The sequence below is a fragment of the Homarus americanus genome, unplaced genomic scaffold (assembly GCF_018991925.1).
Source record: "Homarus americanus isolate GMGI-L3 unplaced genomic scaffold, GMGI_Hamer_2.0 scaffold13464, whole genome shotgun sequence".
In the NCBI taxonomy this organism is placed as follows: domain Eukaryota; kingdom Metazoa; phylum Arthropoda; class Malacostraca; order Decapoda; family Nephropidae; genus Homarus; species Homarus americanus.
The window spans coordinates 50,103-194,281 of record NW_024744529.1 but is presented as its reverse complement, the minus strand read 5'-3'; the positions used below and the strand labels follow the sequence as shown (position 1 = coordinate 194,281).

General features: G+C 43.4%; 3 protein-coding genes across 4 annotated transcripts; 2 read left to right on the top strand and 1 right to left on the bottom strand.

Moving 5' to 3' along the window:
• Positions 1-10,815: 10,815 nt before the first annotated feature.
• Positions 10,816-14,944, top strand: LOC121877969 (basic proline-rich protein-like). Its single transcript, XM_042383931.1, has 7 exons — positions 10,816-10,822; positions 11,141-11,380; positions 11,715-11,997; positions 12,899-13,141; positions 13,393-13,744; positions 14,017-14,206; positions 14,607-14,944. The coding sequence occupies exons 1-7, from the start codon at positions 10,816-10,818 to the stop codon at positions 14,942-14,944; spliced, it is 1,653 nt and encodes a 550-aa protein (XP_042239865.1).
• Positions 14,945-15,120: 176 nt separating this feature from the next.
• On the top strand, positions 15,121-19,893 carry LOC121877968 (basic salivary proline-rich protein 1-like). The gene is made up of 8 exons (XM_042383930.1): positions 15,121-15,577; positions 15,830-16,008; positions 16,430-16,742; positions 17,570-17,806; positions 18,174-18,379; positions 18,781-18,899; positions 19,355-19,536; positions 19,808-19,893. Exons 1-8 carry the CDS (start codon positions 15,121-15,123, stop codon positions 19,891-19,893), a joined length of 1,779 nt encoding a protein of 592 aa, XP_042239864.1.
• A 15,249-nt stretch (positions 19,894-35,142) lies between these two features.
• On the bottom strand, positions 35,143-132,836 carry LOC121877976 (irregular chiasm C-roughest protein-like). Of its 2 annotated transcripts, XM_042383936.1 has the most exons (11): positions 132,224-132,836; positions 50,315-50,547; positions 48,428-48,677; positions 47,447-47,687; positions 46,663-46,887; positions 39,858-39,985; positions 39,351-39,609; positions 38,699-38,854; positions 37,120-37,421; positions 36,550-36,723; positions 35,143-35,739 (listed from the first exon to the last, which is right to left on the bottom strand). In XM_042383936.1, the coding sequence occupies exons 2-11, from the start codon at positions 50,542-50,544 to the stop codon at positions 35,329-35,331; spliced, it is 2,376 nt and encodes a 791-aa protein (XP_042239870.1). In that variant the 5' UTR covers positions 50,545-50,547; positions 132,224-132,836; the 3' UTR covers positions 35,143-35,328. The 2 variants fall into 2 exon arrangements, with proteins under 2 accessions (XP_042239870.1, XP_042239871.1); XM_042383937.1 differs by lacking the exon at positions 36,550-36,723.
• Between the last annotated feature and the right edge of the window lie 11,343 nt (positions 132,837-144,179).

Here is a 144,179-nt window from a genome sequence, read left to right as displayed (position 1 = left end):
TAGATGAGGTAGGGAAGTTATGATGGGAGGGTGAGAGGGAGAGGGAGGGGGAGGAAAGTATAGTGGGAGAAGGAGAGAGAGAAAAAAGGGTGATGATGGATGGAGAGGAGAATGGATACATGTGAAGGAGAGGATGAGGGATTGTAGGGAAATGTGGAAAGAAAGACAGTGTAGAGAGAGAGAGAGAGAGAGCCAAAGAAAAATATGTTAGAACTAGGAACACTCCATACAATAATATCTTTACAAATTACCCAATCATAATATTATCTACTGAACCACTAAACTACACACGTACGACAAACATGGTGGTGGAGTAGTTATCATACATGGTTGGCCAGTCTAAAAATCTAAGTTTGAATCCCCTTCCCCCCTATAGAGGACAGAACGTGTGATTGATACCCTGTGAGCTAACACCAGTAGTATAACCATTTACCCACCAGCCTGTCGTACAAAAAAAAAAAACTGGTACACAATATATCCAGAGTATAGGGGGAGAAATACCTATCCTCCCTCAACCTGTGTGTGGGTGTGTGTGATATATTGACTCCTGACCCACATAACTCACTCCCTGGGTTTGTGACTCGTAAATTCTATGGTATTCTGAGTAAGTCTAGCATGAACATTAATCATATTCAGTCGTAGTCATATTTCTTTTTTTTTTTTACTCTGAGATTATCTTTCAGTAATTGTTCTTGTTATGCTAATTGAATAATAAATGAGTATTATGACTGTATTATGACTGTATCATTACTGTAAGATGACTGTTATGACTGTATCGTCTTCTCTAACCAATCACTTAACGGAGTATGAGGCTTACAAATGAAGGGTCACAGTCTGCTTGGTCTTGAAGGAGGCAGTGCGGTGATGTTTTCTCAATTTCAATCACGATAGAGCGAACAAACATTTCCCTAAGTCTGTTCCAGTGTCACATGTTGTTTTGCCTTGACAACATTAGTTCCAAAAGTCCTGACGCAATTTTTTACCATCGTGGTGTGTCGTGGTCAGTCGGTAGAGAAATATTATTGGCATTCTGTCCTTTTACTGAATAAAGGAATTATTATATATCTACTAATAAGAAAATTTAATTACCTTATTACAATATTAGTCATCAAAATACCTCTTAGAACGTCTATGCGTGTGTGTGTGTGTGTGTGTGTTTGTGTCAGGTAGTCAGTCAGTCAGTCAGGTCAGACAAAGAAGAGCGAGTCACAGTGTGGTGTTGACTTTTATGTGTGTAGTGAGACTAGGTTACGACAAGACTGGGAGATCAGACAGTGCTATGCTGCTCTTCTGCCTCTCCAGGTGTAATGTCAAGGTGTTTGTGAATCCATTGTGATTACTTTGGCCTTTAAGAAAAAATTATAAGAAAGCATTTTATCATAACAAAAAATTGCATAAACCAGATCAAGTTATCAATCAAAAGTTATCACATGATCGATCCAAGCGCCCGCCTCTGGATGCCAACCACCTCGAGACTAGGGAAGTTATGAATCTCTGCTTGGAGGCGTCTGATCTCTCTTCCAGTGTCAACCCTCAACTCTTCCGGTGTTTTGGGGGGGTTGTTGTCATATGCTTTGGTTTTAAGGTGACCTCAGAGACTGTAGCCAGCTGGAGAGAGATAGAAGGGGAAGGGATTCTTGTTTATTTTGTATCTGCAGGGAAATACTCACACACAGCTCAAACATCTTCCTTTTACTTTTATTGGTTTGACTTGGCTTTATGGGTGAGGTTACCGGTATGGTTAAGGTTAAGGCTACGGTTAAGAGTTAGGAGGTTAACCATATCTCTAACTATACCCTTGACCCTTAACTACACCCTTATCTACCTTATAAGAATGCAGCTTCTTAATCGTCATAACTAAAAAAAAAAAAAAATTGATCAAGATGTCCCAACCAACTGAGAAAGCTTATGTGTCGACTTCCTTAGCGAGGCTTGAAAGCTTATCTTACTCTCAATGTTGTCAGATGTTCTTGTAGTAGCTATATATTTCGGCCACTGTGTCCCATGATCTGGCCACAATACTCCTGCAGCACCAAACTCCACAATGCGGCTGATCATGTGGTTTGTCTCTAAGCGCCAGCCACTGATTGTTTGGCAAAATAGGCCTCTAAGATGAATGACCGCTGCTGTACAGAATGACCGCTGCTGTACAGAATAACCGCTGCTGTACGGAATGACCGATGCTGTACAGAATGACCGCTGCTGTACTGAATGACCGATGCTGTACGGAATGACCGATGCTGTACGGAATGACCGATGCTGTACAGAATGACCACTGCTGTACAGAATTGACTGCTGCTGTACAGAATAACTGTTACTGTATACAATGACCGCTGCTGTACACAATGACCACTGCTGTACACAATGACTGGTGCTGTACACAATGACCACTGCTGTACACAATGACCACTGCTGTACACAATGACCGGTGCTGTACACAATGACCGGTGCTGTACACAATGACCGGTGCTGTACACAATGACTGCTGCTGTACACAATGACTGCTGCTGTACACAATGACTGCTGCTGTACACAACGACTGCTGCTGTACACAATGACTGCTGCTGTACACAATGACTGCTGCTGTACACAATGACCGCTGCTGTACACAATGACCGCTGCTGTACACAACGACTGCTGCCTGTACAGAATGACTGTTACTGTATACAATGACCGCTGCTGTACACAATGACCACTGCTGTACACAATGACCACTGCTGTACACAATGACCGGTGCTGTACACAATGACTGCTGCTGTACACAATGACTGCTGCTGTACACAATGACTGCTGCTGTACACAATGACTGCTGCTGTACACAATGACTGCTGCTGTACACAATGACTGCTGCTGTACACAACGACTGCTGCTGTACACAACGACTGCTGCTGTACACAACGACTGCTGCTGTACACAATGACTGCTGCTGTACACAATGACCTCTGCTGTCATCCTCCTCCTCCTCGCGTGAGTACAGAAACCATCACTGTCTCTATCTATATAATTCTCACTTAACTTGCCAAGTATGTCGACAACATAATTCGACAGAGGAAGCTACAGTCCTCATACACGACATATATATTCACCCTGACCCCTCTTACACCTGCTTGGTATGGGGGTCAGTAGTTCAAAAGGAAACTAGGTCATAGTCGTCATCGTTGTGACAAGAGGTACCGGTATAGCCAGCATAAGGAAAGAACCAGACAATGTGATATAGTTGTGGCCAGAATTAGGCTAGGATACAGACACATCTGGCAAGTTAGTAACGCTGTACCCATACCGGAACACTCAGCATGTAAACTTTATGATAAACCTTTAAAGCATACACTTGAACACTATATTATTGAATGTGACACTGGATATATGAGCAATAGGGGTTGGGTGTTAATCGGACTGCCCAGTATGGACCGATAGGACGGCTGCAGTTTCCTCCATTCTTACGACCTTACATTCTCTCTCGCTCTCTCTTTCCTTTTTGGCATTATTTATCTCTCTCTTTCCCCATTTCTTCCTCTTCCTTTTCTACTCCTTCCTCCTTTCTTCCTCTTTCCCTTTCTCTCTCTCTCCATCCTCACTCCTCCTTCCTCGCATCACCTGTCATCCGTAGACCCCCCCAAAAAAATCGCCTGAAAAATCTCCACAATGGTTTATTTCACCTGAAGACTAACCACCCTAACGCTAACCTAGCCTAACCTGATCTAACACTAACCTAACCAAACCTAACCTAACCTCAAATAAGATTAGGGTACGTTACAGTAGGTTAGTGTTATGATGGTTAATCTTTAGGTGAAATAAGCTGGGGTGAAGATTCTTCAGGTAATCTAGAAAAGGAAAAAGAAAATAGATTATGTAATTTTCTTTAATTATGATTCACTCGCTTTTGCACTCACCTAAAATACGCACTTAAAGATCTTTGATGATGACGGGTTGTAATTTATCTTAACGTCAGCATCAAGAATCGTCTAGAGCAGCCACAGAGCCGTCCTAGACCCAGAGCCACCACAGAGCCACCCTAGTCCAGAGCCACGCCCGACCTCCCTACACATCACAAAAGGCAGCTCACAAAGGAATAGTCCACAAGCCCTCTTTCATTTCGCTGTGACAAAGTAGTGAGGGAGGGGGGAGGGGGGGGAGATAGTGAGGGAAGTAGTGAGGGGAGGGTGGGAGGGAGGGGGGGAGAGCTAGTGAGGGAAGTAGTGAGAGAGGTAGGTAGGAAGTAAGGGACAGAGGGAGGGTAGGAGGAAGGGAGAGAAGGAGTGATTGAAGGAAGGAGGTAATGAGGGAGAGAGGAATGGAGCAAGATATAGAGGGATAGAGGAACGGAGGGAGAGAGAGAGAGAGAGAGGGAAGAGACCCCGTAATTACATATCTAAACCCTGAAGCACACACACACACCTACCCAGTCTTGTCTTCTTGTTGTTTTTCCCCTGAGTCTTGTCCCGCTCACTGCCACACTAAACTATGGATGAAATAGTACTGGGATTAGGTTAGGTTAGGTTAGGCAGGAGTAAGCTTGATTAGCATTAATTTATGTTATGATATCGTTAGATTATGATGTGTTAGGTTAGGTTATATTATGTTATATTAGGTAATATTATGTTATACTATGTTAGGTTTGGTTATGTTATGTGGAGCTAGCTTATGTTGTGTCAGGTTAGGTTAGGTTAGTATTAGAGTGGGTAATCTTCAGGTAAAATAAACTGGGTGGAGCAAATCTTCAGATTATCCATTTAGTCAAAAGACGTCTCCTGGCTATGATATTTACGAAATTGGGACGACTGACATTTCGACTGCCTCATTACCTTTGATGTGACGACGCTGCAGTATGTACAGTCAACCAAAGTTGCACGGACACCACCTAGATCTCGTACTCGCAATTTTACCTGACAATACTAAGTGATCCGTGGGGCGTTGGGGCAGGGTTACTATTTGCCCTCATTAAGAACATAAGAATAGAAGAAACTGCAGTGGGTCTATTAGCCCATACTAGACAGCCCCTATCGCTTATATATTCGTCCAACCTTATTTAAAGCTACCCAGCGTGTTGGAGTTAATGATGATGTTTGGTAACTTGTTCCATTCATCTACTATTCGATTTTCAAACCAATGTTTACCTATATCGCGTGTGTGTGTGTGTGTGTGTGTGTGTGCGTCCATATGTCCGTGCGTCCATGTATGCGTGCGTCCATGTATGCGTGCGTCCATGTATGCGTGCGTCCATGTATGCGTGCGGCCATTTGTCCGTGCGTCCATGTGTCAGTGAGTCTGTGTCCGTGCGTCCATGTATGCGTGCATCCATGTGCGTGCGCGTCCATATGTCCGTGCGTCCATATATGCGTGTGTCCATGTGTGTGTGGTCCATATGTCCGTGCGTCCATGTATGTGCGTCCATGTGTGTGCGCCCATGTGTCCGTGCGCCCCATGTGTGTGTGCGTCCATTTATCCGTGCGTCTGTGTCCGTGCGTCCATGTGTGTGTGCGTCCATGTGTCCGTGCGTCTGTGTCCGTGCGTCCATGTATCCGTGCGTCCATGTATCCGTGCGCCCAGGTGTCAGTGAATCCATGTGTCCGTGCGTCTATGTGTCCGTGAGTCAGAAAGTTGTAAAAATGATAACAAAGAACAGTGAGTTTTAGCCAGACTTGGTGTGTGGATACTTCACGACAACATCTCCGGTGAGTTCAAGAATTAACGTTTTATGGCTCCTGTGTGTGTGTGTGTGTGTGTGTGTGTGTGTGTGTGTGTGTGTGTGTAAAATATTATAAACATACAGGTACACAAAGAAATATCTGCAGAACACACACACACACACACAAACACACACACACACACACACACACACACAGCTTCACAAAGGGATAGACTTACTCCATGTAATTGTATCTTCTTGTTAACAAAATACAGTTGACTTACAACAAATAACATTTACATGACAGGCGGCTGAGAAGTCTTCACGATATTCCAGGTGTGAGTGGCAGCAGACCCAACGACATCCTGAACGACACCTCGATGACAGCAAGAACGACAGCACCACTACAGCTTGAACGACAGCACCACGACAGCTTGAACGACAGCACCACGACAGTCTGAACGACAGCAAGAACGACAACAAGAACGACAGCACCACGACAGCTTGAACGACAGCACCACGACAGCTTGAACGACAGCACCACGACAGTCTGAACGACAGCACCACGATAGCCTGAAAAGTAACACCACAACATCCTGAAAGATAGTTAGTCCACACACACACACACACACACACTTTTCGCCCTGAACTAACGAATTTCTGATTTAAACATTTACATTGAGTGGTGAAGTATGCCATTGGGGTACGTAATTGTTGGTTACCTGAAACACACTGTGGTCGGTAATGTGTGTGTATGTGTGTGTGAAGGAGGGGAAGACGAGGAGGAGTGGATGGAAGGAGGAGGGGAAGCTGGGGAGGAAGACTTGGTGGGAGTGAGTGGAAGGAAGAAGGCGGAATGAGTAGTGGGAGGGTTAAAACAAGGAGGAAATGGGGAGGAGTGAGTGGAAGAATGGATAAAAGTGGGCAGATGTATTAGGCATGGTAAGAGGAAGGAGGAGCAGGGAGGAAGAAGAGGGAGGGCAAATGAAGCACTAGGAAGAGAAACAAACAGGTGTGGGTTCAGGAGGACAGGTGTAAGAAAACGGATGCAAATTGAAACTTGACTTGATTGACCAAATTGATGGGTTTAAAGTTGAATGCTAATTTAGTTACCTGTAGAGTTGAAAATTGTATAGATTCTATTGACAGACATACACGGAGAGATACACATATAGATAAAGATACAGAGAGATAGAGATATTAAAGATACATAAAGATAGAGAGATAGAGAGATGCACATCAAAATAGAAAAGCCATAATAATCAATTTACAAGTTGACTAGAAAGTGGATATTATTATTTTTTTTCAAGTTTTTGTTAGAGCATTATTAGGAACGATTATTTAGGGTTACATGTTGTTATTTTAGGTTATGTAATACGTTATGGCTTTTGTATAGTCGACAGTGAAAGGAAGGATTTTATATTCACCGGAAAAGGTCAAGGACACACACACACACACACCAGGCCCTATTAGAACCCGGCCCCCTTGAGTGATCTCGACCTACGCATTATTTAGTATTATCACATAATTTTGCGGTTCACGTAAAAGACACACACACATTAGTCTTGTCCTTAAACAAACCTAGACATGGTAGCGAGCGAAAGTAACCCACACATGCAGTACACAATATCAACACAGTGTAGTAGAATGACACGCCCCCGAGGCTCAGGATTGGTCACATTGATAGTGGGAGGAGCTTTATATTTTTCAACCTAACATAAGGTCACATGTTGTTTAGGGTTAATTTTCTGACCTTTCCATCCGTGACAGGTAACATGGAAGGTAACCAGAGACAGAGCTATAAACGTAATGACCTTTGTATTATATCTATTTATTATTTACCCCAACTGAACCCAGAGTACACCTATATAGACTGGGTTCGGGTTAGGTCGGGTTCTCCAAGTGGCCGGGTTCTCCAAGAGGCCGGGTTCTCCAAGAGGCCGGGTTCTCCAAGAGGCCGGGTTCTCCAAGAGGCCGCACTTCCAAGTGGCCGGGTTCTCCAAGAGGCCGGGTTCTCCAAGAGGCCGGGTTCTCCAAGAGGCCGGGTTCTCCAAGAGGCCGGGTTCTCTAGTATTCTGTCCTTCACCAGTCAACTTTTCACAGTGGAGACCAGTCACACTCAGGGCGAACCACATAACTACCACAACTGCTCTACTTAACTGGTCTTTAACATGTCGTAAGCCACAGTTGTATATTATTTTACAAAATCCTAAAATTTACAGCCACTTTTGTTTACAGTGCGGCTGAGGGTCTGTAAAACGAGACGTAAATCACCAAGGAAACCAAACAATTATCTTTTATTTGGCACATTAACGACATATTTTCAGCCACGTGGGTTTGTTATTGTTGTTGCAGCTGGACACATGTAGTGAAAATAATAAAACTTGGTGGCGTTGGTAATGAGGTGTTGGGTGTGCTGGTGTACGATGACGTGGCTCTGTACGATAATATATTGTTTATTTTTTTTTGTAGGATGATAATGTACGATGCTCTATACATCTTTTAGTGATGGGCTTATGTATACGATAATACTTTTTTTACTTTTTTTTCAGAATGTTTTAGTTTTCTAGTGTTTACGATTATAAACTGTTTATTTCATTATATTTTTAGTGTATGATATTTATATATATTAATAGTAGGATGGCTGTGCAGGATAATATATCGTATTATTCTTTCTGTAGGATGCAAGTGTACGATGCTGTTTAATTCTCTAGTGATGGGGTGACCTTGTACAATGACTATTTTTCTTTATTATGACGCGTGTGTATGATGATTAATGTTTCTTTAATGTCTTGCTTGCTGACAATGATCGTAATTTCTGTTAAGAGATGTCCGATGACCAGGCGTCTGGGTCTTTTTTTGTTTGTGATGATAAATGATTCTTTAGTGTGTGTTTATGTGAGGTAATGGGATACTAGTGTAGTATAATGTGTCAGTTCTATGATACAATGGTTCTGTGAGGTTGTGAGTGTGGATGATGATTCTTAGTTCTAGGATTTGATGACTATGTGTGATGATTAGTGGTGATTACATGCTCTGTGAGGAGATGTGAGTGTATGATGATTTATTTGGCCCTTGGTATGATTCCTGTGTATGATGGGATGTAACCTGTGAAAATAATTTATGTCCGTCCGTCTTTCTAACTGTCTCTTCGTTTGTCTTTAAGTCTGCTACATAAGTTATAAACAGTTAAGGATAATTTCACAAAACACACACACACACACACACAAACACACACACACACACACACACACACACATACACACACACACACACACGCCATCATCACTGGACGATGTGTTGTGTACAAAACTTATATACCCTTACAATACCAAAGGTCAACATCACGGTGAAAAAAAAAACCAATAATGTGCCATCTGTTGAACATGTACTCTGTGTGTATATGTATTCAATACACTCTATCATTACTGACTTACTGTAATGTACTTTTTTAATGAGGGAGTAAATGTTATGATTGTCAGTAGTACAGTAAGATGTGGAAATTGTGGAACCTCTTCCCCCCCCCAAAAAAATAATATCTTGACAATGTTCTGTGAGATAATATGACACAACAGACGAAAGATTTTGACAACTGTACCGAGGAAAACAGGAGTCGCGGTGCTCATTTCTAAAATTTATCATACCTCCGTAAAGATACTTTATTGGGGGGGGGGGGCGAGTGTACAATGATATAAATTCTGTGTAACCAAATGTACTGTGATCATGAAAATTTTTATGATCTAATGGTGAAGATTATCAATACAACTGTGTAATATTTGTAGTGTGAGTGTGTGTGTGTGTGTGTGTGTGTGTGTGTGTGTGTGTGTGTATAATCAGTGCTGTAATGTGGGGGCAGCATGCAAGCTCTATTGTACCTGTGCGCAATAATACACACAGTGGTGATTAATTATATAACAGGTGACAATACTCTATCAGGTGTTGTGAGTCATGATATCAGTGTACGATAATTATGATACGTGTTATAATAATAGAACTAGTGTTATGGTGCGTTGATAATAGATGAGTTACTAGTGTATGATAATAATAGATGAGTTACTGGTGTATGACAATAATAAATGAGTTACTGGTGTATGATAATAATAAATGAGTTACTGGTGTATGATAATAATAAATTGTGTTGTCGATGTACGAGAATAATTGAGATATGTAAGGCTGCCAGTACACGATAATAACCCACATAAGTGATATTGTTTATCAGAGGTGTTAGATGACCCCCCTCAAAAAATCAGGTAATGTGAATAATCAAGACGCCGTCACTCACACCTGCGGAGAGAGAGAGAGAGAGAGAGAGAGAGAGAGAGAGAGAGAGAGAGAGAGAGAGAGAGAGAGAGAGAGAGAGAGAATTACCTCTTGGGTTGTTCGGGTATATATTAATTTTTCATGAATGTCAATCTCAGAGCACTAGTGTGTTTCCCTCGGTCGTGTACCAAGACTCCGAGACTTCTTGTTTGCTGACTCTTGACGGCAAATAATTCGTCTTGGCGAAGTATTTGTCGAGGGTTCATGATGTAATTTGAGCAAATATTTAATCAGCTTGATGACATGAGGCAGCAGTGAAGACTCTTGACCAGCGAGGTCAGCCACTGGTCAACAGAGTAGCCTGCCCACTTTAATACTCCCACACCCGCCCTATACACCCACACCCGCCCTATACTCCCACACCCGCCCTATATACCCACACACATCCCCTACCACACACACACACCCACATGTCCTATCTTACACGCCACTACATGTCCCTAAACTCCTAAAACACACACAATATAATACTACTACTCTGCTGTCCCTCGGAATCGAGTATGAACTCTGAGGTGACTCGAGAGGCCGATACGGGACCGGCAGGGTCGTCCATAGATGTTCCATGTGTGGAGGGCTACATCTAGTGAGGGAGGGGCGGCTGCCGCATCTTTCCGGCGTTGGCGCTTGTCTGCCCCGCTACGTAGTCGGGATAACTCGAAACTATTGACACCTTCTCGTGTGGTGTTCTTCCAAGCGTTACGGTGTAGAACGATCGTCTCCCAGGTGAGGGGGTCGATTTGGCTCTTTTTCAGGATTGTCTTAAGACTATTCTTATAACTTTTCAGTTGCCCGCCAGCGTTACGATTACCATTCGTTAGGTGACTGTAAAGTAGCTGTTTTGGCAGTCTACTGTCGTCCATGCGGGAAACATGACCAGTAAAGCGTAGTTGTTCGTGGATAATGGTAGCCTCGATGTTCCTACAGCTTGCTTGGGCTTGGTGTCGTACATAATGCATAAGTCCAGCAATCACTTACTTAACTGTGATTGGGAGAATAAATGAAACTCAACCTAATTACAGCCAATAGAACAGAGCAGTCAGTCAGCACAACACCCAAACTTATGTATTGCTGTTGGAGATTTATTTTCCTTTTCATTGTTTAGGATGAGATGAAACAGGAAATGCGATGGCCATTGTATTTATTTAACGTCATAACTCCCAAATTTCTAAATAATGTAAAAACAACTGTGCATAGGAGACTTGCTAAGTGCGGAAGCGCCACCAAGGGACATCACAGGTGCGGCGGCGCTCCCAGGGGCCCTCCCAGGTGCAGCGGGACCCTCAGGAGTTCTCCCAGGGCCGGAGGGACCTCTAGGTGCCTTCCAAGGGGTGGCAGCGCCTCCAGGGGACTTCCCAGGAGCGATGGTGCCTCCAGGGAAATTCTCTGGTTCGTCGCCGCCTCCGGGGGATCTCCTTAAGGCAGAGGCTTCCCCAGGTGGCCTCCCAGGGGTGGTCGTACCCCCACTGTTCCTCTCAAGGGCGTCGGAACCCCCAGGAGCCCTACCACGGGTGCCCCCTCCCAGGAGCCCTCTAGAAAGGCATAACTTAACTGTGATTGGTGGACTAAAATGTAAATCCAACGAACTATAGCCAATAGGAGAACAGAGCAGTCAGTCAGCACAACACCCAAACTTATGTTTTGCTGTTGGATATTTATTTTCCCTTTTCATTGTTCAGGTTGAGATGATACTGGAAATGCGATGGCCATTGCATTTATTTAACGTCATAACTCCCAGATTTCTAAATACTGTAAAAACAACTGTCCCCAGGAGACCTCACAGGTGCAGCTGCGCTCTCGGGAACATTTTCAGGTGCGGCAGCGCCCCCAGGGGTCCTCCCAGGGCCGACGGTACCCCTAGGTGCCTTTAAATGGGCGGCAGCACCTCCAGGAGCCCTCCCAGGAGCGGTGGTGCCTCCAGGGAAATTCTCTGGGTCGGCGCCGCCTCCGGGGGATCTCCTGAAGGCAGAGGCTTCCACAGGTGGCCTCCCAGGGGTGGTCGTACCCCACTGTTCCTCCCAAGGGCGGCGGAACCCCCAGGAGCCCTACCACGGGTGCACACTCCCTGGAGCCCTCTAGCTTGGTCGTTGTTTCCTACGTCAGCAATGCATAACTTAACTGTGATTGGTGGACTAAAATCTAAATCCAAAACTACAGCCAATAGGAGAACAGAGCAGTCAGTCAGCACAACACCCAAACTTATGATTTGCTGTTGGAGATTTATTTTCCTTTTCACTGGTATCGATGAGATGATACTGGAAATGCGATGGGCATTGTATTTATTTAACGTCATATCTCCCAGAGTTCTAAATAGTGTAAAAACAAATGCCCACTGGAGCCCTGCTCAGTGTGGTGGCCTCCCCATGGACCTCCGAAGAGTGGCGGTGCCCCTAGGGGCCCACAAAGGAGCTGGGGCTCCCCTAGGGATCATTTGAAGGACGACAGTACCCCAAGTGGCCTCCAATGCGCAACAGCACCCAAGGGGCCTACCAGGGGCGGTGGCACCCCCAGGAAAATTCCCTGGGGATCTCCCAAGGACAGCATCGACCTCAGGGTCCCTCCCAGAACTGGCGGCGCCCCTAGGGCCCCTCCTAGGGACAGTGGCGTCACCTAGGGTCCCTCCCAGAGCGGCAAAGTCCTCAGGGCCCCTATGAGGGTCGCCTCCTTCTCGGAACCCTAAAGCTTGCTTGGTCTTGGTGTTGTACTTAATGCATAAGTCCAGCAATCCCTTACTTAACTGTGATTGGTGGACTAAACTGTACATCCAACGAACTACAGCCAATAGGAGAACAGAGCAGTCAGTCAGCACAACACCCAAACTTATGTTTTGCTGTTGGATATTTACTTTCCTTTTTAATGTTCACGATGAGATGAAACAGGAATTGCGATGGCCATTGCATTTATTTAACGTCATAACTCCCAGATTTCTAAATAGTGTAAAAACAACTGTCCCAGGAGATCTACGGGCGGCAGTGCCCCCAGGGCCTCAGACTCAGGTGCGGCAGCACCCTCAGGGGTTCCAGGCCTCTGGGTGCCTTCCAAAGGGGTGGCCGCCTCGGGTCCCTCCCAGGAGCGTTGGTGCCTCAGGAATTTGACGGAATGGTGCCTTGATATCCGAAGGCAGCTGCACCTCAGGCCTCCAGCAGTTGTCAGTACCCAGGGTTCTATCAAGGGGCGGAGCCCCAGGAGCCTAAAAGAGTGCCCCTCTCAGGAGCTTAGGAATGCATAACTTTTGATTGGTGGACTAAACTGTACATCCAACGAACTACAGCCAATAGGAGAACAGAGCAGTCAGTCAGCACAACACCCAAACTTATGTTTTGCTGTTGGATATTTACTTTCCTTTTTAATGTTCACGATGAGATGAAACAGGAATTGCGATGGCCATTGCATTTATTTAACGTCATAACTCCCAGATTTCTAAATAGTGTAAAAACAACTGTCCCCAGGAGACGTGCTACGGGCGGCAACGCCCCCAGGGGACCTCACAGGTGCGGCTGCGCTCTCAGGGGCATTCTGAGGGACGGCAGCGCCCTCAGGGGTCCTCCCAGGGCCGGCGGTACCCCTAGGTGCCTTCCAAGAGGCGGCAGCACCTCCAGGGGCCCTCCCAAGAGCGGTGGTGCCTACAGGGAAATTCTCAGGGTCGGCGCAGCCTCCGGGGGATCTCCTAAAGACAGCGGCTTCCCCAGGTGGCCTCCCAGGGGTGGTCGTACCCCCAGTGTTCCTCCCAAGGGCGGCGGAGCCCCCAGGAGCCCTACCAGGGGTGCCCCTCCGAGGAGCCCTCTAGATTGCTTCGTCATTGTGTGCTTCAGCAATGCCTAACTTAACTGTGATTGGTGGAATAAATTGTAAATCAACCTAATTACAGCCAATAGAACAGAGCAGTCAGTCAGCACAACACCCAAACTTATGTATTGCTGTTGGAGATATATTTTTCTTTTCATTGTTCAGGATGAGATGAAATAGGAAATGCGATGGCCATTGTATTTATTTAACGTCATGTCTCCCAGAGTTCTAAATAGTGTAAAAACAAATGCCCACTGGAGCCCTGCTCAGTGCGGTGGCCTCCCCAGGGACCTACGAATAGTGGCGGTGCCCCTAGGGGCCCTCAAATAGGCTGGGGCTCCCCTAGGGACCATTTCAAGGACGGCAGTACCCCCAAGTGGCCTCCAATGCGCAACAGCACCCAAGGGCCCTACCAGGGGCGGTGGCACCCCCAGGGAAATTCCCTGGGGATCTCCCAAGGACAGCGTCGCCCCCAGGGTCCCTCCCAGAATTGGCAGCGCCCTTAGAGCCCCTCCAAGGGACAGCAGCGTCACCTAGGGTCCCTCCCAGGGGCAGCGAAGTCCGCAGGGCCCCTACGAGGGTCGCCTCCCTCCAGGAACCCTAAAGCTTGCTTGGTCATGGTCTTGTACTTAATGCATAAGTCCAGCAATCGCTTACTTAACTGTGATTGGCGGATTAAAATGTAAATCAACCTAATTACAGCCAATAGAACAGAGCAGTCAGTCAGCACAACACCCAAACTTATGTATTGCTGTTGGAGATATATTTTTCTTTTCATTGTTTAGGATGAGATGAAACAGGAAATGCGATGGCCATTGCATTTATTTAACGTCATAACTCCCAGATTTCTAATTAGTGTAAAAACAACTGTCCACAGGAGACGTGCTAGGGGCGGCAGCGCCCCCAGGGGACCTCACAGGTGCGGCGGCACTCTCAAGGGCCCTCCCAGGTGCGGCGGCACCCTCAGGGGTTCTCCCAGGGCCGGCGGTACCTCTAGGTGCCTTCGAAGGGGTGGCAGCGCCTCCAGGGTCCCTCCCAGGAGCGTTGGTGCCTCCAAGGAATTTCTCTGGGTCGGTGCTGCCTCTGGGGGCTCTCCTGAAGGCAGCTGCGCCTCCAAGGGTCTCCCAGGGGTTGTCGTACTTCCAGGGTTCCTATCAAGAGCGGCGGAGCCCCCAGGAGCCCTGCCAGGGGTGCCCCCTCCCAGGAGCCCTCTAGCTTGCTTGGTCGTTGTTTCCAACATCAGCAATGCCTAACTTATCTGTGATTGGTGGACTAAAATGTAAATCCTTCGAACTACAGCCAATAGGAGAACAGAGCAGTCAGTCAGCACAACACCCAAACTTATGATTTGCTGTTGGATATTTATTTTTCTTTTCATTGTTCAGGATGAGATGATACTGGAAATGCGATGGGCATTGTATTTATATAACGTCATAATATCTCCCAGAGTTATAAAGCGTGTATCAACAACTGCCCACAGGAGACCTGGTCGGTGTGGTGGCTCCCCCAGATACCTCCAAGTAACGGCGGTGCCCCTTGGGGCCCTCAAAGGGGCTGCAGCGCCCCTTGGGACCATTTTAGGGGCGGCGGCACCCCCAGGTTGCCTCCAATGCGCGACAGCACCCAGGGGCCATCCCAGGGACAGTGGCACCCCTATGGAAATTCCCAGAGGATCTCCCAAAGACAGCATCGCCCCCAGGGTCCCTCCCAGAAGCGGCAGCGCTCCTAGGAGCCCTCCCAGGGATAGCGGCGTCACCTACTGTCCCTCCCAGGGGCGGCGGAGTCCGCAGGGGCCCTACAAGGGTCGCCTCCTTCCAGGAACCCTAAAGCTTGCTTGGTCTTGGTGTCGTACATAATGCACAAGACCAGCAATCCCTTACTTAACTGTGATTGGTGGAATAAAATGTAAATCAACCTAATTACAGCCAATAGAACAGAGCAGTCAGTCAGCACAACACCCAAACTTATGTTTTGCTGTTGGAGATTTATTTTCCTTTTCATTGTTTAGGATGAGATGAAACAGGAAATGCGATGGCCATTGCATTTATTTAATGTCATAACTCCCAGATTTCTAAATAGTGTTAAAACAACTGTCCCCAGGAGACCTGCTAAGGGCGGCAGCGCCCCCAGGGGACTTCACAGGTGCGGTTGCACTCTCAGGGACATTCTCAGGTGCACCAGCGCCCCTAGGGGTCCTCCCAGGACCTGCGGTACCCGTAGGTGCCTTCAAGGGGTGGCAGCGCCTCCAGGGGACCTCCCAGGAGCGGTGGTGCCTCCAGGTAAATTCTCTGGTTCGTCGCCGCCTCCGGGGTCTCTCCTTAAGGCAGAGGCTTCCCCAGGTGGCCTCCCAGGGGTGGTCGTACCCCCACTGTTCCTCCCAAGGGCGTCGGAACCCCCAGGAGCCCTACCACGGGTGCACACTCCCTGGAGCCCTCTAGCTTGCTTGGTCGTTGTGTCCTACTTCAGCAATGCCTAACTTAACTGTGATTGGTGGACTACACTGTACATCCAACGAACTACAGCCAATAATAGAACAGAGCAGTCAGTCAGCACAACACCCAAACTTATGATTTGCTGTTGGATATTTATTTTCATTTTTATTGTTGACGATGAGATGAAACAGGAAATGCGATGGCCATTGCATTTATTTAACGTCATAACTCCCAGATTTCTAAATAGTGTAAAAACAACCGTCCCCAGGAGACCTGCAAGGGGCTTAACGCCCCAGAGATATCACCGGTCTTGGCTGCGCTCTCCAGGGGCATTCTGAGGGTTGGCAGTGCCCTCAGAGAATCCCCTCCCAGGGCCAGCGGTTCCCCTAGGTGCATTCCACGGGGCGGCAGCACCTCCAGGAGCCCTCCCAGGAGCGGTGGTGCCTCCAGGGAAATACTCTGGGTCGGCGTTGCCTCCGGGGGATCTCCTGAAGGCAGCAGCTCCCCCAGGAACCTCTCAGGGGTGGCTGTACCCTCAGGGTCCCACCCAAGGGTGGCAGACCTCCCAGGAGCCCTACGAGGTGTGCCCCTTACCAGGAGCCCTCCTAGATTGCTTCGTCATTGTGTGCTTCAGCAATGCCTAACTTAACTGTGATTGGTGGAATAAAATGTAAATCAACCTAATTACAGCCAATAGAACAGAGCAGTCAGTCAGCACAACACCCAAACTTATGTATTGCTGTTGGAGATTTATTTTTCTTTTCATTGTTCAGGATGAGATGAAACAGGAAATGCGATGGGCATTGTATTTATTTAATGTCATAATATCTCCCAGAGTTATAAAGCATGTAAAAACAACTGTCCCCAGGAGACCTGGTCGGTGAGGTGGCTCCCCCAGAGACCTTCAAGTAACGGCAGTGCCCTTGGGCCCAGAGGGCCGCACCCCTAGGGTCCATTTTATGGGCGGCGGCACCCCTAGGTTGCCTCCAATGCACCACAGCACCCAGGGGCCATCCCAGGGACGGTGTCACCCCCATGGAAATTCCCAGGGGATCTCCCAAGGATCCCTGAGGTCCCTCTCCAGAAACAGCGGGTTCCCAGGGGCCCTACTGAGGTCGCCTCCTTCCAGGAACCCTAAAGCTTGCTTGGTCTTGGTGTCGTCACATAATGCATAAGACCAGCAATCCCTTTCTTAACTGTGATTGGTGGATTAAAATGTAACTCAACCTAATTACAGCCAATAGAACAGAGCAGTCAGTCAGCACAACACCCAAACTTATGTTTTGCTGTTGGAATTTATTTTCTTTTTCGTTGTTCAGGATGAGATGAAACAGGAAATGCGATGGCCATTGCATTTATTTAACGTCATAACTCCCAGATTTCATAGTTTAAAAACAACTGTCCCCAGAGACCTGCTACGTGCGGCAGCACCCAGGAGACCTCACAGGTGCAGCTGCGCTCTCGGGAACATTTTCAGGTGCGGCAGCGCCCCCAGGGGTCCTCCCAGGGCCGACGGTACCCCTAGGTGCCTTTAAATGGGCGGCAGCACCTCCAGGAGCCCTCCCAGGAGCGGTGGTGCCTCCAGGGAAATTCTCTGGGTCGGCGCCGCCTCCGGGGGATCTCCTGAAGGCAGAGGCTTCCACAGGTGGCCTCCCAGGGGTGGTCGTACCCCACTGTTCCTCCCAAGGGCGGCGGAACCCCCAGGAGCCCTACCACGGGTGCACACTCCCTGGAGCCCTCTAGCTTGGTCGTTGTTTCCTACGTCAGCAATGCATAACTTAACTGTGATTGGTGGACTAAAATCTAAATCCAAAACTACAGCCAATAGGAGAACAGAGCAGTCAGTCAGCACAACACCCAAACTTATGATTTGCTGTTGGAGATTTATTTTCCTTTTCACTGGTATCGATGAGATGATACTGGAAATGCGATGGGCATTGTATTTATTTAACGTCATATCTCCCAGAGTTCTAAATAGTGTAAAAACAAATGCCCACTGGAGCCCTGCTCAGTGTGGTGGCCTCCCCATGGACCTCCGAAGAGTGGCGGTGCCCCTAGGGGCCCACAAAGGAGCTGGGGCTCCCCTAGGGATCATTTGAAGGACGACAGTACCCCAAGTGGCCTCCAATGCGCAACAGCACCCAAGGGGCCTACCAGGGGCGGTGGCACCCCCAGGAAAATTCCCTGGGGATCTCCCAAGGACAGCATCGACCTCAGGGTCCCTCCCAGAACTGGCGGCGCCCCTAGGGCCCCTCCTAGGGACAGTGGCGTCACCTAGGGTCCCTCCCAGAGCGGCAAAGTCCTCAGGGCCCCTATGAGGGTCGCCTCCTTCTCGGAACCCTAAAGCTTGCTTGGTCTTGGTGTTGTACTTAATGCATAAGTCCAGCAATCCCTTACTTAACTGTGATTGGTGGACTAAACTGTACATCCAACGAACTACAGCCAATAGGAGAACAGAGCAGTCAGTCAGCACAACACCCAAACTTATGTTTTGCTGTTGGATATTTACTTTCCTTTTTAATGTTCACGATGAGATGAAACAGGAATTGCGATGGCCATTGCATTTATTTAACGTCATAACTCCCAGATTTCTAAATAGTGTAAAAACAACTGTCCCAGGAGATCTACGGGCGGCAGTGCCCCCAGGGCCTCAGACTCAGGTGCGGCAGCACCCTCAGGGGTTCCAGGCCTCTGGGTGCCTTCCAAAGGGGTGGCCGCCTCGGGTCCCTCCCAGGAGCGTTGGTGCCTCAGGAATTTGACGGAATGGTGCCTTGATATCCGAAGGCAGCTGCACCTCAGGCCTCCAGCAGTTGTCAGTACCCAGGGTTCTATCAAGGGGCGGAGCCCCAGGAGCCTAAAAGAGTGCCCCTCTCAGGAGCTTAGGAATGCATAACTTTTGATTGGTGGACTAAACTGTACATCCAACGAACTACAGCCAATAGGAGAACAGAGCAGTCAGTCAGCACAACACCCAAACTTATGTTTTGCTGTTGGATATTTACTTTCCTTTTTAATGTTCACGATGAGATGAAACAGGAATTGCGATGGCCATTGCATTTATTTAACGTCATAACTCCCAGATTTCTAAATAGTGTAAAAACAACTGTCCCCAGGAGACGTGCTGGGCAGCACTCTGAGGGACTGCTTCTCAGAGGCATTCTGAGGACAGCACCTCGAGGGTCCTCCCGGGCAGGCGTGCCCTGGTGCCTTCCAAGCGGCAGCACCTCCAGGGCCCTCCCAGCGGTGGTGCCTACCAGAAATTCTCTGGGTCGGCGCCGCCTCCGGGGATCTCTAAGGCAGCGCTTCCCCAGGTGGCCTCCCAGGGTGGTCGTACTGATGTTCCTCCCAAGGGCGGCGGGCCCCAGGAGCCACAAGGTGCCCCTGAGGAGCCCTCTAGATTGCTTCGTCATTGTGTGCTTCAGCAATGCCTAACTAACTGTGATTGGTGGAATAAAATGTAAATCAACAATTACAGCCATAGAACAGAGCAGTCAGTCAGCACAACACCCAAACTTATGTTTGCTGTTGGAGATATATTTTTCTTTTCATTGTTCAGATGAGATGACACAGGAAATGCGATGGCCATTGTATTTATTTAACGTCATGTCTCCCAGAGTTATAAATCGTGTAAAACAACTGTCCCCAGGAGACCTGGTTGGTGCGGTGGCTCCCCAGAGACCTTCAAGTAACGGCGGTGCCTTAGGGCCCCCAGAAGGGGCCGCAGCACCCTAGGGTCCATTTATGGCGGCGGCACCCTAGGTTGCCTCAATGCCACAGCACCCAGGGGCCATCCAGGGACGGTGTCACCCCCATGGAATTCCCAGGGATCTCCCAAGGACAGGATCGCCCCGGGGTCCCTCTCAGAACAGCGGAGTTCCCAGGGCCCTACTAGGGTCGCCTTCCAGGAACCCTAAAGCTTGCTTGGTCTTGGTGTCGCATAATGCATAAGACCAGCAATCCTTTCTTAACTGTGATTGTGGATTAAAATGTAAATCAACCTAATTACAGCCAATAGAACAGAGCAGTCAGTCAGCACAACACCCAAACTTATGTTTTGCTGTTGGATTTATTTTCTTTTCGTTGTTCAGGATGAGATGAAACAGGAAATGCGATGGCCATTGCATTTATTTAACGTCATAACTCCCAGATTTCTAAATAGTGTAAAAACAACCGTCCCCAGGAGACCTGCAAGGGGCGGCAGTGCCTCCCAGGAGCGGTGTTGCCTAGGAAATTCTCTGGGTCGGCGCCGAAAATACCGGCATTTGTTCTCTTGTCTTCTCAGGATGGAACGTAGACTACGTTGTTGAAAGTTTCGTGCCTTGAGGTGCCACCCCTACTGTACATACACTTGCATACCATCATACACCCATAGACGACCCTACACCTACACACCCTCATACACCCCTACACAGTCATACACACTCCAACACACTCCCACACACCTTCATACAGCCCTACACACCCCCACACCCTCTCTACTCCTTACAGACCCTACACCCCCCCCACACACTTACACACCCCCACACACTTACACACCTCGAAAGGACCCTACCAGACCTCTAAATTCCTCACACCTCTTACACCCCTTTGGTCACCCCTACACATCCCTACATCCTTCACACACTACTTACACCCCCACACACCACCCCCACACACCACACCCCCACACACCACACCCCACCCCATATGTCCCTAACCCCGTCAAACACCCCTAAACTCCCCCTACATTCCTCACACATACGCCTACATAATCCTACGCCCCTCACACACCCCAACACCCTTACACGCCCTTCACAACCTTCTACATCCCTTACCCATCTTACACCCCCACGCATCCCTACACCGCCCCACTCATCCCTACACCTCCCCCCACCCTCCCCTACACACCCCTTATATCCGTTCACCCTCCACATGTCCCTAATCCCATCACACAAACCTAACCATCTCTGCACATCCCTACGCCCATCACACACCCCTTACCCCCCCCATACACACAGGTTCATCAACAGGGCTCTAGAGATCTTATTGGATTTCGTGGTAAGTTTTTTCTTCTAACTCACCAGATGGTCGCCACGAACACACACCCGGTGGCTAACACTGGTAAGGGACAGTGTTGCTACAGAGAAAACAATGAATTTTCCTCGTAATTTCACGATTGTTCATGGCATGTGTGTCGTAATAATAACAACTACACACACACACACCAACTCAACCGCACCACCACCACCTCCCTAGAGAAGAGTAAAGACAACGTCTCAAGTACTTAAAGTACTAATTATACTGCACCTTAACTCTATATTATTACTAGTAGTATTAATATTAGTATTTGTATTAGTAATAATAAAAGATACAAGCTAAGAAGTGATGTATTTATTTGCACAAAATATCTATGTATGTTACTAAATATTTCCTTACTCCTATATATATAAATACAAGGCTTTACTTTGTGCAAATATTATGCTTTTGTATCTACATTAAGTCTGTGGCCCGCGAAGTGTACCACCATTCATGAAGTGACCCGTCAATAAAAATAATTGCCCACCCCTGGCCTATATACATGCTGAACTGTATACCTGCATTGTCTATATACATGGTGAAATGTATAACTGCTTTGTCTATATACATGGTGAAATGTATAACTGCATTGTCTATATACATAGTGAAATGTATAACTGCATTGTCTATATACATAGTGAAATGTATACCTGCATTGTCTATATACATGGTGAAATGTATAACTGCATTGTCTATATACATAGTGAAATGTATAACTGCATTGTCTATATACATGGTGAAATGTATAACTGCATTGTCTATATACATGCTTAATTGTATACCTGCATTGTCTATATACATGGTGAAATGTATAACTGCATTGTCTATATACATGGTGAAATGTATAACTGCATTGTCTATATACATGGTGAAATGTATAACTGCATTGTCTATATACATGGTGAAATGTATAACTGCATTGTCTATATACATAGTGAAATGTATAACTGCATTGTCTATATACATGGTGAAATGTATAACTGCATTGTCTATATACATGGTGAAATGTATAACTGCATTGTCTATATACATGGTGAAATGTATAACTGCATTGTCTATATACATGGTGAAATGTATACCTGCATTGTCTATATACATAGTGAAATGTATAACTGCATTGTCAATATACATGGTGAAATGTATAACTGCATTGTCTATATACATGGTGAAATGTATAACTGCATTGTCTATATACATGCTTAATTGTATACCTGCATTGTCTGTATGCTGAACTGTATGCAGTACCTGCATTGGCTATATGCAGGTTAAACCAATTGTAAACTTATATGATAAGTTTATTGAATATCTATCTATCTATCTAAGGTGGTCTAGTGTATGGAAATATTTTGAGCTTTTCCCTGATAATTTTGTTTCATCACAGATGTTCCTCTGTTGTAATGTGAGCCAGTGTGAGGTGGAGGTAAATGTTAAACTGAGGTGTTTAGCTGTAGCTCTGGAAGATTGACAATTTGTCTTCTTTTAATTATAAACCAGAACATCTTTATTTCTCACTTTTTATCCATGTATAATTTGGCTAAATTAGGTGACACATAAACCCAGATTGGCTACATTTTTGTCAAGAATTTAGAAGAGGTTGCTTGTTAAGGATGCTTGTGAGTGTGCATGCGTGCGTGTGTGTGGTGTGTGTGACATGTTACTTAAAGATGGAGGGAGAGAAATGAGGTGGATGTTCCAAGAAGGAGAGTGTGGGAATTGTGAAGGAACTGAATGTAGAGGAAGCATTTTCTTATGAGTTGAGAGGCTGGGAAACAGCTAGTGACAGAGTGAGGGGCAGTGTACCAAGACCCTGGGCCATAATAAAAGATGTTCCGTTGAGTGTGGTTGATAAGATTTATGGCGAGAATGATGAAGTAGAGAGAGAGAGATAAAAAGAGAAAAGAAGATTGTGTGAGATGTGGAAGATGGGTGACAACAGAGAGAAGTACAGTACCTGGAGGCTAAACTGAGATGGTTCAGGCTTGTGGAGAGAAAGGAGGAAACTAACTGGGTCAAGCAAGCAAGCAAACAAACAAACAAGCATGCAAGTAACCAAACAAACAAGTAAATAAGAAAATAAAAAATAAACAAACAATCATGCAAGCAAGCAAACAATTAAACAAACACGTAAGCAAGCAAGCAAGCAAACAAATAAACAGACAAAGAAACAAACAAGCAAGCAAACAAACAAACAAGCAAGGATAAAAGAAAAGAAAAGCAAACAAACAGTAAACAAAGAAAAAACAAACAGACATGCATGCAGACAAACAGACAAACAAACGAGCTAGCAAATAAACAAAGAATCAAACGAAAAAGCAAGCAGGCAAACAAACAAGAGCGCAGGTTTTGGGAGGATCCCTGGGGCAGCCGCCGCACAGGAGAGGGCCCCTGAGAGGGCCCCTTGGGTCGTCACCGTCCCTGGAAGAGCCCCTGAAGGTGTCACCGCCCCTGAGAAGGCCTCTGGGGGAGTCACCGCCCCTGGCAGGGCCCCTGGGGTCGTCGCCACCCCTATGTTAGGCCCCTGAGGGCACCATCGCCTTAGAGAGAGCCCCCTAGAGGCGCCGCCGCCCCTGTAACGGCCCCCAGGGACGCCTCTGCATCGGGGAGGGCCCCTGGAGGCTCCGGCGCCCTTGGGAGAGTCCCTGGGGGTGCCGTCGCCATTAAGAGGGACGCTGAGCGAGCCACCCACCCTGGGAGAGCCCCTGAGAGCGCCACTGCCCCTGGAAGCGCAACCGCCCTTGGGAGGGCCCTTGGGGGCGTTGCCGCCCCTTGGAGAACCCCTGGGAGCACCTCCAGCCCTGGCGGGGCCCCTGGGAGCACCACCGCCCTTGGGAGAGCCCCGGGGGAGGGGAGAGGAAGCACCGCCCGTGGGAGGCCCCCTTGTGGTACCACAGCTCCTAGAAGGGGCCCTTTGAGCGCCACAACACCTGGCAGGGCGCCTGAGAGGGCCCTTGAAGGCGGTGAAACCCTTAGGGAGGGGCCCCTGGGAGGACCCCTAGAGAACTGCCACCTCTAGGGAGGGCCCTTGGGAGGGTCCCTGGGAGCGCCAACTCCCCTGGGAGGGCCCCAGGAGGCACTACCACCCTAAGGGAGGGTCCCCGGGAGCGCTGCCGCTCCTGGGAGGACCCCTAGAGGCATTGCCAGCTCTAGGGAGGACCCCTGGCGGCGCCACCACCCCGGGAAGGGGTGCCGCCATCCTTGAGAGGGCCCTAATGGGCACCACCGCCCCTGGGAGGTCTCTTGGGGACACCGTTGCACCTAGGAGGGCCTTTTGGGGCGCCACCGCCTCTGGAATGGCCCCTGCACATACACACACACACTTCCCTACCATCTACAGTATTTCGTTCAAGTTTTCAGACGACCGTGGTGTTAAATGCAAGCCTCTACCTGTCACCTGTTAGTGTACAGGTGTGTTGACACCTCTACCTGTTACTTGTTAGTGTACAGGTGTGTTGATGCCTCTACCTGTCACCTGTTAGTGTACAGGTGTGGTGACGCCTCTACCTGTCACCTGTTAGTGTGCAGGTGTGTTGACGTCTCTACCTGTCACCTGTATGTGTACAGGTGTGGTGACGCCTCTACCTGTCACTTGTTAGTGTGCAGGATGTGTTGACGTCTCTACGTGTCTACGTCACAATCATTACGATCATGTTGGCATTGATAATACACCAAGACTGTTGTCAAATAGACTCGGTCTCTCATTTGCAAGAAGATACTAATACCTGTAATGAACCTGTCCGTTGATATCCATGCCATTTGAAGAGGAACGCCAGGCGCTATTAATTACTTGTACTGGCACTGTTTGAAAATGACAGACGCCAAGTGATTAAGTTCAATATTGTTATTTTGTTTTACTTTGTTGGGGTCTGGTTATCATGGTTACGTCTGAGCCTGGCTTGTGCCTCACCTTCACTTGTGGCAGTGATTACAGTGATTTTGTCGTTTACTTATCTGAGAGGAACACTACTTCCGCAAACTCAAGCACCAGGCCCGAAACATTTACCAGCCAACCTATTTTGTCAGTCACGTGGATCTGACGTCACGAATCACACACACACGTTGGGAAAGTGAACCCATGACATCAATTATCACACACAAGTTGATAAAGTGAACCCATGACATCAATTATCACACACAAGTTAATAAAGTGAACCCATGGCATCAATTATCACACACAAGTTAATAAAGTGAACCCATGACATCAATTATCACACACAAGTTAATAAAGTGAACTCATGACATCAATTATCACACACAAGTTAATAAAGTGAACTCATGACATCAATTATCACACAAGTTGACTTTGGTTAAGTGTATTTATCGCCTTTTCAGTCACAAAATAAACAGCGCCAGAACAAGCAATCAACTGCGCCTGGCGTACTCATCATCCCTCAATGAGATACTTACGAAAGCCTCTGCCAAACGAAGGTTCGCTTGTAATGGCGTTCACTTTATGGTAAGAGCACTTGGTAAGGTTATCATCAAATGCACCGCTAATTGGTCTCCATGTAAGTGGGGTTTTTTTACATACTAAATCGCGTTGAGTTGCAAGATTATTCAATGACTTTTGCAATTATGTATAATTAAGGGGAGATTTATTTGGTCTGTACTCTGTGTATGGGTCACCTTAAATGGTCCCAGGTGACATGAGTTGAGGTTCCCAGGTGACATGACATGAGGTTCCCAGGTGACATGAGTTGAGGTTCCCAGGTGACATGACATGAGGTTCTCAGGTGACATGAGTTGAGATTCCCAGGTGACGTGACATGAGGTTCCGTGTTGTATGCGGATAGATAAATGAACAGACAGACAGACAGAGAAAGGAATGACCAATGGACAAACAGATTGATAAATAGACTGAAAAATAGTTATGAAAAGAAAGAGACCGACTGGCTGACAGATAGACAGAGAGGCAGACAGACAGACAGACCCCCGCCCAGGTAAGAAAAAGACGGCAGGTTACCATATGACAAAATACTTTTATTTCTCACATTTACAATAAACACTTACAATGGAGAGCCTTAATAACTACTGACTTTCCTGTAGAAGCAGAGGGCGAGGGCGAACCGAGGGCGAGGGCGAGAGTAAACAAAGGGTGAGGGCGAACCAAGGGCGAGGGCGAACCAAGGGCGAGGGTGAATCAAGGGTGAGGGTGAACTAAGGGTGAGGGCGAACCAAGGGGGAACCAAGGGCGAAAGCGAACCAAGGTGAACCCAGAGTAAGGGTGAACCAAGTGTGAACCAAGGGTGAGGGTGAATCAAGGGTGAGGGTGAGCAACTCAAACGTATCCCCCAAGTTAAAATCTAGCTTAAAAAAAAAGTTACGTGAGATTATTTCTTGTCCTAATGAAGAAGTATTATTATTGTTTAAACCACCTATCAGCCTGCTGCCATCACCACTACCATCATCATCATCACCACCACCATCATCATCATCACCATCATCATCATCTTCATTACTGTTATTTCATCGTGGGCCACCATCATCATTACCATTATCATCACCACCATCATCGCCACTACCACCTCCACCACATACAGCTTCTCTCTATGTAAACAAAACACAAACATTACTATAGACAATTTGATATATTTTCCCTATAAGTAACGTTTGCATACACACTTAGATGTAAATTTCAGTATTTTATTGTTTTGATGTTTCTTGCCTGAATATATTTGTAACTGGGTTTTTTGGGACTTTTATTTAACTCTATTTTAATTGAGAATTACTTTTGTCTTCTCTTTTTTTAACTAGTGACGTTTTCAGGATGATGTTTTGTACCAGAAATAAACTTGTGGGTTTTCGTGTGTGTGTGTGCGTGTGAGTGATCTCGGTCAAGTTCAGGAGTACATAATTATATGATCCCTCACTGACCTTTCACCCGTACACGCTGACCTCACTGCTCTACACTCTGACCTCTCTGCTGTACACTCTGAACTCTCTGCTGTACAGTCTGACTTCTCTGCTCTTCACTCTGACCTCTGTTGTATACTCTGACCTCTCTGCTGTACACCCTGACCTCTGCTGTACACTCTGACCTCTCTGCTGTACACTCTGACCTCTCTGCTGTACACTCTGAACTCTCTGCTGTACAGTCTGACCTCTCTGCTGTATACTCTGACCTCTCTGCTGTACAGTCTGACTTCTCTGCTCTTCACTCTGACCTCTGTTGTATACTCTGACCTCTGCTGTACACTCTGACCTCTCTGCTGTACACTCTAAGCTCTGCTGTACACTCTGACCTCTGCTGTACACCCTGACCTCTGCTGTACACCCTGACCTCTGACCTCTACTGTACATTCTGAGCTCTGCTGCACACACTGACCTCTGCTGTACACTCTGACCTCTGCTGTACGCCCTGACCTCTGCTGTACACTCTGACCTCTGTTGTACACACTCTGACCTCTGCTGTACACTCTGACCTCTGCTGTACGCACCCTAACCTCTGGTACACACTCTGACCTCTGCTGTACACCCTAACCTCTGCTGTACACCCTGAGGGTTCATACAAGTGACCTTAAACCATCGGTTAGGAAATTCTATAATCCGAGTGAAGTCACGTGAAGGCTTTGTGTGTGTGTAAGTGAACAAATATCACGGGTAGTGTTCAACAGAGTGACGTAATGCAGACGACTTAGTTATAGAGCTCAGGTGTAATACAGACATTATAGAGCCCAGATGATGTATAGACATTATAGAGCTCAGGTGTTATAGAGACCTATAGAGCCCAGGTGTTATAGAGTCTTGACAGCTAACCTCTTAAATGATTGATTGTGTCTGGTTCTCAGTGGCACCCTCGACGGCTCTGGTCATGGGCGGCCGTGTTCATGAATACTTTATTAGGCTAAGTTTACTGTAACGCATAACATGATGGATGACTGTACGGCGAAGAAGTGAACAATGTGAAAGTAAATAAGTTAAGAGTGAAATAAGAGTTAAAGTCGTTGATTATCTAGAGTGGTGTTATCAAGAGTGCTGTTATCAAGAGTGCTGTTATCAAGAGTGTTGTTATCAAGAGTGCTGTTATCAAGAGTGTTATCAAGAGTGCTGTTATCAAGAGTGGTGTTATCAAGAGTGCTGTTATCGAGTGTTGTTATCAAGAGTGTTGTTATCAAGAGTGCTGTTATCAAGAGTGCTGTTATCAAGAGTGCTGTTATCAAGAGTGTTGTTATCAAGAGTGCTGTTATCAAGAGTGCTGTTATCAAGAGTGTTATCAAGAGTGCTGTTATCAAGAGTGGTGTTATCAAGAGTGCTGTTATCGAGTGTTGTTATCAAGAGTGTTGTTATCAAGAGTGCTGTTATCAAGAGTAAGTATCAAGAGTGCTGTTATCAAGAGTGTTATCAAGAGTGTTGTTATCAAGAGTGCTGTTAGCAAGAGTGTTGTTGTCAGAGTGCTGTTATCATGAGTGCTGTTATCAAGAGTGCTGTTATCAAGAGTGCTGTTATCAAGAGTGCTTTAAATGCTGTTATCGAGTGTTGTTATCAAGAGTGCTGTTATCAAGAGTGTTATCAAGAGTGCTGTTATCAAGAGTGCTGTTATCAAGAGTGCTGTTATCAAGAGTGTTGTTAACAAGAGTGCTGTTATCAAGAGGTTATCAAGAGTGTTGTTAATAAGAGTGCTGTTATCAAGAGTGTTATCAAGAGTGCTGTTATCAAGAGTGCTGTTATCGAGTGTTGTTATCAAGAGTGCTGTTATCAAGAGGTATCAAGAGTGTTGTTATCAAGAGTGCTGTTATCAAGAGTGCTGTTATCGAGTGTTGTTATCAAGAGTGCTGTTATCAAGAGTGTTATCAAGAGTGTTGTTATCAAGAGTGCTGTTATCAAGAGTGCTGTTAGCAAGAGTGTTGTTGTCAAGAGTGCTGTTATCTAGAGTGGTGTTATCAAGAGTGCTGTTATCAAGAGTGCTGTTATCAAGAGTGTTGTTATCAAGAGTGCTGTTATCAAGAGTGTTATCAAGAGTGCTGTTATCAAGAGTGGTGTTATCAAGAGTGCTGTTATCGAGTGTTGTTATCAAGAGTGTTGTTATCAAGAGTGCTGTTATCAAGAGTGCTGTTATCAAGAGTGCTGTTATCAAGAGTGTTGTTATCAAGAGTGCTGTTATCAAGAGTGCTGTTATCAAGAGTGTTATCAAGAGTGCTGTTATCAAGAGTGGTGTTATCAAGAGTGCTGTTATCGAGTGTTGTTATCAAGAGTGCTGTTATCAAGTCAAGAGTGTTGTTATCTGTTATCAAGAGTGCTGTTAGCAAGAGTGTTGTTATCAAGAGTGCTGTTATCAAGAGTGCTGTTATCAAGAGTGCTGTTATCAAGAGTGCTGTTATCAAGAGTGCTGTTATCAAGAGTGTTGTTATCAAGAGTGCTGTTATCAAGAGTGCTGTTATCAAGAGTGCTGTTATCAAGAGTGCTGTTATCAAGAGTGCTGTTATCAAGAGTGTTATCAAGAGTGCTGTTATCAAGAGTGTTATCAAGAGTGCTGCTAGCAAGAGTGTTGTTGTCAAGAGTGTTTATTCTGATAGTGATGGTGGCAGACGGTAAGCGAAGATTCGTTTGGCGGAAGTGTCATAAGTGCCAGATCATTGCGGTATGGAGAGGAACGCCAGGCGGTCTTTATCGCTCTTTCTTGCGGGTTTTTTTAATGACACGGGCCGAAGAGGGTATCACGAACGTGGTGGGGGGGCTCGCCAGGCGCTGTTTATCGCTCGTTCTGGCACTGTTTTTTTCCTTCCTTTATGGTCCTTAACCTAAACTACTGGAGATAGATATAAGGCAGCCTCCTTGAATGTTAACAATAGGGCAGTTGTAGCCCAGACACACGCCGGCGGTAATCCTGGGGTCGAGAGGATAGCAGCGACACATTACAATTCTGGAGGCGTGTGTAAGAGGTGTGTTTTGTGTCCATAGTGGTGGCTTAACACCCTGCTGCTGCTGCTGTAGGAGCGGGACCAGAGCAGCCACCCGTGAGGTACCCCACAGTCTCTTGCTCGAATTTTAATTATTTTAGATTGACCAGGATATACTTAAGAAAAAGACATGGAGACAAATTTGTTGTTTGTTAAAGTTTTGGATTTATTTTCTATAATCTAGACCTTTACTTTCAGTACTATGTATGCATATTATGTGTGCGTGTGGGTGCGCGTGCATTTGCGTGTGTGTGTGTGTGTGACCAACTTCTGGTTGTGTCAGAGTAACAGCCAACACACACTCTAATAATTACGTTTGTTTATGTTGGCAGATCCTCAAGGCTAGTCCCCCCCAAGTCATTTGTTTCAATACAGTGGCACAAATATTGTCGTGTTTTTTTTTACACTAGAATAAAAAATACCAAATCTATAATAATACTGCAAGAAATAACGATGTTTAAACTTAGCCTCAGGAAAAATAATTTTTTTTCTTCACAAGGAAGTTTTTTGTTTGTGTATGTAAGCTGGTCACGATCCTCGCCTTTTTGTAGTTGTGTCCCGATAGTGAAGTAACTCCTCCCCCTCACCACAGCCCAAATAGAAATATTTTGAATACAGTATAACAAAGAAAAATAAAACTTTCACGGCCGCTGTCTCGTTTAAAACTTTGCCTCTGTTAGGTTATCACCGGCTACAAAAATAATTTCTAAGCCACTTTTCAGCAAATTTTCTTAAAGAGAACAAGAGAAAAGATTTTTAGAGAAACGTTTTACATATGAATTATTATTCGAGTAATTGCATCTTACTAAAGACTCTTAAATGAAAATAATACTAACTAATAATAAACTTTTCTTAGGGGGACCGTGATAGTTTATTTTTACTACCTTGGCTTTTGTTGCATTTTAAAGCCTTTGTTTATCCAATGAACCTTTAAACAAAATAATAAACATTGAATCATTGACCTGTACAGTACAGGGTTTAATAAAAAAAAATAGCGGGGTGTACTTTTTTTAAGCCGCTGGAATGTAGAGGTCAGAGGTACAGTGTATTTATTTTTGTTAGAATTTGGAATATTCCTATGAGAGGTGGGAGGAATATCGCTCCTGATATTACTCGTCCCATAACCTGGAATTTACTACTACCCCTTTTGAAGTTTACTCTCACTACTATTCAGTTTATTTTGAACAGAATTCGAAACACGAAACAATTAAGTATCATTCGAATCATTTTCACGAAAAGGAATATCATTGAAACATTGCTCGAGACACACTTCATAACAGATAGACAAAGTGTGTCTGTACAGAGTCAATAGGGCAAATATTAATAACATTGGCAATATTACAATACATACACGGTAACATTATCGAAAACGGAATTCCGTACTGCTAACTTAATGGGTTCGAATACCATAAGACACCCAAATTGATACCTACGACTGACTATGTATGTTGGTAATCTGTCGGTGTAATTTTTGCAATTCTGCCGAAGTAATCTGATGGAATGTCGATTTATAATGAGATGGTATTAAAGATTATGACACAGTGATATAAATATTGTCTACATATTACGAATTTCTGTGGGAGCAAAGTGCAAAAAGGGGCACTGCATTTATTAAGGTCGAGCCATTCATTACAGCCAGCCAGTGTGGCAAGATCATTCATTGAACTGAGATAATTCACCGTAGGAAGATTATTCATAACTGTAAGATCATTCACTGTTGTTCGATATTGTCTGTAGCATTATTGCACTAAGATCACTCCCATTGCACTGAGGTCATTTGCAACATGATCATTATTTTTGTATCCAGTGAAATAACCATGATGCAGTGAGATTCATCCTTGACCATTGCTTAAAAAAATAAAGAAAAAAAATATCCCTCCTCCCCTCACACTGCAGTGGCATACAGACAGACAGCCAGACAAACACATCATCCATTGTCTCATCTTCAGGTGATAAAATGGGTTGAGATGACATCCCAATTACAACGGTGGTGGGGGTCACATAATACCCTCTGCACGGACCCCCACCAGCCCATCCTCCCCTCCCCAAAAAAAATAATTGTAAAACAAAAAATTGTTCACTAAACGATGAAACGACAACGAAACACAAACGAAGTGGTTCACTGATTGGACTTCAACCCTTCAGCCCAGTAACTGATGAGAGGAGGACAGAGTTGAAATTGAAGGAGGGGAGGGGGGGTTAGGGGTGGGGTGGGGTGGGGTGTGGGTATTGGAGTAGATTCATGGATGGATGGGATGGGTGGGATGGGTGGGTAGTTTCGGTGGAGGTAAATGGGATGGGTTAAATTAATGGGGGAGATAAGAGGAGGGGAGTTGAGATAGAAGCTTAGGGGAGGGAAGAGGTGAAATGGGAAAGGGAAATGGGGAGGGGAGAGATGAAATGGGTAGGGGAAGGGTCCAGGTGAAATGGTGAGGTAAAATCAAGAGGTGTTTCTGGTTCGTGTTAAAAAGGGCAAATTTGGAAACGAAAGGGAGAGACTGTAATGGAAGAAGGAACAGGGGAAGGGGATGAGTGGAAATTGAAAAGGGTAGATTTAAACTGAAGCTCGTGAGTGAGAAGTAAAAAAAAAAGTGGGGGTTAGGTAATTATAGAAAAGGGGAAGTGTGATAAGGGTGAAAAGAGTATTACCAGAAAAGGTTAAAAAAAAAGTGTGAAAATTCGCGTGGTTGATGGTGGTATTCCCTACAACACCGAGAAACACGGCTGGTATTGAGGAGGGAGGAGGAGGAGTGTCAGGTGGATATGTATTACTTGCTGGTATACGAGGTGATCTCCGATGGTCGTATATGTCAGTGGTGTATCTCAACTCCTTCGACCCTTGCGTTATAGGACACAAAAATGGAATAGAAAGAGGGAGGGAGGGGGGAGGGAAGGAAGGGAGGGGGTAGAGGAGGGCGGAGGAAGATGGGAAAGGGGGAGGGGGGACATCACATCAGAAAACATGTTACGGTAAATTATTTTCACTTAATTTTCTTATCTGGAACAAGAGTTGATCTCACTGTCGCAAACCATGACAATAAAAATAAGATGACCACAGTAACCAGCACAGCTCCGGTGGTTCAAAACAAGAGGAATATTCCCAGGTGTAGCGAGCATCAGAGAGCCAATAGACACGTGGGCGTCAGGGAGCAAGACACTGACCTCTGACCCCTGACCTTACTGTGTAGTTCTTAGCATCACCAATTACGCAACAGATTCTCCCAAATTGGTTGATACAGACAACTGATATGATAAAGAGTATTTCTCAACGGCTGGGAGTGAACGAGAACAGCTACTGTCTATTACACTGACAGTAGATGGATCCGACTGGTTTTTTTTTCTGTCGAGTCACCATCCCTTAGTGCTTGTTGAGTTAGTCACCAGCTGGTTAACAGATGCAGGTGTGCTTATTAGTGGTCTATGTAAGCAAGTGTGTTCTCATGGAACTTGTTATTGGTCTTTAAATATAGGTGTGTGTGTGTGTGTGTGTGTGTGTGTGTGTGTGTGTTAATGGTCTCGGACTCTCCTCAGAGTCTCCATACACAGGTAAAGCCATAATTTTTCCCACAGTGGTCACCGTCTTCGAGGATAATCATACCTGTAATTCGGGTCACTTGTTTACATGGAAATAGCCGACTCTCTGACGTTCGCGGGAATTCCCCTACAACAATGGCATTTTTTTTTTCAGGGAAAGATAAAAATGCTGGTGTGAGAATTTCTCATTTACAGTCAATAAATCATTACAATATTAATACAGATGGTATACATCTATGTATAGACATAATCTGTATAATATTTCACTCATCTCATGCACACAACAGTTTTAGTTTTGCAGTATTATAGTGACAAAAGGCCCACTCAGAACACACAGTAAGAAACGACGCCTTCATAGACAACGTATAGAAAGGAGTCAAGTTTGAAGCACTTTATTTTATTATTATTAAGAAAATCCACTTTGAGGTGTCACTGTCTCAGGAGCAGGGGACATTCTTCTTTGTTCTGTGAGACACTCCTGCACTACACTCCATGTCCTCCAAGCACTTACTTCTGCCCTTCAAGTTCCTTCATTACTGTTTCAAAGGCGTCTCGGTAGTGTCCCTCTTCCCTTGATTCATGTCTCTGGTCGGGATGTCTCTCGCTCTTTCTCGCTTTCCTTAATTTTCCTGATTTTGTATTTGTTTTTTGTTTCATATCTTCATTTCCCCCACTTTTTTATCAATGACGTTTCACTATTTTCTCTCTCTGTCAGTGATTAGTGTCTCAGTGACCAAGATGTCTTTTTTTTTCCAATTTTATTGTCTCTTTTGTTTCGTAGCTTCTTTCATTTCCTCACACGAGAACACTTTCCCCGTGGCTTAAAACACACAAACACACACTGTCTTTCATAGCAGTTGTCGTCAGTCTCTCAGTTATATATTTTCCTTTCCATTATAGACGAAAACACAACAAGGACATCATCATCATCATCATCATTATTGTTTTTTGGACTTTAATACACAACAACAAGAACAACAAAAGAGTATACTATTTTTTTCCCAGTGAACACAAGAGGCAGTTTAGTTTAATATTAATAATACAATTTCTCAGTGACAAAGTGGGTTTATGTTTCCTTATATATCATTATCCTGTTACTCGACACACTCACTCGCACACTTTTTGGTTCCGGCTGAATCAATGCTCTGGGCGCTATACAGTATATATAGTATATATATATATATATATATATATAACTCAGTATCACAGATCTGTACATCTTAGGAGTAGCTGGGAGACCGTCAAGGGGGGAGGGAGGGAGGGAGGGAGGGTTGTCTGACGGTGGAGGCAAAGGGAAAAGGAGAAGACAAGGGTGAGGAGGATGGGGTTATGTAGGATGGGTTTTGGGGTTTTTATTTAGTGTCTGATCAAATTTGCCTGTTTATAAACAACAAATGTAAAACACATCATTAGAAAAGGGTTAGGGGAAGGTGGGGGAGGGGAAGGTGGTTGTGTGAATAATGGTCTGATATGAATATTTCTTTTTTTTTTTGGGGGGAGGGAGAAAGTGTTTTAAGTCCTTCTTTCACGGGACCTTTGTTTACTATAAGTTGTTCCCCTCAAGGATATAAAATCTGGTTTATTTGGGGTCATTTACACCATGGCAATAACACACTCTCGGGTCCCAGTTTAAATAATTCTATAATTGCTAAACTTTTAAAGACCTAAACGACGTCACTAAGCCCTAGACCAGCGTCCCGGGCTTGATTTTGGTCTGGGGTGGGATGATGTATTTGCTGTGAAGCGCTGCAGAGTCAAGGTCGTGCGAGAGCTCCCTTTTAAGCTCCTGTTTGAGATCCTGTAGGAGAGCGTGTTTGAGCGTACCATTGACGCCACCGTTCCCGTTGACGATCTTGCCGTTGGAGGAGGCGTGGACCCTGCCGTTCATGCCGCCGTTGAGGTCGGTAGTGGTGTGGGGAGGAGGAGTGTAGGGGGGCGGCGCCACGGAGGAAGGCAGGGAGGAGGGAGGGTCGCTGGCTGGCGTGGAACGGGCGTAAGGTCCGCCCATCTGGAACTGAGCGTAGGAGTCGCCCACGGACACAGGCACGGGCGAGTAGTCCCTGGTGTAGTCCACGTAGGAGATGTAGCCCTGATCCTGTGGGGGAGGACACACAAGAATTATAAAGACAAGCTATTAACTTTAGTATTATTGTTTACATGTTAACTTCAACACTCGTAAATGCATAATTCCAGGTAACAATATTAAACCCCTATACACACGACTTTTCCATTACCTGAAAGCACTCAACACACATCCAGGTATAAAGCTACTGGAAATGTGGAGAACCAGAATTTTATAATGAATATTCATAAGTGAGTTCTGGACACCTGATAAATAATGTTTTCGGACATTTGGACACTAGCTAAATAACACGTACACAAAGGACACTCTTACTCGCGATGAATCATGACGCCAAGGACACGCCAAGGACACTCTGGACACAAGGTAAGAGATGAATTACTTTAAAAAAGGCAAATTCTGACTTTAAAAAGGGAGGATTTTAGGTAAGGGACACGCTTTTGAGACCTTCAGCAGCTAAAGACAAGAGAAGGAAGAGAATGATGTGAATAAGGAAGAAGAGGAGGAAGAGGAAGCCTACGATGAGGAAGGCTGATGTAGGAGAGGGAAGAAAGATGAGGACAAGGAAGGAGGAAAATGAGAGGAGAAGAAGGTGGAGCTCATTTTCCAGAGGCAGTAAGTGAGAGGAAGGCGAGGAAAAAATGATGGAAGAAGAACACGAAGAAGAGGAAGAAGAGACAGAAGGGAAAGAAGTGAAAGAAGAAGGCGAATACGAAGAAAACGTGACAGAGGATGAAGAGGGGGAGAGGGAGGTAGAAGACAAAAAAAAATGAAAGAGGATAAAGAAATGGGGGGAGAAGAGGAAGAGGAGGAAGAGATACTCACTGGAGGGGTGAAGACAGTAGATCCGACACTGTATCGAGCATGGGTGAGAGGTGCTGCCTGTGGATCCCTAGGAGAGGCCTTGCTGCTCTCCCTCTCCCACCCACTGTCAGAGTCCCTGTCAGCTGCCGATAGTGAAGACGACGTCCTGATCTCGGCGTCCTTCGCGTCTGATTCCTACAGGAGAGACACGAGAAAGGGATCCTTTTATACACATATTGTTTAGCTAGTGTCCAGATATGTCCTACCGGTATATATCAGGTGTCCAGATATATCCTACCGGTATATATCAGGTGTCCAGATATGTCCTACCGGTGTATATATATATATATATATATATATATATATATATATATATATATATATATATATATATATATATATATATATATATATATATATATATATATATATATATATATATATATATATATAACTTATATCAGTGGTCCAGATGTGTCCTATATACCAAATGCATTTATAAAGTAGGTGTCCAAACATCCTTTAATCGTCTCTGTCTCTCTCTAAGGGTCTATCTCTCTTTCTCTTACTCCAAATCTCCCCAAAACTCACCTGACCAGTGGAATGGTTGTCATGAGATGGGAGGAGGGATGGGGGCATCACCTTCAGTGCTGTGCCCATGGTTCCTCCGTCACCACCACCACCACTACCCACACCTCCAGAGCCTCCCATGCCTCTACCACCACCACCACCGCAACTCTTCTCTACCACCACAGTTCCAGCCTCTGCAGCCTTGTCCTTCGCTGAGCTGCCGCCGTTTTTCTTACGCCCACAGAGAATGAACAAGATAACGACGATGACTACAAGGACCACGCCCGCACCCCCGCCCACGATCACCATCAACGGCACCACGGCTGTAAGGGAGGAGAGAAGAGGACTGTATGATAAATATGAGAAGAGAGATGATAACGAAGGAGGCAAGAACAAGGCGCAATAACTGTAAGAAGAAGAAGAAGAAAGAGATGATAATGGAGGAGACAGGAGGAAGGCGTGATAATTGTAAGAAAAAGAAGAAATAGATGATAACACGGCAGTAAGGGAGGAAACAAGATGAAAAGGTGATAAATTTGAGAAAAAGAAAAAGATAATAACCGCGAGAATTAAGAAGATTATAATAAACACAGGTGTAGGGACAATGAGAATACAATAGCGTTAATATGAGAGACTATGGACAACTGCAGTACAACAGGTATTTCATGTGTCATATTATTAAAACATTTATCAGTTATTATTTGACTCTACTGTGCACTACTATCTTTCTATCCCCCTCACTCCCTTCTCCCACCCCCTCTCCCACCACCTGAAGGCAATAGTTGATTGGCTTTCTCTCACTCTTGGCCGCAGGTGATTGGCTAAATCTATCCCCCTCCCCCGGAGGCTGATGCTGACTGGCTAAGCGTATGATCTGGAGTCTCAGTGGCGTCACCTGATTGGCTCACCACCTCTGCCTTTCATCAATACTCAACAGATTTTTTGCATCTTAGTCGAATCAGGCAGTATATGTGTCTGTCTGTCTGAAATTTCTTAACATTGATGCATTAATAGTCAGGTCAGGTCATATGTTGTAAGACTAACACTAGAGTCTGTTTAGGATGGCCCAAGGGTGTTGGCTGACTGTATGAGTGTTATTAAAACTTTTAGTGAAGTTCTATGTTGTGTGTTTAGTGCTGTTAAGTGCGTTTAGAGAGTGTGTTATGATGTACTTGGAACTATGAGTCTTGGTAAAGTTGTTTGAGAAGTGTGTGTGTGTGTGTGTGTGTTTTATGTTTGTGGGTTACTGGGTCACGGCCAGTACTTGTAAAGCCATATATTTCTGTACGTGTAGCAATAAAGTTTTGTTTTGATTGAGTGATTGATTAAAAAAAAACAATTGACTCGGTTATAAAGGACCGACTGACTGATTAACTGAGTGGCTGAGCTAGTGACTGACTGACTGACTGATTAAGTGACTGATTAACTAACTAACTGACTGAGTTTGTGAGTGAGTGATTAAGTGAGTGAGTGACTATGTGAGTGACTGACTGACTGACTTACGTTGGTACTCATACTGACGCTACAGGAGGATCTTTATGGAAGTCGAGGCTGTAATGATTTCAGTAACTAAGTGACCAATAGGACTGACGGTACTCACGCTGGCGCTGAAGGAGTATCTGATGAGTATCCACGCCGTATTCATTGATCACGGAACAGTTGTAGGAAGCGAAGTCCCTGTGAGAGGTCTTGTTGATAGTAAGAGTTGACACCACACCGTCTGCTCTCTGTTCCTCGTTCACATATCGACCATCCTCTGTACAAACACAAACATAAACACGGGTTACATTATATAAACATGGGTTAAAAAACACACGCTACATATTTAAACAAACATAAACAGGGGTTAAAATCATACGTCACACACACACACACACACACACACACACACACACACACACACACACACACACACACACACACACACACACACACACACACACACACACACACACACACACACACACACACACACACACACACTACAAATTAAAACAAGTCCAAAGTTGGGATACAAACACGTACAAAAACACGCACACGTGATTATAACATATACAGTTGTAGGTAATCAGAAACATGATTTACAAACACTATTATGAATTATAAATACAAACAACAGGTTATTAGCACACACAAACATGAGTATTAATCTTCTATAGACAAACACAAACACAAATAAACAAACAAGGGTCTCTCTCTCTCTCTCTCTCACACACACCAGATACCCCTCCCTCTAATTACCCCAACCTTACCTGAGACGACGAGAGCACCTTCCCTGGTCCATGTGACAGAGACAGGATGCGGTACAGCCACAACACCGCATCTCAGGACCGCAGGCTGCCCCTCAGGAACCGCTACCACCGCTTGAGCCCTGATCAAAGGAGGCCCCCGTATCCTCAGGTGGACGCGGCCCTCTAGAGGTGAAAACCCTGGACTACGGGCTGAACACACGTAGAGTCCAGCACTGGTTGGTGTCGCCGATACCAACAGTTCTGGACCTCTGCCTACCACCTGTGAGATGATTTAGCAGGTGTTAACAGGTGTGTAAAACTAAATGTAAGAAGTTTATGAGAAGGTATTATTATTATTATTATTATTATTATTATTATTATTAGTAGTAGTAGTAGTAGGTGTAGTAGTAGCAGAAGTAGTAGTAGTAGTAGTAGTAGTAGTAGTAGTAGTAGTAGTAGTAGTAGCAGTAGTAGTAGTAGTAATAGTAGTAGTAGTAAAAAAAAAGTAGTAGTAGTAGTAGGGCTTACCTTAGGGTTGTTGGGTCGTGACCAGGTGATGTCAGGGGGAGGGTTAGCGTCCACTCGGCACTTGAGAGTCACCCGCTGGTCTGGCTCAGCTGACTGGCTGCTCGGCGCCGTCACGAACAATGGCGCATCTGAAACATCAACAAAGGTTCGAAATTTTAGGTTTGGGGCATAATTTTGACGCTAAACAGCAACAAATTAAAGACAATTTTTGGTTTTGCGTAAATTTTGCGTTAAAAAGGAAAAAAATATTTATTTTTTACGTGTGAAAGAACAACAAAGTATTGATTTTTGTTTTGTTTTACGCGGTTACAGTGATATTTTTTACCCAGAAAAAGTTTTTTTTATGAGGGGGCAAACTCCCTGATGCTTCTGAAACACGCTAATTGTGCTAAAAATATCAAGAGTGAAATGCACACATGCAAGCATCTCTCATTCACAGACGCTTTTAAAACACGCAAATACAGATAAAAAAATACACAAAACACACAGACAATAAAACACAAAACAAACACACAAAGGCACACACACCAAATACGAATACATACACCTACACGCACTCACCAAAAAACAAACACACACACACACACACACCTACACGCACTCACATAATACACAAACACATATACACACACACGTAAAACACAAATATACACCTAGAGCCCCCCCACACACACACACCCCCCACAATAACACACACGAGAAGACTGAAAGGCTAAATCGCCAAAAATATACGAAATTGTTTTGTAAAGGTCAATGGAACGTCGGATGAAACACTACAAAATTTACAAAAAACAAATACACAAAACAAGAACAATTACAATCAACCAATAAACAAATGAATGAACAAAAAAAGATACAAGGAAATAAATTTAAAATATAATATGGATAAATTTATGAACACAAGTATCGCATTTTATCGTCTCCTCGTTTAATAATCATGTATGAGGGTGCAATATAATGTTGCATAAGGTATTGGAAAAAAGTTGAATTAATAAATACAGGATAATACAGTATAAAACTGCAGGAAACTACAATATAATGCAGACTATCATACATTGTAAAATAATACAATAGAATACGACATATAATACAGTGAAACAATACTACGCAGATCTATACAAAATACAATATTATAGCCTCAATAAATATAACACTACAACTATTATAATCGAAATACACCATCATAAAACAGACAATTTTATAATACAAAAAAATACAATAAGTATAAGGAGAGATATATACGAATGAAAAAATATCAAAATACAAAATAAAAATAAAAATATTGAAAAAAAATAGTTAAAAAATACTAGAACTGAACTATAAAGAAACCATACAAAATATAACTTTTAAAAATATCAAAAACAAAAAAATATAAATAAAATTCTAAAAATAAATATTATTGAAGATGGATAACAATAATAGAACCAAAACACCAGAAAACAAAAGTACTAAAGGAAAAACGAAAACAAAATCAAAGAGTGAGGACGAAAAACAAAATTACAAAACATTGGAATGAACAAAGAAAGAACAAACACAATTTTATGACAATAATCCCAAAACTAAAATTGGAAGAATTAAACACAAACACAAACTACGGAATATAAAAGCACACAATACCTAGAATATTACTGTAAAAAAGCGACCAACACGATATTGAAAAAAAAAATCAAGAAATGAAATTAAGGAAAATTTATAACACTGCTTCGGAAACTTTTTCAAAGTAATTTTAACTAGCGAGACTCAGGAGGGTCTCTCTCTCTCTCTCTCTCTCTCTCTCTTATCTTCTTTGTCTATATCCACACGTCTGACTACTAAGAAACTACTAATTACTACCACCACACACCACCACTTCCACCACACACCAACAATACCACACTACCACCACCATCACCACCACCACCACACATCACCAACCAAAACACATCCACCACCACCACACACCACCACCACCACACATCACCACCACCACCACACACCACCACCACCACACACACCACCACCACCACCACCACACACCACCACCACCACCACCACCACCACCATCACCCACACCACCACACCACCACACATCACCACCACACCACACACCACCACTCCACCACCACACCACACACTCACCACCATCACCACATCACCACCACCACCACACACCACCACCACCACCACACACCACCACCACACACCACCACACCACCACTACACACCACCACACCACCACACCACCCATCACCACACACACCACCACACCACCACACCACCACCACACACCACCACCACCACCACACACCACCACTCACCACACCACACACCACCACTCACCACCACCACACACCACCACTACCACCACACACCACACCACCACCCACACACCACCACACACCAACCACACACCACCACCACACCACCACAACCACCACACATACCAACCATCACCACCACACACCACCACCACCACCACACACACCACCACACCACCACCACACACCACCACCACCAACCACACACCACCACACACCACCACACATCACCACATCACCACCACCACCACACCACCACACACCACCACTCACACACCACCACCACACCACACACCACCACTACCACCACACACCACCACAACCACCACACACCACCCACACCACACACCACCACACCAACACACACCACCACACACCACACACACCAACCACACCACCCACCACACACCACCACCACCACACACACACCACACCACCACCACACCACCACCACACACCACCACCACCACACACCACCACACCACCACCACCACCACCACACATCACCACACACCACCACCACACCACCACCACCACACCACATCACCACCACCACCACCACCACACCACCACATACCCACCATACACCACCACACACCACCACACCACACACACCACCACCACCACACATCACCACCACCACCACACCACCACACCACCACACCACCACACACCACCACCACCACACACCACCACCACCACCACATCACCACCACCACACACCACACACACACCAACCACTACACACACCACCACTACCACCACACACCACCACCACCACCACACATCACCACCACCACCACATACCACCACACACCACCACTACCACCACACACCACACAACACACACCACCACACCACCACACATCACCACCACCACCACACACCACCACCACACTCACACACCACACACGCCAACCACTACCACCACACCACCACCACCACCACCACACACCACCACCACCACACACCACCACTACCACCACAACACACCACACACCACCACACACCACCACCACATCACACCACCACCACACACCACCACCACCACCACACACCACCACACACCACCACAACCACCACACACCACCATCACCACCACACACCACCACACCACCACACACCACCACCACCACCACACACCACCACACATCACCACCCACCACACACCACCACACCACCACACACCACCACCACCACCACACACACCACACCACCACCACCACACACACCACCACCACCACACACACACCACCACACCACACACACATCACCACCACTACACATCACCACTACCACCACACACCACCACACACCACCACACACCAACCACCACCACCATACACCACCAAACCACTGCTCCTCCTCACTGCACCAGGAGAATCAGGCAGGATGGAGCCGCCATTTAGGAGAGAGTCAGCCAAGGATAAGAGGACGTAATTAGTGATCAGGTCGTCATTACCACTGTGCTGATGAGAGAGAGAGAGAGAGAGAGAGAGAAGAATAGGAGGAGGAGGAGGATAAGGAGAGTGAGACGTATGCAGATTAGGTGATTGGAAGATGAGTCGCTCTATCTGGTGAGGAGGAGGAGCAGGAGGAGGAAGGGGATGACGAGAAGAGGAGGAGGAGGATGAAGGGGTGGACAAAGAAGAGAATGAAGAGGTGGAAGAGGAGGTAAAAGAGGAGGAGGTAATGATGAGAGAGGGGGAGGGTTTGATTCATATCCAAGAGGAAAGAGTGCTTTCAGCCACAACATTACCAAGAGTATGACTGTGATGTGCTGTTGAATAAGAGAGAGAGAGAGAGAGAGAGAGAGAGACTGTTCTGAACTGTGCTGCTAGGAGGACTTTGCTGTACTGAGTAAAAGAGACTGTACCGAAATAGACTATACATTCCCAATGATTTTACTGATCTCATAGAATCATTTGTATAATTTTTCCCTCTACTTATGAAAACTGCCTCAGATGTCTTACCATATATGATAGACCCTGTTGATAGTGTCTCTCCCTCGTACACACAGATGAAATATAATTAATCAGTCGTATCAACGGAGGCACAGTACCTGGATCAAGCCATTAGGGTGGGTGAAAGTTCTCCTCCATATATATTTGACTCTTACCTCTGTCATCACCCACTTAACCCTGGCCAATGATAATCCAAACTCAATCTTCCGCTCTCCTGGAGATTAGCCCACCCGGTTTATTTCACCATATAATTAAACATCCTAATGCTGTGCAGGATAGGATAGGATAGGATACGACAGGATAGGATAGGTTTAATTATGTTAGATTAGGTTAAGTTAGGTTAGATGAGCTGAGGTTATCGTTAGGGTGGTTAGGTTAGGTTAGGTTAGGTGGGCTGAGGTTATCGTTAGGGTGGTTATTATTAAGGTGCACTAAGCTAGGAGGGGTAAAAATCTTCAGGTGATACCAACTTTATTACCAGGTGTTGTCTTTAAGTAGCCAAACGAATATGCTTTACCACTTAAGTTCGAAGGTTAATGAGTGTTGACTTGTCATCACCTGTGCACACCTTTGTTACTTATTGGCCGTAACCTGTGATTATAGGATCCGCCTAACTCACTTCCAGGTGCTTCATGATTTACCTGGTGTTGAAACCCTCCCTTTGGCTCTCTTTGTCTGTCTGTTTGTCTCTCTGTCTGTCTGTCTGTGTCTGTCTGTCTGTGTCTGTCTGTCTATCTCCTTCCCTCACCCAGTATATACCTCCTCTTACAGAAAGTATAAACTGCACATTACAGCAATACGCCAGGACTCTCCCTCACCCTAGTTAAGTAAACACCATTAATCTACACCTGTACCAAGCGTCAATCATCACTCACTTACAATGACAGATCGTGAAGTGTGGCGTCATGGCTCAGAGGGACGAGACAAGCCGAGTAAACAGGGGAAGTAAGGTAATAATACACGCTAACACAGGGAATAGGAACAGGGACTAAAGAAAAGATGGGATGGATAATAGAGAAAGTAAAGAAGGGTGGTGGAGGGAATGGGTAGAGGATGATGATGATGATGATGATGACACACACACACACACACACACACACACACACACACACACACAGGTATACAGTAATATTTCAAAAGTCATTTACCAAAACTCCTACATTTATTCACAAAGAGACACACAACCACAGCTACTATCATCAATCATCAACCAGAACTTCCTCCATGTCTGTCATCAATCATCAACCACAGTCTCTACCACCATCACTACCACCATCACCACCACCACCACCACCACCACCACCAAACACTGAACCAGACAAGAGTCATTTGTCAGTTGTTGTGTAGACTCGTCCGCAGTAGAGATTGAATACCGGTATCTTTCACCCTTCTATTCGACTGTGCGTGTGTGTTTTTTTTTGTATAACAGAAAAGAAAATCCTATTACGTTATCGAGTCAATACAGTGCTAAAAATTCTCTTCCTGTGATAATGTCGAGATTCTTATGTTCTCTCTTCCTGTCTCTCATCCCTGTGTTTGAGGCTTTTTTTCATGTATATTGTTTATTAAAGTAACTGAGCATATATAGAGCTTTTTCTCACTCACGTATTCCCTTGTCTGTCTGTCTGTATTTGACTATGCATCGCTCTATTTAAGAATCTATCAATCATTTATCTATGATTTGATATACATACATACATACATACATACATACATACATAATCTATCACACACACACACAACTGCAACATTTGAAACAACTCTGCGACAATATAGTAACAGCTTAATAGCCCTCGTTGACACTGTAAACCATTGAGTCATGGTCGTCACAGGTCGTCAGGATATGTAATTAAAAAGCTTTATTTATTTACACTAGGCAAATTATCACCACAAATCGTAGCCGAGAATTTTGAGGCAACTGAAAATTTGGCATCAAACACATACCATGCAAATAATTTCTCACGTTACTACACCTGATTACTTAATTAATTTTACTGCCCTGACGTCCAGTATAGTTGGCAAAAATTATATACCTGCACTGTAAGTTATATAATGTGTGTGTGTGTGTGTGTGTGTGTGTGTGTGTGTGTGTGTGTGTGTGTGTGTGTGTGTGTTGCATCAAGACGAGTGAAACAGGGAACGTTAATCTCTCTACGGTATTGCACACCACACCACAACACACCACACACCACACTACTCCTACATCACACCACATACACCATACCACACTACACCACCACACCACACTATATCACACCCACATACCATACACCATAAAACACCACACATCACACAAACGCCACCACACACCACATTACACACCACACTACACTATACTACACCACATTACCACATTACACACCACACCACGCCACACCACACCACACTACACTACACTAAACCACATTACACACCACACCACACCACACTACACTACACTACACCACATTACACACCACACCACGCCACACAACATTACACACCACACCACGCCACACCACATTACACACCACACCACACCACAGCACTATAAGATATACTCACATTTCACATTGAGAGACTGCGTTTTCCGCGTTGTTCCCACGGCGTTGGTGACCTCACAGGCCACGGGGGAGGCGTTGTCTGCCCGGGAGAGGACCCCGAGTGGCAGCGTTGACCCCTGGGCCCCCGCCACCTCAGACCCGCCTCTGAACCAGCGATACGTGACCTCCCCCGGGTTGGCCTCCACGCGGCAGGTGACCGACGCCTCCACGCCCTCAGACAGCTCCTCTGTAGACCAGGTGAAGATGTTGTCCAGGTGAGATGATGACGGCAGGTGTGTGACAATGGTTACTCTTATTCCAACTTAATTCCCTACTCTGTTACTCACTGCCTACTCTGTTACTCACACCCTACTCTTATTCACTCGCTACTCCCTTTCCTTACTAACCTACTCCCACCTTACTTTAACCAAGTCCTTACTTCTCTACCTTACTTATTCATCAACTAATCTCTGTAAAGTAAGTATTTTATCTACTTAGACATATCTTTTAAAGCCATTAATAATTCTGTCTTTTATCACTACTTCTGGGAATGTGTGAAAATGGCTTAAGTCATAACTGTCTAATCATCTTAATTCATCATACCTGGAAGCTAATTATTACGTCAATCGCCTAATCCCCTAATCCTCTTATTAAAGTTTAATGAGGGTGATTAAGGTCAAACCAAACACTTACACTGGATAGATTTACACAGCCCTATTTGCGCTAAGCAAAGGGTGATTAGGGTATTTGCCCCAGACACACACACACACACACACACACACACACACACACACACACACACACACCTGGGGAAAATTGGAGCTGGACCTCGGGCGGGTATTCCACATTGAGGCGGACCTTGGCAGCCAGAGGAGTATGGAGGGCGGGGTTATGGGTGAGGCAGGTTAAGCTGCGGGCGTGATGATGCCGCGTGGGCGTGAAGGTGAGGGTGGCGTGGGCGTTGACTCTCTTCTCATCCTCCATAAGGTCTTCAGAGAGCTGGACGCCCGAGTGAATCTCCGCCCCCGACCCGTCCAACCACTGGATCTATGGGGAGAAGGTGAGAGATGGTTGAGACACAGGTGAGACAGGTGAGAGATGATTGAGACGTAGGTGAGACAGGTGAGAGATGATTGAGATATAGCTGAGACAGGTGAGAGATGATTGAGACGTAAGAAAAAGTGAGACATGTGAGTGTGTGTGTGTGTGTGTGTGTGTGCGTGTGTGTGTGTGTGTGTGTGTGTGTGTGTGTGTGTGTGTGTGTGTGTGTGTGTGTGTGAGAGAGAGAGAGAGAGAGAGAGAGAGAGAGAGAGAGAGAGAGAGAGAGAGAGAGAGAGAGAGAGAGAGAGAGAGAGAGAGAGAGAATGACACACAGGTGAATATCTAATTAAAAAACGCAATTAAAGACGGGAAATATTATTATCATTACACAAATAAAACAAAATGAGTGACATAATAACCGGTAAACATCATTAACTTATTTAGAGCCGAGAAAAAGAGGAAATTGGTATGAATTAGTATGATTTTTTACGCTAAAACAAGACCCAAAAAAATAATTACAGAAATACCTTTCCTTCGCGTTTCAATATTCATGAATTTATTTTACTTGCAAAAGTTTTATCCTTAAAATCAAGAAAAATTATAATCTAGCCCTCAATTGTCTATTCTCTTCTATTTCTTCTTTTCTTCCCTCAAACTTATTCTAATATCAACACAATTCCTCCATCTTTCTTTATTATGATCTATCCTTCTATGCGTTTCTTATCTGTTATCACTCCTGTATTTACCTCAGGTGCAGGTCGGCCCCCACTGCTGGAACAGGTGAGAGTTAAGGGAACACCCGCTGTGGCAAAAGCCGGGTGGGTGACGGTGGGTGGCTTGGGTGGCACGAAGACGGTAAGCCGCGCTACCTGAGACCTGAGTGGCAGCTCCGTCGCCGAGGAAACTTGGCACTGGTACTCGGCGTCATCCTCAAGTGTCACGGGCGAAATTCTTAGGCTAAAGTCACCTTCCTCATCCGCCCCGATCATGGAGTACCTGTGGGAGGGGCAGAAGGAGGTGTGTGTGTGTTAAAGGATTGTGAGGCAACTGAGATACATTAACATTGGGGCCTTAAGCATAATGGTCTATTAAAATTGCGGGCCTATAAAAATTAAGAGTCCAATAGGTATGTATGTATGTAGGTAGGTAGGAAGGTACGAAGGTAAGTAGGTAGGCAAGTAGGCAGGTAGATAGGCAGGTAGTTGAGTAGGTAGGTAGGCAGGCAGGCAGGCAGGTAGGTGAACAGGTAGGTAGATAGGTAGGTAGGTAGATAGGTGCTGAGGCTACACCACGAGGGGAGATATTACACACAGTGGGAGGGAACGAACCAGATTGTCGATACCGAGAGGAGAGATCATGTACCAGTGTCTACGGTGAGAGGGGAGGAGAGGGGAAAAGAGGGTGAGAGAGAGGAGAGGACAGGAGAGGGGAAGAGAGGCTAGGAGAGGGGAAGGAAGGGGAGGAGAGAGAGAGAGAGAGAGAGATAATCAGAGGTAGTGAGGGGAGAACCTAGGAGATAATCAGAGTAAAGTAGTGAGGGGAGGAGGCAGTAACCTTCCCCTCAATGAGGCTAAAATATACACTGTGGAGGTGTATGGTGAGGGGAGAGAGAGAGTAGGAGGAAAAGGAGGAGGAGGAAGAGAAGTGGCAGGAGGAGGAGGAGGAAGGGGAGGAGGAAGAAGAGGACGAAGCGGAGGAGGTCAACAAAAAAGAGGAGGCGGAAGAAGACGAGGACTTCAACAGGATGAAGAAGAGGAAGATGTCAACAGGAGGAGGTGGAGGCGATCATCAACAGAAGGAGGAGGAGGTCATTGTGAGGAAGGGCTCCTCTTAGGGACCAATAAGACGTGTCATAAAGCCAACAGCTGGACACATAAAACAACACCCGCCACCACCACCCTGACCCATTCTGACCCACCCTAACCCACCATCACCCCTCATGGCTCATCCTCACCTATCCTAACGAACCCTGACCCACACTAACCCACCATCACCCCTCACGGCTCATCCTCACCTATCCTAACCCACCCTGACCCACCCTAACCCACCATCACCCCTCACGGCTCATCCTCACCTATCCTAACGAACCCTGACCCACTCTAACCCACCATCACCCCTCACGGTTCATCCTCACCTATCCTAACGAACCCTGACCCACTCTAACCCACCATCACCCCTCACGGTTCATCATCACCTATCCTAACCAACCCTGACCCACCTAACCTACCCTAACCAATCCTGACCCACCGTAACCCACCCTGAACCACCCTAAACTACCCTGGTACACCCTAACTACACAAAATCCCCCACCCTCACTAACAAGGAGATATGATACCCCCCCTCCCCCCTCTCTCTCTCTCGCTCTCTCTCTCTCTCTCCCATATCTAAAAATATCCAGACCAAAAGCAGCTTTTTCGTACTGTACCGTAAATGAGACCCTCACTGATGACCTATATACACAAGAGTAATCTATCTATCTATCAAATGTATGTATGTTTGTATGTATGTATGTATGTATCAATTTTCTCTACCTATCTACTCGTAAGTATATGCCATTCGATCTGTGTAGCTATCTACCTCCTTCCCTTTCTCTCCCCCCACGTTCTCTGTGTCTGTCTGTCTCCGCTACTCACCTTTCAAACCCCTCCAGTCCCCTCTGTGTGCCCAGACCAAAGCCGTCCCTGGTCCACTGTACAAGGCCTCTCTGGTTGATCACCCTACAGGGCAACACCGCCGTCGACCCCAGCACCGCCGTCTGGTGGGAAGGCATCGTCGCGAACGCCTGCTCTGCGACTCTCTGTTCCCCCGCCCCCACCACGCCCCACGCCCACGCCACCAGCGATAGTACCCGCAGTAGTCTCATGCCCTGTGGAGGAGAGAAATAAATGAGAATTAAGATCATGAGGAATTTATAATAATAATAATAATAATAATAATAATAATAATAATAATAATAATAATAATAATAATAATAATAATAATTATTATTATTATTATTATTATTATTGCTATTATTGGCGTCACTAATGTAATAAAAAGCTTCATTATTCATCCCATTACAAAATAGATAAATAAGAGATTCACAAAGAATAAAAACTAGCGCGACAAACTATACCGAGGACAACAACACACAAACAGTCTGGACAACATAAGGGAAAATGGCATGAACAAACAAGACTCACAACAACACGATGAATCTCGAGGCCCTGAACGACACAGTTTCGTTACCGAGTGAAACAACTAGCGACAAAAGCCTGCACTGTCACCACTACGCCACCAAGAGCACTGAGCGGTGTCTGGCGTTCTCCTTCAACCTCAGCTGTACTGTTACTATACATGCTAATGGAAGCTGCGCCAGACGAACGTTCTCCTGCCTGATATTTACAAAGGCGTTTGTTTTAAAGGAAGACACGTTCATATGAAGTAAGAGCCACTCAGATTCGATGGTAAAACGTTCGGACTGTAATTATTTATATGTTTTGTTTATTTTCCTTACTAACTTACTAACTAAACATACACTGAAATACCGTATGTAAATCTGTTAAATAAGTACATACACGTTTCATAAAAATAATATATAAATTACTCTAGATCAATAATATTAAGAGTGGGTAGAACACTTGGTATCTTGTAAACAACCAGGGAGGAATTTGAACCCGTGTCTGTAAGGCGATTCGGTGCCTCGACCCCGGCCTTTGTTTTCTACTCGGCGAGATAGACTCCAGGAGCATAGATTCCTACCACCACATAATAAAATAGAATCCTGGAGTCTTAGATTCCCTATTAATATTCCTGTCATCTATTGAGGATTAAATTATATGATCTGAAACCTTAAAGTGAAACACCTTCTTGTGTCTCTCAAACAAATACGAAACAAATATTGACGTAACATATACCTCTCTCTCTCTCTCTCTCTCTCTCTCTCTAACCCAACAAGCTAAGCACTGAACTGGTTTTGATTGGCTCCTGCGCCCCTCACACTCCCAATGACGTCAGCATGTTATTGATGTGAACAACCCCACCTATAGTTAAGTCATGGGTGGTAGTTTCTGGTTACAAGGAAAGCGCATTTCAGAATATCTCTCTGTTATGAATGAATTTATATGTGGCATGGAAGATTAAAAAAAAAAATAAAATAAAATTAAAATAAATAAAAAACTAAAAATAAAATAATAATAATAATAATAATAATAATAATAATAATAATAATAATAATAATAATAATAATAATAATAATAATAATAATAACTCAATCCATCTCAATCATTAACAAAAATAACACAAAGAAGAACGAGCAAAAATAATTCAATAGAGACAAGAGAAAAAAAACAAAAAACAAAAACAACATGGAACACACACACACACACACACATACACACACACAAACTCAAACACGTTCTTCATTATTAATTGGTTCGTGAGACACCTTAATCACCTGTAGGTTATAAGACAACCGTAATAGAAGGGCAGGTAAGACCGGGTGAGTTATAGAAGTGTCACAACCCCTTGTATCACGGGTTGTAAGTTAGGATTCGGTGTCACTAACGAGTATTTCGGGTTCATGAATGTGTGTGTGTGTGTGTGTGTGTGTGTGTGTGTGTGTGTGTGTGTGTGTGTGATAATTGGGTGGGTTTGTTTGTTTGTGTATTAATTTGATTATTTGTTTGTGTCTTCTTCCCACCGTCTCCTCTATTCTCCCCCCTATAATTCTCCCCCTCTCTTTATTCCTACATCCTCCACCCTTCCCCTTTTCTCCCCTTTCTTTACACCTCCTAATCCCCTTCCCTCATTTCTCCCTCGCAATCCCTCTCTTCCTCTTTCACTTTTTCCTAACCCTTCATTCTACTCTCCCTCCCCTTCTTTTCCCTCTCTCCTCTCCCACCTTCTAAATCCTCCCCAATCTACTTTTCCTCCCCCTCCTCTCATCCCCCGCCTCCACCTCCTCATCCTCCCCTTTCCTCCCCCTTTCTAAACCAAACAGGGAGTACATTACAATATTTCGTTTCTCCCCCTTTTCTTAGAGCCGAGGGAAATAATAGGAAACCTGAGGGAGGAGAGAGGAACGTGAAAGGCCCCTCCCTCCCCTCCCCTTCCCCCACTCCTCTCCCCATCTTGTTGGCTCAATAAACACTGTGGCTCCTTTAATCATCCTAGGCTACAAGTGTGCCATCATCCCCTCCTCCCCCCTCCTTCCTCTTCTTTCTTCCTTCCTCTTTTCACCCTCCCTGCCTTTATTCTCCTTTCCTTCACCCTTCCTTCCTTCTCCTCCTACTTCTTCCCCTCCTTCCTCACTCACCTTCCTTCCAACACCTCCTCTTCTTCCTCACCCTCCACCCTAACCCACCCCCCCACCCTAACCCCACCCCCACCCCTAACCCCCCACTCCTTCCTCCTCTCTTAGAAATCTGTCATATTTATTTCATTTTGGATTTTTTTTAAATGATTCGCTAAGACAATTAAGAGAGACTAAGATAAACTAAACTAACAAGAGAAATAACAAATACTAATTATATGTTTAAATTAAGGAAGAGGTGATAATGCTAAAGATACTGGGTGAAATTGATAAATAGATAGAAAAATAGATAGATAGATAGATAGATAGATAGACAGATAGATAGATAGAAAATACGGGTAACACAAAAGTGATATAAATCATAAATTCAACTCACAAACGTCCAAGACTTAAAAGGTTCGAATGTAAAAAAAATATAAAATAAAAAAAATAAAATGTAAATGAAACTGTAAAAAAAAACCTCTAATAATTGAAAATGAAGAAGAAATCCTCCAAGGAATAAATTAGGTAAGTTCTAGCTTGGCTTAGACGACACGAGAAGCGTTTTTAGCTGTGAAATGCTCAGCTAAGTTGCGGTGTTGACTTTGAGCGTCTTGAAGAGTTGGGACGGTGAAGTGTGTGTGAGAGGGAGAGAGTGGGAGGAAGAGAGGGAGAGAAGAGGAGGAGGAGGGGGAGGGGGAGTGTGAAGTAGCCGGAGAAACTGCAGAGGAGAGGGATGGTGAGGGGGGTGGAGAGGGAAGATGATGGAGAACTGAGAGAAAGAAGAGAGAGAGTGAGATTTTAACAGGAGATTGAATATGGGGAGAATGAAATGGAGCAGGAGGAATGAGAAAAAAAGAGGAAGAGAGTGAAAGATAAGGAGGGAGAATGAAGGAAATGGAAGAGAATAGTTGGAAATTGGGCACAGAGAGGAGTGAATATCAAGGCCCCAGACCGTTAGATTCTCTGATGATAACTAGTCAGCTCTAAGCGATCAAACATTCACTGAGTAAATAAACTAAGAGTCTTGGGTAGAAAGTCTCTCTCTCTCTCTCTCTCTCTCTCTCTCTCTCTCTCTCTCTTTCTCTGCCTTTCTATTTGTTTTATTTTCTCTATGACCTGTTGTTCTTTTTCTTTTTTTATCTCTCATTCTCTCTACGTGTTTATTCTCTCTCAATTTCCTTCCTTTCTCTCTGTTTCCTTCTTTCTCCTTTATTTTTTCTTTCTCTATGCTTATATATTTCTCTTTATGCCATTTCTTTCTCCTTTTACATATCTCTTTTTATTCTCTCTCTTAATATCTCTCTCTCGCAATTTTCTTTCAGTTTTCTGTTTATTTTTTGGTCTATCTTCATCTATTTCTTCATATCTTTCTTGTGACCCATAAGGAATTTCTTGATATATAAAACCAAACTAAGTCATCACACTCCAACAACAACACAGGGATAACGAGCACACAGTCAACCAATCACATTTCACGAGATGGATGGCCGACCAAACACATCTTGCGTTACTAAGTGCCATAATCTTCCATTGTGAGCAACGCTGATGATAAACCAATGAAAATCCTGCAATATTTAAGAGCAGAATAACGATATCTTGCAAACCTACACAGCCTACCAATCACAGTTCACAACACAAAAGCTACCAACCAATTACAAGCCATCCTGGGCAAAAGGTGGGCCAATAGCCACCTCACCCCGGTCTGCGCTAATGAAACTCTTTAATAGTTCTCTCTGAACAGCGAACAGACGCCACTGCGCTGTGCTGTCCCTGCTGTTGATGGTGCTGTTCGCTTACAGCTTGAAAACGCTGGGAACAGCATTTAATTTCCCTCAGCCATAATGGCAATAACCAACAGCTGTGCTCTTCTCTATTTTCTCTCCTGAAGAAGAAAACGGGATTTTGCTTTGTTTTTGTTTTTTCCTGTGCGCGCTTTCTCTTCTCTGCTCTCTCCAAAACCTATTTCAGCGAATTCCGTCCATCATTCTGAAGCGACAAGAGACAGAGGAATGCGTCAGCCGGGTATCAGATAGTACAAAAAGCGTCATTAATCCCTGGAGCGAGAACACAATAAGATCACAAGCTGGACGGGCGAGGCGATGGACACAAAAACGGGGTTGTAAATACTTTGATGCCTGACAGGAATCACTATAACGCTGCCAATCACACCATCATCACGGTAGTCAGAAACTCTTAACTATTCATAAAGCACTTAGAGCAATGTTGAATCATTATAAGAAAACAACAAAAGAACGACACAAGCGCTACAAACACTAGAACCTTCACAAAATTAGCAAACACTGCAACGTTCCCCAGCTCTCCTTAGCTATAACCCAGAGGTAAAGGTTCTGGTCGTTGGCAACACTGAGTTTAGTATAAAAGTTTCCCCTCAAAACAGACTCAGTGTCGCCAACGATAGGTAACACACCTTCCCAACAGATTAGTCCATCAGATTCACAACAATAACCAAACTATTCCCATACAAACTCCCTCAGACTTCCGTAATACTCCTAAAAACAAAAACAAACACTAGACAATAACAATATCGTTTGTGATATAAAGAAGGACACCAAGGAGGGCGGAGCTTGGGCAGAGAGGAGAAACAGTACAATAACCTCACTTGTAAGGTTGGCGTGGAGTTAGTAACTTTGACGCCATTACAGGCATCGAATAGCGGTACTGTGACGTTGTTTGTTTCTTAGTTTCTTCGATACTTAATAGTGATCGAGGGTGATAACACCACCGCGCCAGCCTCTTGTAATACGCCGGGTGTAAGTACACGGAGGCCTCTTAATGACTAATATGTTGTTTCCTGGTGTTTGTAACGAGGTTGTTGTTGACTGAAGTGTGATTTGTTGGCTGGAGGTGGTGGTTGTTGTGGAGGTGATTGTTGTTGTGGAAGGTGGTAGTTAATGAGGGGGTGGTGGTTGTTGTGGGGAGGTGGTGGTTGTTGTGGGGGTGTTAGTTGTTGTGGAGGTGGTGGTTGTTGTGGGTGGTGATGGTTGTTGGGGGTATTATTTGTTGTTAGTCTTTGTTATTGTTGTGTTGAAGGTGGTTGTTGTGGTTATTGCTGATTGTGGTGGTTCTTATTCTTTGTTATTGTTATTGTTGTGGTTGTTGTTGTTAGCTATTGTTGTTATTGACTTTTGTTGTTGTCGAAGTACTGATCGTTGTTGTGATTACTGTTTTTGTTGTTGTTGTTGTTATTGATGTTGCTGTGCGGGAGGACATTTTTGTTGTTTTAATTGACCGATATTATACGTGAGGTAGTGAGAAATACATGAATGAAGGGAGGGAGGAGTGGAGGGAGGTAGGAGTGGAGGGAGGGAGGAGTGGAGGGAGGGGTGGAGGGAGGAGGAGGGAGGAGGGGGGAGGAGGAGGGTGGAGGAGGTGGAGGGAGGGAGGAGGGAGGGAGGGATTGAGGGGGCGAGGTGGAGGGGGAAGGCCAGGTTTAAGGGCCAGGTAGGTGGAGTGAGGTAGAGTGTTTATTCCTGTCTGGTCTTAGGTGTAGTGTGTTCAGTTCTGTCTGTCTCTTTCTCATTAATAATAATAATAATAATAATAATAATAATAATAATAATTAACGTTTATTGAAAGAAGCTTGGCAGACAGAAGGCTGAAAATATACAGTTACATAAGTGATATAAATAAGATATATAATAACTAGATGGGGAAAAGTCAAACTACAGTGCATTTCAACATAGTGACAGTGTGTGTGTGTGTGTGTGTGTGTGTGTGTGTGTGTGTGTGTGTGTGTGTGTGTGTGTGTGTGTGTGTGTAAGACAATCAAGAGCGACGAACAGCTAAAGCAAACAGGAACGCCAAAAATAAACAACAAAACAAAGACCAGTCGAAACAGCCGAGACAAAGAGAGAGAGAAATGGTTAAAATTGGCTGTTCACATATGACTCCTCCAGGCCTGTCATGTGTGTTCATACTTCCCTCCCTTACTACCAGGAGGAGGAGGGTGACAGGAAAGGAAGGAATGAAACAGTGGAGGAGTATAAGAGATATAAGATAGATAGATAGATAGATAGATAGATAGATAGATAGATAGTGCGAGAAAGTAAATAACACGAATTATTACCAAAACAAAAACAGAATCTGTCGCACTATAAGGTCAACACAGCCCCCACACAACAATCTCAACACAGCCCCCACACAACAATCCCAACACAGCACAACAATCTCAACACAGCCCCCACACAACAATCTCAACACAGCCCCCAACACAACAATCCAACACAGCCCCCACACAACAATCAATCTCAACACAGCCCCACAAACAATCTCAACCACAACAATCTCAACACAGCCCCCACACAACAATGCACACCCCCCACAACAATCTCACACAACAGCCCCCCCAGCCCCCCACACAAATCTCAACACAGCCCCCAACACAACAAGCAACACAACAATCTCAACACAGCCCCACACAACAATCAAACACATCTCAACACAGCCCCCAACACAACAATCCAACACAACAATCCAACACAGCCCCCCACACAACAATCTCCAACAGCCCCCACACAACAATCTCAACACAGCCCCCACACATAACACAGCTCCCCAACACAACAATCCAACACAGCCCCCCACACAACAATCTCAACACAGCCCCCACAACAATAAACACAACAATCTCAACACAGCCCCCCCCACACAACAATCTCAACACAGCCCCCTAATAAAAACCTAACCACAGTGGCACCACCAATACACTCCCTCAAACCAATATATAGCTGTGTATACTTCTTCGATTTCCTATTCAATGTTATTTTTATATATGACCAACACTGTTCTGCTGACACGGTATACAGTGGGTGTGTGTGTGTGTGTGGGTGTATGTGGGTGGGTGTGTGTGTGTGTTTGTTTTAAAGAGGGGTATTGTGCCGGGGATTTTATTGTCTGTCTGTCTGTCTGTCTGTCTGTCTGTCTGTCTGTGTGAGTGTTTGGAAGGTTTTAATTCCGTTTATATGTTTATTTTATTGTCTGTATGTTTGTCTGTGTTCATATTTTTATTTGGTTTAATTATTTACTCATAGTTTGTCTGTCTGTCTGTGGGTAATTAATTGGGTTTATATATTTATTAATATTGAAGATAGATAGATAGATAGATAGATAGATAGATAGATAGATAGATAGATAGAGAAAATGAAAACAAAATTATATGGATGAGAGAGAGAGAGAGAGAGAGAGTAATAACTGGACATACTCCCATGAAAGACCAATGGAGATAAGCTCTAATAAGACACAGGTAAGCTTAGTTTTATATATGAAAGGTTATACCACTGCTTCTCCCCGGCTGTCTTGACCATCAGGTGGGTTAGGTTAGGTTAGGTTAGGTTAGACGAGCGTTGTATCCACTCGGCCACCTCACCCCATTACGTTACATTAGTGCAAATTAAATTGGATGGGATTTAATATAGCTGATGAGTAATTAATTATATAAGAGAGGGTGAACATGAAGCTGGGATCCGCAAGGTATGATTTTACCCCCCCTCTGCCCCCTCCCCTCCAACACACACACACACAAAAAAATATAAATATATCATTTCCTTAACCTAACCTAACCTCCCCCCTCACACACAATACATTCATCTCTTGTTATTACAGTTAAACACAACACTTAATATATCCCGCTACTACCATTGTTGTTAAATATATATCATCATAAGCCATAAACAGATGAATTATTAACTGTCGTCAGGTGAAGAAATGAAAGAGGTGAAGTCATACTGAGCAGTGACTGTCACGCCATCTTTACCCCGGGCGAGAGATTTCAGTTCTCGAGAATACTTGAGTTTCCCCTTCGTCCTGTACCATTTTCTCTTCGTTATTTTTTTTAGTTCTCTCTTTGCTCTAATTTTTTTATCCTTTTTCTTTTTTTATCCTTTCTATTTTCGCTGTATGTTACTCCTCTTTATCGTCTCGTTTTCATTTTCTTCTGTCCTTTCATTCCCCTGATCCTCTTTTACCTCCTTCTTCTCTCCTCCTCCCCTTATCCTATTGTTCCTCTTTCATTATCCCCACTCCCTTCCTCCACCTCGTCCTCCCCATCTTTCCTCCCCCCCCTCTACCTTCATCCTCCCCTTCTCCCCTCCTCCCCTCAATCTCTCGTAACCTAGCCTCTATCCACTGCCTTCGTTCCTAATACCACACGCCTCTTACATCTCCTCTCCCCTCTCTCTCTCCCCTACCACTCTCCTCTCACCCTCTCTCATTCCTCTACCGTCCCCTAACCAAACTACCTCATACTCTCACCACCCCCTTTCCCAATCCCCTCATTTCCCACTCTCCCCCTCCTTCCATCCGATTCCCTCTCCCTTCGTCTCACTATTCTTTCCTACCCCTCTCTTCCCCTCTCTTACCTCTTCCTCTCATCTCCTCTCTCTTCCTAACTGGGTCATCATATTCCTCACGTTTTCCATTCCTTATCCAACACCTTCTCTCCCTTCCCCTCATTTCTCCCTACCTGAACAGAAGACCTAACCCCTTGTAATCTCATCATCCGTTCTCCTTCTTCCCTCATCTCCTCTTTCTTTTCATTCGTCTTCTCTACCTCCACTAACTTATCACCCTCCCTATCTCCCCTCCCTCTCTACTCTCTCCTCTTCCACCCTGCACCATTTCAACATCACACCTTACCCCTCCCCTTATCTTCCTTCCCATTTCCCACCCCCTTCCACTATCTCCCTTCCCATTCTGCCTTCTCTCCTCATCACCTTTCCCCTCCCTTTTTACACTTTCTCCCTCCACTATGTTCTATCTCACCATTAACCCCCCTCTCTCTCCCCATCCTCTCATCTCTCCCTCTGACCTTCCCTCGGCCAGCAGGGCGTAAGACAGGTCTAATAACTGGACTAAGGACTGGTCGGGTCAGCTGGCAGGACCACTAACTGAGGATAACTGGTACATGGAGCCTTGCCTCTGACTATAAACTGACCCCCTTCCCCACTCCTTACCCTCCTCCCCGACTCCCCTCCCTGTCCTCTTTCCGTTATCTTTCCTCCCCCCCACTCATCCCTTACCAGTGCCTCATCCTCCTCCTCCCCACTTTCACCTTCCTCTCCCTTCCCCTTCGACCCGGGCTCCTCAGGGAAGAGAGAGGAAGGAGGGTGTTAGTGGAAGGTGGGATAGTACAAGTCGTGATAGGGTATTGATATACTGTTGAAGGGACACTATAAACAGTGTTCTCTTCTCTTCTTCCTCTTCCCCTTCTTATACTGTCTTTCTCCTTCCTCTCCCGTTCCCCCATTGCCCATCCTACAAATTTTAAGGGATGGTGGTTGAGAGGGGTGAGGAAGGGGGGGAGGTGGGGGAATGGCAAGGTGTCTCGTTAATTTTAAAAGTAACCCAGTCAACTCACCTCCCTCCTCCTCCTCCTCTTACACCATTTCTCTCCCTGACCTTTCCCTAGACACTCATACACAGGATAGTGGGGAGGTTAGTGGGGAGGGCAGTGGGGTAGGTTAGTGGGGTGGGTGGTGGTGTGTGATGGCACGAATCGTGATGGAAGCAGCGAGGCGTCATAAATGTTCTCTTGGGCTGGAAAGCAAGGGGGGAGGGAGGGGAAAGTAGGGGGAAAGAGGAGGGGGGGAGAGGAGGGTTGGTGAAGTAGGAGAGGGATGAAGAAAGGAGAGGAGGGGAGGAAGGAGGGAGAAGGGGAAGGAGGGGAGAAGAAAGAAGAGGGGGAGGAGACGGAGAAGGGGAAGGAGGAGAAGGAAGAAGAGGGGGAGGAGAAGGAGTAAATGGTCGTAAATGTGAGTATCTTGAGGGCTAAGGGTGATATTGAAGAGGGTCGTAGGGAAGTCGTTTGAAGTAGATCAGAGGTAAAAAAGAGAGGTCGTACTTAAGTTGAAGAAAATATTTGCAGTAGGCACCAGAGGTCGTGATGAGGTAGGGGTAATCGAGGGTCGTTTGGAATTGTAGATAGTATTAGGGGGTCGTAGATATTAGTGGGGGGTCGTTGATATTAGTGGGGAGTCGTAGATAGTAGTGGGGGGTCGTTGATAATAGTGAGGGGTCGTAGATAGCAGTGGGGACCGTAGGAAGTAGAATGAGGTTCATAAACAGTAGTGAGGGGTCGTAGGAGTTCGTACGAGGGCGGGAGGGTCGTAGGTGGGTCGTAGGGGGGTGAGGAAGGTGTAGGACGAGGTCATTAGGGTAATAAGAGGTGCACCTTAAGTGGTAAGTGGACGAGACCATTAAAGGGGGAGGGACCTTCCCACCACACTGTCTGGGGGGAGGGGAGAGGGAGGGTAAGGGAGGAGGAGGAAGGGTTCAGGGGTCAGGGACAAGGGGAAGAGAGGGGTAAGGGAGGTGGAGAAAGGTAGGGAAGACATGAGGGGTAAGGTGATTGGATTGGTGGGGAGGGTCAGGATGTAAGATATGAGAAGGGAATGTGGGAGAGAGAGAGAGAGAGAAAGAGAGAGAGAGAGAGAGAGAGAGAGAGAGAGAGAGAGAGAGAGAGAGAGAGAGAGAGAGAACAAAATATAAAATGAATGAGAGAAGGAAAAGACAAAATGGAAATGGGAGACACAAGGAAGAAGGAAAGATAATGAGGAAAGGGGAGATAATGAGGAAGGAGGTAAAAATAATGAGCAGGTGAGAGATAATAAGGAAAGGGAGAAAGAGAGAGAGATAGAGAGAGAGAGAGAGAGAGAGAAAGAGACATAACTTATAGTACAGGAGGGGAGAGATAATTGGGAAGAGAGGGGAAAGGAGAGGCGATGATAAAAATGATAATAAATAATACTGACAATGGAAGGAAGGGAGAGGGGGGGAGCAAAAATAAACAGCGCGACAAAAGAAAATAGAATGAAGGGAGGAAACAGGAGTAAATTAGAATAAATGAGCAAAATACATAAGTAAAAGGGGTAAAACAGGGGGAAAAAAGATAAATATAAAGTAAATGAAGTAAATTAGAGAGAATGAGGGTGTGTAAGAAAAAGCAGATAACAGGAAATGGATAAAAAAATATAGAAGAATAAATGAAAGAAAGAAAAATAGAGAAAAATAAAAAGTTAAAAATATTGATAAAGCGAAAAGAAAAAAAAAAGAATAACAAAAAAGATGAAAATTACGAAGAAAATACAATAAAGGAGAAATAAAAGAAAGAAGAAGTAATTAGGAATACACTATAATGATAAAGAGAATTATAAAGAAAAAAAGAATAAACAAGAGATAGAGAAAACAATAAAGATGAAACTAGAATACAATTAAGAAAACTACCAACTCAAGAGGCAGTAAAGAAAGAGGGATAAGTGTAAATAAACAAGTAATAAACAGAGAATGAAATAAAAGTGTAATAGAACCATTAACAAACGAGGGGAATAATAAATATGTGATGAATAGAGGGAGCAAGAGAGGCCGATGAAGGAGGAAGAGACGGAAACAGGAGAACCCATCAAGTCAAGCGTCTCATTAGGTATGCAAATTGGCTGTTCTGAATTCTGATTGGCTGTTGGTTGTAGCTACAGTAAGTCGATGTTCTGCAATTTGATTGGCTGTCATTTGTAACTAAGTCGATGTTCTGCTCTTTGATTGGCTGTCATTTGTAACTAAGTCGGTGTTCTGCTCTTTGGTTGGCTAGAGGCGGTCGTTGGTATTTACAGTATGCTCTGCGCTCTGATTGATCATTGGTTTGTTTTACGAGTATTATAAGTTCTGTTCTCTGATTGGTTATTGGCTGGCGTCATTATAATATGTTCTACGTTCTGATTGGTTTTTGGCTTATGTTATTATTTATCTATGTCCTGTTCTCTGATTGGTTATTGACCTGTGTTATTATATGTTCTGTGCTCTGATTGGTTTATATTTGCTAACTAATGGATGGTCTGATATCTATTTGACCTTTGGCTGATGATAGTAGTCTTTATTGTCATCCACCCTCACTCCCTCCCCACCCAGACCATCTCTCTTTCCTTCACTCCCCCAATTTTACCCTCCGTCCCTCCCTCCCTAGCAGAGAAAAACCGGGTGGAGGTGCAGGTTTCGTGAGCAGCGGAATTACGGTGCAAGTTAACGCCTAAAAGAACCCGGACTTAGTAAGGCGGCCAAGGAAGAACGAGGAATTAGCGGGAATCCTAAACTGCTGAACTGCTGCTGACGTTGTTAGGGGGAAGGGGGGGTGGAGAGGAAGAGAAAGGAGGGGAGGGGAGGGGGAGGAGGAGAGAGGGGAAAAGGAAGGGGGAGGGAGAAAGGATAAGAGGAGAGGGAGGATGAGAGAGGGGGATGAGAGGGGAGGTGAAAGGGGAGAAGGAGGAGGGGAGAGGAATAACAGGGGAGGGGTAGAAGGAACGGATGAGAAATTCGTAACTGAAGATCATACGGATAATGACGATGACGATGACGATGATGATGATGATGACGACGATGACTACAACGATGACGATGATGATAGTAAAGTGAACAGTTATCTATCTCTAAGGAAGATTTGGTGGATAAATATAGAATGTACCAGAGCAGTATGATAATTGCCACCATCTCTCTCTCATAGCACTAGTTCTCTCACACACACCCACACACACACACACACACACACACACAGACACACACACCCACACACACACACACACACACACACACACTGAGGTAATGGAAAAGACGACAAGTTATTTATTTTCCGGATTTTGAATGTCCGGGATAGTCGCCTTGTGTTACTGTGTGGCAGCAGGGAGGGGAAGGGAGGGGGAGGGATTAGGTGGAGGAGGGGTGGATGGGGGGGGATGGTGGAGGAGGTGATGTGTGGAGGTGGAGGGAGGGGGATGTAGATGGTGGAGGGAGGGGTGATGGGGGGTAGGTGGGATGTGTGGAGGGAGGGGTGAAGGAGGGTAAGAGGAAATACGAGCAACTGGATGGTGGACAGGAGAGAAGAAGGGTGAGAGGGAGCGAGAGAAAGTAAGAGGGAAAGAAGGAGGTAAGTGAGGGAGGGAAGAAGGGAGGTGAGAGAAGGAGAGAATGGTGAAGGAAGGAAGGAGGGATAAGGGCAAGGAAGGGAAAAGGGATCTTAGGATAGTAATGGGAGACAGACCAACAGACAGACAGACAGACAGATAGACAACTGGCTCACACTAAAAACAGTTCCCTGACTGGACCAACTCTCACCCACGTCAGTCACCGCGGCCTAACAGAGCTTCATAAGTCTCCCCTCCCAGTCCCACCACCAGCGTATAGAAAACGGGGAAATAAAAACAAAACAATCAGCTTAATAAACAAGAGATTTTGACAGATACACAAAAAGTTTTTGAAGAAGGCAGCGTGTAAATATGTTTTTTTTTTTTTGGGGGGGAGAAACGAAATATTTGTTTTTGCACATGTGCCTGTGTGTGTGTGTGTGTGTGTGTGTGTGTGTGTGTGTGTGTGTGTGTGTGTGTGTGTGTGTGTGTGTGTGTGTGTGAAGGTTTAACTACATGTCTACATATCGTGTTGTATTTATATTTGTATAACTTAAACAAATTCATGATATCTCTATTTTCCTCTCCTACATTTTCTATCCACACCTCATCCCATTTTTTGTATCTTTACCTCTTGCCTTTTTTCCTCCTTCTTAACCCTTTTTATTTCATCCTCCCTCCCTCTCCCACACGTGCTATTCTCTTCTCTATTTTCTCCTTCAAACTCGCCCAATCTTCCTCCTTCCTCCCTTTAAACTTATTCTTCTATCTCTTTTCTCTCCCTCACACTTACCTCACTCTTTATTCTTCTCACCTCTGGTTTCTACTTAACTATAATATCCTCCTTTCCCTTTATCTTACCTTTTATTCCCTCCATCCTCCTCCCTCTTTCCTTCCTCCTCTTCTCCTCCTCCTTCCACCACTCAAGGCCTCCAGCTGATGGTCTGAGTACACTTCCTTTTTTTGTTGACTTGAGTCCACATCGTTATCTTAGTGTGTGTGTGTGTGTGTGTGTGTGTGTGTGTGTGTGTGTGTGTGTGTGTGTGTGTGTGTGTGTGTGCCTACCTGAAGGAAAAGGGTGAGGGAAGGATAGGAGAGATGAGAAAGAAGAGGAGAGAAAAGGACGGAAGAAATAAGAAAGGGAAGAGAAAGGGGAGAAGGAGGAAGGATGGAGAGGTGGTGGGGGAGAGGAGGGAAGATGGAGAGGTGGGAAGGGAGAGGAGGAGGATGGAGAGGTGGGTGGGGTAGAGGAGTGTGTTTAGGGGGATTCATCACCATAAACCTCTGAACCTTAAAGGGGTGGATGAGGAGGGGAGAGAGAGGGGGGGTGGAGGAGGCGAGGCGGAGAGGGGGGGGTGGTGGAGGAGAAGAGGCGGGGAGAAAAAATAAGAAATTAGAGGGAGGGAAGAGAGAGGGAGGAAGAGGAGGAAGAAGGAGGGAGGGATAGGGAAGACTGATGAATCATTGACAGGAGCCACAAGTTACGATAATTAGGTGACCAGGAAGAATGTTGATTGAATTAAAAGTGAAGGAAGGAAATTCATGAGCCGGGGAGAGTGGGGGAGAGAGAGTGTGAGAGGGAGGAGGGAGAAGAAGAATGTGGGGTGAGAAGGAAGAGGACAGAGAAGGAGGAGAGGAATGTGGGGTGAGGGGGAGGAGGGCGGAGAGGAAGCTACAGAGGGTGACATGAAGCAGGTAAAATAATAGGGGAATAAAAGAGAAAGAGGGATAGACGAATGGAGAGGAGATAAGGAAGGCGAGAAGAAAGAAGATGGAGAGGAAGGAGAAGATGCACCAAAGGGTGAGATGGAGGGAAGGGGGGGAGGTGAGAGGGTAGAGACGAGTATCAGAGGGATAGGGGAAGAAGAAGTACAGAAGAGAGATGGAAGACAGAAGGAAGAGATATGGAAAAGAATAGGAAGAGACATGGAAGAAGGAAATGGGAGAGGAGTGGGAACAACTCGGAAGAAGAAGAAGAAGAAGAAGAAGAAGAAGGATATAGCTTCGTACACACAGAGTGGAAAATTGATGAAGCTGTAACAGGAGGTCGTGAAAGAAAGCTGCGAAAAGAAAGAGTAAAAAGGGCAAAAAAGAAAAGAAAGTAGAAGAAAAGGACTAAAAATCTTGGTATCGGGTAGCAGGCCTGACGACGCCATTGGTTGAGCCCAGAACCAATAAGTGAGCCGCTTTGTCATGTGACAGGGAAGGGTGTCTGAAAGTGGAAGGGGAGGTGAAAGGGAGAGTGAGAGAGAGAGAGGGGAGGGGGAAGAAGGGGAGTGGGAGGGGTAGTTGGGTAGGGGAGGGAAGGGGAAGAGTTAAGTGAGAAAGGGAAGAGAAAAAGGGGTTATATAGAAAGGGTGAGAGAGAAGCAGTGAGAGAGAAACAGTGTGAGAGAAAGAGTAAGATGCGAGAGGTGAGAAAGGACAGGAGAGAGAGGAGGGATGAGAGAAGAAGGGTTAAAGGAAAGAGAGGAAGAGAAGGGGTAGTAGACGGGAATAGAGAAAGAGGGAGGGGACGGAAAGGAATAATGTGAGAAGGAAACCACGAAGGGAAATGAAAAGGAGAGAGTTGGGAAAAGAGGAGGAAGAAGGAAGAAGGAAGGAGGAGCAGAGAGGAGAAATTAAGAATGAAGAGAAAGATGAAAAATAAACTCTGAGAAAACCCCTCTTAGATACCAGCTTCAGAGAGAGAGAGAGAGAGAGAGAGAGAGAGAGATCCACCATGGTAAAACTGTATAACGAGGCGACACATCTCAGGGGTTAGAGTCAGTTCCACCTACAGTGTCGATCTCACTAGTCCGGTGTCTCAAGGCCGGATATGAGGAGTTTATTGGGCTGGGTAAAAGCAGTGGGGTGTCGAGAGAGAGAGAGAGAGAGAGAGAGAGAGAGAGAGAGAGAGAGAGAGAGAGAGAGAGAGAGAGTAGAATGTAAGGAAGTGAAAGGAAAAAGATAGCAAAAGATGAAGGAAAATGGAAGGGAAAGTAATAGAAACACAGAAAGAATAAATTAGAGAAAAATAAGACCACATCAAGAATAGGTAATAACGATAATAAGAATAAAGACATAAAAAGACACAAAAAGCAATAATTTATTTTTTCTTACAGACAAACAGACAGACACAAGAGAATGGTGGTGTTTATAGTGTGGCTTGGGGTGAGGGTGAAGGAAGGGGTGAGGGGAGGGAGGGGGAGGAGGTGGGGAAGGGGGGGGATCACGAGTGGGGTGTAACTCTACGGTCGCCACTCGCCATGTTTCACTAACTCAAGGTTGCATGTATAATAATTTCTCCCCAAGTAATATATACTGTATTCTCTCCCATGTGTTAGATTGTTCTCCCCACTTCTCCTCTCATCTCCTCCATTAATCTCCCCATCCATTCTCCATTTCCGATCTCTCTTTTGTGTTCATTCTTCTCCCCATTCCTTCTCTTCTTGACTAATCTCCTCATCTCTCTTCCGATTTTTTTCCTTTAATCTCCCCATCCCTTCTTTCATCCCCTTTATTAACCTTCTCATCCTTTGTCATCTCTCTCTCTCTCTCTCCCTCTCTCACTGCTTCTGCTTCCTCCTTTCCCTCTCCCCTGACCGTTTATTTCATCCATTCTGACTTTCACCTCCTCCTCCTTTCCTCTATCAACCTCCCTCCCTCCTTTCCTCTATCCTTCCTCCTTCTTCCTCCTCCTCCCTCCCTCCTTTCCTCTATCAACCCTTCCTTCTCCTTCCTCCTCCTCCTTCCTCATCAACTTCTTCCTCCCTCCCTCCTTTCCTCTATCAATCCTTCCTTCTCCCTTCCCTCCTCCCCCTTCCCTATCAATCCTTCCTCCCCTTCCTTCCTCCCTCCCTCCCTTCTTAACGCCTCTTCACCTGCCGCTAACCCCCACCCCACCTCTCCGCCCCCCTACTGCCCTCAGCGTCCCAGAAATCGACTAAGTTGGACTAAATGAACCAGACTGTCCGAATCGGGTCATAACGGACGGCGCATCTAGACAAAACTACAATAATTTATGGTTCTTTTCTTCTTCTGACAATTAAGCAACTCAAAATAGAAACAGCACCACTAAAAGCAAAAAAGCGGGCGAACGTACGTCTGGCGTAGAGTCCATAACTGCGTTCTTTCGGCGGAGTGAAACGCAATCGCTCATAATAACACCACTGCTGGCATAAGGTAGGCGAACGTTTGATTACCTTACCTGACATACCATAAGATTGCAGGATGGGAGAGGAAACGCCAGGCACTGCTGATTGCTCGCGCTGGAGTTGTTACACAGCATCACGTCTCCAGCACCGCGAACATAAATTCTGTCTTTTTCATCTTTTTGTTCCTGTCTGTATTTCCCTTTTTTTTTCTATTTCTTTGGGATTTTTATTGTTTATGTGTTTATTTCATTCCCCCTTTCCTCCATTCTCTCTCTCTCTTTGTCATTTTTTATTACATATCTTAACATAGAAAACTCTGTCTGTTTCTCTATCTGTCCGTCTGTGTGTCAGTCTGTCTTTCTATCTCTTTTCTGTCTGTGTTCGTCTCTGTCTACCTGTTTGTGTCTGGGATCTTCTTGGACGGGGATTATGAAAAAGTGCTTAGAGGTACAATAAAATATGTCTGTGTTGGAGAATCTGATATAGTCTCTCTCTCTCTCTCTCTCTCTCTCTCTCTCTCTCATTCTTGCTTTCCCTCAGTCTTTCTCTGTCTTTTTCTTTCTCTATATCTCTTTCTGTGTCTATCTTTTTATATATCTGCCTCTCTCTATTTCTCTACTTCTCTCTGTCTCTCTTTTTCTTTATATCTCTTTCTCTCTCTTTCTCTCTGTCTCTCTCTCTCTAGGACACGGGTCGTGAGGTGTTGAGTGTTATTGGAATTCTTTCTGCTTGACTGTCTGTCTGTCTGCCTGCCTGTCTATCTGACTGTCTGTCTGTCTGTCAGTTTGTCTGCGTGTTTGTTTGTTCAGTCATATATATTGGAGTCTCTCTGTCTTGCTCGAAAACAAATTTGCATTTTGTCAATTTATGTATTAGTAAATTTGTTTTTCTTTCGGGGTGTTATTCTTTCTTTGTCTTCTTTATCTCCTTCTTTCTTCATTTCTCCTTTACTCTTTCATGTCTCCACCATACCCTATCTATCTATCTCAAAAATAGTCTCTTCTTCTCAATCTTACACATATACTGTCTCACACACATCTCTCCCTCTCCCTCGCAAATAATCTCTCTCACATATACACTCGCACTTTGTATTCTTACATACTTTCACACACTCTCTCCCAACAGTCGTCACCTCAATAAGCTTTCTTACTAAGTCAGTCATGAGCCGTAATCATGGTAATAACGCTACAGCATCCTGGGAGAAAAAACCTAACAACAACATAACTTTACGAACCTATGTTGCCTTGAAGCGGACTGTGACAATAACGTCTGAGCATCCTAGGAAAAAAAATCATCAGATAATAAATGTTTTCAGTACTTTTATGATTTACGATACGGGGTAAGGCGGGAAAGAAGGAAGGAGGGAAGGAGGAAGGAAGGGAGGGAGGGAAGGAGGGAGGGAGGAAAGAACGGACGGAGAGGGGAAGGTAGGTGTGATGGAGGAAGGAAGGGAGTGAGGGAGGGAAGGGGGGAAGAGGAGGGGGGGGAATGAGTGAAGGAGGAACGGAGGGGAAAGGAGGGTCGGAAAAGACAGAAGGAAAAGGAAGATTAGAATAAAGTGAAGGGGGTGAGGGACGGAAGGGGGGACGAAGGAGGAAGGAGGTGGAGGGAGGGAAGGAGTGGTGGAGGGAGGAGGAGGGAGGAAGGAGAGGGAGGGTGGGAGGAGGGAAAGTGAAGGGGGGAGGGGGCCAGTATTATACCCACACTATATACCCCTGGCAGCCCCCCCTACTCACAGGCATGGCAAAGGAACGCAATACTGAATTATTAATTAACACGGCATGCAAATCACCAACTTGGTTTCATGACAAAAGAAAATAAATCTAAGAGAGAGAGAGAGAGAGATAAAGTAAGAAAGTGAGAGAGAGAGAGAGAGAGAGAGAGAGAGAGAGAGAGAGAGAGAGAGAGACAGAGGGAGGAGTATCGATTATCTTTAGGCAATAATAATCAGATGACTAGAGAATTGCTGCCAGGTAAACAAATCTAACATTACCTGAGTCGGGATTACTTGTTTATCCGCCTCTACTGCTCAACAACGGTAGACACCACATAACGTCACACTTACCTGTAAACAAAAGAAAACAAATACAATATATTATTTAGTGTATGTCTGTATATTCTATCGTTTATTTATTTTCTTTGTCCTTTAATCTTATTCTCTTTCACCTTTTCTCACAATTTGTTCGTTATCTCTTTCTCTCCATTCGTATATCATTTCTTAGCCTCTATCTCTCTTCTGTTCTCTAAACCCTTGTCTCTCTTTGTTATTCTCTAATCTCATTGTCTTTCTCCGACCTTCTTGATCTTTATCTCTCTCTTTCTTTCATTTTTCTTCCTCTCATTCCTTAATCTCTTTCTCCTTCCTACTCTCTTAATCTTAATTTCTCTCCTATTTCTATCATTCGTTTTTTTCTCTTTTTCTCTCTTAGTCACAATACCCATCTCTTTCACCTTCAACTTATCGTTTCTTTCTATCTCTCATTCTCTCTTAAATCCAATCTCTTTCCCATTTCCCTCATTCTTTTTATTTTTCTCTCACTCTATCTTTCTATCATATTCTCCATTTCTCTTTCTCTCTCTTTACCCCCCTCTCCCATTCTCTCTCTTACGTTCTCTCCCTTTTCTCTCTCTTAATCTCATCCTCTCACCCTCCTTCTCACCTTTATTCCCCCCCCTCTGGATTAATTATCATTCATCACAGGTGACACGCAACACACAGGTATGCCTCACACACACACACACACACCTGCTGCACTACACATCAACCTACTTAAATTTTCCTTCTCTTATTATACTTCCTTGATACCTTGTAGAAATATACGTGGGTAATATATCTCAAGTCTTCTGAATATACTGACACATTGCTTGTAATTTATTATTTCCCTTTTCCTTCACCCCCTCAGAGGCATGCAAGCTGATGTATTTCAGACAATTTATTCTGAATATTTTAGAGTAGGGGAGTGTGTGAGTGGAGAGAGAGAGAGAGAGAGAGAGAGAGAGAGAGAGAGAGAGAGAGAGAGGAGAGAGAGTAAATTATATTTTACCCTCACAGAATGAGAGAGAGAGAGAGAGTAAATTATATTTTACCCTTGGCATACAGAATGTAAAGAGAGAGAGAGAGAGAGAGAGAGAGTAATTATGTTATTTTACTCCCTTGGCATACAGAAATGAGAGAGAGAGAGAGAGAGAGAGAGAGAGAGAGAGAGAGAGAGAGAGAGAGAGAGACTTAAAGCATATGATAAAAAATGCATCTTTGACATTTAACCCAAATAAAACAAAGACAACAGTACAACTAAAAATAACAAATAGTAACGCAACAAACAATAGAGATTATCGCTATAAATATTTTTGTTTACCTGTACTGTGGCGATATAAAGCACTTAGGTGATTGTGTATCGCTTAACGCTGTTGGTGGCATTAACGAAGAGTTTTCTGTACCACCCAGATATGATAGTTGTTGTTGTTGGTAGTGGTGGTGGTGGTGGTGGTGGTGGTGGTGGTGGTGGTGGTGGTGGTGGTGGAGATAGTGGTGGTGGTGAAGATAATGGATAGATGAAGTGGTGGTAGAGGTGATGGTGGTAGTGTTGGTAGTACTATGATGGTGGTAAATATGGCACAAATATGTCAACAAACACCCGAGAGGACAACTGGTGGCAGCGGGTGGCATTCCTCGATGGTATAGCCAGACACATTCTAACACGCTTCTTGATATCGACCAGCCGGAGCGATCATCACCCACCATGGTGTACCTGTGTGTGTGTGTGTGTGTGTGTGTGTGTGCGCTCTCCCTTCCTCATCCTCCCTTAAATTCTATTCATATATTCATCTTGCTTTTCCCTTTTTCTTTTTCCTTCCTTTTAACTTCCTTCCTTTTCCCTATCTTCACCCTTCCTTTCCCTCTCACTTAACCTTTCCCACTTTCTGCCTCCCGAATCCTCCTTTCCCATTCTCCTCCATCTATACTTTCATCTATTACTGTAACCTATTCCACACCATTCTTTTCTCACCATCTCCTCCTTCTTCTTGTCCCTCTTTCTGTCTCTTTCCTTTCCCTCCCGCTATCCTTCCTTTTCCATCCACCTCTCTCCCTTCTCTCCCTCCTACCTACAGTCCCACCTAGATGGGTTTACCTCAGGCACGCACGCAAAGTCAATCTAACTCAACACGCACAGACTAACAGCTACACCTTCTTAGTGTAATGTAATGAATAGATATTTAAACGATATTCTTTACACACACACACGCACACACACACACGCACACACACACACACACACACACACACATGCTAATTTCCTCCCTTCCTCCTCCTTCTCTTCCTTTCATCTCCCCTTGTCTTCTCACCCTTCCTCTACCGTCCCCTTTCTCCCCGTACCCCACCACACTCCTTCCTCATCACCTTCCCCCCTCCCACCCACCTCCCTCTCCCCTCACTCCATAACCCTCCTTCCCCCTTACCTACCCCTTACATAATCCCTACACTGCCCACCTTGACATACACCCACCACCACCACCACAACCACCACAGTCCCCCAGAATCTAATATATCCATTTATTACGCCTCAGTTATCACAAATTATCACCAGTTTCCTCCAATTCCAATTTTGTTCCTGGTTTCCTAATTCTCCAACGTGATTATATTCAATAAATTCTATAATGCTTGAGGGGGGGGGGGGGATCACGGAGGAGAATTAGACTTACGAGAATTTTTTTGTGATTTTCGTTAAGGTGAGTTTGATCTGGGGATAAATTTTAACTCCCGTGTCATAGAGCGCTTGTCATGTTCTGGGGTTGGGCGTTGTTGTTGTGTTGTTGAATATGGGACTGAATGGTCTGTCTGATTTGTATTTGGTTTTGTTTGATTGAGTGCGTGTGTGTGTGTATGAGTGTTCTGTTTGTGTATTTGCGCGTGTGTGTGTGTGTGTATGTGTGTGTGTGTGTGGTGTCTCTCTACTATATCTCCCAAAATACACACCCCAATCCTCTCCTAATCAGCGGGGAGGGGGGAGGGGGGAGGGGGGGACGGAAGGGAGAGGGAGGGGGGGTAGGGGAGGGGCGGCGTGAAACCCTGATTAGCTAATCCACACAGGTAATGGTTAGCTCAGTGGAGGTCAACCACAATAAGAGACAGTAAAATAATTTGAGGTCATAATCATTTTGTGCCATTGGAACCCGAGGTCATGAGGGGTAACCGGGTGTAATTAGGGTTGTGTTATATAGTTAGATCAGGGTTGTGTTTTATTTGGGTCAGGGTTGTGTTATAGTTGGTTCAGGGTTGTGTTAGAAAGAGGTGAAGGCTGCGTTGTTTAGTTGTTATTGTTGTCATTGATGTTGTTGTTGTTGACATAAGTATTGTTGTTTTACTTGCTATTTTTGTTGTTGTTACTATTAGTGTTGTTGTGTTGTTGTTATTGGCTGTTGTTGAAATTATTATTGTTGTTGTTGTTGTTGTTGTTTCTATTACTATTGTTATTGGCTGTTTTTATTGTTATTATTATTGTTGTTGTTAGTATTATTGTTGTTATTGATGTTGTTGTTGTTTCTTGTCGTTGTCATGAAAGAAACAGTTGTCACCCCTTCAGCGTTTAGTTGCATTCACGACACACACATTCCTTTCTCGGTGTCGTAAAGGAAAATATTGACTAACGGAGATATATGGAGGTTTTCATTCAGACAGACAAACAGACAGATATTCTCAACCACAATACTATTCAACTTTCTCCCCTTCACCACGGACACCTTTACCACACCGCTCACCTGTCTGCAATGATGATTATTAATACCTGTAATCTATTTTTTACGTAGAGGGGAAGGTGTGTCTGTTTGTATCTCTCTCTGTTCATATATCTCTATCTCTTTAACAGACACACAAACACACACTCTCTCTCTCTCTCTCTCTCTCTCTCTCTCTCTCTCTCTCTCTCTCTCTCTCTCTCTGGTGAAATACAGAATCTAAGTGAGAAATAATACTTTGCAAATAGTGTCTTAGTACCTGGACATTAACCACAAGGTGTACGACTTACAACCATCCATAACTCATATATATATATAGTGTACATACATACACACACATATACATTCACGTACAAGGAAATAATGATATATACGTGAACATGGTGATTTGATACACACACACACACACACACACACACACACACACACACACACACACACACGGTCACAGGCCAAGAGAAGAAAAATCACTATGATAATATTATCGCAGTTGGCCAACTCAATAAGTTTAAGGCACGAGGAGGAGGAGGAGGAGGAGGAGGAAAGGGAGGAGGAGGAAGAGGAGGAAGAGGACGAGGAGGAGACAATAAAGGAAAGATATTGAGAGAAGGTGAATAAGAATAAATTATGAGGAAAAACACAACAAAAAGAGGAGGATCAAGAGCACAGCAGAAGGAGTAGAAGGAGGAAGATAAGAAGTGGAATGAGGAAGAGGAAGAGGAAGAGGGAGGAAAGCCAAACGACACAAAGATATATTCTTCAATGGTCTAACGTTGATCTCATGTAATAATATGAAACAAGAAAGAGTAAAATACAAACAATAATAAAATACCTATTAAATATACAGAAAACAATTAAATAGATAATTAAGTTACAGAAAATAAATACATAAATCAATTAAATACAGACTTAATCCACAATAAATTAATATATACATGAAATTCAATAGATAATATAACAATTAAATAAGATAATTATATATGACAATGAAATACAATAGTAAATACACAAATTAATACAATATTTAATGTATCCTGATTAAATACAAAACATAATAAAGCAAATTAAATATACACAGTCCCAACTACATACACCAAATTAAGCATTCAAATACCTAAATAAAATAAGCAAATTAATTACATAAAAAGCAATTACAGGTAAGTAATTAAAGGAGGGTACACAGGTGAGGTTCGTCAGCAGGATAAGAGGAGCAGTCTGCGTAACACCTATAAAACACATACTTAGTTTTCCACGCCGACAATTTTACGCCCAGCCAACTTACATTCTTAAGAGACAAGTTTCTTTTTTTGCCTTGAATTAACTATGTGTGAGTGTGTGTGTGTGTGTGTGTGTGTGTGTGTGTGTGTGTGTGTGTGTGTGTTTTGTAAATATCAGGGGATTATTTTTGTTTTTTCGTGTTGTGTTATATACATCATTATACTTTTATTGTTGTTTGTTTTTGTTGAATTTATGTGTTTGCTTGTCTATGTAACTATCTCTTTATCTGTTCTGTCTTTCTTTTTTGTATTATTTTTCTCTTCCTTTTATCCTCTCTCTCTCTCTCTCTTTCTATTTTCCTCCCTCTGTTTCTCTCTCCAGCCAAGCACTGGAAACTACACCAGGCAAAAGTCCTCTCGCCTCAGTGCCAGCACAGGTGGTGGATCACAATAGGAGAAAGAGAGACGTCTCCCCGGGCTGTCATCCATAACACTCCTCCACAAAATTTAGTTCAAAGCAAAATACCTGAAGGAGAAGACCGGCCGATCTGTCTGTATTACACAAGACAAATTGCATTGCAGAGTTCCTCTTTGCATGTGCAGCTTGCAACATCATTTCTTAGCCTCAACTACATCTCACGGATGTGTTTTTCACGCTGACTGCAACATACACACACACACACACACACACACAAAGCTACCTGTCTATGTATGTATGCGTCGTGCAACAAGTAAAGTCGTATATTTCCGGATGCAAGGTTGCAACGCACACAAAATGCCGGCAAATTGCGTTGCTCAAACTACACGTTGAATTCTTTGACAGTACACATTTGCAAAAGTATACATACTTTTTTCTTTTTCGCGATATAAAGGGAAAAGACCGCGAATTTTGTCGAGGATGTTGCAAAAGAGTTCTCCCGCTGGGCTGCAACACTGCTGGTATTGCTTGGGGAAATTTCAGTGGTATTGGATTTTACAATTCACACTTTATTATATCGTTATGACTGTGTATATGATAATTATAGATAACCCTGTAGTGTGTGTGTGTGTGTGTGTGTGTGTGTGTGTGTGTGTGTGTGTGTGCAAACATAATATACTTAAAAAAAGTCAATCTATTTTGTTTATATTTAAAATTGTAATAAAATTTTCGGGAATGTAAATCAAAAGTTAACAGATTGAGGTCAAGACATTCCTTAATAAACCTCAAATTTCACATTTTGACGATACACATCTAATTTTGTTGATATAATTTGAAGTTTCATATCAAAGTTTGTATATATACATTGGAAATAAGGCAAAATATTAAAACAAAATCATCACAAAATAAGAAATAATAACAGTCCTTCCCTTTGGTCTCAGTTTATTTTCACATTTCAACAAGACGAATCCAACCACACTGACTAAACATTCTTTTAACTAGACTAAGTAAGGGGGACTATAAGTCTACTATGTCAAAGGTAGTCGATAAACACTGGGTTTTTTTTTATATATACAAAAGTTAAATATTGGCTATGTTCTGCTATCAAGTCCAGGGAGACATTAAATTCGTTTTTAATTTTCATTTAGTAGCTACTCTGTCCCTGAGGTCTTACACGTGGGTAGTAATTCTCAAGGTAGTGTGAATTATTTAGTACTTGTTACATAATACAGAGATAGGAGTATTTTTAGTGCCACTGCCGAAACACACACACACACACACACACACACACACACACACACACACACATGTATACTTCATACTAACAGATCATACATCTCGTGTTTGACATCATAAATAAGTAATATTACTACCGGTAATATATGCCAACCTACATACTTCACAGTGCCAGCCTACATACTTCACAGTGCCAGCCTACATACTTCACAGTGCCAGCCTACATACTTCACAGTGCCAGCCTACATACTTCACAGTGCCAACCTACATCCTACACAGTGCCAACCTGCATACCTTACATATACCACACAGCGCCAACGAATATACCTCGAGACCCTCCCTGGTGGAAACCGCCTGCCAGAGCCAATGAAAAATGGCACACTGTACGTCAATGAGATATGTATTGTGAAGTGCACAAGGTCTGGGTATACTGAAGGTATTTTGTAAATGTTGTATTGTAGCAGATGTTGTTATTGTTGCTATTATTGTGATTATTGTTGTTATTATTATTGTTGATTTTGTTGTTGCTGTTGTTTTTCTACTTCTTCGATTTCTACATCATCATAATCTTTTTATTTTTTCCTTTCGTTTTCCTTCTGTTTATGATCCTTGCTCTCACCCTTACTTATCATCATAAGCAATCGAGCCAATTTGTTTAGTTTGAAAACTTTGGTACTCTTCTCCGAGCTAAAGTAAGAATACTTTTACTTTGTGTATGGATAAAAGTTATTCTCATACGTGTTTGTTTTGAGAAATAGAAGTAAATACAGATTTGTTTTTATATTCTTATGATTTTAGTTCAATTTTCTTATGTTTGTTTTACTTTATCGTATTCTTATCTTCGTTATTTTCATCTTATCTCAAGTTTTTATGTTGTCAATATATTTTATGCTATTATTTTATTATATTATCCTTTATTCTTCTTTATTATATCGTAATTGTTTTCTTATTTTATTTAATTTCTTTGTTTTATTTTATCCAACATCTCATACCATTTTATTGCCTCTATTGTATTCTTATATAAATTTTATTACTTTATTTCATCTTATTCATTCGTTTCCGTTATTTCTTCATTAGGTGGTCAACAGGAGGAGGAGGAAGAGGAGGAGGAGGAAGAGGAGGAAGAGGAGGAGGAAGCGGGTTGAGATGAGGAGGAGGGAGGAGGTAGTGGGATGGAGGAAGAGGAAGACAGGGAGTTTAAGAGAAATAAAAACTGGGGGGAGAAGTGGAGAGATAGGAGAGGGGAGACATGAGAAGAGATGGGGGAGAGGAAAGAAGGAGAGGAGAGAGGGGAAAGAAAGGGACGGGGAGAGAGGGAGAGAAGGGGGGAAGAAGGAAAGAGAAGGGAGATGGGGATGGGGGTGAAGGTGTGGGAGATAGGGGGTGGAGGTGTGGGAGATAGGGGGGTGAAGGTGTGGGAGAAGGGGGGTGGATGGCTTCAGCTGGCCCCCAGAGAGACCAACGAGGTAATCCCAGGGAGCGACAATGACCCCAATATGAAACAATTTTATCACTCAATAACTCTCTCTGGGGGTAGTAAGGGGGTGATGGGAGGGGGTAAGAGGGTTGATGTATGGGGTCAAATATATATTATTTCTCTCTCCAGGTGAGTTGAGAGAGAGAGAGAGAGAGAGAGAGAGAGAGAGAGAGAGAGAGAGAGAGAGAGAGAGAGAGAGAGAGAGAGAGAGAGAGAGAGGTCTATGCTCACACCTCCCTTCCTTTCAAAAACACTCTTCTTCTTCATCGTTTCTCTCCTCCCTTCTTCCTCTTCCTCCACCACCTCTTCTTCCTCACCCCCTCCCACCTCACAGAAGCACCACCGCTTCTTCGCTCCATTGCCTCACGCACCCCACACAATCCACCCCCACCATCCCCACCCCCCTCCTACCCTCCCATCTCTACTTTATCGGAATAGAGGCTAAACTATCGCGGCTTATCAAACGACCCAATTAGGTCGTTTAAGAGGCTCTTTCGTTACGGCTATCTGAGGCCTCGCCCGCCACCGCTACACACAATGCTTTTATTTTTCCGCTGCTGGCATTTACTATTTTTTCCTTGGTTTTGTTTTTATGTCTTCCGTGAATACTTTATTTTTTTCTTCCCCCGTGTGTGATTTGTAGTTTTTCGCGTCTGTTTTTTTTTTCCTCGCTGTTGGTTTTATTTTCCCACGGTTGATTTTATTTTCCCACGATTACTTTTATTTTCCCACAATCGCTATTTGCTAGTGTTTTCCTCACGGCTGCTTATGTTTTATTTTCCCACCGTCGCTTTTATCTTTCCGTGGCGGCTTTTATTTTCCCTTGATTGCTTTTACGAGCCCCAGGATGAACTAGTTAAATTCCCCAAGTCCTGAGCCTGACTGAAATACCAGTCTTGTGTCGGTGTTAATGTCGGCGAGAATAGAATTTCAATACCGGTCCTGGAGAGAGAGAGAGAGAGAGAGAGAGAGAGAGAGAGAGAGAGAGAGAGAGAGAGAGAGAGAGAGAGAGAGAGAGAGAGAGAGAGTACACTTGCAGAAAACGTAAGATAACTTTATGGCTGGACAAGCGAGGGCTGCTAGTATCAATGCCCTGAGGAACATAACCTGGAAATATTGGAGTACAACGTGGATATATGTTCTGAGAAATGGTAGGATGAACTTACTCACACATACACACACACACACACACACACACACACACACACACACACACACACACACACTCACAATCCATATACGAATTAATTAATACATATAATACAGTACATCTCAGTTTACCAATTACTGAGAAAATGGAACACACGAAGAGAGAGAGAGAGAGACAGAGAGAGAGAGAGAGAGAGAGAGAGAGAGAGAGATTTGCACAGGTGAGAAAGCAATACTGTTAGTGTGTGTGTAATACAGGTATATCCTCGCCAGCAGGTGTGGGAAAGAGTAAATCTAAATTAAGGAGGCATACTGGGCCACCACACACAGGGGTAGGGATATAGAGGGGGAGGGATATAGAGGGGGAGAGATATAGGGGAGGGAGATAGAGGGATATAGAGGGGGAGGATATAGAGGGGAGGGATATAGAGGGGATATAGAGGGGAGGGAGATAGAGGGGAGGGATAGAGGGGGAGGGGGGGAGGGATATAGAGAGGAGGGATATAGAGGGAGGATATAGAGAGGGAGGGGAGGGGGGATATAGGGGAGGGATATAGAGGGATATCGAGGGGGAGGGATATAGAGAGGGAGGGATATAGAGAGGGAGGGATATAGAGGGGGAGGGATATAGAGGGAGGGGTATAGAGGGGGGATATATAGGGGGAGGGATATAGAGAGGGAGTATAGAGAGGGGAATACACTATTAGAGAGAGAGAGACACACACTCACACACAGTCTCTTCCTATCTCTCTCTTTCACGTCCCTTTCTTCCTGTCTCTCTTTTTCTCATGATTCTCTCTTTCTATATCTCTTTCTCTCTCTCTCCAGCTGTATTTGCTTGTCTTTCTGTATGCCTCTTTCCCTCGCCTTTCTCTCTATCTATAGTATAGAGAGAGAGAGAGAGAGAGAGAGAGAGAGAGAGAGAGAGAGAGAATCTAGGTTGTAAGAGACCTCAGTTAGTTAGCACCCTTCCCACAAACCTACAATTCCAGAAGGCATAAACCCCAGCCAGTGCCACAAGCCCTAGGAGATACTGCCAGGAGTGCCACTGTTAAAACTACATTAAACCACTGTGTAAACTTCTATATAAACCACCACACATTAAACTACTCTCGGGTTTCCCACTACCACGAGCAAAACAGTTCATAAAAAAAAAATGTGAAAAAAAAATAGTTTATGCTCGTTTTTTTTTTCTTTACGAGCCGCCAATGTTCTTATAGCTCACCCGTTTTCTTTATAACACACCATGGCTATTTTCTTTAACTAGCATCTCATTTTCTTTCTTTAAATCCCTTCATGATTATTCTTATTTTTCTATTTTTTTTTTTACTAGTCTTATATTTTACTTCTTAATTGTCAACCTAATTCTCTTTGGTTTATCATTCCATTTTCTTTCTTTTTTAACTGGTATGAGTTTTCTCTTTTAGTAGCGTCCTATTTTCTTTATGACCTCCCCTCCCCTCTCCCCCCCCCCGACCCCTCCTCCTCTCATTTGTTTTTACTAGGCAGTCATATTCTTCAGAACATCATATCCATCTTGACATCAACTTTACCCATTCTCTCCTCATCTCCTCCGGGTTCTTGTCACTTATACACGTAATGGTTAATTTTCAGTAAAACCTACCTGCATTCTGTTCCTTTTTCTTCTGATATTTCTTCTTCCCTCCCATTTCCTTTCTTCCTTTCCGTTTACTTCAATTCCCTTCCATTTCCTTCCTCCCACCCACCTCCCCACCCACCCAACCCACGATCCATTTTCTACAACGCCTCCCTCTCTCTCTCCTCCTCCAGGGTGTGGGTGACTTAGGGGCGGTAGCAGCTCCTCGCCACAGCTCGTCACCTCAGGGACAGACCGTCATCAATTATGCAGCACCAGCCAGATACTCGAGGCCCCATCTACCTTTTACCACAACTTGCTTCATCTTCGGGAGGGGTGGAAGGGTGAGGTGAAGGGGAGGAAAGAAAGAAAAGAGGAGAGGGGGGTGATGATGGCAAGGAAAGGAGTGATGGAGGAAGAAAGTAAGGAAAAGACGAGAATGAAAGGGAAGAAAGGGGTGGAAGAGTGAGATGGAGGTGGAGGTGGAAGAAAGTAGAGCGAAGAAAAGAAGGAAAGGAGGAGAAAAGAGGCAGGAAGATGACAGGGAAAGAAGTGATGAAGAGAAGTAGAATAAAAGAAGAAAAAAAGAGGAAGAAAAGGGGGGGGTCAGGTGGAGGGGAAGAAAGAAGGAAAAGAAGAGAAGGGGGGTGACGATAGGGAACGGAGAGATGAAGAGTGAAAGGAAGTGAAGTGAAGGAATGGGAGGAAGGGGGAAGAGGGTGGTAAGAGGAGAAGGAGCGAAAGAGGGGGATAAAATAGGGAGATGGAAAGAGAGAAAGTAAGGAGAGGAGTAAGTGGGGGAGGGGATAAATCTGTGAAGGACTGGAAGGGAATGAAGTAGGAAATGAGAAAGAAAGGAGTGAGGGAAGAAGGGGAAAGAATTGAGAGAGGGGAGGAGTGACAAATGAAAGGTGACAGAGAAAAGATAGAGATAATGTAGGAATTGAGACGAGAGGGAGAAATGGAACAGAATAAGTGAGGGAAAAGGGACAGGTAAAAAAAGAGAGATATGACAAGGAAGAGACTGAAAAATCAACTTTATCAAGGAATAGGATGAAAAAAAGGAGAAAAGAAGAGAACAGAAGAAAAAGAGAAAGGGAAGAAATATAGGATTAGTTAACTGCTTCTAAAAGGCCGATACAATATGGTATAAGGAAAGATATATCGCCTCCGGGGATTAAGAGAGTAATCCAATCCTTAGTTGCTAATCCCTGAGAAATCCCTAATCCTAATGGTCTCGTCTATGGAGCTTTTTGTAGTTCTTGTAATATTAAATCACCTTATCGAACAACTATTAATATTCAGTTGACAATAATCTCGAGTAATCTGTGCTGTTGTTAATCTGCCGCCCCAATGTTCTCGATTAATCCCTAGCGCCACAGATCCGATATATAAGCCCTGGCCTCGTAATCCAGGTCAGGTTAAGGGGGAAGCAGAGAGGACCTGACCCTGAAATCCGTAATTAATCTGTGATCGGGTGGCTCTGCCTTGATCAAGGGTGAATGACCCCTCTGTACTGATGCTTGTGTCTCTACCACTACCACTACTATTGCTATTACTACTACTACTGCTGCTACTACTGACACTACCATTATCACAACTACTATCACTACCACCACAACCACTATCACTACCACCACTAATAATACCACTACCACCACTAATAATACCACTACCACCACAACCGCCACCACTATCACTACCACCACTATCACTACCACTACCACCACTATCACAACCACCACTATCACTAATACTACCACTACCACCACCACCACTGCCACCAGTACCATCACTAACCTTGCATCAGAGGCAAGAGGGTAATAGCTGAAATAAATTGCATTTTTTTTTAGGCAAGAATTGGTATGTTAAATCTTTGTAAGAGCCTCGCTGACACCCCCAGGATCTTCCCTTACGGCAGCTACAGACAAGACACACACACACACACACACACACACACACACACACACACACACACAAAGGCAGACGAACAAACACCAAGAAAAGACAGGCAGGCAAACATACAGACGCAATGAGGCCAAACACAGACACTAACACACACACACACACACACACACAGACAGACGCATAGACAGACGAACGGGCAGAGAGACAGACAAAGACAAACAGAGACAAAGAGACGGCAGATGGACGGAAGAGAGACACTGTTCCTCCCCATTCTTACGGAACATACAAACAAGACTGAACCAACAAAACAAACAGACACACAAACAATTTAAACGACCAACAATCTGAACAGTAAAAGACGTCAATCAAAGTAAAATTTCCGACAATTCGATCACCCGAAGGCCAAGACTAAGTGAACCTTCTGATAATTCGAACACCTCAGAGAGTCTCTAAAATAAGGGTTGTGTGTGTGTGTGTGTGTGTGTGTGTGTGTGTGTGTGTGTGTGGTACTGTGGAGGCGGGAGACCTACACTCAATAACCATTTCCAGCACACTTCCAGACTCTCTCTCTCTCTCTCTCTCTCTCTCTCTCTTACTTGTTTTCAATCTGTTCCCGTTTCTCTCTTTCTGTCTCTCTCTCTCAGTGTTTCTTTTTCTGTCTCTCTTCTGCTTTCTGTTTATCTCTCCCTTTTTGTCTATGTCTGTCTTTTTCTTCGTTGTTTCTGTCTTGTGTGTCTCTCTTTTTCTTGCGTATCTTCATCTCTCTCTTTCTTGTGTCTCTCTCTCTTTCTCTCACTTTTTCCCTCTCCCCTCCACCTCCCCCTCCACCTCTCCCTCCCACACACCGGCACTGTATTCCTCTTCCTTGGGCAATATTGTTTTTCCAGTCAGAAATACACATTACTTTCTCTCAAGGAGGAGGAGGAGGAGGAGGAGGTGGAGGAGGGGAGGAGGAGGAGGAGGAGGAGGAGGAGGAGGAGGAGGAGGAGGAGGAGGAGGAGGAGGAGGAGGAGGAGGAGGAGGAGGAGGAGGTTTAATAAGAATAAGAGGAAGTAAAAATGAAAGATAAGGAAGAAAAGGATGATGATGAGGAGGAGGAGGAGGGGGTAGTGGAGGAGGGGGTGGAAGACACAGCAGTGGTGAAGAAGTAGGAAGATAAAAGGAGGAGGAGGAGAAGAAGAAGGAGGACGAGGGGAAGGAGAAGGAGGATGAAAAGGAGAGGAATCAGATGGAGGAAGAGGAGGAGAGGGACCAGACAGAGAAGGAGAAGGAAAGGGAGCAGAAGGAGGCGAGGAAGAAGGAGGCGAGGGAGAAGGAGGAGGAGAGGGAACAGAAGGAGGAGTATGAAACAGTAATGTTAAGGGAGTATATTTCTGTCTCGTTCTACTGTTGTGGCCGCCCAGGTAAAGTGCTTTACCTGGTGGCAATAAGCATGATGCCTCGCCCTGCCCCCTAGTACACACCTGCCAGGCACTACCCCCCAATACATACACCTGTTTCACCTTTCACCACACACACACACACACACACACACCTGCCTGGTAGTACCCCCCAATACACATACACCTGCCTCACCTTTCACCTCGCACACACACACACCTGCCTGGTAGTACCCCCCAATACACACACACACACACACCTGCCTAGTCTTTCACCCTCCACATACATCGTCTGGTCTATGCCCCCAAAAAACACGCCTGCCTGACCCCCACTCCCAAATCCCCACATACCTACTTTATCTGTCCTGTCCACTTAGAGATGTTTACTTGCCGTCACCTCTAACTTATCCAATTATCTCTCTCTCTCTCTCTCTCTCCTACTCACTGCTGTTCGTATCTGACCTTGCTTCTCCCATTTGCATAACCAGTAACACAGAAGTAACACAGCAACAGTAACGCAGCAACAGCAAAATAACAACAGTAACGCAGCAACAGTAACACAGCAACAGCAACGCAGCAACAGTAACACATCAACAGTAACACAGCAATAGTAACACAACAACAGTAACACAGCAACAGTAACACAACAACAGTAACACAGCAACAGTAACACAGCAACAGCAACAGCAACACAGCAACAGTAACGCAGCAACAGGTAGGGGGGGATTTTAAGGTGTCAGTAATCCTTAGCACAAATTTACCAAGGCTAAGAGTTGGGATAAGGACATGAGGAGTGATGGGGTGTGTGTGTGTGTGTGTGTGTGTGTGTGTGTGTGTGTGTGTGTGTGTGTGTGTGTGTGTGTTTGTAAGGACTCGTACAGGTAGAGAGAGGTACAGGTATTGTTTCAGGTAGAATACAAGGACAAGAAGAACTGAAAGTACAAGCAACGGTACAAATAAAACTACAGGTACAGGTACGAATACAGGTACAGGTATCCTATGTTCAGGTAACTGTAAAGAATGTGCTTCTAAAAGTTCAAAATTCGAAGGAGCTAAAAATAGCATTAAAAACAAATCCTTTTAAAATGCAATATGAACGTAAGTCTCTAACACGGTGTTGTAATCCTTTAAATCCGTCAATTCCCCGAGAACCATTATCCAAATCCGAACAAAATCTGTAAAATCCAGAAACCTCAATATCCAAATCTCTAAATATTAATCATCCATAGAATGACATAAAATCCTCCCCCCCCCCAAAAAAAAATAAAAAATCAGTAAAAATCCAAAAGAATCAGTATTGAAAAATCCCTGAAAAAAAATCCGTTAAGTCCAGGTTAACTTGTGCCAACCCCTCCCACTCATACACTGTAAATACACACAAGCGATAATTCTCGTTAATCCATCGGCCAGTGTTCTAATTCTCTACAGAAATAAATTCCTTTGATATATACAACATCAGATTCCATTTTTACTGTTCACGATTTTCACAGAACTTCTGACTAAAATACACGACCTCCCCGCCACACACCCCCATCACCCCACCTCCCCGCCACACACCCCCATCACCCCACCTCCTCCCCTCCACCCCCATCACCTCACCTCCTCCCCTCCACCCTCATCACCTCACCTCCTCACCTCCTCCTCCTTCTCTCACCTCCCCTCTGAGAAAATGAGGTAGATTTTAAAACGACCGGGTGTAAAAAATTCCCAACGTGGATGTATCACCGTGTAACTAAAGTGACTCAATTAAAACTACGACACATAGGTGTTTTTTTTAAAGAAGAAGAAGAAGAAGAAAGAAGGAAGAAAGAAGAAGAAAGAAGAAGGAAGAAGGAAGAAAAAAGAAGAAGAAGAAGAAGAAGAAGAAGAAGAAGAAGAAGAAGAAGAGGAAGAATAAGAAGAAGAAGAACGGGGTGGAAGACACGAGAAGTTTGAAGAAGTTTGCGCAAGTTTTTCCTCCGTGTTGGATGTTTAGGTGATGATGCCTTTAGTTCAGTGTATAGATAAGTTTTTTGGCGTTGGGTATTATCTCCCCCGATAACAGAGAGAGAGAGAGAGAGAGAGAGAGAGAGAGAGAGAGAGAGAGAGAGAGAGAGAGAGAGAGACTTGAAATCAGTTATTAAGATGACATACATTTTAAAGTTTAACTCAATATTTACGAACAAATTTACTTACAAGTCTATATCATTGTAAACATCTGAAGCAACACCTGTATATAAAGATGAAAAATTATATAAGTCTTCTTTACAACCGGTAAGAGTCTCCAATATTAGTTTACTTACAATTCAGTGAGGTTCAGGTATGGGTGTACAGCACTAATAAACTGTTGAAATGTTACGTTTGAAAATAAGTATATATATAGAGACATGAGATAGAAGACGTTTAACAGCTTAGCATAAAGTGTGTTGGAAATTAGGGGTTTCAGTGAGCGTTCAGAAACCCGGTAAATCTGTCGTGGGCTGCAAAACTGTGGGAAGGAGCTGTGTTACCTGCCCTCCTCCCCTCCCGGCCCAGCCCTGATAAAAAAACAAGCAACTCCCTTACAAACTTGAGCCTGGCCGGAAAATACCTTCAACAAGACTTCTTATCTTAGCCCAAGTTCGTCCCTGTTAACGCTGGTAAACTGATGGCAACCCTCTATTACCATTTTAAACGATGAAATTTGAGTTTTAGCTTATATCCCTTTTTCGTGTGTTTGGGGTAATTATGACAACGTAAGAATTGCCAGATTAGAACATAAATGGTGTTTATTCTCTTTATCTAAAATAATAATTATGGCAACGTGGGATTATTGTATTAGACCCTGGATGTTATACTTTATATTCATCTGTTTTTATGGCGATTATGGCAACTACTGTATAAAGAATAATTAAATTATCACGCACACACACACACACTCTCTCTCTCTCTCTATATATATATATCTATCTATCTAGCCCCCTCCTTACTATCCCCTACCATTTCTATCCCCCCTCTCTTTCTCTTTCACACACACACTCCCTCTATCACTCTCTTCCTTCTTTCCTACCTCCTCCTCCTCCTCTCTCTCTCTCTCTCCCCCTAACTCACTCTCAGGGGGAATAACTTGTTAACACAGGTAGAATTAGGTAGAGTGTTACCACTCTCTGGGGCGCCGTAATGTTGTTACAGTATTTGTTTTTTTCATTAACTACCCAGTAACGTGTGGTTGTCTGTCTGCATGTCTTGTTTATGTGTATCTATCTGTCTGCATGTCTTGTTTATGTCTGTCTGTCTGTACGTCTTGTTTGTGTGTCTGTCTGGTTGTCTTGTTTATGTGTGTCTGTCCTGCCTCCATGTGCCTGTCTGTCTGTTTATTCTGCATACCTGTGTCTGTCTTCCCTGACTATAGATGCATGTCTGTCTTTTTGTCCTGTCAACGTGTACGTGTGTGTGTGTTTATCTGTCTATCGTCATAAGACTCAATATAATGTTGATAAAAGCGACGAGGAACCAGTATCACTTGAGCTAACATGAGGCGATGTCGATACAACGCCTCCCCTCACCTCATCATCAGCACTGAGCCCAGGGACCTCCAGACACACGGAAATATGGGCAGTTTAAGGAACAAGATATCGTACTGGCACCGTTTCTTCCCTCCTCCTCCTCCTCCTCTCACTCTTACCTCACGAGAGACGGGGTAGGGGTTGGGGGTGAGGGAGGGTGGGGGGATCGTACGCCTGGTAGTGTTGCATGATCGTTTAAAATAACACAGGTGATGAGTATCTGTTGTGGAGGTATCCATCAGAAAGTCAGGAAGGAAGGGCGGGTTTAGGGTGTTGTGTGTGAGGGATGGTTCAGTGAGTGTGTGGTGTGATCCTCTCTCTCTCTCTCTCTCTCTCTCTCTCTCTCTCTCTCTCTCTCTTACCCCCAATTTTCAACCACACAATACGATTCACAGTATCTGATTACACCTCTAAGAAAAATGTAATTTAACACCTTATCAAACCCAACAGAAGAAATCCTCACTTAACCCTCATCCACCCTTCACGGATTTAAAAGGTTGGATTACCCAGAGGGGATTTATTAGGATGACAAATACTTACTAAAACAATTTCTACCCCCACCGATTTAAGGATTTTCTGGGATTTAGTCTTATGATTTGTCCAGATCCGAGTGGTTCCTGGTTCGGGATTTATATACAAGGGGGGAGTTTATTAATCCTTCTCATTTGTCGTAGTTCGAGATGGCGGGTCTGGTAATCCCTACAGGGAGGGAAGGAGGGGCGGAGTAAATGAGGGAGGGAAGGAAGGAAGGAGGGAGGGAGGGAGGGAGGAAGGAGAGAAGAAGGAAAGAAGGAAGTAGGGAGAGAAGAAGAGAGGAAGGGGCGGAGTAAATGAGGGAAGGAAGGAAGAGGAGGGAGGAGGGAGGGAGGAGGAGGGAGGGAAGTAGGGAGAGAAGAAGGGAAGGGGGGCGGAGTAAATGAGGGAGGGAAGGAAGGAGGGAGGGAGGAGGAACGAGGGTGGGAAGGAGAGAAGAAGGGAAAGAAGGAAGTAGGGAGAGGAGAAGAAGAGAAGGAGGGGCGGAGTAAATGAGGGAGGGAAGGAAGGAAGCGGGGAGGGAGGGACGGGCGGACGGACGGATAGACGGAGGGAGGAAAGTAGGGAGCGAGAGGCGCAAACCCATATACAAGCCAGGAAGATTTGCTCAGTGGGAAAGAAGATCTGACCACCTTAGTAATACAGACTGTGAGGACGACGCACAGCCAGACAGACAGACAAACATACATGAGAAAGACACACAAGAAACTGAGACACAGACAAACAGGTAGAAAGAGAGACAGGAGTACTGAGAGACACAGAAAAAACTAGATCCACTAAAACTCAATCACAGGAGCCATAAAGAGACCGATACAGGAGCCATAAAGAGACCGATACAGGAGCCATAAAGAGACCAATACAGGAGCCATAAAGAGACCGATACAGGAGCCATAAAGAGACCAATACAGGAGCCATAAAGAGACCGATACAGGACCGATACAGGAGCCATAAAGAGACTGATGCAGGAGCCATAAAGATACAGGAGCCATAAAGAGACTAAATACAGGAGCCATAAAGAGAAATACAGGAGCCGTATTAGATTGATACAGGAGACAAAAATTAGACGATACAGGAGCCGTAATTAGACTGATACATGAGACATAATTAGACCGATACAGGAGCCATAAAGAGACCGATACAGGAGCCATTGCCAGAGACCAATACAGGAGCCATAAAGAGACCGATACAGGAGCCATAAAGAGACTGATACAGGAGCCATAAAGAGACTGATACAGGAGCCATAAAGAGACCGATACAGGAGCCATAAAGAGACCAATACAGGAGCCATAAAGAGAACGATACAGGAGCCGTAATTAGACTGATACAGGAGCCATAAAAAGATTGATACAGGAGACATAATTAGATCGATACAGGAGCCATAAAGAGACCGATACAGGAGCCATAAAAGACTGATACAGGAGCCATAAAGAGACCGATACAGGAGCCATAGAGAACGATACAGAAGCCGTAATTAGATTGATACAGGAGACATAATTAGATCGATACAGGAGCCATAAAGAGACCGATACAGGAGCCATAAAGAGACTGATACAGGAGCCATAAAGAGACCGATACAGGAGCCATAGAGAACGATACAGAAGCCGTAATTAGATTGATACAGGAGACAAAATTAGACCGATACAGGAGCCATAAAGAGACCGATACAGGAGCCGTAATTAGACTGATACATGAGACATAATTAGACCGATACAGGAGCCATAAAGACACCGATACAGGAGCCGTAATTAGACTGATACATGAGACATAATTTGACCGATACAGGAGCCATAAAGAGACCGATACAGGAGCCATAAAGACTCACATAAAAGAGCCATAAAGAGTCGGTGTCTCAACCACGTCAAATCTCGTACGAAATGAACCACTTTTTGCCCAATCCGGAGAGGTGGAAATTGCAAATCCTGTCAGTGGATTAGATTTTAACCGAACCCAATTTTCCTCTCCTTCTTCCTCTCATTCCTTCTTCTTTTTTTTATGCTTCCCCGTTTCCTTCTACTTCTTCATCATTTTCTTCTTCTTCACTCCCTTCTTTTCCTTTTCTTCCTATTCTTTCTTTCCTTTGTATTCCCCTTCAATTTCGTCTCTTGTTTTCCTTTTATTCTGTTACTGCTTCTCTTCCTTTGCATCCTCCCCTTTCTCTTCTTTCCTTCACGTCCTCTTATTGATTGCCGCTTCTCCTTTCTTTCTTCAGTTTACTCCTCCTCTTCCTCTTCTTCGGCATCATTCATCATCCACTTACTCTTCTAAGGAATCTTTCGTCTCTACATCATCTTTCCTCTTCTTCTTCTCCTCTTTAACATCATCATCTTCTCCTCTCTCATCCTCTTCTTTCCCTTCCTCCTCTTGTCTCTGCATTCTTCCTCAAACTAGAGACAAAAAGACACCCCCCTTACCCCATGCCCAGGAGGTATATTCTCTTCTTTTTTTTTCCTCCTCCAACATTTATTAATTTTCCTCTGCCCTCCCTACTTCTTCTTTCTCCATTCCGTATCCTCCAGTTTATTATCCACTCCTCCATCATTTACTCTTCTTCTTCTCCTTCTTTTATTATTCCTTATTCTTCCTTCTCTTCCTTTACTTCTTTCCCTTTTTCTTTTTTACTGTCTTCCTTTCCCCCTTCTTCTTAGTCTTCCTCCTCCTCCTCCTCCTCCTCTCCACTCTATCTACTTCATCTTCCTCCCCCTTCCCCTCTGCATCCTCTCTCCTTCTTCTTCCTCCTCCTCCTCTCCTCTCTTTCTTCTTCCACCTCCACCACTCCTCTTCTCCCTCTCCTGGTCACCTAATAAGTGACGAGGGACCTTACCTGAGTGAATTAGGATATAGGAATGACAGGCACTCGTTAAGGGGGAGGAATGGACCTCAGGGAAGTAGCTGTCTCCGAGCCTGACCAAGACGTCTCTCTCTCTCTCTCTCTCTCTCTCTCTCTCTCTCTCTCTCATTCACGTCACGTCATGGTAACCAAAGAATCAATGAATGCACGGTATAATAGGCAAGGACCAATCACCACACGTTATGGTAGGCAATGAACCAATGAACGCACGGCAAAGACCAATCAAGCAGCACACGTTATGGTAGGCAATGAACCAATCAACGCACGGCAAAGACCAATCAAGCAGCACACGTTATGGTAGGCAATGAACCAATCAACGCACGATATCGTAGGTAAGGACCACTCAGCACAAGTCCAGGAAAAGAGAGAACCAATGAAAGCACTTTATGGTAATCAAACAACCAATGAACGAGTGTGTTATAATAGTCAGAGCACACCAATAGAAGCCTCCGTATATGAGTAAATTCGGTCATATCGCTGCAGGGATTGGCTGAAAGGAACCGATGAAGCGATAATTGTGGCAGCAGGACGAGAGAACACTTCCTTCTTGAAAAAAATAAATAAATAAAAAACACGCAAAAAAAACAACGAATAATGTTTTTTTTATGAAGACGAAGAAAAAACAACTTTACAGAAATAACCTTCCTTGACCTTTTAGATAATTGTTGTTTAGTACTTGTATTTACTGAGGTACTTGCTTAAAGATCTTGATTGCAATTGAAGCCCAATGAATATACAAATAAAAACAAAATCAAACAAAAGAAATAAACAATGATAGTCAATCAGAAAAAAAAGTACAACTGCTAAAAAAAAGTAGAGAGAGAGAGAGAGAGAGAGAGAGAGAGAGAGAGAGAGAGAGTTAGCTGGGAGGCATTTATAAACACAACTCACACCAGATGACTGAAGGCAGTGTATCAGTTTCCTGGTTGAACATTTTATAATGACTCTCTCTCTCTCTCTCTCACTCTCTCTCTCTCTCTCTGGTAAAGTTATTCGAGACATTAAAACAGCACCGCCTTACAGGATTCCTTCAAGGAGATGAGACCCCAGTGAGTCATCTCCTGTATTTCATCCGGTGCGGAGGATGCTGGTAAGGTCCTGGGGCGTCCGTGTGTCTGTCAGAGAGATACACAGGGGGAGGGGGGAGGGGGGAGAAGCAAGGGTGGGGAAGAGAGGTTATGCTAGGGAGATTCGTGAGGTGGAGGGGAGAGGTGAATATGCTGGGATGGGGGAAGAGGATGGAGGAGGGGGAAGGGAGGGGGAGAAAAGTTAGTATATACGATTTTCTTCTCCGTTCAGATGGATAAATTGAATGGTTTATGTAACTTTTGACTCATATTCTTTTAATATTCTCATTATTCTCCTTTCTTCTCTTCCTCTATTTTTTTTTACATCCCCCGTCTATTTTGCTCTTTCCTTCCCTTCTTCCTACATCTATTTTTCTTCTTTTCTTGCGCCCTCTCTTCTTCTTCCTATCTTCTCCTCTCTCTTGTTTTCTTATTCTCTCTCCTTTTTCTTCCTACCTCCCGCCATTATCCATCGTCTTATCTCATGCACCAATGCCTCACATCCTGCCATCTCTCTCTTTGTTTCATTTTCCTCCCACCTGCCCTCTCACCTGTCCTAACACACCTGCCCTCTCACCTGCCCTGTCACCTGTCCTCTCACCTGTCCTAACATACCTGTCCTAACACACCTGCCCTCTCACCTGTCCTAACACACCTGCCCTGTCACCTGTCCTCCCACCTGCCCTAACACACCTGCCCTCCCACCTTTCCTAACACACCTGCCCCCCCACACATGTTCTAACAGTAGTAGTAGTAGTAGTAGTAGTAGTAAATGTTCTCCGACTTTGTTCCTGTAGTTTGAGGATAATTTTGAGAAGGCTTATGTTTAGTTTAGGTTAGGTTAGGTTAGGTTTATGACAATCCTCTGGATGTTGTTATTTCTGCTTGCCTCCCCCCACCCCACTAACAGCCACCTGCTCCATTTTTTACCGTGGGAAGGTGGAGTGCTCAATTATGGTCGGGCGCACCTGCTTCCATGCACCATTATAAACACAATATTACCCCATTGTAAACAAAGTATTAGTCCCTATAAATACTCCATTAGTCCCATTATGAACATATAATTATCCCATTTAACGCACTCTATATAAAAACCCCTCCGTCAAAATCGCACTCCATATACAATCCCACTCCACCTATCAACCCACTCTAACTTAGATTACATTCCACCTAAAACCACTGCATTAAACCAGAATAAATTAAAACTCATCCAGTAAAAGCTTTGGGAGAGTAAACAGGTAAGTAAACCAGGGTAAGAGGGGACCTTCTCTCCCCTCACTCTCCCCTCTCTCTAAGGCGCCTCCAGGCATACTAAGGAGAGGGACGAGGTGAGGAGAGGAGGAAAGACGGTGAGGAAGGAAATGATGATGTTTATTTTAGCTGAGAGAGAGAGAGAGAGAGAGAGAGAGAGAGAGAGAGAATGTTCTCTTTCACGGTTGAACATCAAAGGATAGTTAATAAATGTTCATGTTCTTATTTTCAAGGTTAAAAGAGAGTCTTCCCTCTTTCCCCTCTCTTCCCCTTTCCTTTCCCCCTCTATCCCCGTTACAGCAGTGTTATTTTTTTTTCCTTTCTTTCCCTATTCCATTTCTTAACCTCTCTTCTCTCACCGTCCTCTCTCTTCCCTCCTCCCTACATCTCTCTCTCTCACTCCCTTCTCCCCTACCTTCCTCTCCCCTCTACTCCAACCCTCCTTTCCCCTCTCCCTCAACCCTAACAGTCGGTGTGTGAGAGAGAGTAATGGCCACCCCTCGTTTACATACTCACAACATTCATTTGTGGCCAGTGAGAGGGGTGACAGGGGGTGAGTGGGGCCAGGGTGGTAAAGATGGTGGACAGAGAAGGAGGGGAAAAAACCAAGGGTGATAAAGATGGTGGACAGAGAGACAAAACAAAGGGGAAATAATAATAATAATAATAAAAATAATAATAATAATAATAATAAAACATTTACACGAAGATAAGAATCAGATGAAGACGATCGATAAGATAAAGACTGAATAAAAAATATGAAACAAAAGAGAATAAAAAGAAACAGAAAATGAGAAAAAAGGAGACATTAAATAATAAAACTCACTAAAATGAGATTACGAATAAGGGAAGTAGCAATAAAATGATAAAGAAGAGCTAGAGAGAGAAGAGGAGGTAAAGACTCAAGACTACCTGGGCTGGCTTTTACGATGCTCAACTCGGAATTAAATTTGCGGTAATGATCGTCTCCACTCACGCACGGACGTATGTTTGGTACGTGTGTGCGTGTGTAGTGGTGTGTACATTGCGTGAGTGGTGGTGTATATTGCGTGTGTGGTGGTGTACATTGCGTGCATGGTGGAATACAAGCGTGTGTGTGTGTGTGTGTGTGTGTGTGTGTGTGTGTGTGTGTGAATGCATACTACACACACTTTAAAATCCTTCATCTCTAACACATTAAAAATAATATCCCTTCACTACCATCCTTAAAAAAATAAAAAAATTCAAACACAACAAAATAACAAACCACAAATATTTTACTCTAAAGCAAATAATTACCCACAAGAAACCTCTCAAAAACCACAAAAACGACCTACAAAAACACCACAAAAACGACCTACAAAAACACCACAAAAACGACCTACAAAAACACCACAAAAACGACCTACAAAAACACCACAAAAACGACCTACAAAAACACCACAAAAACGACCTACAAAAACACCACAAAAACGACCTACAAAAACACCATAAAAACGACCTACAAAAACACCACAAAAACACCATAAAAACGACCTGTGTTTTAGAGCTACAAAGGACAGGTCTTGGAGAAAAAAAAAATATATGTAAAAATAATTGTTTGGGAGGTTCACCGTCAACAAAGCCCGGAAGCTAAGAAAACGTGACACGTACTGTCTCTCTCTCTCTCTCTCTCTCTCTCTCTCTCTCTCTCTCTCTCATCCCCCCTCATCCTCCTCCTCAACTTCCTCCCACTCTACTTTTATTGTTTACAACCTCTTAAGCACTGAGAGACTGCTTCTTCTTTTCCCCTTTTCTTTTTTTTTCTTTTTCTGTATCTTAATCTATTTCCTTCTTATCTACCTTCTCAAAATATTCCTCCTCCTTCACTCACAGGTACGAGAGAGAGCCATATAAGGGTCATTCTGAGTCATAGGGTAGGCATTTTACGACACTATAGAGGACATAAGCAGTAAAAAATGGACACATCAGATTTAGGACACAATCTGCAGGACATTCTAACCCAAGAGTGAGGCTGAAAGGACAATATTGGACAGAATGAATGAGATGGGACACTGGTAACCTCTTCCCTACAATAGCACAGATGATAGTTGGATTTAGGACATTCTCATGACATCTGTTAAAGGGATTATTAGGACACTACAAAATGGGACACTCCCCTATAATAACAAGAGAGGTATAACCGTATTTAGGACACCCACCCATGGCAAGAGTACAGGACAGTGTTGGATAGATCATTAAGACACTACAAAAATGGACATAATGGGACAGGGGTAAATTAGGACACCATAAACCACATTAAGTAAGAGAATTGTCTCATTTGTCCCGTACAATGACACGTAAAGAGACACAAAGGGACATTCGCGGACATTACAGCCGAGTGGCGAGGTAGAGTGGAGTATCCTAACAATGTACACAATTATACTACCGAGATGTGTATAGCATTGTGTAGCATAGTATAGCATTGTATAGCACCTGTACCGAATCAACTACCCGTTTAAGTATATCATGAAAGAATATAATAACTGGATAAGGCTAATATGGTATTGTATAGTACTGTATAGCATTATCTAAGAATGTATAGCACTGTTTATGCCACCATGACACTGTATAATATTGCATAACACTACTACATAGCTCTCTCTCTCTCTCTCTCTCTCTCTCACCCCCTTGTTCACCTTCCCACCCTCTTTCTCTTTACTTACTTCTATACCTCCCCTCCCTCTCTCTCCCTCTCCCCCCTCCCTCCCTCTCTATCTCTCCCGCCCTCTCACCCCCTCACTCTCTCTCTCTCTCCCTCTCACTCACTCACTTTTACGACATGTGGCGGGATAGAGCACCAGGGATGGGTGCTTGAAGGAGCCCAGGCATCAAGGGTGATTTTCATTCAGATGGCGTGAGGATGGTGGCTCCCCTTACTGTTGTGTTGTGTCGCTCTTTTTACTGTTGGAGAGAGAGAGAGAGAGAGAGAGAGAGAGAAATTGGTTTGATTGGAACAGTGAAAGGGAAGGGGAAATGCTTTCTTCCTCTCCCACCTCCCTCATCTCCCCTTCTCGCGGCCTCTTCCGCCTCCCCACTTCCCCTCACCTTCCTCCCTTGTACCTCTATCTTCCCCTCCCCCCTCCCTCCCTCCTTGCTAGCTATTTCCCCTCCCGCCTGCCTACCTCTTCCTTCTCCACTCCCCTCTCACAGATAACACGAACTCTGTCTGTCTGTCTGTCTTTTCAGCCATCTATGTCAGGTAAGAAAAATTGACAGAAAAGAGAGAGGAGAGAGAGAGAGAGAGAGAGAGAGAGAACAATAAATGAATACATGCACATGACCTCATTACTGTCTGTCCTTCCTCTTCCTCCTCTCTTCTTCCCCCCTCTTCTATTCTCCTTCCCTCCGCCCTTCTCTCCTCTCCTCTCCATTTATCCCCCAATCTATCAATATCTGCAAGAGCTGCTGCACCCTAATCACTCTCCATACCAGTTAAAGACACCCCCCTCCCAACGCCCCCTCACCCCCCCCAGCAATTAAGATACCCAATTGATCGTAACTACAATCAGTGCTCGTTACAATAGCCTCAAGTGTCGTGTCCTGTGTTCAGGTAATTGGCACTATTAATCACCAATAAGACATCAATTATCAAATTCTCTCGAGGTTTTCCATTATTGTGGTGTAGCCTCGTGGGTAGTGTGTGTGTCCAGTACTATGGCTTATTGTAGCAGTTAGCTGTTCATTATTGTGGTGCGTCTGATTGTTGACTGTTGAGCATTATGGTGCATTGAGGTGGTTAATGGCCTACTATTACGGTGTACTATAACAGGTTTATTTATCTAATATTCTGTTGAACTCTGACATTTAACTAACCATTATAATGACGCATAACACCATTGAACCATTAAATACTAAGCTCCCCTTTCAAGACTAAACTGCATAAAGTTGAACAAGAATAGACGTTCCTTCCTACACATAAACGGCGCCTTTGAAGTCTTACCCTCCTCTACCTTCCTTTTCTTTGAGGGGATGAGAGGGGAGAGGGGGGGGGGGAGACTGGCGATCCCCCAAAAGAGAGGAATAATTATTTTCTGCTGTTTAGAGGCATGAAATATTAATGCCTTCTCCCACACGAGGCATGGTTGGAGGTCATTTGGGCCCCAGAACTAAACAGGCCCCAATCTAACCTAACCTATTAGAACTGGAATCAATACCAAGATTAAGATTCATTACATCTCTGAACCATTACGATCAGGACCCCATTAGGACTACTTAGCCTCCCCCCCCCCTTCATTCTAATGGTTAGCTAAATAGGTAGAGTCTCACTATGATTTTGAGGCCATTTTGTATATTACCTTTTCTCTAACTTATGTCAATCAGTTAGAGTCGTTCATAATAGACCGAACTTTACAAACTTCTAAGAATCAAGTCACAGGAATATTGTAACGTCAGTAAGCAAATACACATCAGACCGACAAACGAATTGCCCTCCCATTATATAATCGCAGGGTGAATAACACACTCCTTCAACGTGTTAAATCCGCCTAGAACATAAACACCCGTAAGACGTCATGTGTCTACCATTGTTTACACACACACACACACACACACACACGGAATAATATATCAGATATTGACAAAATACCGTAACTATCATACTGTATTTACCTATAATTGAAAATCAGAAATAATATAAAAATTGGCAATATAACTTTATTACGAAGTGAGCCATGAAAATAACCGGTCGAGATATTGACTGTGTAATGGTTAGTAAGGAGACACACACACACACACACATACAGTCTCCAAAATGTCCTAATTCAAACCTAAGTAGTTATATCAATTCGCAATAATCCAATAATCCACAAAATGTATAATCGTCTTCAATGGCTAATTATACACTGTAATCATTACTAATGTTATTTAAATTGTCTATATTCTATTTTTTTCTATCAATTTTTTCTTTCTATAACTGCAATTTTAAAGCATTTTGTTCCATTATTTTTGGTGGCCAAGTTGACAAAGTATGTACGGTCGACGTTCTCTATATAAAGCTTATTATTAACGCCTATATTGATATTTAATTATTATTATTATTTGCAGGAAGCAATTAAGGGCTTAAAGGAGGTTCTCGTCCACACAAGGAGTGATCGATGGATGGAGCAGCTCAATATAGACAGGCGCCAATCACCCTCCTCCCCCAATACCTTCCCCTACCCCCTCGTTACTCCCCCCCTACCCTCCCCCATCGCTTCTCCCCCCCCTCCTCCCCCTACCCCCACGGCGCCTGCTGCAGACACGGATAGATCGCCTTACCGATAACCAGACCGAGGTGCACGTGTTCATTATTTTCGTTATCCAGGAAGTAAGAATGTATCGGCTTACTGTATAGAGAGGCACAGTGAAGTCTCGTCGCCATCTTTGTCTGAGAGTTTGGGATTGTTTGTTTTATCAAGAATTCAACAAAATCGCGCGTTCTGATCGTTCTCTAAACTACGTAACTTAGAACACATCAGGTTAAGGTCTAGAGAGTCTCAGTGTATTTTCGACGCCATCTTTGATCCGTAGATTGTCTGAGTTCGCTTTGTTTCGATCGGTTTTAACCCCCACCCCCTCCTCCTTCTACCCATTCCCATCTCCTCTCCTCTATCCCCCCCCTTCCCTCTCCCCACCCATCCACAACCTCCCATCACCACACTCGGTAAAGGTACAATCACACACACCTATTCCCCTCCCGCCAGACCCCGTAATTATCAGATTATCCCATTCCTGCGTCGCCATTTACCCTCACATTCTCTCTCCTCTTCCATCATCGTTAGCATATTATGTGGTATGTATGTTTGTTGTGTGTTATTCCTCTCCCGTGTATCATTTCCATATTCTCTCCTTTTCCACATTCTAGTGATATGTATAAATGTGCCAACTGTTCCACTAATGTATGTTTATGTCTCCTCTTCCACCTCTGTCAACACGTATATACCTCCTTTTCCACATCTTTCAACACGTATATACTCCCTCTTCCACCTTTGTCAACACGTATATACCTCCTCTTCCACCTCTGTCAACACGTATATACCTCCTTTTCCACATCTTTCAACACGTATATACTCCCTCTTCCACCTTTGTCAACACGTATATACCTCCTCTTCCACCTCTGTCAACACGTATATACCTCCTCTTCCACCTTTGTCAACACGTATATACCTCCTCTTCCACCTCTGTCAACACGTATATACCTCCTCTTCCATCTCTTTCAACACGTATATACCTCCTCTTCCACCTGTCTATACAGTATAAACCCCTTCTTTAAGCTGCTCCTACTTCACCCCCTCACCTACCTCTTTCTCTACCCCTCCCTCAATCTCTCACCCACTTCTCCCTCTACTCCTCACTCACCCCCCCCCTCCCTCCCTCCCTCCCTCACCTATTCCGAACAAGGCGTGGTATCAGGCGCCCATAAAAAAACACAAACCTCTCATTTCGCGTGTCAACTCAGAATGTCACCTCTCCCTCCTCTTGCCTCTCTCTCCTTCCCTCAACTCACCCTCCTTAATTCTGTTCCTTTCCCCCAGTCACTCTTCTCTTCCTCCCCCTTTATATACCTAATTGTCTCTCTCTCTCTCTCTCTCTCTCAAACTTATCTCTACCCCAAAAAAATCCCTCCCGTCTATCACCCAAAATATCCTTTCCTCCTCAGTTCACACAAAGACACAGATACAAACAGTCACAGATATATACACAAATAGACAGACATACACACATACATACGAATACAAACAGAGATAACCACACACACACACACACACATCGCTAGGGGACGGAGCAACTACCTGTCGCTCCTGTCAATTTATACACAGGTAAGGAAAAAAAAAGACATGAAAGTGATTTAGTAGAGAGATAAATAAAGAAAAAATACATTGGAGTCTATCATCCAGATGTGAGGGGAATGAATGAGACTCCACATCACACATTCATGAGGAGAAAATTTCACATCACAAGTCAGTAGTTTCACATCCCTATGATAAACCTTGGCCTGGTATTTATGGTCGTGGTATGAACAGCAATATATTTTTAGGGGGTTTATCTTGTTCCTCTCTGGATATGTATAGAGGTTCTCTGTGGATATGTGTACTTAATTATTTCAGTCGTATGTATAGGGAATTCAGTTTTGTGTTGCGTTGCTTTGTGTTGTGTTAAACATTTCATTATAATGTTTAGTTACGTTACAATGAGTGTGTCTTCCCTGTAGTTGAAATATATTACCCCGATTTTTATGTAAATGAGCAACTCTGGTGCTGTCTGTGGGAACCTCCAGCACTGTGAGTATATTTTTCTTATATGTTAGAATATTAGGCTTACATACATATATACAGTATAATGTATATATACAAACACACAAGTATAAGGTCGTATATATATATATTAGGTATGAGGCTGTGTTCATCATTACACATCACCACACAGCGTCGCAGGTCCTCATTATGAAGCTACTCCAAGTTGTATCAAACTAACATGTAAACACGCAAAATTGTGTTGGATGAGTATTAACATTAAAAGTGGTGAAATTAGTTTAATAATGACTTATGGCCTCAGGAGGTGGTAGTAAATAACAATTTTAAGTCTAAAGCGCTTACACTCTATTCAAGTTGACCTCGATATATGATACAAAATAAGTGATTTATGTTACATTAGTGTGAGAATTAATGAAACTGTCTCGGATAGTTACTAGACCACGAATTATGTAACATCGTGTACAGTAAATGATGAAAAGTAACAAGTAATGTATGGTGATATAAAAAGATAAATAAAACAAAATGTTGGAGATAATTAAAGAATATTAAAGACTAAATAAGTAATCTAATAGAATATAATCATGATATATCGTAAACTGAAAAAAAAATGTGCCAGATGAAGAAAGAATTCCAACAAACAAACGACAAAAGAAAACAACAAAACAAACATACCTATAAGAGATGATTTAATATATATATAAAGAAAAAGAATATTGTCCAAATCAGATGACGTCAATATAACAGTCAGTGCCGGATGAGGTAACAATGTCAACACGTTCAAACTACACCAGCTGATAATATAACGTGAACGCAACAGCTGTGTCGGATGAGATAAGAACGGGTAGTGCAGCCTGGCCGATCCAAATTAGTGGTAACAGGTAGAGAACGTGCCCAGGCAAGAAATTCTGCTTAAATGAATGAAATGTGATCGACTGAAGGTACGTATGAATAAAATATGAATAATTCCCAACGGGCCGGTGGCTTACTGCTTCAAGACACGAGAGAGAGAGAGAGAGAGAGAGAGAGAGAGAGAGAGAGAGAGAGAGAGAGAATTTATAAGACCAACAGAGAAAAACACACACACACACATCTAAACCTACATTGATCAGGTGAATATTTATTGGGCGGTAAATAGCCACACACCTGGAGCATGTGTATATATTGGTTTAATTTACAGGTAAATAACAAGCCAAGCAAATTCGATCCCGTCACGACACCTACAGTACTACCTCAGGTGTAGTCTACCTGTATACTATAAATACCGACACTACTTAACTCAACGTCTATATTTGGGAGGAGTTTTATGGCTACTTGAACGAGGCCACACACACACACACAAGGTCAGGTACCTTCTACGGAATAAGTGCGACTACAGATGTGTGTTTCTTAAAGGTTCACATCATAAATATCTCTCATAAATTAAGGGGGTAAGAATGTACTTAAATGTCTAACTAAAATAAAAAAAAAGTGTTAAAGATACTCTAAAACGCTGCCTTAACCTGAGTCTTTCTTGAAGCACGAATTAAGAGTCAAAAATGAACTTAGTAAAATCTTTGGTAAGTTAATCTCGTCTCTTTAACTGTTGATAAGTGGACGTATCTAGTTCAGTTAAAAGATTTAGTATATAATCTTGATGTTTTAAATTTAAGACTTTTTTCGGTGATATTAACTTCCGTCAAAGAGTTACGACAATGCTTAAACTTACGAAAGGAAAGAAAAATACATTGTACCAATCTCTGATAATTGGGATTTAACTAAAGGTCATGGAAAGTTTGTTTGGAATTAACTAAACTTTCTTCCCGCAAGACAGGAAAACATCGCCAGGACAAGCATTTGATAGCGTCTGGCGTTCTTTCTCTCACTGCATTTCACTATACAGAAGTAACAGCACCAGCGCGGACACTCAACAGCGCCTCACGTTTATATTTCCCGTCTGTCTGTCTGTCTGTCTGTCTGTCTGTCTGTCTGTCTGTCTGTCCACTACTATAAAGACAATACTAGCATAAACAATCAGAGATAAACAAGAGAGAAGGGTGATACAATGAAAGTGAACTCCCAAGTACAGGTTCTTAATTCAGCTGTATACATACGTCATTCATTCTTAATATTCCCTTAAGATTACAGCTGATAAACATAAACAAACTAAGCTACAGTGGTAACAATCAGACCATTCATAGAGTTACAGGTGGCGTAGGAGGGAGAGGAGAGGAGAGGAGGAGGCAGACAGGTGGAGAAGCAAGGTGAGGTAAATAGCATCAAAATTAATTAACTGGTAAAAAAAAATGTAAATAAATAAACCGAAATAAAATTCACAATATTCAGTACAAATTTCCCCCAAATATATATAAAAAAAATTCTGAAACAAATATTTTTCTTTTTTCTATCCCCTTCTCTCCCTCAACATACAAAAAGTATACAAATTTATGGGAAAAGTATATATATCTTCACCAACTGTAACACTGGAAATAAAACTATATATACGTAAAATAAAAATATGCATGTAAATAGTTTTATATGTGAACAAAATATTTTCAGCTATTATAATTCACAAGAAAATAAAAAAAAATATATATTTATACTTTCAGAGGGAAAAACACAGTCGGAAACAACCTCCCTTCCCCAACCAAAGTAAAAGTATACAAACAAAATAGTAAAATATAAAATTATTTAAACTTCCCCTCCAAAAATGACATAATCCCTTTAGGATACTCATGAAAAAAATGGGAAAAAAGGAAAAATATACAAGGAAAACAGCTTTAAGTGGGATAAATAAACAGAGTGCAGTAGTGGTAGTAGTTTCACTCTGTTGGTTTACTCATACCAACGAGACCAAAATATTGTTACATAAATTCTAAGGCAAAAATTTACTCTTGTTTCCATAACCTATTTTTTTCTTGTTGTTTTGCCTGTGTGTTTATGTTTAGTTTTATTTCATTTCTTCTTCATTATTATTATTATTATTATTATGGAAGGGAATAAGAGGCAGAAAGTGGGTGTATCAGTAAAGAGGAATAAGGCGAGCAGTTCTCTTTAAGTCTCGAGAAGTGACGTTGAAAGCCCACACTCCAGCCTTGAGGAGGAATTGAAGGAGTCCAAGGAAGAGGAGGAGGAGGAGGGGGAAGATGCACCATCCTCGCCAGGAGTTTGAAGTGTCTTGTCAGGGTGGGGGTGTATTGCACTAAGTGTTTTTGGGTATAGAATCAGCAGGTGTTGTCGAATGGGTGTATGGGTGGGCAGGTGTAGGTAGGTGGGTAGATTTTGGAGGGTGGATGGATGCATGGGTGGGTGTTTGTAGGTGGGTGGGTAGGTGGGTGGTTGGGTGTCGGTGGAAGGATAGGTGGGTGTTTGTGGGTGGGCTTAGGTGGGTTTATGGGTGGGTGCGTGTTGGCAGGTGTATGGGTGGGTGGGTGTTGGTAGGAGAATGGGTTTATGGGTGGGAGGGTGTTGGTGGGTGACTGGGTGTATGGATGGGTGTTGATGGATGTATCAAGTGTAATCCTAGAATCCCTGGCACTATAGCACCGAGACTCTATTAAAGGATATCACAAGGCATCCTATAGAAGTCCTAGCCTCTGTCCCTCCTCGTTTTAGTATCCTTGGCACTCTGACACTTCCCCTAAATAATATCCCAAACTATCCTACCAACTTCCTTGATTTAGTGCCTCCTCCATCTAAGGTCCCTGGCACTCTTAACACCTCCCAAAGGATCCTACAACCCATTGTGATTATGTCCGGTGTTCAATGGCACTCCCAACAGGATTTTCCAAGCACCTCCTTTAAGCTCCTACACATAAGGCTGTTTGAGGTTATTGATATAATAGTTACTTCTCGTTATCTGTGTTACGTGGTCTTCTTTCCTTCCTTTTCTCTTTCATCCTTCCCTATTCAGAGCCTTTTCCAAGCACCCGTTCCTTTTCCTTTCCATTCCCTTCTTCCCTTTTCCTTCCCATTAATCCATCTTCTCTCTTCTTGACTTCTCAAGTTTCCTTTCACGTCCGCCAATAGCCTACTACTTCGCCAACCCTCTCCGTCTCACCTTCGACTCCACCCACTCCCTTGACTCCGCCTACTCCCTCAACTCCACATCTCCCTCGAGTACATAAACTAGGTCACTGTGAACAAATAACACCACAATGCGAGAGAAAATAGTTATAAATATGTAATCCGATGCCAAGAGTGGTTTAATTACTGCCTACACAAGAGAGAGAGAGAGAGAGAGAGAGAGAGAGAGACATACAGTAAACCTTTGTTACATCATTACTGAAGGAGCCTACACTCAGGGGGTCGAGAGCCTTCGGACTCCACCTTATCAACCATCAGGTCATTGACGAAACCCCAGTACAAGACAAGGTCACTTCTTGACCTTGTCGAGTAGGGCTATGGCACGTGTCGAGGTCAGTTGAGATCACCGGTAGGGATAGAGAAGATCATTTAAGGGCAATCAGTTGACCTTAAATATGTGGCAAACAACGGAGCGCGCACACACACACACACACATACACACACACCTGGCTGTCTTTTTCACACACCTGTTTCTGGTACTCCTCATTCATCTTCCTCCCCTCACCAACCTTTCCTCCCCCTCCCGACACACACAGGAGGTTCATGACGGCAAAACACGCCATCTTGACCTTTGATACGCTGGTGACATATCAGGTCAGGTCAAAACAATCTACGCTAACACAAGGGAAGAGGTTGGGTAGGAAGGGGAAGGGAGGGGAGGGGCGGAGAGGAAGGAAGGAAAGGGGAGGGCATGAGGAGGGATGGAGGGGAAAGAGGGGGAAAGGGGAAGGGGGGAGAAGGGGGAGGGAAGAGGTTGGGTAGGAAATGGGGGAGGTAAAATGGTTAGATAGGAAGGAGGAGGAAGAAGAAAGGTTTATAAAAATAATATCAACTGCTTTAAAACAAAACACCTGTAATTGATACAGGATTCTTAAAGTCAAGTAAGCTGTTTATTCTTCCTTAAGTGTTGACATAAAGACATCATTAACTATCTAACTTAACTTACAGCATCACCCCCCCCCCCTTCAGTCTTAGAATTCCATTGAAGCTACACCTCCAATAGATACGGTCACTTAGCACCAAGTTTAGGGGTAAAATTAATGCCAAGATTATTTGTAAGAACACCTGAAGATTAGCCCTCCCCCATCACTTACTTCACCTTAGGATTAAATACCCTAACGCTAACCTAACCTCACCCCCCCCCCTCTCCTTAAATAGTGTTCGAGTGTTTAATCAAGTGAAATAAAGGAGAAGAGGGGGAGTAATCTTCAGGTGATCCTCTTTGTATATACGTCATGTCATTAATTCCTTTTTTATCCTTTCCTCTTTCCCCTTTGGTCCTTCTCACAAAAGACAGAGTCACTCACTAAACATTACGACGACTATCAACCACTCGTCCACCCTCAAGCTTATCCTCTCAATCAAGCTGGACCCATATCATGACTCACACAGCGGCGGTGGGGAAACACATAGAACCTCTCTCTCTCTTCTAACCTATTGAGAGAGAGAGAGAGAGAGAGAGAGAGAGAGAGAGAGAGAGAGAGAGAGAGAGAGCACTGAACACTGTTTCTCCAAGGTTCAATAATACTTTCTATCTGGTGTTTACAACTTCCTCATCTATTCTCTCAACTTTTCCCCGACTCGAGTGATGAAGTGGACGTTTCTCTCCCTTTAGTTCGTGTCATTTTATTAAAAACAATAAATACCCAGAAGTAAATTACTGGAAAAAGATAAAATGAAAAATACAACGATCTATGAAATTTCTCCCCCGGGGATCACAAGCTCGCTCCAATGGATGACTTCCCTGCCGGAAAAATATTGTCCAAACGCCATCTATACTGAAGGAGGGTCTGTGAGCGACTGGGGGAGGTAAAATTCGCTTCATTTCATGCCTGGATTCCGGTGTGAGATTAATGGCGAGAGGAGACCACAACCCACACCACCAGTAACAGGAGCAGGAGCAAAAGTAGCAGGAGCATTAACAGCAGTAGCAGGAACATGAACAGTAACAGTAGAAGGAACAGTAACGGGAACAGTAGGAGTAGCAGTAACAGGAACAGTAGGAGCAGCATTAGCAGCAGCAGGAACAGTAGGAGCAGCATTAGGAACAGTAGGAGCAGCATTAGCAGCAGCATCAGAGAAGAGACACTCCTGAGGGTCGTCTTCAGGGCCTATGAGGAGCCACGAGGAAGATCTTGACCCAAGACTGTGCTGTGTAGAGTCTTCAGAGTAGTAAATAGAACTGGCAGGAAGCTGGACTATCTCGGAGTTGTCTTTCAGTGAACTAAAGCAAAGAGTTGTGTTGAGGAGCGAAGTAGCTGCTCTGGTGCCTGCTGAGTGGAGTGAGGCAAGCTATTATCCAGTCTCTTGGGACTGAGTGAGGCACAGCGAATATATTACGTCTCGGGAATAAATGACTGAAACAAAGGGAAGAACTCACTTAATATTCTTGATACAAAATAAAAACGCAGTTGCAGGCAGAAGGCAGGCGAAGAACGTTCCTCTGACAGTCTGACATTGCTTCTATGAACGTGTCAAGACGGAGTGAAGGAGAATGCCAGACGCCTGCTGACTACTTGCTTGTACGGGCAGTATTCATGTTGTGGGAATCTGGAAACGTGTCAGACGTGAAGGCCGCGTTTGAAAGCAAAGTAAACAGCACTAGACGTCACTATATAAAAAATAAATAAAACGCATCTCACACAGTCGTCTCTTTCTCCACCTCGCGAAGTTCTTACGAAACTCTCACATCGTTCGCATAGTTTATCTCGTGTTTATCTGGCTGCCTCGAATCTCAATGAAGCCTTGGAACGTTTCACTCAAAGGCGACTGACACCACTGGAAATACTATCGTCTACACACACTCACTTCTGGGAGGATCGTATTTACATACCCACAATCTGGCAATACCAACTATAGAGACAGTTGCAGGTTACGTAATTAACCTAGAATTCTGTTGTTGCTGTTTTCTTTAAAAACAGGGGGGTTGAGTGGGGGGGTTAGGATATGAGAGAAGGAGGATGTTGTTACGTATAGTTAAGGGGTTAACAACAAAAACCACACACACATACACACACACACACACACACAGTACCGAAACAGAGCGTGACTTTATAATACAACCAACGTTTGGTCGCCTCATTAAATTGGATTATGCAGAAAAAACACCCATCAGTTTGAACTCACGAACAAATGAAAAAAAAGAGTTAATGCCATCTAGCGCTGGGGAGAGACAGAGAGAGAGAGAGAGAGAGAGAGAGAGAGAGAGAGTTTCACAATCAGGTACCAGCGGGGGGGATGGCCACACATTAAAGTCAGTGTTACAATTGATCGACGAGAGTTTGTTTGTTCTACATGACAACCGTTTGTTTCTGGCAACATTAGTAGTAGTAGTAGTAGTAGTCGTAGGAAACAACAGCTCGAGGGTAGCTGGATCACTCTCGGCTAAACAGAACATAAAATCCTCTGTTGACAAACATGAACTAATACCATTGTGGTTTACGTCCAACCCAGATCGAGAGGTTATCTATTTATAGCACAGGTTAGATGGTCATTCACTTCCTGGCGGGGTCAGTTTAGGCAGAGGTCAAAGGTCAGCACCTCCCTGTAGGTCATAACTATCTGGCCCTCCAATAATAAACTACATTTTAAAGCTCCCCGATCATCGTGTCCAGGCATCATTACCTTCCCAATATACGAATACCAAATCCTGTTTTTCTCTCTTTTTTTTTAACCCGGTCGGTCTGTGCCAGGCAAAGACACGGTGGCCGGCCGGATACGTGATCATTTATTCATAGTTCCGCGCCGTGTCCGGCATCGCGTGCCATCCAGCCGTATTGCTCTACGTGTCCAGCCTCGCATGTCATTACTAAATAGCTACCTACACGTGGCGAGCTGTGACCTGTGTCGCCTCACACACACACACACATATATATATATATATATATATATATATATATATATATATATATATATATATATATATATATATATATATATAAACCTTAGACCTGCGGTCTCTATGCTTCCTAAAAGCTTTGAGCGCACATAAATACTCTTTATAGTGCACAGGGCTGGCTTACTTCACCAGACACAGACACACATACACTCCCACAAAGTCACAAGACACAGGACAGCGTCGGCTATAATTATGGTGACAAGGTATGGAGAGGTGGGGGGGGAGGAAGGAGTGAGGGAAGACGGGGAGGGAAGGGTGAGGGGAAGGGGCGAGGAAAGGTAGAAGGTGATGAGAGGGGGGATAGAATGCTGGAGGGAAGGAGTGTTTAGGTTGAGGGCTAGGGGGAGGGAATGGAAAAGGTAGTGGAAGGAAATGGTGGTGGATAGAATGGACGTGATGGGGGAATGGGTTAATGATAATGGGAGGGTGATTGGGGAGAAGAGAGAGAGAGATGAAATTGGGTGGGATGATGGGGAGAGAGGCGAGGGGAGAGAAAAGGTATAGGGTGTAGTGGTGGGGAAAGTAGTGTGGGGAGAGGAAATGGGGTGTGGCGGTGAGGGGCTGAAAATGATGGTGGTGATAGTGGTGGTAGATGTGACGGTAATAGTGGTGGTAGATTATAATAGTGGTGGTGTTAAGGATGGGAGTAGTAGTAGTAGTAATGGTGGTAGTGTTGAAGGAAGAGGGAAGGCGTGGGAATGGAAGTGAAGAGGGAATAGAAGGGAAGAGGGAATGGAAGGGAAGAGGGAATGGAAGGCAAGAGGGAATGGAAGGGAAGGGGGAATGGGAGATGCCTCTTTCTAAACACAGAACAACGCTCGTTTCTCAAATAAAAAAACCACATTCCCCTTGTTTCAACAAATTCATGAATACACAAACATGCACTACAAACACAACTAACCCACACAAACACACACACACACATACCTGTACACACACACATATATAGTCTCCACCAATTATACACTATCATAAAACAGTTACTCACTCAACCGAAAAAAAAAAAAAAACTCAGAAATTTATGCAAAAACATAATCACTCCCAAACACACCAAATTATGTAAACAAAATACACATAACATGGATGAGTATTAACATATATTTCAATACATACATCACGTCCTAATAATATACTCACAGTTGTTCTCTATACCGTATATCGTTATACCCGCACGAACACTGTATCTACCCAACCAAATACTAAATGTTCAGTCGTCCATAGTATTACACATGTACAGTTAACTAACACACGTACATAAACACACACGTTCATAAACACATACGTACACACACACGTACACACCTGTAGGTATTAAGTCACTAAACAAGGCCCATAAAATTCACTGGTCTAATGAACTTTACATATTATATTGTTCCCTATACTCTCTCTCTCTCTCTCTCTCACTTGCCGCCCTCTTATTCTTACTCCCCTCTCTCTCTCTCCCTTACACCGCCCCCTCCATTCTTACTCCATAACTTCCCCCCCCTCTCTCTCTCTCCTTACACCCGCCCCCCTCATTCTTACTCTCATAACACCCCACTCTCTCTCCCTTACCCTCCCCTCAATCCTCCCATACCCCTCCCCTCTCTCTCTCTCTCCTTACACCCCGCCCCCTCATTCTTACTCCTGCTCCCCCCCTCCATCTCTCCCTTGCACCACCTCTCTCTCATCCCTAACTGACCCAATCAACCAGTGCAAAGCTTTCCCGTATTCACCATTAAATCCAGATCACACTAACGTACAGGGGAGAATAGATTAAAAAGTGTAACTAAGACATGTGTTTTGTGTAGTGAGTTGAACTGGCCAATTGGGGGGAGCTGTATATATAAATTAAGGGTGCCAGGGCCAAGGCTTGATTGGTTGATTAGGTGGAGTGGGGAGTATATATCAGAGTGTGCCAGGTGGAGTGGGAGATTGTATATATCAGGGGTGCCAGGTGGAGTGGTGTGTGTGTATATATCAGGGGTGCCATAGCCAGGGGAGTGGTGCTTCCAGTATATATATCAGGGGTGTGCCAGGGGAGTGGTGTGTATATATCAGGGTGTGCAGGGCTAGGGGGAGTGAGGTGTACAGTATATATCAGGGTGTGCCAGGGGGTGGTGTATATATATCCAGGGTGTGCCGGGGGGTGGAGTGTGTGTATATATCCAGGGGGTGCCTGGCCAGGGAGTGAGGTGTACAGTATATATCAGGGTGTGCCAGGGGGGTGGGGTGTATATATCAGGGTGTGTGCAGAGGTGGTGTGTATATATCAGGGGGTGCCATGGCCAGGGAGTAGAGTGTACAGTATATATCAGGGTGTGCAGGGGAGTGGGGTGTATATATCAGGGTATGCCAGGGGGTGGTGTGTATATCAGGGGTGCCATAGCCAGGGAGTGAGTGTACAGTATATATCAGGGTGTGCCAGAAGTGGGGTGTATATATCAGGGTGTGCCAGGGGAGTGGTGTGTATATATCAGGGGGTGCCTGCCATGTGGGGGGTAGGGTGCATATATATCGGGGGGTGCCATGGCCAGAGTGAGGTGTATATATATCAGGGTGGGCCATAGCCAGAGAGGTGAGTGTATATATCGGGGTACCATGGCCAGGGGAGTGGGTGTACAGTATATATCAGGGTGTGCCAGGGGGAGTGGGGTGTATATATCAGGGTGTGCCAGGGAGTGGTGTGTATATATATCCAGGGTGCCATGGCAGAAGTGGGTGTACAGTATATATCAGGGGGTGTGCCAGGGGGTGGGGTGTATATATCAGGGTGTGCCAGAAGTGTTGTGTATATATCAGGGGGTGCCATGGCCAGGGGAGTGGGGTGTATATATCAGGGTGGGCCATGGCCAGGGGGAGTGAGGTGTATATATCAGGGGGTGCCATGGCCAGGGGGAGTGGGGTGTATATATCAGGGGGTGCCATGGCAAAGGGTTGATTGGCAGATCGTGATGTGTAGTTGGTTCCCTGAATGACTACAGCAAGGCGAGTTTACATATTTGACTTATAAATAAACCTGAACTTGTATCGACCTTCCTGAATAAATGATGTGAATGTTTCTCTCTCTCTCTCTCTCTCTCTCTCTCTCTCTCTCTCTCTCTCTCTCTCTCTCTTCTGTATTTTACTTTCATCGTCTCTCTTTTTCTTGTCTTTTTTTTTTGCATTCAACGTTTATCTCTTTTTCTTCTCTCTCTCTTTTCTCTGTGTCCTTCGCTTTCAACGCCCCTCTCTCACTCTTCTTTCTCTTTTACCATCTCTCTCTCTCTATCTTTCTTTCCCTCACCTTTCGGTCCATGTTTACCATATTGTTCTCTATGTTTGTCTGTTTAATCAACGAATCACTGAATCCTTTCTCGTTAATGTTTAAATATGTTTTGTTTTGGTTCTGTCTCTCTGAATCTCGAATAAATTATCCACCTTTTGTGAGTTTTTTCTTTTCTTTCTCTTTCGTTGTTTATTCGTTCACGTTTGGTGTTCCCGTCTTTAACAAATTTCACATTCCTCCTGTGTTTCTGTGCCTCGTTCTTTATCGTTTCCTTTCTCTTTACCTTTGAAGTCAATTCTTGTCTTCTCTGTGTGTGTGTATTGCCTTTTCTTCAATTACTTTAACTTAAAACTTATTAATTATTCTCATGTTTTTTTTTTATATATTTTTATCGTTTACTTATCTATTCTCAATCTTCCATGTATAAGTTTCACTGGATTGTGCTAAAACAGGGTTATATATACAGTAATACTTTTTCCCTTATAGTCATTACTCCCTACAGCCGGCATATAAGACTTTGTAGTGGACCTGTGACACACCCTGACCCATTATTCTTTATAAAGCTCAACACTTTTTATTTCAATTACCTCCAGCCTTTATGCATTTTTGATCGGTGGCGTGTACAAACTCTCCCTCTGCTTTGGTCTGTAGACTCTCTCTCTCTCTCTCTCTCTCTCTCTCTCTCTCTCTCTCTCTCTCTCTCTGCTTTTCTTTGTGTTTCTGTTTCTGTGTGTGTGTGTGTGTGTGTGTGTGTGTGTGTGTGTGTGTGTGTAAGTTCTTATGTTTGTTTGTATGTCTCTATCCCGTTCATCACCACCAAAAAATACACACAATGATCAGCCAACAAACTATGATCGAACCAATGTCTCGCACATACACAAACCAGACTCACTGCCCATTCAGCCACACAGGTGACCCCCTCAAGTCCACATAAATTTAGCAGGTGGGAGAGGTATCGCAGGTGAGGGAGTGTTGCCCCCCTGAATACCTGAGTGAGTCTATGTTGATCCCGTACCTGTGTCTATGTTAATATTCATCCATCTCTCTCTCTCTCTCTCTCTCTCTTTCTCTCTCTCTCTCTCTCTCTTTCTCTCTCTCTCTCTCTCTCTTTTAATTATTTCGGTCTTTCTCCGTTTGTTTCTCTCTTTTACTTTTTGTTTTACTGTATTTTTTCTCTCTCTCTTACTTCTTCTTCCTCTATCTATTTCTGTTTATTCCTTTTTCTTTGTTTCTTTTCTTCTCTCTCATTCTTTCTCTGTTTACGCGCGCATATGTGTGTGTGTGTCCTCTCTCCCCAGCACTCCCAAACTTCCTCTCATGTTAAAACTCTCTATCACTCTTTCTCCATTACACACATTTTTCATCCCCCCCTTCAACTTCACATTTAATCAACTCACTTCCACTCCTCATCCGTGCCATTTTTCCAACAAGTCATTCTGTGAGATCTTCAACATTTTCTTTCACTCTTAAGACGTGATCGGTGGAGAGCTGAGGATGGTTATTTTTATCATTATTTTTATTATTATTATTATTATTATTATTATTATTATTGTTATTATTGTTGCTGTTGTTAATAGTGTCAAATACGGAGATGGATGTTTTGAGAGAGAGAGAGAGAGAGAGAGAGAGAGAGAGAGAGAGACGAACACCCAGGAAGCAGCGGTGAACGTCAATGAGTGGATAACATAGCGTCAGGTGGTAGATAAACTGTAAAAAAAAAAAAAAAAGGCATAAATAAATAAAACCAGATGACGAGCTTAATAACCGTGTAGTGTATGAACGACACAATTGAAAACGTCAGAGTAATTGATTTAGTCTATTTTAAATCATATTTCTACTACAAGAGTGAATAGAAAATAACAATCATACAACACCATTGAAAAAGAATGCCCAGGTTTTAATACACAACCATTAAATGTAGTTCCTCTATATGGCCTTGTGCAATACATTATCCACTAACACCAAATTAACCTCACCCCACACCCCCCTCTCCCACTCACTTCACAGACCCGGTTAAAGTTCAAAGGTCAACCAAATTCAGAGTTGAAGGTTTAAACGTACGTAAATAAAGCTTTCAACAACAATGCTATCCGGGTCTTAGGTCTAGCAGGCGAAGAGAAAAAAAATAAATAAACAGTTGTGATGTAAAGAATCCGTCAAGCTTAGAGTATAAAGGAATTGAAGCTCTATAGAAAGGTGTTTAAGCTTTTTTGTTGTATTGTAGCGGGGGGCAGACGGACGGAGAGGGATAGATGGATAGATAGATAGTATTCACACTAACAACAACACGGATGGATCACTCCCTCTATCTCCCTCAAGACGTCTCTTAGGGCGGTGGGCAGCAGCAGAGAAGAGGGCGAGGGAAGTGACAGAACAGTTTAAGAGGAGAGAGTTAAAAGATGGGAATAATACCTATGTTCTGTTATGTTATGTTATGCTGGGTTAGGTTAGGTTGTATTAGGTTGTGTTATGCTAGGTTAGGTTAGGGGACATTTTTTAAAGGTGATATAGCTGGTTTACAGTGCTCAACAACCCCTAAAGCTAATAGCTAGTGAAGATAAACTCGTCTACCTGTCTCGCTCATAAATATTTAATCACCAAATGGACAAGATGAACCCTTGAGGCTCGTCTGGGGAGGAAAGGGCTGGCAAATGAGCAGCCCAAGACCTTAAGGTCCCAGGGATGTGACAGACGAAGATAGTTTTCCTCATAAATTATCGAGGTTGACAAATCCCTGTCATTAACTAGCGTCACAAGCCTCTGTAATTACCTACTATAACGCCCTCCGCTAATATAATATCAGCGAGGTAAGTACAGGCCGTATAGCGTAATGCCAGACATTAACAAAACGATATCGACATCACACAGAGTAGAGGTGAGGTGTAATGGCGCTGAGACCTTAATGTGTACGATGGAACACCTCGTATACATATAGCCTGCACATATAAAGACAGACAGACAGACAGACAGAATTAACAACTCTAGCATAACTTTTTTACCCTTTGATAACGATATTTATGTCTCGCATAAGTACGATAATCTAACCCACTGAAAACGATAATTTCACCCTTCCAGTACGATTATGTAAACATCCATGAAAAGGAAAAATCTGAAATCCCTGCGTACGATAATTTACCATCCACGCCTCAACTGTTTTTATCACTACAGTAACATAAATAATAAGTTATATTATGGTTCATATTGTCTTAAATACATATCCTGTTCATCGAATATCTAAAGCCATCGGTTAGCACAACGTATTGTCAAGGTACAGGGCAGGATGTAAACTGTTGTGCTTCTGGCAGCTACACAACAGGCCTTGCTAGGTACACATACACACATACACACACACACACACACACTGACACATACCGCAACCTGATGTGACTTTACGCCTGTTAGGTGAAGCTGTAGGGAAGGAGAGAGAGAGGTGGGGGGGGGGCAGAACCACAACAATTACTAAAAGATAAAAAAATACAAAAAAAAGGAAAACAGCGTCACAAAAACAAAAAGAGACGAGTGGAGGGGAAGAGGGAAGGAGGGAGGGTGTAGTGGGAAGGTAAAGAGAAGAGGATGCGGGAATAGAGGATGAGAAGGAGAGGGGGAAGAACAGACGGACCAGAGGAGAGGGGAAGAAGAGACGAATTAGAAGAGATGGAATGGAAGAAGAGGAGGGAAGAGGAAGGGGAGAAGAAGGAAAAAGAAGAGAGACAGATGGCCTCTCACCCTGATTGCATTAGTGAGGCTGAGTGTCATCAACAGAGCCAGCATGGATGATCCCCAGCGCCTGGCGTTTACCAGTCCAATCCTATGATGATATTTTTACTACCTTAACCCGCCTTTTGCCTGTACTAGAGCGTCCCCTTTATCCTGCGATGATAATCCTACGCCAGACGAACGATCGCTCGCCTTATATCTACACTGGCGTTGTTTTTTTTATCGCAAGCTTCAGACAACAAAACAAAATTCAAAAACATGATGTTGGACTGTGTCGACTTTCACTTCAATTAGCGACTGGAATAGGTGATGAGCTGGAGCCAGAGAGAGAGAGAGAGAGAGAGAGAGAGAGAGAGAGAGAGAGAGAGAGAGAGAGAGAGAGAGAGAGAAAGGAAAAGACAGATAAACAAGAGACAAGACAATGAAAACAATAAGAGTGGTACATGGGGCCGTGGAGCCGCAGTCACAGTTCTGGGTACCCGGGTTCGATAAAACGGACGTGGGTGCCAATACAGTGCCATGCCACACATTAGCCTCGCCGTCCACAACCCCGAAATAGGTTGTAGATAACTGCAACTAAAATAGATTATTGGAAGGCATAACACATGAAAGAGAATAGATAAAGTCGTTTTTGAAATAGACTCCAGTGAGGCATAATTGATATAGATTTATGAACGGACATTAGAAATTGATTTTTGGAGACATTTTCGAAATAGATTTTCTTTCTCTCTCTAAAACTTCATTTAAGTAAACTTTTCAAATTCTACTTGAAATAGATCCTTGAAAATAAAGTTGGAAAATGTTTTCTAAAGGTCAAATTATTATGTATGTATGAGAGTGTGTGTGTGTGTGTGTACATTATGTCTGTCTGTCTGTCTCCCTTTTTGTTGCTCACTCATTCTACTTGTCTGCCTGTCTACCCGTCTGCCTGTCTACCCGTCTGCCTGTCTATCCGTCTGCCTCATTTGCTAATAATTCAAGAGCAAAATTCGAAGAGAAAAATATACGTCGAAAATATTTTTGACACAAACAAAGAAAATAATGGTTGACCAAAAGCTCTCACAAGAGGACAAACACACAAACCAAAGACTGAAATAAACTTATGGGGAGCAGAGACTTGAAATAGACTGACGAAAAATTTATGTTTGAAATAGAGTGGAGAAGGAGGAGCTATATTTCAGGGTGACAGAGTGAGTCGCCATTAGCATACAGCGTCCATAAAAGTTTGAGCCAGGGGCGGTTTACTTCAGTCCAGTGATCCCTTAAGATGCTTGACCTGTGACGTCTCTCTCTCTCTCTCTCTCTCTCAGTGATCCACACCCCGGCTTAGTAATCCACACCTTAGCTTAGTAATCCACACCTTAGCTCAGTGATCCGCACCATTGCTTAGTGATCCACACCCTGGCTGAGTGAGACACACCCTAATAATCCACACCCAGGCTTCGTGATCCACATCGTTAGTGCTCCACACTCTAATGATCCACACTCTGGCTCAGTGATCCGCACCGTGACTTAGTGATCCAAGCGACTTTCTTCGAACTTTTCTCTTCAACTTGCAAAAAAAAAAAAGAAAAAAAAATTCCCTCGTATGAATCCTTCTCCTTCACTTTATTATACAATTTTATTTATTTTCGCCAAATTCCATGCGATTTTTATATATTTTATTAGTAATTTTTTATGAGTCGTTTATCTTAAAATGACCTTTTACTTAAAATTTGACCACTAAAAAAATTTAATTGGTGTTTGTTTATTTTTAGCATATATTAAATGTATAAACTATTTAATAATTATACGTTTATTAACACTCACTGAAAAAAATAATAGTCTAATTATTGTATTGCCTTCCACTAAGATGTATAATTGACCAAAGAAATGTATTTTGTCTTGGCTTTAAATAAATACAGCAATTATTTACGTTCTCTTCTCGTTTTAACTTCGAATAAAAGTTTAGATTTAATTACGGGACAGATGAAAGATTTATTCATTTTTGTTCTGTATTTACTTTCAACTTCCAACAAAGGTACAAATTATTCAGGGTGTCTAGTGGCATTTTCTTCCATGAGTCTAGTTTCTCCATCTATCATTATCTAATTACATATCGTCTCTTCAGTGTCGTTATCTAAATATCAGCGGAGACACAGAAACATACATAAATATGACCTTAGTTAATGAGGTACAGAAATACATAAACTATTCATCCATGTGTCTTTGTATCACCTTCATCTACCTGTACCCCATGTGTCACCTTCATCACCTGAGTATGTCTCCAGCAGGTATTAAGGTAAAGGGTAATGTAGTCTGTTCATTATCTTTACTAAAATAATAACCAGCTCGTTAAATCACCTCTCCTCCTGCGTCCATTACCCGGCTTGTGTAATTCTCCTGTTGCAGTATTACCTGGTGGGTATAACTCTCTCGTCGAGGTATTATCCCCCGAGAGAGAGAGAGAGAGAGAGAGAGAGAGAGAGAGAGAGAGAGAGAGAGTTTCATTGGGGTCATATGCTGAAACAAAAAGAGATTAAATGGATCCCGGAACAGAGAGAGAGAGAGAGAGTGTGTGTGTGTGTGTGTGTGTGTGATCATTAAGGTATAACATTGCCTGCTATCTCCCAGCTGTGCTTGTAAAACAACTCTTTGGGGAGAAACATTACACTCCATGTCCTCAATAGATACCAGTCCTCTCTTCCTCCTCCTCCTCCCCTTCTTCTTCCTCCCAACCCTCTTCCTCTTCTTCCTCCTCCTCACCCTCCTCTTCCACTTCCTCCTCCAACTCAACCACTTCCCATTCTAAACTCCTCTTTCTTTTTTAGATAACCAATTCCATATATATTGCTGAGGTGAAGTGAATCCCGACATCCTTAATATTTTGGTTAAGATAAGACCCCCATCTATTCCTCTCCCTCTTTTGTCCTCATTCTCCTCTCTTCCCCTTTTCCTAGTCCTCCTTTTCCTACTTTGTCCTTCTTAATACTCCTTTTTCCACTCCTGTTTTATCTTTCTTCTTCTCTTATTTCCCTTCATCTTTTCCTCCTCCTCCTCTTTTATTTTCCTTCTTCTCCTCCTCTTTTGTCTTCCTTCTTCTCCTCTTCCTCCTTTGGCCTCCTTCTCCAACCTGCTTTCTCCTTCTCTTTATCCAAGTCACTCCACTCCCTATTCCATAACTTCTCTTATCACTAACCAGTATTGCAAGTGTTCCTCTACCTCAGTGTGTAGACAGGTTGGTGCTCTTCTTCTTGTTCCTCCTCCTCCTCTCCCTTCTTTATCCTTCGTCCTCCTCTCCTTCCTTTACTCTTTCTTCTCTTTCTCCTCTCCCTACTCCTAGCCCTCTTTTGCCTTTCCACCTTTTCCTCCTCCTCGCCCTCCTTTACCCTTCCTCCTACTCATCTTTACCCTTTCGTCCTCTTCTATACTCTACTACTATCTACCCTCCTCCTCCCCTCTACCCCTCCTCCTCCCTCCCCTCCTCCACCCTCTACCCCTCCTCCCCCACCTCCTCCTCCCCCACCCCTCCTCCTCCCCCCCCTCCTCCCCCTCCTCCTCCTCCCTCTACCCTCCTCCTCCCCTCCCTCCTCCTCCCTCCTCCTCCCTCCTTCCTACCCCTCCTCCCTCCTCCTCCCTCCTCCTCCCTCTCCCCCTCCTCCTCCCCCTCTACTACCCCTCCTCCTCCCCTCTACCCTCCTCCTCCCCTCTACCCTCCTCCCTCCCCCTCCTCCTCCTCCAACTAAACCACTTCAACCCGATTCTATTGTATTTTTTTGTGTCACTAACGAGTGTCATAAATATTTTTTGCCATGTGTGTGTGTGTGTGTGTGTGTGTGTGTGTGTGTGTGTGTGTGTGTGTGGTGACGCCCAAGGCAAAGTTCGACCGTGTCACCTAGAGAAGCCTCGTTCATATAATTAGTTCTCACCGAATTGATAATAAGATTCAGAGCTGTCGAGGTCTAATTACCATCCTGTTATCGGAGACTACCTTAGTGTCTTCAACTGGTCTTTTCATGCTTTCGATTACCGGAAATGGGTTATGAATGATAATGGTGGTGACACTGGTGGTGGTAGAAGTCGTAGTTACAGTAGTATTGATGGTGGAAGTGGTGGTGTTAGTGGTGGTAGTAGTAGCTAGGTAATAAAATGTGTAGATAAGGTATGGCTATGAGGGGGGGGAGCCATAAAAAATTGTATTAGTAGTAGTAATGGTAAAACTAAAGGTAATGTGAGTATCATTTGCAGGCAGTGGTGGTAGTTGTTTTAACAGTGGTGGTAGTGTGTTAGCAATAATATCACTGGTAACAATAGTGGTAATGTTGGTGGTGATGATGATGGTGGTGATAGAGGTGTGCTTTCATCCAGTAATGGAGGGTGGTGAAGGTGGAGGGTGGTGAAGAAGATAAAAAAAAAATACTGGTGAGACGAGCCAACCACCCTGAGGCACGCCGCTCCTTGACGTGGGAAGATCCTGCTTATACCTGTATGATGCCAGGCTTTACCGTTACTGTGAGTGTGTGTGTGAGTGTGAATGTGAGTGTGAGTGTGTGTGTGTGTGTGTGTGTGTGTGCGTGTGTGAAGATGAACACACAACAAACAGAGACGCAGATGTAAACAAACTGAGAGAGAAACTACATAGAAAACTCAACATAACATAAGAGAAAATATGAAGTTACGATAGAGTCACAATGCAATTTCGAAGCCATTTTTTGTTTGTTTGTTTGTGTTTAGCCACCTTTGTCTCTTGATCTTAACGAGGAAGTTAGGTCAGGTATTACTTAATCATTTAGTTAGGGGATTAATCAACGGTGGACTGGTCAATCTGAACCAGGCGTATGATGTTTCTACCTGGAGGTGGTGAGAGGGTAGGGAGGGGGGTTGGAGGAGAAGAGGAGGAGAAGGGTTATTTTGTGAGGTGACGTCCGGGGTCAAGATGTGGGACAATGGACGTTTTCTCTCCTCTCTCTCTCTCCTCGTCCTCATTTCTCCACTTTCTCTTATCTCCATTTTTGTCTCTCGTAAGGCTTTCTTTGTGTTGTCTCATCTCCGTCTCTCTGTCAAGCTTTTCTCCTTCTTTTCTTTTTCCTATCTCACCTCTCAAGTCTCTTCTCATCATCTCTCCCCACCCCTCTCTCCTCGCCGTCTCTCCTCACCGTCTCTCAGTTCATTATACAAGTAATCCATAATCTAGAGAGGTCTGAAGTGAGATGATATGCTAATGACATGTCCTATTATTAACATAGCCTAATGCACACACACATACACGGCTAAAAGAAATTGTTAGGGAGGGGCGGACGGAGAGAGGGAGGGAAGGAGGGAGTGAAAGAACGAGGGGGAGAGGGGGGAGGGGTGAGGGAGGGAATGAGCAGAGAGGGGGGAGGCAGGGGGAAGGAGGGAGGAGGGAAGCCTTACATCTCACCGTGTTTCGTCCATTTTTTGCCATTATCAAACCAATTTCTAGAAGACCTCTGTTAAAATAATTACATACAAACGAGAAATAAGGCTTTTTTTTTTACCTGCGTCTCCAGGTCTATGAACGCATCTCTTGAGTCTACCTGAGCCAACAAGCTACAGTTTCTTTCTCCTCGTCTGGCTCTTGTGGCGCTGGCGGGTGTATGGCCATCAAGGACCCCCTCTAATGCAATAATCACCTATTCTTGTCAACACTTATATTATCTCAAACAGCTTAGTTATCTCTTAATGTTAAATTCCGTTAGTTTTGTTATATTAAAATAAGTTAATATTTTAAGATATATTAATGAGGTTATTTTTGTATATATTGATGAAGTTAAATAAGGTTAAACTTTCTCCCGCTACCTGGCCGACACAACACGCTCAAAACACGTTCTTTTCCCTCCCCTTATACCTTTAAAAGCAGTTCACTAACAACCCCATCTCAAAACTTTCCTCCCAAAAACTAATGTAAACTTTGAAACTTTCTCAAAATACATGAAAAAAAAGTTGTGTATTCTGGAGATACCTTATCAAGAAGAAGGAATGAGATTTAAAATTACTTGTTTATGTCTCGACTTTGGTGTTCTGGAGAGAGAGAGAGACAGAGAGAGAGAGAGAGAGAGAGAGAGAGAGAGAGAGAGAGAGAGAGAATTATCACCCTCCCCATTCATCTCTCTCTTCCTTGATTAAAATTAAATATTCACAAGGTAAAAATATACTCAGGGAGGAGCCATTCCTATCTGGTATATTATTATTATCGTTATTATTTATATTATTAATACTATCATTATACAGTAAGTACACAACATATCAACGAGAACCTTACACCTGTCACCTGATATGTTACCTATATAAGCAGGTGAGTCGCTGCTTCATTAACGTATTTGTAAAGCCTTCATGAAGCACAGGTAAGTTGTGTCAATATGTGGGTTCAGTATATCACGTATAATATGTTTCTCTTTACCAAGTCTACCTGGTTAGTAGAGAGAGAGAGAGAGAGAGAGAGAGAGAGAGAGAGAGAGAGAGAGAGAGAGAGAGAGAGAGAGAGAGAGCAGCAGGTGAATTAATTAACTTTATAATTAAGTGTATAGACAGGTAAGGTGAATCCGCCATATCAAACTAGTGAAAATAGAGTTAGTCATATTACATCTCTCTCTCTCTCTCCCCATTCTTCTTCCACCTCTATCTTTTTTCTTTCTCTGCCTCTTTTCTCCCTCCCCACTGCCTCCTTACCTCTCCCCCACACTCTCTCTCTCTCTTCCCTTTCCCACCCCCTCTCTCTCACACACAAAACACACACTTACCTTAAAATTAGGCACATATTTCTAGTTGGCACACAGCTCTCTCTGGCAATCGTGACAGCACAATATACCAAAAGCTTGAGTGAATGAAAGACAACACCTCTTAGCTCCTGGACCAGCGAATCTACTTACCAGCGCATGTCAGGTCAATTAGCAGAGGACCAATCAGATGTAACGTAATATAATAAGAGAAGGTTGATTCGTTTAATCCAATCACTGAAATTCAAGATTCGGTGACGATACCGTTTCTCATTGGGTGTGTTTTGTTTCGAATAGCCAATCAAATTCACTCGTGTGTTCGTCTTTCCATGTTCTCTCATTCGTCTTTTCCTCTCCCCTTTTTTTCTTAATCCGGTTATTTAGTTTTGCATTTTTCCTCTTCTCCCTTCCATCCTTTACCTCCCCCCCTCCTCGCCCACTCTACCTCCCCCCCTCTACCTATTACCTCCTTTCCACCCCCTCACACTATCATCCCAAGAGTAGGGGGAGGGGGGGAGGGGGGGAGGGGGGGGGAAGGGGATTGGGGACGCTAATACCCCTCTAATCCTTACTACAATGTCGGTTTCTAATCCTTTTACAGTACCGGACTAGCAAATCCTTCCCCAATCCTTAGTACTCTTCTTCAGGACTGTAAAGTACCTACTCATTTTTTGTTGCTATTTTTAATGTCTATTTTTTATTTATTTTCATTTCCTTTTACTTATTTTTATTTATCGATCATTTTATAAATGTTTTACTATCTCTGTAATATCATCTTAACAAAACTTTTATTTCTATGCCTTTGTAATTTTAACATATCGGTACAACTATTTTATTATGGTCATTTATTAATCTTATATTTATTCCTATTCACTAATAATAATAATCCTCATACTGAAAGATAAATACCGTCCTTGAACCTCCTATCCATTTTCGTTCAGTCAAAACAGTTATCTTTTTTCGAAAGTCTGTAATTCTGTCAACTTGTTCTCTATACGTCACTCAATCCATTTTCTATAATTAACTGCATGTGCTTTAAAACCTCAAGATAAAGAGAGAGAGAGAGAGAGAGAGAGAGAGAGAGAGAGAGAGAGAGAGAGAGTCAGGTAGATGGTCTTAGGTGTGAAAAGTCCGTATAGTTTATCCCAACACGTGGCCCCCGCAGGGTTATTGGCAATCACTCTCTCCCCCACTTCACTCACTCTCTCTCTCCCTTTATCCTTCTTCCTCATCCTCCCTTTCTCTTTCTGCCTCTTCCTTTCTCTTTATTCCCCTTCTCTCTCTCTTTCTCCCTCTTCCCATTCATCTTCTTTCTCATTGTATATTAATCCGCGTCGATATCCATAATTCTTTGACAACTCCAAAAGTGTACTTGTGTGTGTGTGTGTGTGTGTGTGTGTGTGTGTGTGTGTGTATGTGTGTGTGTGTGTGTATGTATGTGTGTGTGTGTGTGTGTGTGTGTGTGTGTGTGTGTGTGTGTGTGTGTGTATGTGTGTGTGTGTATGTGTGTGTGTGTGTGTGTGTGTGCGTGTGTGTGTGTGTGTGTGCGTGTGTGTGTGTGTTAAGTAAGAACATCGATTGGTGATTAAGGAGAAGTGTTTTCTTAATGGATTCTTCGATCTAATGAAACGGTGACGAATGGAATGACTACGAGAGAGAGAGAGGTTGGAAGAGGAAAGGGGAGGGAAGAGGTAAGGGAGGGTGAAATAAGAAGGAGATGGACAGAATGGGAAGGATGGGAGGGAAAGAAAGGAAGTAGAGAGGGAGGGAAGGAAGAGACAGAGAGGGAAGTACAGGGTTGAGCGATGTAAAAAAAATGCCTTAATAAATGCTGTTTCATGTTTTATTTCGTCTTTTCTGGAGTGTTTTATTACCATTAGCGTGTAGCTTTTCCTCTGACACACACACACACACACACACACACAAACACCCTCCTCCCACATACACACATCCCCCCAACACACACACATCCCCCACACACACAAACACCCTCCTCCCACACACACATCCCCAACACACACACACATCCCCCCACACACACACAAACACCCTCCTCCCACATACACACATCCCCCACACACACACACATCCCCACACACAAACACCCTCCCCACACACACACATCCCCCCACACACACATCCCCCCACACACACAAACACCTCCTCCCACATACACACATCCCCCAACACACACACACAAACACCCTCCCACATACACACATCCCCACACACACACAAACACCTCCTCCCACATACACACATCCCCCCAACACACATACACACATCCCCCACACACACACACACATCCCCCACACACACACACATCCCCCACACACACAAACACCCTCCTCCCACATACACACATCCCCCCAACACACACACATCCTCCCCACACACACACAAACACCCTCCTCCCACATACACACATCCCCCACACACACACACATCCCCCCACACACACACAAACACCCTCCTCCCACACACACACAAACACCCTCCTCCCACATACACACATTCAAATACTGTATCGGAACACAAATCACCAACTCACTCAATTATTACAATTCGCAAATAAATCCGACTACCTATTATAATCCTTCTTTGTGGATTAATTAGACTAGTGTATATTATCGGTGAATAACGTCGATTAGCACTATTAGACCCCTTCATTAACAGTCAAAATAAACGGAACACACTTAAATCTGTTCACTGCATCCAACATTTGATAATAAAATGATTCATACTTTTAATTACTAATGTTCAGGTTCGTTCAAAATTCCCTGGACATGTGGTGGTATCTGGCATTTAGTTGTGGCTCGTGATTGGCTTAGAGTTAATGAACCGTGGTCTTTGTTATATGAATTATGACAAAAATAACAATTAACGCTTGACTGGATGGACATTATTTACCTTTCCCTCACCTGCAAGACCCTCAAGCTTGTTTCACAGACTGTAAGTGTTCAGTGAATTTTGACAACACCTGTACATTGCCTGGCACTATAGTTTATCTTCAGTGTTTTTTGTTTCCAATTTATTTCTTCCGTTATTCCCTACCATCAACTGTTATTTTTGTTCATATAATGTTTTGGCTAAGAGTTATTATTTTTTTTCGGAGTAATATAATTCTTCACTACATAAGAGTTTTTTATTTCTAATTATTTTCCAAAATTTCGATTCCAAAATTTTGTTTCATAGTATTCACTAATTTGTAAAAAAAAATAATAATTTCTCCTTTTATCATTATTTCTTTCACTAGTTTGTTATTCTTCTTTTATTGTTATTATTTATCAGTGTTTTTTCCTCCCCGCCATACTCTTGTTTCTCTGTTGGGGGTCTCGCCATTTTTCCTAACTCCCAAGGAAAACTTTTCTCTTGTGGAGTGTGTTGTGGCAGTTAGTATGCGCGACGTCACTCTCTCCTCCCCCATCCCACTTTCTCCACTCTCTCCCTTCCCTCCCTCCTCTCTACCTCACGCTCTCTCTCTCCCCTGCTCTCTACCTCCCCACACATACTTTCTCTCACGCTCCCCGCCCTCCCTCTCTCTCACGCTCCCCTCCCTCCCTCTCACCTACATGGTCCGCCAATGGCCGCACTTTTCACACACACGTATATACATACCCACACTTCATATGCACGTCCACGCAATGCTTGTGTGTTTATACAGAGAGAGAGAGAGAGAGAGAGAGAGAGAGAGAGAGAGAGAGAGAGAGAGAGTATGAGAAATGCATTTACATTTACATTTCAAATAAGTTTGTACGAATAATGTGATAGTCAACAAAATAATAATAATAATAATAATAATAAGATGGCAATGTCGAAGTCAACCAACCTGAAATCTTAGCATTCTTCCGCACCCACGCACAACATACCACGCACCTACCCCCACACCCCCACACACCCAACCACCCACCAGCCAGCCACTGAAAAGGTCAACCCGGGTATCTTCACCAACTGACCCTCACCTTTTGTTATGGTTCGTGGGAGTCGTGGTGAAGACGATACGAACCCGGATTCTCAAGGATTCGTGAGAGGATTGTCTTTCCTGCTTACAAGAGAGATAAGTAAGAGGGGGGAGGGGTGAAGAGGAGGGGGGAGGGGTGAAGAGGAGGGGGGGGGGATGAGAGAACCAAGTATGTTACAGTAAAGTCCTGGTGTAAATTTGACGCCATTTTGGATGTCAGTTTTACGTGGAATGTTAAAAGAGAACGTCAGGGGAGTAAAGAGAGGAAGGTTTAAGTCCTTCCCGGTCTCTCAGGTTCCCGACCCAGCTAAGAACGTGTGTAATAGAGAGAGCGCCTGGTGTGGAATATATATTATGTATAGTATAAGAACTGCATAGCATATACCGTGGAGGCGACGGTGTATAGCGTAAAAGGTACAAGGCAAAGCTTAAGAATTGTATAGTATATAATGCAGTTTAGGAAGTGCGTAGCTTTAAGATATGCTCATCGATGTTATGTGTATAGTGTATGTTGGAAATAGCTATTCCACTATCCAAGCTTAGTATCTGTACCAGGTGAAGACTATCTTAGCTTTTAATCTATCCCAAAACCAGCAAAATCTTAGCTTAACCTTAAAAACTATTTCATATGTCTGGTTCTTAGCTCAGACACTCTCACCCTGTCCCTCTCTATCCTATCCCTACAGGCGCGTGTCCTAACCTCATCTCCGTGGAGCACGGATGTGTTGAAATGCTTCGTTGATTATCCTACTGGGAAAATTCGCTTCATTTAATAGGCTAATTTTATACAAAAAAGGAGGAGATCTTGTAGGGTCGGGGGGGGAATTAGGAAAGGGGGTTAGATGGGGAGGGGGATGAGAGGTGGTGGGTGTAGATCAGGAAAGAATGGCCCATCAGGTGAAGGTTATGGGCGTAATCTGAGTGTGGTAATGATGTACAGCAATCAGGGTTAATGTTACGCTGACGCGCACACGCTTACACAGACTAGCATACATACACGCACATACTCACTCACACACACACACATACACGCGCGCGCGCGAAATTACATATATTTACATATGCACACGTACTCATGCACATACTCGCTCACATACGCACATGCTTACACAGTCTTGCATACACACACACACACACGCATATACATGGACAGAAACATACAACCATACAGGAAGAAAGTAAACATACACTTACAAGAACACACAAATAAAATCACTTATGTACACACACTTAAATCACTCATGTACACACACAAGTCACAAACACACGAGCACACTCAGACACATAAACCAGGTGCGCGGACACAACCATAATAAGCCTCCTCCCGCGCAGGTGTAAACAAACAGGGTGACCCCCGTGGACGACACCCACATCGGGCTGATATAAACCCGTGAAATACATTAAAAAACACCACGTAAGAGTTTATTTCAAAGATAACCTATGTTTAGAGGGGTTTTTTTTATTCAGCTTATGTGCCTCGTATCGGTGTAAAATTGAAATAAAAATATATTGTCCTAACTGGTTAATCCAAAGATGCATAATGAAAAAAAAAGTCGAGGATTCCGCTGCTGTACGTTTTTTTTTTATCCTGACAACTAACTCAGATGGGAGAAAACTACGTGCCCATGGAGGGAGGGAGGGAGGGAGGTAGGTAGTTGGGTAGGTAGATCGGGAGGGGGAGAGGGACAGGAGAAGGGAGGGAGAGAATCGCGTAGAAATTCTCCCCTCCCTCTCTCCCTCCTGTACATCCTCAGTGATGACTCAAAAAATCATTATCTCTCACTTTTTACAAACACAAATAAATTGTTGTGTAAACAAAGCAAATTTAATAAAAAACGATAGAAAAATAAAAGAGATTGAAAAATAAATATGCCTGTACAGTTAGAAAAATACTAAACTATGGAGAGGGGTAGACGATGAAAGGGGAAAAGGGCGAAGGGGGAAGTGAGGGGACGGACGAAGGGGAAGAGGACGAGGAATATGTGGGGAGGGGGAGTAGGAGTAGGGTAGGGTGGATATGGACAGAGGACCCCTAACACCGGACCAACACTTAAGAAACACTGTTAGCTCAGGAAGTCCTACCACTCTACCCACCCCATGAACACGTCACTGAGGCGTTTGTCATTCAGGGAGGAGAGACGGCAGGGGCCCGGGGGGAGGAGGGGGGGGTGTGGTTAGAGGGTGGATATACCGAGACGTCATGCCCAGTGTATGGAGGACCTCCCTAAGCCGAGCGGTGGAGGACGGAATCCATGTGTCCTTCCATCAAAACTCTGTGTCCCTCCCCCCCCCCTCCCATCCATCGGGTCCTGGCACTAAAGAGGTCAGATATTGGCGACAGTAAACACATCTACCTTATCTGGCCTGGGTGGGATTCGAACCATTGTACAGTATACTCGTCACGTCCAGGCTGTGGTTGAGGACCTGGGGACACACTCAGCCCTGGTAATATCAGGACAGGGTCTACTACTGTATTTACTCCAATGGTAAAATAATGTGTAATTTAAGGTCATTATGAAGCATTATCTATGACCTGTTATCACATGCTCCAAAAACCAGCTCTGCTTGTTAACGATACTTGTGCTTGTTCAGTGTGGTGACTATGAAAGTGTGTAAAGGTCACTGAGATCGTACACACTCACACAAATACAGACAATGAAAAGGAGATTAAAATATCGTCTCCCGACCGTAGGCGCCATCTGTGTGCGACCAGCGGAACCGCGACACAGGTAAGCAGGGTACAGGTGCGGGGGGAGGGGCCGCTGCCTTTAACGAAGTTCTTGGATGACTGTAATGTTCACGTCCTGTGTTCCTATAAGCGGGGTTGAGAGAGGCAAAATCAAATCCCTTACTTTTACAACCAGTTCAGCTGTGTGTGTGTGTGTGTGTGTGTGTGTGTGTGTGTGTGTGTGTGTGTGTGTGTGTGTGTGTGTGTGTGTGTGGCGACAGTTCTCACTATTCACACAAGGTAAGACACCCCAGAGCTTGAATGAAAATTTTCCTTCTGTTATACACCTGACAGACGTCTTCATATACCTGACCTTCTCTGATACACCTGACAGACGTCTTCATATACCTGACCTTCTCTGATACACCTGACAGACGTCGTCATATACCTGACCTTCTCTGATACACCTGACAGACGTCTTCATATACCTGACCTTCTCTGATACACCTGACAAACGTCTTCATATACCTGACCTTCTCTGATACACCTGACAAACGTCTTCATATAACTGACCTTCTCTGATACACCTGACAGACGTCTTCATATACCTGACCTTCTCCTGGGTATGTCACACAAGCTCAGATTATTCACAAGAGATGTACACAATCTACTCTGAACTAACAACTATAACTGTAGACGTGGTAACTGTATGAAGGTAGTAACTGTAGACGTGGTAACTGTATGAAGGTAGTAACTGTAGACGTGGTAACTGTATGAAGATAGTAACTGTAGACGTGGTAACTGTATGAAGGTAGTAACTGTAGACGTGGTAACTGTATGAAGATAGTAACTGTAGACGTGGTAACTGTATGAAGATAGTAACTGTAGACGTGGTAACTGTATGAAGGTAGTAACTGTAGACGTGGTAACTGTATGAAGGTAGTAACTGTAGACGTGGTAACTGTATGAAGGTAGTAACTGTAGACGTGGTAACTGTATGAAGATAGTAACTGTAGACGTGGGAACTGTATGAAGGTAGTAACTGTAGACGTGGGAACTGTATGAAGGTAGTAACTGTAGACGTGGTAACTGTATGAAGGTAGTAACTGTAGACGTGGGAATTGTATGAAGGTAGTAACTGTAGACGTGGGAATTGTATGAAGGTAGTAACTGTAGACGTGGGAACTGCATGCAGGTAGTAACTGTAGACGTGGTAACTGTATGAAAGTAGTAACTGTAGACGTGGGAACAGTAGGATGGTAGTAACTGTAGACGTGGGAACTGTATGAAGGTAGTAACTGTAGACGTGGGAACAGTATGAAGGTAGTAACTATAGACGTGGGAACTGTATGAAGGTAGTAACTGTAGACGTGGGAACTGTATGAAGGTAGTAACTGTAGACGTGGGAACTGTATGAAGGTAGTAACTATAGACGTGGTAACTGTATGAAGGTAGTAACTGTAGACGTGGGAACAGTATGAAGGTAGTAACTATAGACGTGGGAACTGTATGAAGGTAGTAACTGTATCTCTAGGTAGTAACTGCATAGGAAGGCCAGGGCAGTTGAGAGTTTACGTCAAGTAGTTAATAACGATAAATAAGAGTTGATATGACATTCCCTGAAGACTGACTCATTGTAATCACCACCACCATCTGCCAACAACCACCACTACGAACACCATCTGACAACAACCACCACCACCACCATCTGCCAACAACCACCACTACGAACACCATCTGACAACCACTACTACGAACACCATCTGACAACCACTACTAAACAAGCATCACTATCACCATCATCTGACAATCACGTAGCAGAAAAATTACATCTTTACTGCAGTTCCTCATTGATCTAACAATTATCTCACATCTTCTTCCCAGGATGGCTTTGTTTTTTATCTTATTATTGGCCACATTACTCGTCTTCCTTCCTGGGATAATAATAAGTATCGAATTACATAAGACGTTGCAATAATGACCACAAAGACGACTCAGATGTTGTTACTGTAATGGGAGTCATTTAATATACCTGTATTGCTCACCTGACTTCACTATACCATGTAACTCTAGTAAGGTTAAAGTATTACGTACAAGTTCTATGATACTGTGCCAGCGTGGGAATTAGTGTACATCAGATTCGTGTTTTAATTAGTTAATGTACCACTGTATCTGATTGAACTTGATGTACCTGTATGATACAGTCGCATTACAGCAGCGAGTTACTGTACCTGCAATTTATAGATAAGTAAACCTGCTAGCTAGTTGTTGTCTGGTATTTCTTAAGCACCGTATGGCATTCTGATTCCATTTCGCATGTTACCCCAGAGTGACAATCAGGTGTGGATGACTCGGGTCCTTCACAGAGAGACAATGAGGGGTGGATGATGGATGACTCGGGTTCTCCACAGAGAGGCAATCAGGGGCGGATGACGCGTGCCCTCCACAGAGACACAATCAGGGGTGGATGACTCGGGTCCTCCACAGAGAGACAATCAGGGGTGGATGACTCGGGTTCTCCACAGAGACACAATCAGGGGCGGATGACGCGTGCCCTCCACAGAGACACAACCAGGGGTGGATGACTCGGGTCCTCCACAGACACAATCAGGGGTGGATGACTCGGGTCCTTCACAGAGAGACAATCAGGGGCGGATGACTCGGGTTCTCCACAGACACAATCAGGGGTGGATGACTCGGGTCCTTCACAGAGAGACAATCAGGGGTGGATGACTCGGGTTCTCCACAGACACAATCAGGGGTGGATGACTCGGGTTCTCACAAAGAGACAATCAGGGGCGGATGACGCGTGCCCTCCAGAATACAATCAGGGGGTGGATGACTCAGGTCCTCCACAGAACACAATCAGGGGTGGATGACTCAGGGTCCTTCACAGAGAGACAATCAGGGTGGATGACGCGTGCCCTCCACAGGAACACAATCAGGGGTGGATGACTCAGTTCCCAGCTCACTGCCTCAAACTTTGCTACTTACCAACGTATTAACGACTTAGTTAGTTAATAAATATACAAACTGCCCCCCCAGCACCTCCTAACTAAAGCTACAAAAATAGAGAGAGAGATACAGACAGACAGACAGAAAGAGAAAAATTATAAAGCTCTCGTTGCAAAGGCGGTTTAAAAAGGACTGGGAAATTAAGTTCAGGTCACTACCCCGCCGTGTATAAGCTTCAGCGAGTATTACAGATGTTAAAAATGTAAATAAATCAAGACGTTCGTGGATGACACATCCGGATACAAATTATCGATGAAATAAATAATGAATTACCTCATAGTTGAAAATTCCCGTTTGGTAATATATAATTATAGGGGAAAATAGTTATACATATATTTAGTTTAATTACTTACCGTTGGAAGGTAGTTAGGCCCGGGATGATAGTGTATTGTGAAGACTTAACTCCTTCCTCACTACCTGCTACTGTCCATCCTTCGCTACCAACAACGTAACAGTTTCCAGCGACACGATATTAACAATTCCATCACTCCTCCACTTCAGGACTTTTCTTACACTACAAACTTTTCTCTGGGGACTTGTAGCAGCATCTCCCGGCCGTCACAAGTCCGGACCGTCAGCGGCACTTAACAACACGTCACTTATTTACAGCGGATCTGAGTGGCAGGTAAGTCTAATCCTCGGATAAACCAATCCACCAAGTCCCGTTTTCATTGATATTCAGAGATCCACAAACAGTTTACCACCAATCAGGTGAACTTTCTTAAAAACTCTCTGGCTTCAAGTTTTACCCACACCAAAGTATTCACTAACAATAAAACGTTCTTACAAGCAACAAATTTCAAAGTTTTCCACGGCACACGATTCAACAACCATTTAATTGTTCCAAAAGAAAATCAAAATAAACGAGACACTAGAATATCAAATTTCCGTAACTTAGTTTTCCGTGAACATGCACGCCAATGGGCGAGTCCAGCGGGAGGAGAGACACACAACGCCCGTCGTAGCTGGAGCTGTACTGAGAAGCGGTGTGGCGACTGACCCAACCCACCCGATCTCCCCGCCGGTGCGGTTTCCACATATACCCATTTGCCATTTTTCTTTTTAATTTATTAAGACAAGTGAACTATTTTTCCCCTCCCTCTTCCCCCTCTGTAATGAAGTTATGGTGGCGTTACTAACGTTGCATTATAACACGAAGATGAACGATAATTACGTGCGTAGGAGAATCCAGTAGGAAATGAGTTATCTGGCAACTGATCTCTTGTAATCATTAATGGTTACGGTGACAATAGTATCGCATTATTTTTTTTGGTTATGATGGGATGCTGGAGACGATTAATAAGACTTCACCCTGCATCACCCAGCGTCTTGGTGCCCTAAGTGAGTCCACCCAGTTAATTTGGTTTGATTTATTCAGGGGCAACAGTATCGGCCGCAGGTACAGGTAAGGAGGTTAATTCAGAAGCAGCTTTACAGGTATACAGGTAACAGCTATAAACTCAGGTACCATAACAAATACAGGTACAGATATAACTAGAGGAACATGCAGCAGTACAAGTATGAACACCTGTACAGATTCACGTAAAGTTAACGATGTACCACGAACCCCGAGATCCAGACTAGTGAATCCGAAGCATTTATGGACAGAATAACGCATCAGTCTACTGCTTCGGGTTCACGAGTCAGTATCGAGAGGGTCCGTGGCTCAGCAGGAGAGGCGATACGATCCTATACTGGTTATATGTTTGGGGATAACCACCTTGTTAGGGCTTCGTATGCCACGTAAAATAAGGATACATTATTATTTGTATTAGTATTGTTGTTGTTGTTATTATTGCACAATATAGTAATAACAATAAACTCTTCATTACATTGACCTAACTAAAAAAATATATATATCAATAGGTAAAGACAGTGTAAACTTAACGCCATATTAACCTGTCCTCAATGCCATACAGGAACGAGCGTGTGATAAAAAATCTTTTATTACGAAGTTAGAAGAAAGATTCGGAAAAAAAACCCTACCTGAGAAACCTTTTGAGAATGACCGCCCTCGTTACTTAGCGAGATCTTAAGAAGCGGTTGGTTAATAGCCGGGTATAGCTTAACTAGACTTAGATCAAACAAGGTAACAGCTGGTAATTAGAGAGGAGGAATGACAGTGATTGAACGGAAAGACTCTTGATCTGCCTCACCCTGAGCTATAGTAGGAGACACTTTGAGACTCCTGCGGTATAGTAGAGAGACTTTGAGACTCCTGCGGAATAGTAGAGAGACTTCAAGACTCCTGAGGTATAGTAGGATAGATTTGTGAGACTCTGGGCTATAGTAGAGAGACTTTTGAGACTCCTGAGCTATAGATGGAGAGACTTAGAGACTCTGAGCTATAGAGGGAGAGACTTTTGAGACTCTGAGGTATAGTAGAGAGACTTTTGAGACTCCTGCGCTACAGTAGGAGAGATTTTTGAGAATCTGAGCTATAGAGGGAGAGACATTTGAGACTCTGAGCTACAGTAGGAGAGACTTAGAGACTCTGGGGGTATAGTAGATAGACTTTGAGACTCTTTAACATGGCCACCACTAACACCTATAATCACTATCATTAAGCTGCTAACAAGAGCTATAACTAAAGAAAGATTGATTATACCGTGAGCTAAAATAACCCTTCCTGTTAACAGTTAACTAACCAACAGAAGAAAGACTGGCTACTGTTAACATCAACTGAACCAAAGCTATTGATAGTATTCCACATAGACAGTTAAGGCATTCGAGAGAGTTAACTATAATTTAACATGGAACAGCTATAATATCCTAAACATCATTATAATTCAACACAAAAGTTAATATATTATCAAAATTTAACGTCTCATAAAATAAACATTCTAACAACAGCAAAAATTAACCTCATCTATTAATGCAGTAGACTAGATATTACCCAAAGTTAACATTCCTGAAAGTTAACACGGGAGAATTATAAATGTTAATGTGAATGTTAATCTTCACTAACTCTTATAATAAACATCAATAATGACAATGATAAGGGAGATTAGTTTATGTAAATTTACTATAACTTGAAAATTAACATTCGCAAAATTAACAAAGAAATCGGCGAGATAAACAATGTTAGTTTATCCAAGAACTATCATTTATACAAACTAACATAATTTTTACATTCATTGAGTTTGTGTTAAAAGTCCCTGATCAGAAACATAAGAACTGAAACCATTTTAACATTATGAGGAAAAATTAACTTATAACAAAAGCTAACTTGAAAAAAATAACTCTAAAATATTGTTAAAAAACTAACCTTGACTAGATAACAGTATTAACAAAATTCTAACACAACGGACCAAAACATAACTCGGATAAAAAAGATTAACATAACTCTAAAATGTTTAAAAAAAATAAAATTACCAAATATAACAGTAAATTTAACATAACGTAATAAAAACTAACTTAAAAACAATAAACATAAACATGATTTAACAAAAGCTACATAAAAAAAATAACATGATAAAAGTCAACTTGACCTTAACCCTTTCACTAAAACCAAAACAATTTCTCCTAAAAAAAAAAAAAAGAAAGAAAACTCGGTTAGAATTTTATTTTAATGAATTTCCCCCACGTAAACAGACACAAACAAACACAGCGGAATGCGACAACCTCTACATCACGTTGCGGGGTTTAAGAGAGATTGACTTACGTTAAAAAAACCAAAAACAAAAAACACCAAATCGGTTTAATGTTTATTTGGTTTTGTTTGTTTTTAATTTACGGATTAACAAAATAAATGACTCGACAAGAGAATCGCTAACAAAATACTGCAAACAAAATGGTTAGAACTTAATAAATTATCACTAATAACTGTAACACTATACAAATAACATAATTAATAACAATGACACTAACTACCAATGACAACAACCACCACTAACACCAACTACCACCACTATCACCAACTACCACCACTATCACCAACTACCACCACTAACACCAACTACCACTAACAACTACTACCACCACTAACACCAACTACCACTAACAACTACTACCACCACTAACACCAACTACCACTAACACCAACTACCACTAACACCAACTACCACTAACAACTACTACTACCACTAACACCGCTTCCACTATAGCTACTACCACCACTAACACCAGCACACTAACACCAACTACCTACTTTAGCTACCACTGTAGCTACTACCACACTATAACACAACTACCTTTCTTCTGCATCTATAACACCAACTACACTATGGCCTTCTACCACCCACTAACTTTTAGCTCCACCTTTCGCTACCACCTAGCACCAACTTCTGCACTCTTTGCTCCTTCCTACCACCCAACTGCCACTAGCAACTACTACCACCACTAACACCAACTACCACTAACACCAGCTACCACTAACACCAGCTACCACTAACACCAGCTACCACTAACACCAGCTACCACTAACACCAGCTACCACTAACACCAACTACCACTAACACCAGCTACCACTAACACCAACTACCACTAACACCAACTACCACTAACACCAACTACCACTAACACCAGCTACCACTAACAACAACTACTAACAACTGACCACCTACCTATAACTTCTACCTACACCTTCTACTAACAACTCTACCAACTACCTAACGACTACCTACTAACACCAAGGCACCCAATTAGAGTGAGGGATCGGCCGGGGTCATAGTGACACTTGGCCTCTCCTCCCATAAGGTCGAATCTCACGGCTTGCGGGACAAAAGATTAGCCTTTTGCGTGATTGTGGCTTAGTTCTTAATTACCCCCTCATCCGATACTGCTTTTAACGTTTACAACTTGGAGTTCAGAGAATTACAGGTGTGTGTGTGTGTGTGTGTGTGTGTGTGTGTGTGTGTGTAACATCTCTCTGTCACCATCACCTTTAAAATACACCAAATAAATACAATAACAGAAGAAAATAAAAACCATACAAAAAATAACACAATAATTCAATTTTACCCTAACATACATTACCTAATTATACGTTCAATAATGTACTATACACACTAACTAATGAAAACATACAGAGGAAAAATACACAGACTTAGAGAAACTTAAAATGTATTACCAAAGACTTAAGTATGTGGGTGATTAAAATATATACACCTGGAGAGGCTGAATTGTGCAGGTGTGTTGAGCTTATACCTGGCTGTGTCATGTGTGTAGTCAGGTGGTTAGGGTTGTGAAGGTCTGAGTTATGAATAAGATGATCTATTTCGTCTCTGTGGTTGTTGTTGTTATTGTAGTGAGTATAATTGTTGATTTTGTTGTAATTTCTGTTGTTGTATTAATTGTATGTGTTGTAGTTGTTCATCAAAGCTAAAGTAGTTGCAGGAATCTCCAAGATGTATTCACTAACTAATAAAATTAACCGCTATATCAAGGTGATCGATCTAAGGTTAAAGGTCTCCTAATTAACCTAGAGACTCCAATACGCTTTTATCGTCTCTCCCACAACATGGATACCGGTGTCAGAGATGGCAATATTACTTAAGATAAAAATATAATTCTCTTAAGTTTTATTTATCATTGTTTAGTGAGATTAAGAGAATTGGAGATCAGATTCTCTTTAAAAAAAACTGAAGGTTAGGTTAGAGGGCTGATGTCTCTAGATTGAGTGAGAGACTTCTGTTATCTCCAGGTTAAATGAGAGACAATTATCTCGACTATCTCTAACTTAAGTGAGAAATAATTACATGTACTGACTCCAACGTAAATCTTTAAGAGTTTCCCTATTCAAAATATCTCACATAAATCACAATAAACCAAACCTAAGCTAACCTAAGCTAACCTAAGCTAACCTAAGCTAACCTAAGCTAAGCTAACCTAACCTACTGTAGTCTGTAAGTAAATATCCCACAATACTTAGAATTACGGAACTACAGTTAAGTAATAATAATCGTAGTTTGTTTACAGGTCATTCTGATCAAATCTTAAATCGTATTTTTGACTCGAGGAAGATAAGTGTGTGGTGATCTCAAGACACACTTAAGTTAATATTATCGACATACTTCTTACATACTAAACACATTTTAAGTTTGCCATACTCGCAAATATAAATAAAGAAATTTGTAAAGTTTTTTAATTAGGTGAGAACTGCAATGACCCTAACAAGCGGTAGTTAACGGTAATGATCACCAAACAACAACAACAGAATTATACAATCAATCTGGTTTGTTCTTGGCAACTAACCATCATTGGCCGGAACAAACGGCTCTCACCCCAGGCTCCAAACTGCCTCGTTTCATGGTGTGGTGATCCGGAGAAGAGGCTGAGCGCTGATTGGTCGAAGGGATATCTTGTGTGTGTGTGTGTGTGTGTGTGTGTTATATGAAGCTTAGTGTGTAATATTTGAAGGATGATATAACATTAATAATTAACTAAGTATTTTGTTATCGATAATATCACTCTAGTATTGTATTCATGAGTATTAAGGAAGCAATGTATAAGTTTTCGTCCATCAAAGACTCGGGGAACTCAGGTTAGGAGTCTAAAGGGAAGAGTTAAGTTAACCTAATTTATTTGGGAGATTTATGACTTGTAACATTTGATTATCTCTCCAGTTGCTGTCCTAGATATTTACCGGAGAGGTCGACACACGTGTATATATATTACCGTTAATACACAGAGATTAGCACGTATCTGTGAAAATTTTATGCGTTGACTCCGATCCCCCACACACCAGTGACTTCAGTTCCTCACTCAACACGCAGTCAGACGAAACTGGATTCAGGCTTTCAGTGAAATACGACTGGCAATTCAGAGGGCCATCCCGTTACCCAATCACGAATGTTTTCCTAAAGGCTTAGGTAAAATTACTGTCTTTTGAATAGTCACCATACCCTCGGGGCGGAGTTAGTGCCATGGTTCCTGAAATTCCGGCACCACAGTATGGGATTTATGTCAGAGAGAGAGAGAGAGAGAGAGTTGACTCAGAATACAAACATGGTTCCTCAATCACGTTGATTCACTTCTTCACTGAAGCAGATGATTCGAATCCTCGTCTCGACACATAAGTTCAACTCTTCATCTGCCTGTAGCTGCCAGACCTGGTTGTACCGACCGCATCTGCTATAATGATCGTAGAGCACTGCATTTAGCGACCACACTAAGTTAGAATGAGTCCAGAATTGCTCATATCGACCACAACTGTTTCCTACGAGCACAGACATTGTAGTGGGAGTCATTATTGTTCTCTGATTGGCCAATAAACCAAGTTATCTGACTGGCTGACAAACCAAACTATTACATCAGGAGTAGTGTGACTGTGTCTGGTGTCCTGCTTATGTTAGAAGACGTCTAGTGTAACACTAATAGAAGGAGCTGTACACGTCACTTACCACGAGAGACCGGCCATTGTTTGGGTAAGATAAGATGTTATGATCTCTATTCCGTTAAATTTCACATCTAAAATAAGCTAAAGATTTCTTAATAATATATACGTCACCGCCTCAAGGTAAGGAAGGTATAACAGTACAGACAACTATCAGAACTAAGTCTGTAAACTCATCGAATAGTCTACTAACTAATGTTTAGAAAGTATTAATGTGATCTCATCAATGTCCAAGGTAGACTCAAGAGGCTGTCCCCGTCCAACACCTGTCAACACTGTGAAATCGAGAAGTTACCGACCAACTACACTACAGTGACAATACGTGATGAGGGGATAAATACGTAAATAAGACAGTCGAACGTTCAACCACCATCTGCTTGCACTGGCGTTCGTTCACACTACAAGCTAGCGTTCTCTTCTACCTATCCTACAGTGATACACAAATTAAGCTCACGCCAGACATACGTTCCTTCATCAACCTTTTGCCTACAGTGGCGATCCTGTGCGTGTGTAGGCAAATGGTCACCAGGACCCGTGAATATGCCGGGATCAATTAGGAGAACATCCAAATTACAATGACTTTTTATCCCAAGGACCACAAATTGGGTCTCTCTCTCTCTCTCTCTCTCTCTCTCTCTCTCTCTCTCTCTCTCTTGATTTCTTTCTCTCTCTATTTATCTCTTCTGTCTCTGTTTTTGTCGTTCTCTCTCTCTCATTTATTCTGAGAAGTTAAACAAATCTTTCTATCTTTACATATTGTTAAATGACCTACGAAAGGGAAGCACTGAATTGAATTGAATTGAATTGAAACAGCGAGATATATATTTTACAGCTGTGAGAAAACCAATATACCCCCCTATAAAACCACTCAAATAACCATAAAACTCTATAAAACATTTAACTCCCTCATAAAACCCCAGAAAAAAACATCAAATCCCCTAAACCAGACAAATCCCAATAAAAACCCCACAACCCCATTAAACCCCTATAAACCCCCATTAAATCCATTAAGACCCTATAAACCTCCATTAACCCCCATTAAAACCCTATAAACCTCCACTAACCCCCATTAAACCCCTATAAACCTCCATTAACCCCCATTAAACCCCTATGAACCTCTATTAACCCCCATTAAACCCATTAAAACCCATAAAACAAAAACTAAGACAACAACTGTCCTTTCCACAAGCCTTGAGATAAAGGGACTCAAAAACCCTCTGCAGGTAAAGTGTGGTACTGGGTCGGTGTCACTCAACCAGGTGAGGAGGAGCCACTTAGCATCAAGGCAACAGGGTAATTGACTCATTGGGTAAAGGAGACAGCCACCAACTTGGGAAGACTCGGAATAATTCGATCAATGTCAATACCTACCCTCCTCCACGTTGTAGCTCTCTCTCTCTCTCTCTCTCTCTCTCTCTCTCTCTCTCTCTCTCTCTCTCTCTCTCTCTCTCTCTCTCTCTGTCATTTAGCTTTTCTTTTCTCTAATAAAAACAAAAACAAACTCCTATAACACCATTGTAAAACTTGTGACATAAATGGCGGATCTTCAAACTCACCAACAAGACAAATTTTACAACTAAGTCATTTATTCATATCATAATATTATAAGTCTTGTTAACTGGCGATATTTTCACTTGTTTATGAAGGAAAAAGAAAAGTAAAGACATTTGGAGTTTATTAATACGAAGAGAATATTAAACAGGTAATGATGATGTAACACCTGGTGGAAGGAAGGAAGGAAGGAAGGAAGGAAGGAAGGAAGGAAGGAAGGAAGGAAGGAAGGAAGGGGGTAGTTGATGAAGGACGGGGAGGAAGAAGGGAAGTTAGCAGCTGTGATACATGTGGAAGCAGCCAGGGGTCTTCAGGATGCAGTACAGTGAATGAGATCACCTTCAACAATATTAAACATGAGACAACAGCCACAGAGACAGAGGCGTCAACCTATGTAAGAGATTTCAATATGTCTCTCTCGTTCAGTCTCACTTGCTGGAGGTCACTAATGGGCCCAAATCCCAAACTGTATTAATGAGTTTATAAATTTATATATTGATTTAACCTTCATAATAATAAGGTGTGTTGGTGTATTGAACGAAGGTAAATGTCTGTCACGCTTCAAGTTAATTTGGTGAGAAAGGAAGGAGTGAGGATTAGAGTTAATTGTTTGTCTGGAGAAGGAATGAAGAGCGGAAAAATAAAGATTATCTCTCAGGTACTGGAGGAGAAATGACCGTTGAGGAGCACGTTCTCTCTATCTCTCTTTATATATATATATATATATAATATATATATATATATATATATATATATATATATATATATATATATATATATATATATATATATATATATATATATATCGTATACACCGTATTTCACCGAACCATGAGCAGTGAGTATCGGAAAATTATGTTTAAATATTTGTATCGCACAATAACTACGCATATAGAGCCATTATAACTTGAGCACAGTTCGCGAATATGACTCAAAAGTGTCTCTTAACTCTAACTAAAGTGCATTTCAGGAATATGACTTGAGTGTGTTTCGTGAATACGACCTGGAGTCGTGGTAGGTAGCGTGATAAACAGAAAGTAAGAACTTTTGGCCCAAACTTTACTGTAAGTAATGTCTTCAACCTCGATACTGTGATCACTCTACAAGATCCACCTCTCAACCTCATAATATCGTTACTTTTCTTCTTGACACTGAGAGTCCTCGATATACAGAAAATCCCTCGCAACCTACAGAGACCTCGTTAATACGAACTGCAACTCGGTGGAGGTAGTAGCTCCATTAAAGTGAACACACCTCTAAAACAGGCCATGAGACCTTGTTATAGCGAAAACTCCGGAGAAGTCCTGCTACAAACATATGAGTATATTTTTTACTTTAATGTTTTCCGGGTACGGCTGAGGACAAAAGTTTCTGGGCATTACCAAGCGGGCTAACTGCTCTCTCTCAGCCCAGGTGAGAAAGACATGTACCTGAATATTACAACTTTATATCACAACTATGACCTCACAACACCTCATACCCGCAGTAACAGAGGTGCGTGATGATGACCTGACTAACCTCTCACTACAGGTAGGAGGGACAACCACTTAAGCTCTCTGACACTTTACTACAAACCCATGACCTTTCCCCACAGCATTACGCCTAGATAAAAACCTTAACAACAGCTCTAATTCCGGAACAGCCCCCACCTGTGAGAATCATCTGTGTCTTGACAGGTGTAAAGTAAGGCTATGAATAAGTTTGACTTGTCTTCAGCGACTTTCAACAACCTCTAAAAGAAACTATTTGTGTATTCTGATAACACAAAGTAAAACAAATTATTTATGTACCGTAAGAAGACTCTGGGGACGAGTCTGGGATAATTGTGAGAGTCTTTGAGCCTTGAACAGCTGTGTAAGTCTTAATATTAATCTAAGGGATGTTTTCAGTCATTGGTCGTCAAAGCCTCATGTCACTTTCAGGCGGCAGAGGATGTTCACATTTTCTCCCTTAGGATAAACCATTCTAAAGTGACGTCAAGTGTAATCAAAAGTTTCCGTCTCCTCTTCTACCGACTTGACTTCCTCCTGCGTGTCCTCCTCAGCTGGGGTACACACACTCAGGAACTGCAGCTTGAGTCTTGTTGCTCAATAGAATGTAATCATCAGAGAGAGAGAGTCACTTCTAACACACACACACAAAGGCATAACATTTTTTTTCCTTTTTTTTTTCAAACTTGGACAAATACAAGCTTCTATTCTTTTGTTTTTCTCTCAAGCATAATGAGTGAAGTCAGGTCAGGTGGTAATTTAATAGTTATATTTTACAGAAGTAGATGAAGACTATATAATATTTATCATTGATATAACTTAACATTTAAACTTGTCTCAATTTGCATATAGTATAAACCTACTATATAATTATGATCTTAAAAGCTCATTGTGATAATCTCTTCATCGCAACATAATCTATTTACGTTAATCCTAAATAGATAATAGTTTTAAATACCTAAATTAGTACAGGTATAATTAGCAACAACTCATTCATTATATAAAATATCTTCTGGTATTAGTGATTCATATACTCACTAGGTCGTGTTAACATTCAGGAATATATTTCACCATATCATACCAGTCATCTACTACCTTTTATAATAACTATGACCTCTCTGTGACCTATGACCAGAGGCAGATGACCCTTATGTGACATAACTACATGACAATTATTATTTCCCGACCTTCACCAAGACAGGCATCCAGACAACAGATAATGAGCTACTGTCTAAAGTTTTAGTCTAGTTTGTCTTTCCTCTGCCATCACTATACATGGTACAGACACCTAATCACGCACAGACACCTAATCACGCACAGACACCTGATGCGCTGACACGTCACGTACAGACACCTGATAAAATACATTTCAATTAATGCTCTCTGCGGTTAAAGGTGTCTGTTAATTTTATCCTCACTAACTCACTAATAGAGAGATACCGCCGATATCACTTAGTCGATAAACGTGTCGCATCTCTCGCCAAGGTCGTCGTTTGCTCCATAGTAAGACATTTTTGACGTTGAGGTGAATTTTAGCATTTACTCAGTATGCCACCATGCCTGTTAGTGTTGTGAAGTAAAGTACTCACTGTGTACATTACCTGTGTACCTGTCAGTGTTGTGAGGTAAAGTACTCACTGTGTACATTACCTGTGTACCTGTTAGTGTTGTGAGGTAAAGTACTCACTGTGTACATTACCTGTGTACCTGTTAGTGTTGTGAGGTAAAGTACTCACTGTGTACATTACCTGTGTACCTGTCAGTGTAGTGTGACTTGGGGTAGACCGTGATACGTGGTCGTAGTTCGCTGATAATTAATTCCGTCTTCACGACCTATTAAAGCTCATCAGTCACGTCACAAGAGGGTGACCATATTAGTTTCTGCGTCCCCTTATGCCTTTGGTCTCGTCTGTCTGTCTGTCTGTGTCTGTC

What these genes read in the sequence shown, in the direction of transcription:
- LOC121877969 (XM_042383931.1), top strand. An exon ending in AGCCCCAGGAGCCTAAAAGA is followed by an intron (nt 13,142 to 13,392) that starts GTGCCCCTCTCA and finishes AACTGTCCCCAG; the next exon opens with GAGACGTGCTACGGGCGGCA. An exon ending in AGGACAGCGTCGCCCCCAGG is followed by an intron (nt 14,207 to 14,606) that starts GTCCCTCCCAGA and finishes AACTGTCCACAG; the next exon opens with GAGACGTGCTAGGGGCGGCA.
- LOC121877968 (XM_042383930.1), top strand. Translation starts at nt 15,121, where the DNA reads ATGATACTGGAAATGCGATGGGCATTGTATTTATATAACGTCATAATA. An exon ending in GAAGGCAGAGGCTTCCACAG is followed by an intron (nt 17,807 to 18,173) that starts GTGGCCTCCCAG and finishes AGCCCTGCTCAG; the next exon opens with TGTGGTGGCCTCCCCATGGA. An exon ending in CTCGGGTCCCTCCCAGGAGC is followed by an intron (nt 18,900 to 19,354) that starts GTTGGTGCCTCA and finishes CCTCCCGGGCAG; the next exon opens with GCGTGCCCTGGTGCCTTCCA.
- LOC121877976 (XM_042383936.1), bottom strand. Translation starts at nt 50,544, where the DNA reads ATGAGACTACTGCGGGTACTATCGCTGGTGGCGTGGGCGTGGGGCGTG. An exon ending in CCAGCTCCAATTTTCCCCAG is followed by an intron (nt 46,888 to 47,446) that starts GTGTGTGTGTGT and finishes CCTGGTCTACAG; the next exon opens with AGGAGCTGTCTGAGGGCGTG. An exon ending in AGGTGCTCTCGTCGTCTCAG is followed by an intron (nt 38,855 to 39,350) that starts GTAAGGTTGGGG and finishes GTGTTTGTACAG; the next exon opens with AGGATGGTCGATATGTGAAC.